General features: G+C 43.0%; 3 protein-coding genes and 1 long non-coding RNA gene across 18 annotated transcripts; 1 reads left to right on the forward strand and 3 right to left on the reverse strand.

The window, feature by feature from the left end:
* Positions 1 to 13,315: 13,315 nt before the first annotated feature.
* On the forward strand, positions 13,316 to 48,565 carry AKR1D1 (aldo-keto reductase family 1 member D1). 5 transcript variants are annotated; one of them, XM_071551107.1, is made up of 11 exons: positions 14,216 to 14,219; positions 27,273 to 27,335; positions 28,341 to 28,474; positions 29,688 to 29,855; positions 34,238 to 34,354; positions 38,785 to 38,862; positions 40,977 to 41,099; positions 42,825 to 42,934; positions 43,394 to 43,559; positions 44,656 to 44,738; positions 48,402 to 48,565. In XM_071551107.1, exons 3-11 carry the CDS (start codon positions 28,367 to 28,369, stop codon positions 48,442 to 48,444), a joined length of 996 nt encoding a protein of 331 aa, XP_071407208.1. In that variant the 5' UTR covers positions 14,216 to 14,219; positions 27,273 to 27,335; positions 28,341 to 28,366; the 3' UTR covers positions 48,445 to 48,565. The 5 variants fall into 5 exon arrangements, with proteins under 5 accessions (XP_071407210.1, XP_071407207.1, XP_071407208.1 ...); XM_071551106.1 differs by lacking the exons at positions 14,216 to 14,219; positions 27,273 to 27,335 and adding an exon at positions 13,564 to 13,632; XM_071551111.1 differs by lacking the exons at positions 14,216 to 14,219; positions 27,273 to 27,335 and adding an exon at positions 26,177 to 26,283.
* Positions 48,566 to 63,733: 15,168 nt separating this feature from the next.
* LOC139669311 (uncharacterized) lies at positions 63,734 to 80,944 on the reverse strand. Its single transcript, XR_011697234.1, has 5 exons — positions 80,768 to 80,944; positions 79,127 to 79,237; positions 78,937 to 79,022; positions 78,058 to 78,282; positions 63,734 to 63,874 (listed from the first exon to the last, which is right to left on the reverse strand). It is a non-coding gene; the product is annotated as an uncharacterized lncRNA (long non-coding RNA).
* A 5,652-nt stretch (positions 80,945 to 86,596) lies between these two features.
* On the reverse strand, positions 86,597 to 98,748 carry LOC139670031 (protein mono-ADP-ribosyltransferase PARP12-like). Of its 7 annotated transcripts, none has more exons than XM_071551119.1 (10): positions 98,662 to 98,748; positions 97,057 to 97,099; positions 96,844 to 96,963; positions 95,553 to 95,683; positions 94,970 to 95,090; positions 93,877 to 93,967; positions 92,664 to 92,739; positions 91,808 to 91,938; positions 89,487 to 89,638; positions 86,597 to 89,051 (listed from the first exon to the last, which is right to left on the reverse strand). In XM_071551119.1, the coding sequence occupies exons 4-10, from the start codon at positions 95,610 to 95,612 to the stop codon at positions 88,771 to 88,773; spliced, it is 912 nt and encodes a 303-aa protein (XP_071407220.1). In that variant the 5' UTR covers positions 95,613 to 95,683; positions 96,844 to 96,963; positions 97,057 to 97,099; positions 98,662 to 98,748; the 3' UTR covers positions 86,597 to 88,770. The 7 variants fall into 7 exon arrangements, with proteins under 7 accessions (XP_071407220.1, XP_071407218.1, XP_071407221.1 ...); XM_071551117.1 differs by having other exon boundaries at positions 95,553 to 95,688; XM_071551120.1 differs by lacking the exon at positions 98,662 to 98,748 and adding an exon at positions 97,280 to 97,409 and having other exon boundaries at positions 95,553 to 95,688.
* Positions 98,749 to 99,401: 653 nt separating this feature from the next.
* LOC139670029 (cystine/glutamate transporter-like) lies at positions 99,402 to 118,260 on the reverse strand. Of its 5 annotated transcripts, none has more exons than XM_071551113.1 (14): positions 118,098 to 118,260; positions 117,471 to 117,598; positions 116,116 to 116,380; positions 113,270 to 113,396; positions 112,423 to 112,538; positions 111,643 to 111,768; positions 109,144 to 109,243; positions 109,011 to 109,055; positions 108,702 to 108,825; positions 108,294 to 108,397; positions 106,287 to 106,383; positions 105,334 to 105,483; positions 102,861 to 103,035; positions 99,402 to 102,232 (listed from the first exon to the last, which is right to left on the reverse strand). In XM_071551113.1, exons 3-14 carry the CDS (start codon positions 116,306 to 116,308, stop codon positions 102,168 to 102,170), a joined length of 1,422 nt encoding a protein of 473 aa, XP_071407214.1. In that variant the 5' UTR covers positions 116,309 to 116,380; positions 117,471 to 117,598; positions 118,098 to 118,260; the 3' UTR covers positions 99,402 to 102,167. The 5 variants fall into 5 exon arrangements, with proteins under 5 accessions (XP_071407214.1, XP_071407215.1, XP_071407216.1 ...); XM_071551114.1 differs by adding an exon at positions 116,962 to 117,055 and having other exon boundaries at positions 117,471 to 118,260; XM_071551115.1 differs by lacking the exon at positions 117,471 to 117,598.
* Positions 118,261 to 139,258: the final 20,998 nt, after the last annotated feature.

The following is a 139,258-nucleotide window of genomic DNA, read 5'->3' on the forward strand; positions in this document are numbered from 1 at the left end:
CCAGAAGAGCTTTTGGGCTTTGATGAGGTCTTCCCATCTGGTGGGATGCATGAGAAGCCACTCTCCCATACTAGCTAATGTTCCTGTGACTTTAATTCAGTTTTAAGAGACTCTTAGCTACTTAATAGAAATACAGTTCTAAAATTTGAACATGGAAATGAAATTTCAAGTGTCAGAAATTTCCATGATCCCATCTCTGAGTTTCTCTAAAGAGAAGCATGTATTTATTCTTTAAGAAGTCACAGGCTAAAATCTTGGGAGCTGCTATAAGGGACCACACACTGATATAATACGAAGGAGCCTGGGTACGGTGAGGCACATCAGAGATGACCTGGGGATCCCTCTGCAAAACCAAGTATGAAAAACCTGCTACAAGAAAAATCTTTTCCACTTCATCTTTCTGGAAAGGAACTAAAAGTTTATGAAGCCTTGTCCACCATTATTTTCTACAAGTCTAAGCACCATATCTCACTTTTTTTTGAGGAGGTGTGAAAATGGTGTATTAATTAAAGTCTGCTCTTAATTGTTTTTCCAAAGCTAAAATAACTCAAAATTCCTTAAAAAGTCCCTAAAACACACACATCCAAAACATATCTTCATGCTGAAATAAGAGTCCAGGCACTTGCACTAGTTTAGTGGAAACCTGCTTAAACACACAGCTTTATTTAAAAGGGTGTAGCTTTTTTTTTCACGCAAGCCTCGAGAGGCAGCCTTGCCTAGGAAAGGTAATGAGAGCAGGGGGTGAAGGCCAGCCCAAGGAAAACCTGGCAATGTGATCAGAAAATATTTTTGTGCTATCCTTTTCTTCCCAGCTAGCTGTCCATCCTGTCTGGGAATCTGGCTGCCTCCCTAAGCACACATGAAGAGTGAGCCATGCTCCCAGCCTTTGTGCTGCAGCTTCTTCACTTTATTCTCTTATCTTTATTCCCTCTCCTGTGAAAAAGCAAATACACCCCCCTGAGCCTCTTCAAAGCCAGTTGCCAAGCAGAAATGAAGTAGAAACTCCATGCAGAAACATTGACACTAGATTATTTACAGACTCAGGAGAAAGAAATGCAAATACATACATGGCTCTATCCCTTTAGTATCTGTTTTCTCACCTTTTTGTTTTGGCACAAGAAATAGCCAGCATGTGACAGTAAGGTCAGGGTATCTCTGGTTACAGCAGTGCCTAAGAAGCCTTGTTCTAGTAAAATGACACCATGTACAAGTCACATTATATAAAAAGCAAAGGAGGTGCAGGCATGGGATACAAAGCACTCCAGGCAGAGAGGTATCCACACTAGCCTAAAATGATGAGACCACTGCTACAGGTCCTGCCCAAAATGCAGAATGTTAGTCCACTCTAAACTTGGCACTGCTGTGGAAAAACAAGTAGGGAGAGCTGGAGAGGCAGTCTCAGTGCTGCAGTTGCCGAGCTCATGTAGACTGGGTCCCTACACAGAGCTGCTCCTTCCCACTGTGTTGCAGGGGGCTCACATGCCTGATAGACCTCTAGTTTGGACAGATAATGTGAACAGCACTGACAACATCAGCCACAGGATAGGTGGAGAGTGAGAAGGATGTCATCACCCAAAGGTTTGTGAGACAACCACTCCCCTTGCTCTGCAGAGCATTCTTGCCAGTGCAACATGACAAACATCTGCTTTGGGTTTTGCAGGTGTCTGCACAAGATTTCCCATTCTCAAAGTGTCCCTTTCTCCTCAAACTACTGTCTTTCTCCTGGTTTCAAAGAAGCAGCAAAAAATTAGTATAGGTTGGGTAAACATAGCAGAGTCTCCCCAGAAGGTTCATAAACCTTTCACTAAGCTATCCAGAGCTTCAGTTTTCTACCAAAGTGCCTGAAAACAACATGTCTCCTTTTCCATTTCATTAGGAGGTTGCTGCACAGCTCTAACACAGATATTGCAGAAAGGACCTTTTTAAGTTACTAATTGGCATGTCTTTTCCATTTATTTTCTAATAAAAAAGAATCATACTCACTAAGCTTTCTAAAAAGCAACTATACTGGCACTCAGCCACAGAGGAAAGTACTGCAAAAGCCCCTGATGCTTTTACTTTACAATAAATTCAGAAAGCTTTGTTTAAAATGGGACTGACCTTGAATTTCACTAACTTTTTAAAGAAAATCTGGGAAAATTTATTAGTCCACTATGTCAAATACATTCTCTGAGCAATAAACAGACCTCTGATCCTTTTTACTTGCATCCAGACATTTCAAAACTGGTTCAGAAGATGTTTTCCAGTTTTCAGTTAATGAAAGCTTATCATGGTTTGTACACTGAACCTGCATAAAACTAACCACATCTCCATCAAGATTAAAGAGGAGTGCTCAAAACCATGTGCTCCTACCAAAAATATGAGGGATTTATTTCACAATGATACCCAACTTAGACTCTCTCTGGCCCCACAAATCACATTTCCATAGCATCATCACAGTAACAAAGTGCAAGACTTGACCAAAACCCCATCAAAAATCCCAATTTGCCCCTTTCCCCCACTTTTGTCAAGCTTCTGACTATATTTGTGCAAAAGACCATAAGACGTTGCATATAAGTATAACCAAATGACATCAATTCCCTTTTGCATTCCTAGAAGTGTTGGGAAGCACATCATAGCAACTTGTTCCCAGAAGAAGCCCTTGAATGGCTGCAAGTTCCCAGTCCCAGGGAAAATCTGACTGGTGAAAAGCAAGATGAGCTTTGGCAACCACAGGGATTACAGTGCCGGAGGAGAACATGAAAGAGAAAGTTTAATTCCCTGTTGTGACAGATTTCAGCAAAGACTTGAACTTTGTCTCCTACTTTACACTCAGGTGCTCTCCCCACATGATTATGTTAACTGCCATTTGTTTTCTCATTTTTCTTCTCACTTTCTAAATATTTGAATGTTGGTCAAGAAAGGAGCAGCCCCAGCCAGCAACCTCAAAGAGGCAGGAGCTTCAGGTCTATACCCAAGTCCAACTGAGCTGTGGCTTGAAGACAGTTGTCCCTTCACCTCCCTCCCCAGCAGGCAGGGTTTCATCTCCTGAAATCTCCCAGCACCAAGGTTTCTTCCCTACATCATTTATAAAACTCTCCTATTGCTTTGATGAAGAAAGAAAACCAGAGTTGTCAATCCTCACTTTTTCATGAGGAAATCTTCCACCACCATTTCCTGCCAACCCCAACCGTTGTCTTAACACACATGCATTTCAAGGGTATAGACTTCCTCACTGGGAGGGGACATTTAGATAGCAATTTTGGAGCAAAGACCACAGCATGCAACACAATGAAGATCTAGATAAGGAGAAAATTTAGGCTATCAATATTTGTACAAATGTGTTTCTGTAGTATATATGATGATTGTTGATAAGCAGAAAGTATTTCAAAAAATGAAATTGCCCTGAAAGAAACAGCAAATGGAAAATATGAAAACAGGAGGAGACAAAATGAAGAGATTTCTAAAAGAAAGTGACCTTTAAAAGTACAAGATGGGGCAGGCTATAGTAAATTTAAATACCAGCCTGCAATAAACTCTGCGTAACAAGATCCCTCAACACAGTCCAGCTCTTAGGGAGGTTTCAGCTGCACTTTCCAGGCATATCTCTTCAACCTTGTCTCTGTCACATAAACGAACTGAAATGAACATATGTTTTTAAGTTTGTTTCTAAAATAACCAGACTGAATCAGAAATACTGCACTGCCCACACTGGTCTCCCCCCACTTTCCTCAGAGGAGAGAGCAGAGAAAAACCATGCATGTTAGTCACATCAGATGAAGTGCTACAGTAATGAAGATTTATACAAAACAGAGACAAAAAAGTCTGTCAGGTTCCAGCTGCAGATGAACAATGAGCTGCGAGACCAGGAGGTGATGGAGTGCCAAGGCTCACTCACCTCCAGCCTTGATGGACTTCCCAAAGTATGCATCAGCCCTCCAAGTGTGCAAGAAATCACCGGGTATGTTTCAGACACATGGCTGCCTCCCACAACATGCAGAGCTGAGGATGTGTACCCAAGAGAACTCTGTAAAAGGATTGGGCAGTAGGGGCAAGGTATTGGTACCCCAGCCTCTGCCGTCCTTTCATAGACAGAGGTAAATCACATCTAAGGGTACCAAGGAGGTGCTTTTGTCCTTCAAAGGATGCTACAGCAGCCCAAGAGGTGCCCTGACAAACTTATATCTAAAGATCCAGGATCCCAGAGTTATAATTACAACAACAACTGAAAAGGAATTACCCCTGGTGAAAAATAAAGGCTGAAGGATGAAGGAATAATGAGAACTTCATGGTACTGGAGGATGAAAGGCTGGATGTGGCCAGGTAATGTTCACTCATGGCCCAGAAAGCCAACCATGTCCTGGGATGCATCAAAAGATGAGTATTTCTCATACTACTGCAAGTACATTGTTACCTATGAAAGCAAACTGTGACTGAATCCACATCCAGCTCTCTCCTTTCTACCCTAGGCACTGAGCCCTGCAGATCCTTTTCCTGACATGAGGCTGTTTGTCCCTTGAAATCTAGGCTGAATGCTCTCCATGGGATAAAAAAGGATATTTTACATCTGAGTCTACAATAAGTAGAACTACATGCCCAGAATGGAAGCTTGGTTTTTCATAAAAGTCAGATATTCAGACATATGGAAATTCTAATAATCATTATTACACTCATAAATGGATTTTCGCATTTCTCAGTTTGGAGACTCAATAGTTTTCAGGAAGGCTTATCCGATAGACACTTCATCAGTTGGTGAGAGAACCCAACTGATCCTGTCAAAACTGTCACTTATTGAGACTACGAAGTAAAATAGGAAAAATTAATTTCCACTTTGGAGCATTTTATTTGTTGTGTGCCCACAACAGTACTGTACATAACGAGTTGAACTGTAGTCACAGTATAGGGTCAACATTAGCAGAGAATATAAGCAATTTATTTTTTAAATAATTTAAAATTTTAGGATCTAGCGCTTCAAAGGCACTGTGACAACAATGGGAAAAAATTTACTTTGCAAAATCTTAGAAAGCTCAAATTGGCAATGTCTCTTTAATTGGCTTTAAAACATTTACTAAAAGTTTTATGATACAATCCTACCCTACATCCACCATTAATCCCATATGGCTATGAGAGATCCCAAGGAAGATATGAAAGCCGGAAGAGAACATTTCATTTTGTTTCCAATCTATTAGTCTTTACTAAAAAAATAATAGGAGTTTTAACAAATCATCTCAGAAAAAGAAGTTGCTGCAAGCTCCTCTTTCTTGTTATGACAGGCAGCCCCATGACTTATTCTGGGTTCTAGGCCCAGCTCTGCCCCAACTGTTTTTCCAGTCTTATGCAAACGAGGATTAATTGTTCATTTCTTTCTATTTCCTAATCTCAAATTGGATCACTACCATTTGATTTGCAGAGATGCTACCCAATGCCTCGGAGAGACGAGGTTTAACATCATGCTGCCTCGTTGCGCAAGATGATAAAAAGTAGGGAGAAGTGGTAGGGTGGGCATAGGCTTGAATAAGTTTGATAATGAAGTTCCAATGGGCAAGGTGGTATGGAAGACAAGTGACAGGCTGTAGAGCTTGGTAGAATATGATAAGTGTGTTTCACAATATATCAGGAGATTTCTCAATCTGTCAATGTACATGTGAACATAAAAATTCAGGAGCAATGTGGGAAAAGAAAAACAGAAGCTGAATTTTTTTTTACCTTGGCTGCAAAGCAGACAAAAGGAATGGCCATTGAAAACTGAGAACGTACTGAGAGAAAACAAATCTTTGTGGTCTGCATGCAGCACCGTGGTACTAAACATGGAATGAAGTGTTGAACGCAGCTGCAAATCCCACCAGCCCTAATAAAACCTCTGTTCATAAAGCATAGCCACTCAGGTTGGGCTTCACAACCTTTGGCAGCACCACTGCTGCCACCAGCACTGCCCTCCTCCTGGGCTGCTGTGATGGTACCTTTCTGACATGCCAGCTCCAGGACAAGGACTAACCCATGCAAAGACAAACTTATCTGGTTTTTAAAATTACTCTGGTGCACTTTAAAAAGCATGCAGGTAGCATAAAATGCATCAATGGGATGCTTTAAAGCCTACTCTTCTAAATCCATGTTCTTTTGGACACAGAGCATTGTCCACTGGCAGGCGGCACCAGCAAAACCCACAATACGATCTGTTTTTAAAACATCCACAGGAAATACCTGCAAGTAAAGAAACCAGCAGGCTGTTAGACATCACCTGCAGGGTTCTCTTTACAAGCTAATAGTTTCCTCCTCATGATGTTGGCTCCTGCCCAAGTGAGATGTACTTCAAAGGAAGAGCTTCCCCAGGAGGGACTCATAGCTGGAAGTGCTGTGATAAATGGGGGCTTGCCACTTTGGGACCCTCATCTCCAAGCCTGTGTTGTTTTCACCCTTTTGAAGAGTAAAAAAAAAGAAAGTTCTTGTTCCCTGCTATTTTTTTCTCATGGCCATTTGCCACATAGTGTGCTGTATAAAAATGTTGTGTTTTTCATGCTGTCCCAACTGCAAAAAGGTGCTGGTGAAGCCCTGTTGCAATTAGTCAGATGTGTCTGCATGTTGCTGGAGGCAAGGAAAGAAACAACATGCCACTGAGGCTCCTAAAGCAGTTAACATGGAAAACAGCTGTTTATCCAGTGCAAAGAAGCAAAATTATCATTTGTCAGAGCTGGACTAAGAACTCTTGCTCAGTCCTGAGATGGACCCAAGGGAGTCATGTGAAGTTACATGTGAGGTAAACATGAAAGTTGTCTGGAGTAGGGGTGAGGTACTGAAGCAAACCCCTGAACAAGCTCTGCATTAAAAAGAGACAAGGGAAATCTCATATTTTTGGAACACACTAAGATCTGTCCCAGGAGCCTGATTGGAAGTCATGGACTCTGAGTGAGTCCCTCTCCCTGAATCAGGAGTTAAAAAATCCAGACCTCGAATTCTCAAAACACCTTGGTTGCATGATACAGGCAGCAACCTACCATGGTGGCTATCCCTCTTTTGAGTGAGGAAGAGAGGTTACACAGAGAGAGCCACCACCACTACTCACCCTGGAAGGAGGAGGGGCTGTGGATGCTGGATCACCTCTTTTTGAGCTGCCTCTTCTGCGTCTGCTTACTCAGCCCTGGGTGTAACACACAGGGTATTTTCCCACAGCATCAGGTGGATGGCATGCTGGAAAACAATAAGACAAGGTTTAGCTTTGCAGGATGCCAAAGGAAAGGACTTTATATTGAACAGAATCAAATAGCAGGGTAGACTGAGGTGAGATATGAGGACACGTACTCAGGGCCAAAGGTTAATACCACCCCACATGACGATGGTAGGTATCTGAAGAATCCAGAGGTCACTATGTAGCTACCGACCTTTGCCCGTGGATCTGGGAGGCAGTGCTCACTAGCTCCCAGGTCGGCCATGTACCGCAGCAAAGACAGTCTGGAGCAGAAACTGAGATACTGTTGCTAGAAGTGATAACATCAGTAAACAGACCGTGATGAGGGGAAATAAACTGGCTTCTGGCTTGGTTCCTTGCAAACCCCGCTAACACCAAAGTGGAGGGCGAGGACAGTGCCCAAAAGACAGCAGGCTCTCAAGACAGTATCTATAGAAATGACCCTTGTAAAGGACTAGAAGATTACCTTTCCAAAGGATTACTTTTTTGAAGTGAGCATCTCTTTTTCTCTCCCAACAGTTTCTGATCCTTCAAAGGAGCTCCTGGTCCTCCACAGGGCCTTTCAGCCCATACATAACACACACTGGAGGCTAATGGAGCATCTCCTCCTGAAATGTACCTCGAAAGGAAAAAAGGCACATTTTAGGGGCTGTACTGCTAGTGCTGGCTGCCCTCCTGTTGTGCCATAGGAAATATGGTGGTGGTGTATAAACAGCCTGGCTAATTTTGACTCTCATGTGGTGAGGTTTTCTATTCTGTCAGCTGTGCGGGCTCTCCCATGTGGCTGCTGCTTCTGGTACAGTATCCACCACAAATGCATTCAGCTACTACAATCCAAACAAGAGGAGGGTTAAACTGCTGAGTGGGCTCTCACTATTTGCACAGCCACCGGCCCTGGCAGAGCACCTCAGGACACCTCATAACACCCCACAGCGCTCAGCACAAGTGCTGTTGTTGTGTGCATTCCAGGTGATGCCACAGCCCAGGGCTCTGCACCTGTTCCAAGGTGGAATGGGGACAGGAACAGACAGGGATAGCCACTGCCAGGCTGGCCAGTGGGGAAGCCCCTGTGCCTTGTTGCAGTGAGAGCACATTTCCACAGCCGTTGAAGCAGTGGCAGGATAATCTGGAGCAGCTGCTGGCATTTCTCCTGTACCCCAGGAGTGATCAAACACCTGCAGTGGCTTCACTTTTTCAGTGTTCAGTACAAGCAATGGAACAGTATCAAGGATACATAGGAATTTCCCTTTTATTGCAGCTGTAGCCACAGAGCATTTATAGGAAGCAGAAGGGATAAGTGATCCTGACATCAAGTATTTTCTGAAAGCTTTCCACTGACACAAGTGGTAGGCACATTTTCTCCCTGTCCTTGTGCCCTCCTTAGGGATCCAGCAGAAGTGCTGTAGCAGTGCTGAAAAAATTGGGCCAGATGAGGTCTTTGGAGGTCAGGTACTGCTTTGTGGGGCTTGCAGTAAAGAGTTTCACTTAAAGTGTAAATATATCATATTCTCATCACTGCCAAGCTGTAAGTTATGAAAGTTTGAAAGCAAACTTTCGTCTTTCAAAGAAGAACTCGCCAAGAACAAGTTCTTAGCAAACATAAAAATAATTGAAATAAAAAAGAACACATTCCTTAAGTGTTTCATTGTTTGCTGAGTAGCTTACATTCACCAGTGGAAGCTATGAAAGAAAGGTCTTTGCATAGAAACTGCTAAGAATGCCTATTATATCACACTTCCCAACAAAGCCCAGGCTGTTATCATGGTGGTGATCAGCCTCATTGTGCAAAAAACATGATCAAAGACAAAATATCACAAATGCTTCCATATGAGAAATCCCTTGGTCACCAAAGGAAGGAATCATGCAGGCAATGCAAGGTTAAGGTGAGATGTAACCTTCGTCCCACCACGTGTCCTTGAGAACTATACTGAGACATATGTGATGAAGTGAATATAGAATAAAAAGTTATTACTACAATTTTTTTCCAGAGAAGTGTTGTCCAGTTCAGCTTATATCATTTGTTTTCACACTGAAAAAAGCAGCAAGAAAAAAAGCAACTTCATGTATAGCACCCCTAACAAACACTCCACAGACCTTATTTCTTAGAGTTTAAAAGTGAAAGTACAAGTTTTCCTTGATATGTCTTTATCATATTAATGGTAAAATTGGAAAAGAAATATTAGTCTTGACACATGCTACTAAAATCTCTAAGCTAAACAGCTGAAAATATACAAGTAGATATTCCACATGCAGGATGGACACATGCTATTTTATGTGAGTTATTAAAGGACTAGCCCGAAAATATGCAGCTTTAAGACCGTGTTTTAAGAAATTTTAACTAAAAACACATGCAGAGTATACATTCTAGCAGATAATTACACAAAGAGAGCACGACTCATAGAGAAACTAGAAACTGCGGGAGCATGCACTTTTTATCTAAAAAAATACATGAATTATAAAAGTACTTTCCATTTTCCTTTTTTAAAAAGCTAAATTTTAGGCACTACAGGTCACCCACCTCTAGAATCTTCCTAATCTAATCTACAATGTGTAAACACACCCAGACTGAAAAGATTCAGGAGAATACTATTTTTAACATATTCCCTTGTCCAAACCAACAGTTTAAAAAAAAATCAAACAAAAAAAACTCCCAAAAAAACAAACCAAAAACAAAAAACAAGACAATCTGCAAATGTCCAAGAAAACATGAAACCTAGAAGATAAAAAGGCCAGTCCTTCTCAATCCATGACTCCTTCTCCTTCCAAGAACTGGGGAGTCTATATTTAAAGGCCTCACACATTTTCTCATGTTCCCAGGATATTCAGCAATTTGAGATAAAATGAGTAGAAGGTTGACCTCTTTACTTGAAAAGATCGCTGACGAGTTTTGTTCAGATAAGGAGGCCGTTAAGTACTTTCTTTACCTGAGATTTCTAGAAGTTTTTAAAGTAAGAATCCTCAGATGTCTGACCTACTTTTCCTCCAAAAACTTTGATCTAATTTTCCTTTATATTTTTTAATCTATATTATTTGTATGTGGATACAGGGGACAAGAAACAAAACACATGTAAGTATAAGATTCTTCTTCTCTTTACTTGTCTGAGATGAGTAATGTAACTATAAAACTCTTCACCCTCATGGAGGAATCACAAACCTCCCTTAGCTGCTTTTGAAGATGTTTTTGTGTCCTTTATGAGCTTTGCTAGAGGAGGAAAACTCGTGTTGATAGGATGGCAACATTCACTACTTTCTAGTAAGGCCAGGCTGAAACTTCATTGTTTTTGTTTCCTAGAGGAAGAACTGAGATCACATCTGCATTTTATGAAAGCTCCTGAATAGTTACTGATTGACAACAACCAGCAGCCAATGCTTTGCCTCCTGAAACTTGCATTGTTTTACAGTTGGAGTTGCTAGATACCATGTCCTCATAAAAAGTCTGATGAAGTCATTTAAGCTCTGAAATGAGAGCTGCACTCCCCTGAACAGCTAAAAAAATTGTTGCTAACAAGAATTATACATGACAGTCTCTGGACTGTGTTATTTGGCTTCCTTTGTTCTTTAAAGGTTACTCATTTTCAGCTCAAAATCCGCTAGTAATTCTAGCTTCTATGAAATAAGGCTATTTTAAGTTACTAACTCAGGTGTAAAGGGGAAACAATGCATTTTCCTATCTGTCTTTTGGAGTTTAATATAAAATCTGCAGATGCATCAGAACAGTAAGGTAGGAAACTAGAGCTGCTGCAGGACTTAAAAATCACATGAGCAAAAAGTCTTCATGCTGTTTGCTGTTAGTTAAAGCACAGGGGCGGGGGGAAGGACTTGGAAAACCCTCTGCCTCTCTCCAATTTCTCTGACAAGCACATTGGCTGAATTTTATAAGGACGGGTCTAGCAGTCAAGCTGGAAGTAAGGTTACTTTTGTCTGTTACCCCAAAGTTGTTTGTTATGCTGACCTTGATGAGTGCTGGGGGCTCGTGTTTGTAAGCAGGGCAAGGGTGCCTGGTGCTGCCTGGCTTGCCTCGTGGGTGATGGATCACTTTGCCTGCCTGTTCCTAGAAGCACGAGTCCTTCTCCTGCTCAAGCTCAGCGAATTACAGCAGGTCCATCAATCCCTCTTTCACAGTTCTTGTTGAAGGCTATCGTGTATCAGGCTGGTGCACTCCTGCCAGACAGACTCCTTGCACTTGCTCATTTGACCAGGCAGGCACCACAGACACAGTCACGCTTTGCTTAGCTCAGGATCATGCACAGCTTAGCACATGAACAAACTGGATGTGTGGGGAACCCAGAGCAAAAAAGCAAACTGCCTTAAAACTCACCACAAGATGTTGAACTGGGAGGAATTATGGAAAAGCAGGTTCTAGGGTGGACTTAGGGCGTGGAAGCTAAAGGGTAGGAATCAGCCACTGTGCAACAGAGCCCCTTCTTGGGATGCTAGTATGGGACTGGAAATGAGGTCTCTGAATGCCCTCTGCCCCATCAGACTGTTCTTTACTCACCCCATTTTCAGCCTTCTCCATGCTTTTACTCCTCTGTTGCAAATACAGTAGAACAAAGGCTATAACTCAGACAAGCAGTTAGCATTGACTTGTCCTCCAGCAAACACAGAGAATGCTTAAGCATTGTTGGCACACAGAGAGGAGACAGGAGTTTCTCCTGTAGCATGAAAATGATAATCAGTTACATGAGAACAATAAGGTGTTCATTGGGTTTCCCTTCTCCATGTCACATGTAAATACCTGCACCTGCAGGTACCCACAGCTCTCAATAACATGCAGACAGGGTCTAGCAGGATGAGTGTGCCTGCAGTAACCACAGCCAGGTTGCAGTTTGCCCCAGCTTCCTCTCTTTGAGATGGAACCGACTCACCTTACAGATACTTCTTTGCATTGTGTTGTCAAGGTAAAGCACAGGCTGTCAGGAAAGCCTCAGCTGCATTCATTCCACCTTCCAAAGAGTGTTTTATACACACTACAGCACCCTAGCTTTGTTCTGCAGGGCATCCTAGCTATCTAGAAATTTTTGGGCTGGGATCAAGTTGGCTTGCACTTAGTCCTGAGCTTCTTGGCTTGTTCCTACCAGTGAAAGTGGTAATTTTTCCATCTTCACAGGAGACTCATGTAAGTATCTAACCAGTAATGCTAAAAGGGTCTCTTGGCAGGATATGGTCCAGGTTACGTTCCCAGCCCTGGCAGCACTAACGCTTTCATTAAATGCAAACTAGTGCGCACCTGTTGATTACAAGAACCTCGCAAAGATAATATAGATACATTAACCCCTCTTGGAGTTGCATAACACACTGAACTATTTCCATACACAGAAAGCCAAGTGGGGTATTAGAAGAGATAAAATAATCTGACAGGCAAAGGACATTGTTCTGGCTGAGGAATAATGTTCTCTGAGGACTTCATTTTGGGTTATGTCTAGGGAGATATAAAAGACCATACACCTAAAAATCAAATGGGGAAAACTCAGCATAGATACAGGACACAAAGTAGGTGGGTGGGGACAGGGTACATCTCTGCAGAGATGTAAAAGCATAGATGGCCCTGAGTGTTTTATGAGGATCAGAAAAGCCAGTAAAAGCCACTTGTTGAATTTCATAAAAGATACTATTCCTTTCTGGGCTATCGGTGTTAGGAAATACACTTTTTCGACAGTGGAGCAGAACCACATGGTGAGAAACTTGAGCCCATTCACCATAATCTGGGATTCACACTGAAGCAGAGGAACGACTCACGAGTCTGAGATTTTCTTCACTCCCTGCTTGCCTCTACCGCGGTGGATTTCAAGCACTGGAAAGGAGAAGTGGAAACTGTCCCAGGTTTTACACTTCTGTGGGAAAAGTTCCAAGACCTGACACCCCAAACCGTAGGAAGCCGGGGCCCTGCTGCCGGTAGTTCCAGTCACGGTGGGCCCGGGAGGGGGCTCCCTGCCAACGGGCGGCATCACCACAAGCCCCTCAAGGTGATGGTCGCCCACCAGCCCGCTTTGAGGTTCACACGAAGCAGACTTTATCGTGCGCGCAGCCCCTGCGGGGGGACCCCCTCAGGGGTCGCGGAGGGGGCCGTCCGATCCCGGCGCGGGGCGGTGCGCGGGGCCGCCGGTGGCCGCGGCGGGGCGGGGCGCGGGGCGGTGCGCGGTGGGGCGCGGTGCAGGGCAGCCGCGGGCACACGTGGCTCGGCCCCCCAAAAAGGCGCTCCCCGGCGGCGGGAGCGGGCAGTTCGTACCTCGGTCCCTGCGAAGCCGCCGCCGGTCCGCTCCGTCCAGCCGTCGGTGGGTGCCGGTGCGCAGGGAGCGCGGTTGGCTGCGAAGCGGCGGCTCCCGCCCCCCTCAGGAATCAGCCCCAAGTCCGGTGCGCCCCTACCTGCCGGCGCAATGAACCTTACAGCCGAGAACCACCGCATCCCGCTCAGCGACGGGAACAGCATCCCGCTCTTGGGGCTGGGCACCTACGCCGACCCCCAAAAAGTAAGTCCGGGGGCGCCGGGACGCCCCGCGCTGCTGGTGGGGGCAGGTGGCGATCACCCTCATTGCCGACCCCCCCAACCCGGGGCAGCCTTCCTCCTTTCTTCCCTGCTCGCCTACTTCTCTTTTTGCTTCATTCCCCGTGCAAAGTTAAAGCCTCAGCTCTCCTGTGAGCAGAGCGGGCAGTGCGCGGCGCGTAGATGAGGAAAAGGTGGGAAGAAATGAAAGAATCCCGCCCAGCCTGCGGTGTTCTGCAGCTGCCCCTGCCGTCCGCCGCCCTACGCCGGGAAGGGGGCGCGGGGTACTTGGGGTCGGGGCAGGGCAGCTTAGCCCCTGGGGTGGGAAGGGATGTGACCCCCAGAGAGCGTTTGCTCTCCGGCAAAGCGGCCGGGAGTCCTCGGTCCCCCGAAGCCCAGAGGGACGGTGCCGACGGGTGCGAGCGTGATTACTTGAGGGATTTCGGACGGTCTTGCAGCTGGCCCCGACACTTTCCAAGGAATGTTCCTGAAACAAAGAACCAAATTCCTGCATCCTGGTTCCTGCGGCTTCCACAGCTGACTGCCAGCGGCCAAACCACTATCAAATATTCTGTATCCTTCGTTTTTGCGTGTCCCGGGCAGGCATCCCGTCTAACCGTAGCTGGTCGGCTGCGTGGAGGCTGCGGATGCACGCCTTATGCTTCTTCTCTCTGCGCACCTGGGAGTGCAAAAGCAATTTGCTATCCACTGCTTTTTAAAGCTCTCCTAAACTGCCTGATATTTCAGCGGCTCTTTTTCGTTTGTTTGTTTGAAGACTTGGAAAAGGGGCATCACGGCCAGAACCCTTCTTGTGTAATAGTATCGGTTGAGATGCAATATTGTATGTATGCCCCCACATACCACAAGGTATTTACAATTACCTTTCTAAAGAAAACTCCTTTTTAAAAACCATTTACCAAATACTAAAGGTACTATGGTGTATAAATAAAGGCGTTGAAGATTTTTTAATAAACACTGGTGCAGGTAATGCATGAGTGATACAAACAGGGTGTAAAATCCCCAGGACTGCAGATGTCCCTGATTTAACAATGCCAGTTTACATGGGGATCAGAATCAGTGGTAATTTACAACTTCAGCGGCTGGTGATCCCCCACATCTCTAGACTTTGTGGAGATATTTTCAGCTAATGCATTCTTTGAATAACGGCTAGTAAAACAAAATTAACATCTCTAACGGGAGTTTTAATGTAGCAAAGCAGCTTGTTGCATAATTCAGTGTCAAAATAGCTGTGACTGAACTTCAAGTGTTTCTTTCCATACTTGTGTATCTGACCCTAACCCTCGAGTTGCAATTTTACAGTAGTTTCAAGTTGAGAAATGTGCAGCTGCCAGCAGAAGGGCTCCTGCCCTGCTGTGCTTCTTGCCTGCAGCCCGCACAAGCTGTGGCCCAATGCTGTGGCATTAGCCAAGGCTCAGGCAAGGAGCCCAGAGTGGCAAGTAACCTGCTGAAGCTTAGAAGAGAGGTGGACAGGATTCCCCTTTTGAAGGCAGCTTCTTGGCAATGCTATGACCCTGCTAAGAATTCCTACAGAAATTCAGACGTCCCAAAATCAACAGAGCAACAGTCCTGCTGCTTCTCCCCTCATCCTGCAAAATCCTGATGCTTCCTTCACCCTTCTTTTGGTGTGAGGTGGCCTTTGCGGGGAGCTCAACCAGACAAAATGAATTATTTGTAGGCAGGGCTGGTTTTCAGATGCATCCGCCACAGGTAGCAACTTTTTGTTTTTCACATGTATCTCCTTTGTTTTCTGCTGACAGAAGGTGGGGAGGACAGGATGATGCAGGCAGGGCAGGCATTGCTACGGCAACTCCAAGTTAGAGCAATTGAAGCTGCTGTGTAACTGTACCCTCAGTGGGGATGGGTGCACATACCCAATCACCCATTCTCCCTCCCCCTGCATTTGTAGGAGTTTGATTTTCTGAGCTGTCTTTCTTTTTCTGCATGATAAACACGTTAGAAAGTTATGGGTGGGAGGAGGAGCTGAGAAGAGGTAGAGAAAGCAGCACTGATAAAGCACTTGCCAAAGTCTTATTTTCAGAGAAGACCAGGTGAAACAATGTATGTTTATCTGGAGAAGCAGGGCTGGAGCTTCACGCTAGGATTAGGACTGCTATTTGAGTCGAGGAACTTGTCACAGGGAGCAGCTGGGGAACCGCAGTAGGAGAGTGCTGTGGGATTTGTTGCAGACTTGTTCTGCTGGTCAACGGTGGGCAGGACTTTTAAATAGGTCATGGACTTAAAATTTTCGCATCTCAAAAAGGCTGCTTTACCGATAAGAGAATTAGGGGCAAGGATAGGAAGCATCTGTCAACACCTTGCCATGGCAGCAGAGAGCCACTTAGGTGGAACAAGGTGTTTTGCTGAATACTGACTTGTGCCTGGTGCAACTTCCATCGGGATGCCTGGCAAAGTGTCTGTCCAGTACCTCCTGTCTCAAGAGCTGAAGGGCTTTGTGGAAGCTCAGGAGTTCGTTTCAAGGTTTATCTTAGTGAGTGAGGCTAGTGCTGACACGTTTCCCTTAAAATGCTTAGCTGTAGCCTTTTGTGGCTGAATTGGAATTGCTTCAGAAGCAGCATCTGAGCCACCCATTCTCCAGCGGTGGGGGCAGGCAGCTGGTGGTAGCAACGGCTCAAGCTGTCCCAAGTACTCTATTTCTGCTCATGAGTCAGAGCTCTACAACTTCTAGTCATTTTGTGCTTTGATATAAAATACAGAGCTATTCATTTGTCAGATTATTCATCTTGTTCTTGGAGCAGGTTTTTTGGTTTTTCTGTTATTCTTTTTTCCCCAAAGGTTATTCACCCTGGCACCTCCACATCACAGCAGCTTGTCCAAGACAAATCTGTTTTCTCGATGTGCTATAGCCCAGTAGCTCATAATGAGCCCAGAGCGCTCTCCCTGAAGTGCAGGAATGTGCTTGCTGGTTGAGCAAACCAGGCAGATCTAGTTAGCCATGGAGCAGGAAAATCTGCTTCTCCGACAGTCGGTTACAAGAAAACAAAGGCAGGAGGCCAGCTTTCTTGTTTCGGGCTTTGTCTGAATAAACTGAACAGCAGTGCCTTCAAAACTGAAATGTGTCCACAGCTTGCCTTGCTTGTCTTAAATAACATAATTGTTCTCCCGAAGACGACTTTGGGAGATAAGTCATGCCTCTCTGGGTGTGAAACACTGAGCAAAAAGCAAGTTTATTGACAGAAATTTGGTCCTTTGTACAAGTTTACTGACTCAATGTAGTATGTCAGTCCGTTGTAGCCAAACTGGACCACTATAGAAAAGGTCTGTTGATAATCTTTTTAATTGAATGGTCTTTCCCCCTAGATGTAAGAGAGCTTTTCTTCTGACTAGACAGAGGTCAGGATGACTATTCAGCTAATTCTTTGAGACTGAAAAGTGCAATGTTGGGGTTTCTTTTTCCTTTACTACAGCAAGAAAGTACAATGAATCCATTGGCTATCTGCTCATCTGCCAACAGAAAGAATGGAGTCTTCACTGGGTCATAGAATTGGTCATAAATTTGGGTTATCTAGAAAAGTACCTAAAATATTTCTGCAGCTTTAATTGGTGTTCCCTATCCTTATTTTTAAAGGAATGTAATAATAGTATAACTAGAAGTGTCAGGTTTTTTTGAGGTTTCAGTGCGTTTAAGTTGGTTTTGCATTCTCCTTCACACATGGAAGGAAATCTGTGAGTTGCATGAGATTCTTGCCTACATAAATAAAGCTATTTATCCTAGCAAGGATGGACTGAAGTGGAAAACTGTAAATCTCAGTCACTGACTCCTTCCCCTATTCTCTCTTCTCTTCCCCAAATATCCCCTTCTCCTTGTGGGTCTGGGAGGGAACTACAATAGGAACAGTGCATCAGGACTATCAGGGCACTCCAAACTGATTTATAATTAGAGGCCATTTCAACCTCTGTCTGGTTCTGTGGATCCTCCTGGCCAAACCCCACGTGTGCAGGAGTGGCTCTGCCAAGCCTTCAGCAGATGCACTGTGTCCAGCTCTCCCTCCCTGAGGGCCCCCAAGCCATTGACCCAATTCTCCAGGGTATTAAATAGATGGGGAGAGGAGAGAGAGGGCAGCCCCCTTGACAAGCCTGTGGCATTGCACTGCACTACAGCAGAACCAGATCAGCCCACCCCCGGCTCCAACTGCCTCCCAGCATTGATGCTTATTTCCCAGCTCTGCCTGTTCAGTGGTACTGGTACCCACCTGGAAGCTGATGGGGTGTGGGGATGAGCAGGCTTAGAGGGTAAAGGTACTAAAAACACTCCCAAATCCTGGAAATCCTATGTCTCGTTAAAACTGCACTTATGCCTGCTTCACTTTATAACTCATCCCTGTCAACACAGCTAAGATCATCAGTCCAGTGTCTCCAAATAAATACTCACTCTTTCCCTGGAAGGTCAAGGGGCCTTGGCCGCAGCTCCTCTCCTGCCTTCCTGTTTTGACTAAGGGAGGACAGGGCTTGGAGGGAAGGTTGTAGCAACCGTACTGCACACAGGCACTGCTTCTGAAACATAAGATTGGGCAAAGCACTCAAGAATAGCACTGGGTGAGGGCTTTTGGCAAGTTGCAGCTTAGCTAAAAATGAGGTTCTGAGGTAGCCAAATCCATTCATAAATTGGAAGCAGTTTTGTGGAATAGTTTCAGGCAAAACAAATGGCAAAGCATTTCATTTTGGGCACTGGCAGTACAAGTTGAGGAATCAAAGAATTATTAAAGCAGTTGGAGGTAGCAGTTGCCTTTCCCTGAATAGTAAGAGAATCCACATGGGCAGTGGGAAACCAGATTCAGTCTCTCAGCCTCTGGGGATTAAATTCATATCACACAGCTTAGGGAAATAACGTGATTGTGGGGTATGTGATAGCTAGAGAGGCAAGAAGAAACACGCAGAGGCTGAAGCTGGAGGAGCACCCTCCCCATGGGAAAGCACACTGCCCATCAGCCCCACAGCTCTGGATGCTAAAGAACTTGGTATGGCATCCAGCCAGGAGGGAGAGAGACCCATTTCCCCAAATCTTTAACTACCACAAAGTAACCCTTGTGAGTGCCCAGACAGCCTGAGTTTTGTTTAAGAAGAAATTGCTGGTTTGAATCAGGGGGAGGAAAAGTTCATCCAGGGCTCCCATATCCAGTCTGAGTGACCAAGTGAAAAAATCTGTTTTGCATAAGTAAAAACACTGTTTTGGCACCCTGAATTACTTTTTACACCCAAGAGAGAAGCTGAACAGAGTAACTTTTCGTTGTACAGGTCTAACAGCTTCTAGTGCTCTCATAGGATTATTTATGCCAAAAAGTTCCTCGCACAAGGATGTGCATGTGCGAACTATTTCAATCACTCTTAACGGTGCTGGCTGCACCCCTGCTGCAGGCTCACTGCCTTCGGAACTGCCATAGGCTACTGTTAAGTCAAAAGAGGTATTGAGTTGTCCTCATGATGCGGTCTGGATCTCTGAGCTGCAGTAAGGGAGGCATTACACTCAATTTATTTCTCCCTGTTTTCCTCATGGCCTTTACTGGCTTCTGAAATATGATCAGCTGGAGGCAGCAATGACTTCAGGTGACTTAAAGAAAGTCACCTGGCCTGACCCAAAGCTACAAAATAGATCATGTATTGAGAGTCCCAGGGAAAAGTGACCTCTAAGGTCTCTGCAGACAGTGTTGAGCATAAAGGCTTCTACTTCCTGATCTCTTATTTATAAATGTCTCCTCTGACTCAGAAAACTATCTTCCTCCTGAGGTAGACCTTCCACTTGACTTCTAGATTTTTTTCTTAAAAAAGATGAGAGAAGCAGTGGCAAGAGCGGGAACTGCCCTAACATCCAAGTGTTCTCCCAGCCTTAGCTTATTTCCCTTAGCTTATATGACATGCTATTAAAATAAATACATAAAGAAAATACCTCAGTTCTTTTAATGTGAATGATTAAACATGAATATGTGTTTGAACTCCACAAGTATTGAATCTCAAGTTAGCTCTCCAATGAAGCAATCTTTACAAACTTACATGAAATCACCACAGATGTCGTCCAGGGAAATATTTTGCCATTTCTTTCCCTAAAACAGTATTCAGAACCTGATTTGAACAGAGCTGGGGGAATCAGCTGGGATATTTGGCTACAGAGTCTTGTATTTATGCCCTGAACTTTTAAGTTGTTGAGCCATCCTCTGACTAGGATTTCCAAAAGACATTGTGCCCCTTTAGAGTCCCTTTCAGTAACCACCACCAGCTTTCTTAAGCCATTTGTTTTCTAAGCATCAGTATTACCTCATGCAGTACCAGTTTGCTTGTCTTCAAGAAGCTCTTTGGAGCAGCAGAGCCACAGCTACCCGACACGTAGCAACATGCAATCTTTCAGGGCTGGGATTTCTGAGATACTTCACAGGGTAGCCTTGTGTTTGCTTGGTGTCTGAGGATATCCTAAAACTGTACTTCCAAATGGAGATGTGTACACTTGAGTCAAGGGCAAAAGGGAAAGAGATACATTACTGCAGAAAGACAACTGTGCCTGATCTGCTATGTGTCCCAGAGGGATCCTTGCCTGCCTGTTAGTAAACTCTAGCCTTCACACTGGATGGTATTTATCCTGAAACTAAATATCTATAGCCAGATCACTCACAAAGTCACAACTCAGTTTCATGCTTGAAGAACTAAACCATATTCGGATGATTCTGCTTGCATAGACTGCAGGTGGCATGACTTTCCTTCAGTGGCTGGTAGCCTTGCATTGAGTGATGCTCTCACTCATTAATCTCTGGTTTTATTCCTTATTCCTTGACTAAGTCAGTTACTCGCAAGACCCAGTTGCCAGGAGCAGATAAAGGCAGGATGTCTTGGTGTTTGGGCCCCAGATGGCTTGAGGAGGTACAGTGGCAGGCATCAGCTCTTAGCAGGCAGTGAAGCAATATGGAGCCTGTGTGAGATTCAAGAAACTGTAGTGACTCTGGGCTGTAGTATTGCCTTAATCCACCCCTGCTGTTTGCTACAAAGATGGTAAATATGACAGGGAATAAGCTATGTCCTTTTACACCTAAGATACTGCTTTCACAAATAAGGCATTTTATACCAGAAAGGTGAGGATATAGAGTAGAAGAATACACTAACTTGAAAGGGACTCAGACAAGTTCTGATTTCATCAATGACTTTTGCTAAAAACTCAGAGTTGCATGACACATTTTAATGTTCCCTTTCTTGTGATTTAATGGCATGTTTACTGCCTCTGAAAAGTAGAGCTCATTTATCTTGCATTTTCCTTTCCTCCTCTGCCATACAACTTTTCTGTTCTGCCACTGGAACAGTTTTTCTCCATTTCTGTGTCTTCAACACTTTGCCTTCTTGGTGTTTAGCATTTACATCTCCTCCCCTGCCTACAACCACCTCTTGATGGCTCAGCTCCTGCTAGCTCCCTATAATCTTGTGTTACACAATGGAACGTTTTTTGGCTTTCATACATGCAAGGTTGCATCTTTATCTCATTAAGAAAGGAAAACTAAGACAAAAAAACCCAAACAAACAAACAAAAAAACCCAAGAAAAACCAGGTAATTAGAAAAGATAAATGCTTTTTTTCTGAAACATGGCAGACTCAAAAACTCCTAGGTTTTGCATAAGAACTATAACAGATAATTTCAGATTTGAAAATTGGATTTGTGAAAATGACTTAACTACACCCTGTTAATCTGGAGGAAAGATTCTTGCATGCAACTTTCTTGAGGACACAAGCTTTGTTCTTATTTCATTTGCATGGCTCTAAGACATTGCTGAATCCGCAAAATGCTAATTTACCTCCATGTATCTTAGCTGCCGAAATCTCTGTTGTTCTTCATTTCTATGAAACCTGAAGCTTAATAGAAAACAAATTGACAGTATTAATAATCTCTACTTTGTGTCAGTGACTTCTGTTTCCTGCTGTGACCATGATTAGTGTCTAATCACGTGTGGCAGATTATAAATTGCACATACTGAAGTGGTCAACATGTAAAATTCCTAATGAGGATGCGCCCAGCAATGCAGATATATATAAGTTAAAGACTAACTTTCTAGCTACAAAGTTCATTAACATATGGAGGACTTCTGAGCAAAATGGCCACAAAGTTGCTAGTCCTGGAAAGTGGTGGATTTTTCAGTTTGTTCTAAGGAGTAGATTGAGCTCAAAATGACTTCTTCTTTCCCCCCTGCCCCCATCACCTGAACATGCCTTAAATATAAGCCTTCAAAAAACTCCCTCATTTTAGAAAGATAATGTCTCTAACCTATGCTGACATCTCAGCTGCTATATGAAAACACTTTCAGATTACTCCAAGACCAAAAGCCATATATTCCTGCAGAGCAGAGGACTTCTACGAATGGAACTGTTGACAGCCAGATAATTGCCTGGCCTTGTGCAGTGATGCCTGCTTAGCCCATCTGGCACCGCATCATTTGGCTCCCAAACATGGTACCAACACATGCAGACTTGGACACTGCAAGAGCACTCCAGAGGAAAATGTTGCCAGAGCAAGGTGACATTTAGGAGATGACAACTTTGTCTGAGAGTCTGTACAGCTTTTGGATGGTGGTTATCAGGTGCCAGCATCACCCATCAAGCTCTGTGTCTGGCCATGACACAGGGTAGAATTGTGTTAACCAGTCCAGATCAAAATCAATAGCGAGTTAATCCAGATAAACTTTTAGGACAGGAGCACTACTCAAAACTAGTCACAAAAATTCTTGTTTGAAAAGTAACCAGAGAGCAGATCTTTTTCATTCCACAGCCGCATACTGCAGTGACTACAGCCATTTCACTATACCATTCTTCCAAAAACATTGCATGTTGCCAATGCAATGATACCGAGGCCAAATACTGACACAAAAAAATAGTAATTTTTTTCTTCTCTTTTCCTCTGGCTTTCTAAACATGCTGAAGTTTTTAACCCTGCTCAAGAGCCGCAGGGAAAGCCCACCTATCTAAATAAAAGTTAAGATTGCTTTGCAAAAGATGAAACAGGGAATCACTAGCATTGTTGAAGAGAGGAAAAGCTGAACCCGTAAGAGTGAGTAATCGGAATTACCACAACTGAAAGATACACTTTCTGGCAAGAACATTTAAGCCCAATTTTCCAGGCAAAGCTCCATTTTTAAAATGTCCCTGACTGACTCCATACGTTAAATATGGCTATGCACTCCCATGTGTCTCTGATTCCTTGCAGTTCCCCAAAGAACAGCATAGGCGTGTTCTTGCAGCTCATGTGGGAAGCTAACATCTGGGTTGCCTCTTTGGTTGACCTAAGAGGCCAAATTTGTCAAAACTTGAAAGCACTGTGCAGAAAATGCCTCTCTAGGCTTAATCAAAGCTAACTTCTGTTGGTTCAGCTAACTAGGTGGTGGAATTCCCCAAGTTTTACATTTGCCTTTGCAAACACTTCTTCTTCGAACTGGCGCCAGAAACCTCTCCCCTTTAACTCTAGGGAATGAGGCAGAAGAACTACTGGCAACCTTTTCTTGTCTTTTATTGCACAAGCTGGTGCTTTATCTTCCCCTTGTACCTCACACATCCCTATGATCACATTTCTTGTTTGAAGGGTGTTTTGATAGCATCTGCCCTTCCAGTTAAATTCACAGGGCTAGCCAGCTGGCTATTTTGTCCTTCAGCTCTTCTGGAAACTTTCTCGGTCTACCCCACCAGAACTGCAGGCATGGGAACCCACGTGCTCATCATTTGCTTGAGTTGCTTTAATCCTCTAACTGCCAGCAGAGAGGCAAGGCAGCTCTTTAGCTTCAGTTTGCATTAACTGAATTTGCATCAAGTGAAACGTTGCATTGATTCTAAAACAGAGGATTCTGCAATCAAGTGGTAAAAATAACTCCAGCAACTTCTGCCAGCTACAATAATAAGACTTTCCTGAAGACAGCTTCAGCTAAAGACTAGAATAACAATGTCACAGGAATTCTAGAAATGCTAAATCTGCAGTTATGCAATATAATTTCTGTTGTATGGAGAAACCTCATGCTTTAGGACACTGTCAGAGCATCAGGTTTGAGGAGAAAGGCACCCCTTGGCTTATGGTTATTCACAGCATGACACAAGGCCATAAGCATCACCGTTCCACTCATCTTCTCTGGGAATGCATATTTGCTGTCCTCCACCTTCCAAGACAACACATAGCATGGCATAAAGCAAACTTCTGGGCCAGCAGAGCAGCTCACGGCTCTCAGCTGTGTTCTCTGCCTCCATTCCCAGCTCTACCTGCTTTTGCAGAGAACTCTTTACTGGGTTTTTCTTCCTGGATGGTGGCTGCCAATGCTTCCGGGGAATGAAAGCCAGATTTTCATGTTTGAGAGAGAGGGATGTGCTGGCGGTTGCATTTTCCAAGAAAGAGGTGTACAGTACAGCTTCTCTTTTACAAGGTTAAACAATTCTAAGAATGTACCCTTGTGTGGCTCATATCCTCTGGCTTTGTAAACTCAACCTGTGCTTTCCTGCAGTGCCTTCAGTACACATGCTTCCTATGCTCTGTTCCTAACATCTTAAGCCAATCCTTCTTGCCAGTTTGTCCGGAAAACAGGCAAATGGAAATAAGCAATTGGGCTCCTAGAAACTTGCATAAGAATTTGTGTGTGAGTGCCGAGCTCTGGTGAAGGAGGCTCTGAGCCCAGGAATGTACCTACTTTCTCCTTCCTGTATTTAGCTGACTAAGATTCCTAAACAGCAGCTCCACATCTTAAATTATAGGTTAGGACTGGAGTGCTTGGCCCACAGCTTGGATCTCTTGTATAACTCTGCTGCAGCTAAACTCAGATTTTTTCCAGGAGATGGCCCTGTGTCCCCTAACACCTCAAGCTTTTCCTCCCAGGATCATTATTTCCAGCTGAGGGACTGGATAGCATTGCACTAACCAGGTGAGATGCTCAGGACTAAGGTAAAGGGCACTTTCCCTGAGGTGCTGCTTCCTCAGTTCTCATGTGCTGCTGACACTGGTGCAACTCCATAAAGCTACACATGTGAAACAAGGCAGAACAGAATCTGAGAGCCTGAGTCAGACTGTTTTCCTTTACTGTATAGACTAACAAAGAATAAATGGTAATAGTGATGTCAAAAAAGCTGTTCAAGTGGCTTTCCAAGATTACAGTCTACTGCTAATGAGTGCTGTTAGCTTTGTCTTTGGAGATAACCCCCTTAATCAGTTGGAAAGTCAGTGGAAATTGCTGACCAGAAAAAGATGTTATAGAAAAAACAATAGAATTGGAGGGCAGCTGAACTATGACACTTAAATAACAGTAATAATTTGGACAACCACTAACACTGCTGACCAAATACTGTTCTACTTGAGAGGGAAGAGAAAAATTCGTGGGTATGCCTGCACAAAACATTCTCCTGTGGCTTGGTCATACGCAATCATGAACAAAATTGAAGCTGTTCATTTGCCATGGTAGGGAAAATAGTTTTTGACAAAATGGGATGTGATGGGAAGTGTCTGGAATAAACATTAAAAAATAAGAAAGTTTATGGTCTCAGAGGAAAAAGAGAGCAGACCCTTTCAGACAGACAGAACTGATGAAGTACATTGCTTTTTCAGGCTCACAAAAAGTGGTAACTGTCCAGTTGGCTACTTCATCTATGGAGAAGGGGCCAAATTGCCTCTCCATTTCTTCCAGTGAAGGTGCATATCTGAGTCTGCTCCCCCAGCCCTTCTGTTCCATTTGTTTACCGTGGAGCCTGAGGGAAACAGATACTGGTTTAATCTGTTATGCATAGTGGTAAATCAGCAGGTTTACAAGCTATTGATTGGTAGAGGGACTAATTGTGTGTGTTGTTTTCTTAAAGTTCATGATCTTAAAAATAACACAGATGCTATTGAAGAAATTTATCAGTCATTGAGCAAGTGGTTCTAGTCAACCAAGCAGTTTTTCTTTCATCATAATTTTAATTCCTTTTTTGGTACAAATTAGTGACCAGCTGCAAGAGCACTGTAGATAAATATCTTACTTACGGTATACAAGTGGTTATAAAATTTCAGTTCTAAAACAACCCTTTGATCAAAGTAGCATAGTTGTAGGGCACACTGATTAGAAGCTGAAACATTAATTATAGCTAAGGATCAAGCATACCTCTTATCTACATTTAAATAAAAATAATAAAGAAACAAATATTTGTCTTAAGGCCAAAGCCAGAGTCCTGAATTGCTACTCACAAAACACAAAAGTGTTTATGGCATAGAGACATTTCAGTACCTCATCTTGTATTTCTACTGCTCTAAGAGTGAGCCCTGCTTATTTGGGAATGGCACAAGAATAAAGGCCTACCTAGAATAACTGGACAGCACAAAGAAATGCATTTTAGATGTGTACCCTAGTGAGAATAACCTGCAATAAGGAGGAGGAAGAGATCTGGGGTTCTTAGTAAAGGTGGCTGCTCCATTGCCAAATAGCCTGGGAGATACTGTTCCATCAGCTGCTGTGATTGAAGTGGTGCCTGCCTTTACACGACATGGTCATATCATAAACTTCTATTTGCATTTAAATAAAAGTTGGTTTTCAGTTGTTAATCTCTGATGTGGTCACTACTAAGGACTTCCATGAAAGACAGAAGAAATTAGAACACCTCAGGCTGAGCAGCGAAGCAGAGGGGAAAGATCCAGGTTTGTGCCTTCTCTGTTGGAAAGAAATATGAACAGTGGGGATCTGAGTCATCCAGCTTTAGTATGGTCTGTTTGGAAACAACAGAATAAGACATGACTTTAAGGCAACACTTCTAAAAAGTGGCAGTACCACAACACAACCAGCCTGTGCAACTCATCAACACAGTTTATCACAGACTATGAGTGCAGGATTTGGAAGGATTAAACACGTGACATGATAGAAATGATAGTTTCTCCATTAGAATGAAAATTAACATATGGTATAAAGTTTCCAGGCTCACAGATGTCTCAGACCTTCAGCTGAGATGGTTCAATAGAGGCAGAATTTTCCAAAAACTGTTCCCTAGGCTGGTTTGCATTTTTATAAGAAGCACCTTAGACCAGAATCTGTCAGATCTAATATACCACATCAGATGAAATGAACTAGTGCAATGAAAATATTTATATTTAATGTAAACCCATCTCCGGCCATTGGTAATCAAAACCTGATCCAAAAAAAGCCTCCCCAAGCCCCTAAAGAATAAGATTACTGCTTGAGATGGAGGAGTCTTTCACAAGATTATTTGTACAGATGTAAGTCCCATGCAAAAAATTTAAAAATGCATAGACGTTCAGCTCTAACATGAGTCACTGCTTCAGCCAAAAGCAGTTGCAGTAACTGCAAGCTTTCTCATTCTCCTCTATTCTACCCTCCTCCCAAACTTGCAATTGTGCTGTTCTCTTTTATGTGAGACTCTATCTTTTCCCACCTATTCCTTCTCCTTTTCTTACTGACCACACCAGCCCGGCTGTCTAAGAAAAGACACAACTCAATAATCAACACTCCCTCACTCGATGGAGTTTGGTTTACAGCTTCAGGAAACAAGAGGGAGCTGTGTTTGTGCAATTTCTCAAAAGAGAGGAAATTCTGGTACCAGATTCAAACCCCATTTCCAGGCTCTTCAACAAACAGAAAGCAAAAGTATTTTTTTCTTAAAATCTGAATGAAGGTAATGCATCTCTGTCCTCTAAATGTTCTGCTTTCATACACTTGAATGGTAAAAGTCAAACAGGTAAAAGCAGTCTGAAAGTCACATTATTTCAAAAATCAGGTTTCAGAGATAAAACACTGACTGTGCTTTTAGAAATATACTTCTCCTCCAGATAACTAATCATCATTTAGACTTGAGCTCATCAGACCTTTAACCTGAGTCCCCATTGCTCTGTGCTAATCTGAGCTTTGCAACTGCGGCTACAGCCTCATGCAGTTCATTGCTGGGACAGAAGTCTGAGGTTACTGTCATCAGTAACTGCAGGCTTGTAATACTCGTGTCAGAACTTTCTTTCTGATGCCTCTCTCAAATCCTTCCTTGCAGGTTCAGGCAGGGACAAAGCAGTGAACATGTTGGAGGTTGTCACTACTCCATGCCTCACACTTCTCTAACGCTGCCCGACATGCCCCAAGTGAAAACAAGCCATTGACTGTGCCTGAAATGCTATTAGCTGCCATGGTCTTCATTACATCCTACTAACAACTAGGAAAAGGTTCTGGCAGGGCCCAAGCATGCTTTTGGGAGGCTCCCACAATAAAAGCAGCAAAGCACTGAAACAAGTGTTTCGTTGTCTCTCTCAATTAAGCACAGTATTGCATCATCACTGCTGTAAACACTGCAGAGTGCCAAATTGTGCCATTTTGCCTCTTAGCCCCCACTCATGTCGGTCATAAGTCAGTGCAAGTGTGAGTAGCTTTGCATTTTAAGTAAGTGGCGTTGCACTGCATGCTGGAGCAGAAAGTCCCCACAAGCCCACACAGAAATTGGTCCATTTTTGTCCAATAGCAGTCAGCCAGGATGGGACAATGAAGAGTGAAGCAAGCAGGCTGGGATATGGTCCTATTATCCCAGAATAATCTGTCACCAGCCCACAGCTCTAGGACTGAAAGAGAGAGGTTAACTCTCATGTGTCTTCAGCAGTCCTTCATAGACCTTTCTCACACAAACATGGAAGGGAAGACCAATATCTTTAATCATTGAAGCATTCTATAGCACCTACGAGTTTCACACCTTCTCTTTCTTCAGGTGGCAGAAGAGCAGCTGTTTATTTCATGGCAAACTCCTGGACAGCCAAGCCAGTGGCAGCTGTGAAAGGACGGCAAGGAGGGAGAGCTGTTGCTATGGTGAAAAGTGGTTCTTCCCAACAACACTTATTGCTGGTCCTGTTTCTCATCTTCCCTTAGCATCAGCAAAACCAACAAATTTGGCATTCTCTCTTCATACCTTCTCATTTTCAGATGTGTCTGGCATCTGTTTTCTTCATAGGAGAAGCAGTGTGATTTTAGCCCTGCACTTGCAGGTAGCAAAATTCAACTCTTGGCATTTGTTGCTGACAGACAACAACACAGCAGGGCAGGTTGACTTACACTATTTCACTTTTCTTAAAGTGAATCAGATGTCCTTGTTGCAGCAGAGCAGTGCCCATGGAAATGGTGGGAGAATAGTGTTGCTGCATGTTGCTGAGAGCCCTTGACCACTTAGAGCTGCTCTCTCATTATACGAAGTGTAGGAGCAGTAAGATGTTTTCAGTACAATTCCAGTGACCAGGCAAATTATTTCAGTAACCAGTTCTATGCTTTTTTGCTTGGTTTGCCCTATGTATAATTTTGCTTGCCACACTGGCTAATGGAAACTATGACTGCTATGAAAAAACAAGCTTACTTCGAATTTTGGCAATGATGAGTAAATATAAGGCAGCACACAGTAGAAAAATATAATTTGGACTTCTGAGGAGGTTTCTTAGGCTCATCTTAAACTGAAGCAGTAAAATGTACATAAATGCACATTAAAACAACTACTGGTTCTTAACTACATAGTAAAGTAACTATTCAGAACTGAGAATATCAGTAGACAGTCCCGAGCTATCACCCTTTGGATTGTGATACCTCCCATGGTAAGCTGATTTGAGGAGAAAGAAGTCAAATTCAAATTTCTCCATGGCTTAAAGATCAAAGGTATTCAAGCAGACTCTGATCAGGAGGTAGTTTACCAGCTCTGTTCAACCACCTGAGTAAGGGATTTTATCAAATGGCTGTTGTAGGAAAGCCCTTGCTCTCTAGGTAAGAATTTCTGAAATAATTTTCATATCAAATACAGTCAGTTCTACTTTCTGAGGACTCTAGTACTCTCACAGGCACAGAAAATGTTTTGCTTTTTTGCTTTTTCAAGTTTAATTCCACATTCACAACAGTTTTGAGGAAAAGTGCACAACACTTCTTTTATTTAGAAGTTGAAACACGGGTGTCTGGGGAGGTAAGGGATGGTCACGCTGTATAAATTCCAGCATGAATCTTGTATGTATCTCAGTGACTCTTTAGTGTTGAGGTTGGGGTGAGCAGGAGGCTGAAACCATGTTTATTCTTCTCCTATCAGACCCCCAAAGGTTCCTGTCTGGAGGCAGTGAAGATTGCCATTGATGCTGGTTACCGCCATATTGATGGTGCCTTTGTCTACTTCAACGAGCATGAAGTGGGACAAGCCATCCGGGAGAAGATTGCTGAAGGAAAGATCAAGCGAGAAGACATTTTTTACTGTGGCAAGGTGAGAAGCTGTGCTTAGATTATTTACACTGAATCCAGGATTTCCGTGAATGGTCTTTCTTAAGAATGCCGGTGGTCAGCATCTGGCATGCTTCCTTCCAGATCCAACATCCTTTATTTTTCTTTCCTAGCATTACCACAATGCCGCAGATCTTTACAAACACTAGATTTGCTGTTAGGCACCAGAATCACTGTTGTTTTCTGTTTAAATTTCTGATAGCAATGGAAACCACACAACATGCATTCTGTTTAGTGTTGTAGGGAACTGCAAGTTAAGACCAATGCTGCCTAAACTGTTCCTGTACCACAGATTATGCTGTCACACACATTTTTATAATCACGTACTGAGCCCAGTGTGGACAATGATCCTTCAAATGAGTTATTTTCTGTTAGAGTGATTCCCTGTACATGTTTGCCATGAGGTTGCACAACGAAAGGGGTGGGAGCAAGCACGTGCATGCCAGTGTCTGTGTATGGGAGAACAGCAAGCACTTACATTGGTATTACTGCCAGAAAATTACTCATCAAGCTACACCCTTAGTTACTGTATCACCTGTCATTAAAAAGTTCTGATGATGAATCAACTTACTTGGAGAGAAGATGTCATTACAGCTCTGCTCTAGAGCAACAAGGCTGGAGTAATGCATGAGCTAGTTAATACTTTACAGTCTTATCTGTAAAAATTGACTCTCTCCTAGAATAATGAAATTCCTTGTCCAATTAAGTGTCTGACAAAAGCTGCTACACCTATAATGACTGTATCTCAGGTATAGGGAAGCTCATTCCACATTACAGATAAAGGTCGATGGTTTCTGTCCAGTTTTTAAAGGAGTTTATGACCTCAACTTCCCCTTCCCGTAGTGCTTCTTTGAACATATTTGCCTAATATTTTCCCTTTCTCCTTTCCCAAATAAGATGTAATCCACAAAGTTACCCAACAGACTTGCAAATAAACACTGTTCCTAGAGTGAAAGATCCCATGAGATAAAACGTCTATTTTACTGTGAGCAATTTAGTTAAGTTCTATGATCTAGGAAACTAAGCTTTGGATTGGGTAGTTTGCAGACCAAGTGGATTTTCAGCAGCTATAGACCAATTTCCAAATACAGCAATTTCCAATCTGTAAAATACGCAACTCTTTTCCAGGTTTCCTGCCTGGTTCTACTGGTAGCAACCTTGCCATACTGAGAAAAGCTTAATGTCCTCAAATTTTCTGCCTTTATCAAGGGGATTTCTCAGTCTCTCATATCCCAAATATGTTGATTTGGATCAGTGAAAATATTTGGTTTCAACAGTTTTATAGTGTCATTACTGCAAATTACCAGTAATATCTCAATTCAAAATGACCAAGTTGTGCCAAAAGGTTAGGACCAGATGTCCTAACAACTTTGAGTATTTTAACTTTCTCACTTCTCCTGCAGTTTATTTTCCCATATCAACCTTTGGGTTCTATGAATGGAAATTTTACTAGGAGATGTGCAGGCTTACTTTAGTTATTAATCTTTTCTATATTCAGTGGTCTGATTCAATCACTGGATGATTTTTCTAGATGATAATCACTACTTAAATGTTGAGTCATCTGCAAAACTGCAGCTCCTGCAAGCCGCAGGGCTGCAAAACACAGTACCATGACAATCAGTGCCTATGGTCCCAGCCTGCCTTGTGCCTGCGAGATGGGATATGCATGGATTTACCTTACTATTGTATCCTGTTTGTGCTTGACCAAATATCAGGTGTTCAGGGTGATAGTTCATTATAGCAACTATGTAGTCTTTAAATTTTTAGTACAAAGGCAGTTCAATCCATCACGATCCAGGATTTTCACATGTTTCACTGAACACTTTCACAGCAGTTCTGAATTTCTCAGGAGGAATGTGAATGGATGTCCCTTGCCTTATGAGTTTATATATCTTTAGATTTATGTATCTCACAAACTCATGTGTCTTACAAACTACTGGCAAATCAAGCCACCAGTAGATACATCAGACATTGATTGGTGAGTGATATGAACTGTTCCATCTTCCAGGAAACACAGTAGATACAATAGACCATTCTTGGAAGCAGTCAGCACAACAGAGGTTAGTTTTGTTTTTTGCCTTACTGACATCAGAAGTACCAGAAATTCCCAAGACCCTTCAGACTCAAGCCCCTCATGCAGATCTTTCCTCAACCACAGATGATGCAGATGGAAGGCTGGTGTGTCAGCAGGGACTAACAAGAGCAGCCCCGCTGAGTGACACTGTTACTGGAACAGTGACCTGGTGTGATCGGGCTGCATCTGCCAGTTGAAATCATCAGCACTTGCACTTGGCTCTCACTGCTGGCTGGCTGATCAGGCAGAGCAGCTCAGCATCCAGAAATTTTAGAGGTTTTATATCAACTGCCAGCATCTCACTTGGCTTACACAGCAAGACCTTTTTGGTCTCCTCTTTCATCCCAGGATATTTCTTTCATTAAACTAGAAGTAACATTTCCAGGAAATGTGGTGTCCTAAAATGCCAAAGCCAGCTGGCAGCTTTGACTGCTCAAACATCTACATGGGTTCTACTTAGGTAGATAATACAATAACTTGTACAAATCATTAGAACAGTTATGAAACTCTCGAGTTTCCATGGCATCGATGTATTGACATTGTACAAATGTTTGCTGTTTTAAAAGGCTGTTTAATTGCAACTCTGCAGTTTTTTAAAGGGAAATATATTCACTGGCAAGTGCTGAGCTCAATAGCACTGGGCTAGAAAGGGTACTTGAAAAAACTACTAATACCAATATACCTCAGGTTATCAAATTTCTAAAACACAGTAGCAAAACAAGCTGAACATGAAGAGTCTACAATTCCTTACTTAAATACAAGTTAAGCTCATTTAAAATGCTTAAAAAACACATAGACTTAAGCTTTCAGGAAATCCAGTGGAACAACTTAAAACATGAGCACAAGACCTTGGTCCCTTTACTGTAGTACACCTTTCCACTGTCTGCTGACCATAAACTCTTCACACCTTGCAGAATACAGCTGGGGAAGGCCTGGGATGAATTTCCAGTTGTCAAACCTTGTTTTGGTTTGTTAGCTTAGGGCAGGGACAGATGTGCTGCTCTCAGTATAACTTAACTTCAAAGTAATGTGTCCTTGCCTCTGCTGGCAGAACTGAGCAGATGGTTTTCCCAGGGAATAGCTATAACCTGGTTAAAACAAAACAAAACCAAGCACCAAAAATATCTTAAAACTTAAGCAGGCTATGGGCTTTAACACCTACAATCAATATCTTCTCAAAAAAAATTGCAACTCAAGTGTTTTGTGTCTTAAGAATTGATTCATTCTAGACCTTGGCATGCAGTGCCTGTCAGATTTGGAGGCAGAATTGACTAGACAATAACCATACTGGCAAACAGCAGGTTTTTCCAGCAACCAAAAGTGACAAAAACCTCAACAAGATACCACATCTCAGTTTTGTGCATTGGGGAAAAAAAAAAAAACAACAAAAAAAAAACAAAGAAAGAAAAGAAAATAGCCCAGCTTATTGTGTGCTTTCAAATGACTCTTTAAACCTTCTATTGTGTGTTAATTTTGAGTTTTGTTGATTTTATCTGCAGCAATCAGTTTGCAAAGGACCCTTCGTTACTAATTACCATACTATGGTTTTATTCTTACAAGAGGTTTGCATCAACAGAGTTCAGTTAGACATAGTACTGAATGCTGATCCACTATGTACAAGCCACAACCCCTAAAGGAAGCGGTTGGGATTAGAGAGGTGGAAAAGACTGCTTTAACTAGTCACACCTGCACCACAGTGACTAAACATAATTACACCTTTTGGTGAGGACTGGAGAGAAAACCAAAACTTCCCTAGGTCAGGCAGTCACTCAGGCTCCACAACCACAGGAGAAAACCAAGACACTCTCTGCATGCCGGGTGCTTGGCTGTTCAACAGCTAACTCACATGATCTGAACTTCTGCCTTCAAACATAAAACTGACCACAGGTTCCTCATGGGAACAGTTTTCCAGTGAAAGCATACACATGGAAGGCTCGGAAAACAAAAGAAATTTGCCGAAGTTCATTGAGCAAGAGTTTTTAATATACTCCGCTCAGAAGAACCTGTTTTGTAATAAACAAGTATGTAATGGCTTTACCAGCTCAGCACTGCGTCAGTCCTGGGCAAGAATTCCTGTCTTGACTGCTGTACCTGCCTCTGACAGAGGACAGTGTAAGGCCCCTCACCTTTGCCATGCAGTGATGTAGACCACAATGTCTTTGCACTGTGCATAATGGGCTCTGTCAGAAGGACAAGAGGGATTGAGTGGTGAAGGATTGTGTGTTGGGGAGCTTCAGTGGGCTCACTGTTCCTACTGGTACCCAGAAAAGAGTCTGTGCTTGCCTCTGCAGCTGTGGAATACCTGCCACCCTCCAGAACTGGTGCGCCCCACACTGGAGAAAACCCTGAAGATCCTGCAGCTGGACTATGTTGACCTCTACATTATTGAGCTGCCAATGGCTTTCAAGGTAAAAAGAACAATTGCTTGAAAAAAGTGCATGAACTTGGCTCAAGCCAAGGTCTCCATCTAGCATATTCTTTGCAGCTTCCAGCCTATGCTGGCAATAGCACTTTGGCCAGATGTTTGATGTATACTGCATGCATGTATTTCTGTGCACTACTCACACAAAGAGGGGCTCATAGGTGGTATGAGAACAGTAACTGACAGCTGTTGCATGGAGTCTTTCTACTGGGAGGACAAGTCTCCTAATTGGGATTAGAGTACTTCCTATGCTGAAGAATCACTGTTGCTGTATGTGTCTGAATCTTCTCTGAGCCATGAGGGGGGAGTCACTGGAGGAAAGAGGTTATACAAAGCAGTAACAGGCTGGGGGAAAGTTTGTAGGAGGAGAGGTAAAGGGGGAAAATGCCACCAAGTTGGTTTCTTTACTCTGTCCTGAATTAAGGTCACTGGGCAAATCGTGGTTATGGCCTTAATTTCCATAACCACAGTGCTCCTCTCAGACAGCTTCAGTAGACCACAGTTGATCCCAAATATGGGTTGTCCATCTCTCACTCTTAAAAGTTAAAGGCTGATATTCCTTCATTCTGCTGGCTATGGGCAATTTCAAAGGCAACCTTCAAAGGCAAGGAGCTCCCATCAGATTTGCATGCCTTCTGCCTTGCAACCAGCTCTTGAAAGTCCACAGACTTTCTAGTTTCACAGCTCTCCGTATCTTGCTTTGCATTCTCCTCTATAAGTACATGATATAAAGCCAAATGAAATAATACTGAAATGAGAAAAATGATATTCAAAATATTTAAGTGGTTTTGAACTAATGAAATCCTTTTTAGAGAGAATAAGGTCAAGCAATTATCTGGCTAATTGTTTCTGAGAGATGTTTAAGCTCTAAACTGGCCTCTTATTGCAAGTAGTGCTTTGATTTTTAAAATCATATTTTCCTACAGCCTCCAAAATACCAGAAGTATCAGATAGGAAGAAATTTATCAAGGCTATCACCTTAGATCTGCAGACCTTTTTCCCCTCAAGGAAGCTATATCCTATTAAGACCTGTATAGCAGTAACCAGACTTTAATATTAAAATTTTATCTATACAGTCACACGTATGGAATCCTTTGGGGTACATTTTTGATAATTTCCCACCACTAGCAATTTCCTGTTTCCCTTTGCCTGTGTTTGTATTCTCTAGTAGTTCATTCTCCCACATAGTGAAGGTCATTGTCTCACAATGTAAAGATATAGACAGCTGGCTTTAAAGTAATGTACATCTGACTCCCTGAGGCTTGTGTCAACAGTCTTGAGTTGTTAAAGGAGTAGCAGACCTAGAGATTCATTCATTTCTCCCATGAGAGGAGAGGAAAAAAGAAGTCACTTTCTGCCTGAAAAATATACATTTTTTGTGCCAAATACAAAAATAATAAAACCCATCCTTTTGCTATGACGACAGGTTTCCTTCCTTTGCTCCCTCTCTCACAAATACACCTATCCTGTGGGTGAGCTTGCTTTTGGTGAGGAGTGTGCCCGTGTAATGCTAAGAAACTCATACTCTTCCCCTAGTCTGTAAACATTGGTGCTTTCCTGTTTTCCCCAAAGCCTTGTAGCAAACGCAGTCTCTGCTTGGAACCAGTGAAATAATTGAGACAGAATTGACAGTCTTACTCTGAAGACAGTAAGAAACATGCCCCTGCAGAGCCCAGCCAGTGGTGCAAGCTGTCATAAGGACTTTTAGCCAGAGTAGGAGGAAGCTGCTTTCAGAGAGCACCATGCAGAGGAGGAAAGCCCCACCATGCCAGCTCTTTCCAGTAACTCAGGAATGGCCAGCACCTGGTATGATAGGATTCACTGACCTACCCACGTTAGCCTGCACCTCCCTGTATTTTTCCCTCATGTACATTCCCCGATTCAGGACATTTTATCCTTCCTGCCTTTAGGCCCCAACAGTGGTGCTCAGCCCCTCTGACCTAGTGAGGCAGATGATCAGCAGGAACAGGTCTCCTGCTGGCCACCATGTGCCCTCTGCCTGGGGAGTTCATATCTACGAGTAGGTTTTGTAGGAGACTCTGCTCAGATGACTGATTCATCAGTAAGCAGGTACTTGTGCATTAAAGGATCTGCCAATCCCTTCCAACAGTATTATTCCATGATCTGGCAGGAAAGCAGGTATTTTAGCCTTACATTGAACAAGTCTCATCTAAGTATCTTGCCATTTTTAAAGGGTAACCCAAGATGGACCAGTGGTCTCAGTATTTGACTATGAATTGCCTTTTGTTTATAGAATAGACATTCACAAGTTGTTAAAATTGCTCTCTCAAGAAAGCCTGCTTGTCAAAGACCATTTTGTGAAAGCAATGGCTTGTGCAAACCAGTCTTCTTACATCTGCATCAGTGAGAATATTATTATAATGGGAGCAGGGCTTTTCCTCTCAGTAGTTCACAACTGCTGTGTTTTAAATAGACAAGTACATTGTCTGTTATCTTTTGGAGTGGCTCCAGACTTTGAACATGACATGATAAGACGTGATCCCTGCATAGTGGCAGTAACTGTACAGTGTTGCCACATTTATTTCAGTGCTCATGTGACAGTGTGGTAGGAAGCCACATTACATTTAGTGTAAAGTGTGAAGCTACCTCTAAGAGACTGCAAGAGAAGACAACAGCATTAGTGGGAATAAATGGTACAGTGTAGTTCCTGAGTACCAAGAGCTAAAAAATGTGACAAGCTTCTGAAAGACCTTTTCTAAAACCCCATAACTACCTCCCTGTCACCATCAAAACACTGCCTTTCTCTCAGCACTTTATCCATCTGTGGACAGTTCTTCCATTCAGGAATTCCCTTGCAGAAAAAGGTAGCTTGGTAGAGAAAATAAACAGAGAGCAGAGACAACTGTATTTCAAAACCTTGCACAGTTCTATATGTATAGGAAGTCTTATTGGTCCTTGTAGAAATCCACAATAGTTGACACCACTAATCCCAGTCAAGAGAAGTTCATTTTCAAGTGCCATTCATTTTGATTTGGTTCATTTTTGAGAACACAAGTAACAGAAACAGGGGAAAATGGAATGATAAATTAGCTAATGTAATTGCTGTCTAATAACCACTGTGAAAAAATGTTGAACAGAAGTTAATTAATTAGAAGTGGAACAGAGTAAAAAGGTCCTGAATTCAGACTTGTCCTCTGAACTTAAAAGAGACTTGTTATATGTTGAACTTGCAGTCCTTGGAGAATGTGCTGGGGTATCACAGGGATGAATGGTTTGTTCCAAAATACCTTGTGGGTGGGATTGTAAATAGGACTTCTCCACCTCACATTATGATGGCAAAGAGTTTGCTTTCTAATAGAAAAATGGTACCCAATAGCCACCTACTTCCTTCTAGTCAAGATATTCGTTTTTCCAGCAAGACACAGCAACAAAAGCAACAAGTCATCTTTGTGGAACTATTTGAGGGAAAACCAGCATATTTGGAAGAGACAGCCTTATGCCTGTAACTCAGACCTTGGCCCTCTGAAATCTGAGACTGTGTTTCCCCTACACTTTCTTCATTAAATGCCTTGAATTTGAACTTGACTCAACTGGGAGGTGCCAGTTACTGATCATATTAGTCACAGCTGCATGTTCCCAAAGAGTTACCATGTCAACATCTTGTACCCAGGCCTTTGAAATGTAGCAGTTTGACGTCAGATCAAATGTCAAACATCATTGAAGGGGTTTTGTTTAAAAAATAAAAAAGGCAAAACAAAAAACCCCAAAAAAACCTCAAACTGTGATCAGACAATAGGGAGAGAGGTGTTAATGCATTGCCTGTAATAGCAGTGAAATCACCAGCAAATAAGAGAAAGTTGTGCTCATCAGATAACAGCTCATAACTCAACTCTGAAATCTATAGGGTATAGAGGTTGGAAGAAAGAGTTTCTAGTGCTCTTAGAAAGGCGGATAATGCACTTAAGAGGTTAGCTATGCACACAGCCCTTCACCATTAGTAGCCCTTAGACTCTCCAACTGCCAGAAACTGGACTGAGCTCATACTTTTCCCAGTGCCTAAGACAGACAGAATCAGGGGAAGGGCTAGGAAGAGGGAAGAAGTAGAAGAGAATACAGGTTGGTTCTCTAACCCAGCCCTTTGGAAGGAGACTAGTCCTTGGATGCCATAACATAGAGGTCAAAAGTTTACTGAAAAAAACAGGCCATCCGGGAACTGCTGAGTGTACACTCATGTGACAGCTCAGGAGTGTGTCCAAGGGCGATCTAGCAGTCAAGGATGTGGTAAGCCCAGCATGAATGACCTGCTGAACTTAGGGCGTTTCAAAAAACCTTTCAGTATTTCAATTTTTTTTTTTTGTTTGTTTGCTAGTAGTAAGAGAGTCTGTGGAAAAAATCTTTGAACTGAGTGGTGAAAAATTTTTCTTTAAAGCACATAAGTGTGGTTTTACTTTTCAGCCAGGAGATGCGCTCTACCCAAAAGATGAAAATGGAAAATTTATCTACCATGAGACAGACTTATGTGCTACTTGGGAGGTAAGCAAACAACATCCATCCACATATGCTTTAAAACCACAGATCCTCATTCTCAGTTTCACCCGTAATTTTCATAAACATAGGTGAAGCATATTGCCAGGGCAAATTGATCAAGTTCTACCAGCTCCATGGATAAATTTTACTTCTGTCCCTAAGGATGTTCCTTCTTGCTATCATTTAATTATTTTTATAACAAAACAGAACATTGTTGAAATATCCAACATCTACATTTCTTCTTTCAGGAAGCACACTCTACCTTTTCTTCTTGAGGCTTTTATCAATCCTTCCCCTTTATCACTTCTTTACAGAAAGAGAAAGTTGGAGCCATGAAAAAAGATTGGATGCTCTTTAGAAAAAAAAAAAAGCTTTTCACCTTCAAGAAAAACAGAATTTGCCTTAAAGCTCAACACATAAAAACCAAACCACCTACCAAAAAGAAAAAACAAAAACACAACCAACCCTTTATCCCCCCTTCAAAAAGGAAACACCAAAGCCCAAGACCTTGCCATCACTTGCCATTAGAACAAGTTCACTCACTTCTAAATTTACTTATCAGATGGGAATGCAAGATTTTTCTGGTAAGAAAACTCGGAGGGAAGTACCATTTGCCTGAAAGATTGCATCCTAAATTTGTTTGTGATGTGCTCTAGTCCTGAAGGCAGATATCTCCTTAAGCCTATTGTCACTTGGTTTCAGGATCTTGGGGGAGGCAGAAAGTGCAAGTAGCAATCTCCCCACATTTCCATCTCTCAAAGCCATGGACACTCTGAATAGTCGTGTCCCAGTTCAACTCCATTCAAGGTACAGCAGACAAAGATGGAGAACGGTGAAACTCTGAGTGAAATTTCAGTGGGAGAGGCTTTCCCTTGGCAGCTGAGTCATCCATGCTGGGTTTCAGGGGAAACAGGGACTTTCAAGTTAGCTGCTTATGTTACCCTTGTCTTTGGCTGTTGTAGTTCATCTCTCTTTTTCACAGGCTGGTTGCTCAAATGTTGAAAGCAACAGCCCTCACAACACTGTTAGGTTTTTATCTTTGAGCTGGTGTTGTAAAGGTTATGCTGTAGCAGGCCACTCTCTTCAGCTAATAAGCCCAGAGAAAAAAAGGTGATGATGAGTGCCTGCAAATAGCAACTTCAATGTAAATAAACATGGCTCAGCTCAATCCAGATAATTTCACACTCTCAGTATGGTGCTAACTGACAAAAATGGCTCCAGATGACTGTATTTGCTGACTTGTCACCGAGTGATATAAAGCATATGAGGCCAACTAGAGGTCATCAAACACACTGCCTCTTACCTCCCTGCTTTCAGCTCCTGTGAGACAGAAAGGAATAGCAAAACCAGTAGGAGGGGCATTCAGCTCCACAGTGGGGTCTGCTCAGCTTCCAACAGTCACCAAATTAATTGTGTGCAGAGTTTCTAGGAACAAATGGGAAGACCATAGGAAAGGACCCTGTTTTCCCTTAACAAAGCAGCAGATGAAGCTAATGAAGACCAGGTATTCATATGGGTTTCTCAACTATTAGGATCTGTCTAAAGTGCAAAATGTATTGAATGCCTCTCTCCCTCCTGCCCTTCCCCCCCACACACTTTATACTGTACTGCTGTTTTCTGTTAGGGTTTTGTGATTTGCTTTGCCAGATATTTAGGAGATTTCACCAGATAGACACTTCACATGAAAAACTGCCTTACAATCTAAAGGAGTAAAGTGACTTATCAGGAAAGCAGTATGTTTTGTTCACTCTTCTTTTGCCACCTTTGAGGCACTGCTAAAGCAGCATAAAGTTAAGCAAAGTTCTTTGAAAGCAGATGCCTGGCATTTAAGTATCTATATCTCAGGTTAATCTTTCTGCTCTCCAAACAAATTCTATCCTCACAGGAGGTATAAAACATTAGGGTTTGGTCTAGAAAGCAGGTCAACACAGGAGTGTTGGATGTTGCCACAGGAGTTTGGAATGTCTGACACCATCAGCCTCATGCTAACAGAGCTGTTACTTCTGCTGCAGCAAAGGATTTTCTGCAGTCTCAAGAATGGTTTTCTGCCTCTCTCTAAAAATCATGCTCCAAGGAATCAATCCAATGCGTGGGACTCCTCATCTTTGCTTTCTTTGTAGGCTATGGAGGCATGTAAAGATGCAGGCTTGGCAAAGTCTCTTGGAGTATCCAATTTCAACCGCAGGCAACTGGAGATGATCATGAACAAGCCAGGACTTAAGTACAAACCTGTCAGCAACCAGGTAAGACTGCAAGCCAATAGCAGTGCCTGCCACGGTTTCACTGCCCTTTAGGGAACACAGAGGCAAACACATAGCCTAAGTCACCATGTACAGAAAGGTGATGTATGGTTTGTCACAGACACTACCCTCCATATTGTCACACTTCCATTTCCAGCTTGAAAATATTACTTTTTCTACCTAGGCTAAAGATGTATATGTGAATGTGCTGGAGCAATCACTTTGCTCAGTTTCTGCTCCAAGACTGTGAAACTGGTGCCTCTGTGCCAAAGCTCCATAATGAGGTTGAATGCCAAGTCAATGAAGATCTTAAACCTTTGCCATGTACCATACTTCAAGTCTGAAAATTCCCAAGTCAAACCATTCAGAGCTTAACAGTCGTCAATGAAGCCATTTCTACCTCAGCTAACACCAACCCAACTCTAAGTATCAGGGATCCTGAGTCACTCTGAGCTTCTCAAGTTTAAAAGCTGTTAGAAGCAACTCATTAATTTCCTGTACTTGCTTTCTTATGCCTTTCCTATAAGACATTCATAAGAGTTAGAGAAAAATGCAATTAAAGGAGACCTGATTAAGTGACTGACCTGAACTGAACAAGACCACGAAGATGATGGGCATGTCTGAGTTAAATTACAGTAGTGGGGCTCTGAGAAGGCGGTAAGTGGCAGCAACCCATCTGAATGCCCAATACCTTTGGCTCTAGCACTTGGCAGGTCACTGCATTTCCTAGAAATCACTGGGAAGCTCTTCTGACTCATCTGGCACAAACAAGTAGCCACATTAGCACTGTCAGAGACTGGGCCAGAGACCAATCAGGACCAACTTCACACTGTGAACGTGGGACCAAATTCTCACTCTCAGTGCATGGTCTGGATGACTGGAATTGCCATGGAGTGGAGCAGGAAGGCTCATCACAGCCTTCATTTCTGTTTTTCACCTGGAGGGAAAGGCAGCCTGTGAGAGGAGGAAATTCCAGCACCCTTCACTGGTATTAACATGCCTAGCGGGTGCAAAATGCAATTGCTGTTTCTGGTGTGTTCTAAGACTGCACTGAGCATTGCTACTGCTTCCTGGGGTTGAGGGAAACCGGGCAAAAGATTAAGCCCAGCTTAGGGCACCTAGCCAGCAAGCACAGACGTGCCAGATAGCTTCAGACTGCCCTGCAAACAGTGGTTGCTCTGTCATCTTGTAGACAACCTTTTGCCAGAACCTGAGATCACAGCCAGTATTTACAATGTGGGAGGGGAGAACTTGCAACCAGATCATAATCTCTCATGTATCCCCCCTTCAACTTTTTATCTGGGACAGCTTATGCCAACACTTTGCTAAAAACAACATCAGATTAGTCATCCTGAATGTCAGAGGCAAAGAAACAGAGAACTGACCCACATGAGATGGGTTGCCTTCTCAGTCTACTTGTTTGTAGTCAGCTTCCCTCACCTCTATCACCCACACTTATTGCCCTCTTTCCACTGAGGACCAATAAAAGTTCCCTGTAACCAAATTATAGTTAGAGATGTTGATCTGCTGTCCACCAAAATACCCAAAAAAACAACAAAAAAAATCCATCACCATACAGTGTACAATTAGAACACCAAGCACAGATTAAGTTTCCCTATTCCCTAACTTACACTTATCCTTTCCTGAAGGCATCACCTGGTCTATGGCTCTACAAATACTGAGATAGCATCTGCTTGACTAACCATTCTTTTTATGCTATTCCTGTAGGTTGAATGCCATCCTTACTTCACCCAACCCAAACTCTTAGAATTTTGCAGACAGCATGACATTGTTATTGTTGGGTACAGCCCATTGGGAACCTCAAGGGATGAATCATGGTAAGTCTCCATTTTACTTTCTAATAGAAGAACAATATCCAGGAAAAGAATAATATAGTTCTCCCACTGCTGGATCTCTGTGTAAAAATACCTCTGTCCTCATTTTTCAAAGTAGTTTTGAACTTCAGTGTCTAAATATTACGGTTGTGAATGTAAACTTGCCACAGTCCTGCTGCATGCTGTCATCAAAGTATGCCAGGTGTCTGAATAGGAGGTTGCCTTAGGTCTCCTCTAACAGAAAGCAAGTGTTTGTAACTGGGAATGTGTGAGGCTTAGGTAAGGAAATAGGAAGTTGCCTTTGACAGCCTGCCAACCTAAGTGACAAAGCTTTTCTCCAGTCTTTCACACTACTTGTCAAAAGGTACAGTGTTCTGTCCACAAACAAGTAGATGCCCCTATGTTATTACATTAAAGATAAGGGATTTTTTTGTTATGTTTTTCTTCCCAATTTTCTTCCAGGGTAAATGTGTCCTCCCCTCCTTTACTGAAGGATCCTTTGCTGAATGCCATTGGCAAAAAGTACAACAAGACTGCTGCACAAGTTGCTTTGCGCTTTAACATCCAGCGAGGGGTGGTGGTGATCCCAAAAAGTTTCAATCCACAGCGCATCAGAGAGAATTTCCAGGTAAATTCATATTCCAGTAGTACATGGATGAACCCACTTACATTGGCTTTGCCCCTGTAGAAGCCGATTTTCCCATTTTTGTAGATGTACACAAGACTTGACCCATGTCAAACTTTGCTGTGGGGGTGACAGTGTGTCTGTGTATCTCTTAAGGTCTGAGGTGATTGATGAATGCATCCTTAAGGAGCAGAGAGGCACCTGTAGAATGTGGATGCCTTGTAACCAGTAGAATCTTTCCACGTATGTTAGGTGAACTACTGACCAGTAGTGTATGGCATGTTATACATAGGAGTAGATAAAAGTGAAGCTGTTATTAAAAATAAAGTCCTTTGTCTTCAGTGAGCCTTCTGATCACATTGCAGCACGAGTTCTCTCTGCCTTCTCTGACCACTGCTAAGCTGATCTACATTATCCCAATAAAGGGTAAACCTAGTACTTTGCCAGCCACATTTTATGCTTTTTGTCCTCATCACTTAATGGTAACATGACAGTAATAGAGTGAAGCAGAGAGGAAATTTTGGTGTCTTTGAACATTCTGGCGTACCTACAATTCCAGCTTGTGACATGTCTCAGAGCACCAGTTGCTGCAGTGAGCAGCACAAGCGAGATGAAATAATTCAGCAGGTCAGCAGCCCAAGGCTGCAGGTACTCAGGAATGACTGTTCTGCCCAGTCTTGCAGTATGGGACAGCCTTGTTAGGGAAGGGTTGCTGCATACAAGTGTGACAGAAATGTTCATAACCACAGCACCAGAAAACACCTGGCTTGACCACCACACCCAAATAAGGTGAAGCACTTGTTCCTGTATCCCTTGCAGCATTCAGTACCCACACTGCTCCCTGCTTTCCTTGGCAACATATTGCTTTCAAAGCTGGTGGCTCAGTATTGCCAGACTACCTTCCCCTTCTTGCAAAAGAGTGTAGGCAAATGTGACTGGGCTTATTCATGTCCTTGAGACTTCACTAGAAATGCAACCAAGCATGGATTTGTGGGAGAGGTAGGGGGAGAAGGACAGATTGTACTTGTAAAATCTGGAACATATGAAGGTTGATTATGACAAGAAATGCTAACTCATTCCCAACATCTCCTTCCATTAGATCTTTGACTTCTCTCTCACTGAGAAAGAGATGAAAGAAATTGAAGCACTGAACAAAAACGTTCGTTATGTGGAATTGTTAATGTAAGTACAGGAGGAATTCTAGATCCTCACAGAACATTCCTGTTTTTTAAGAGGATTAAAAAAAAACCCCAACAACAAAAAATCCTTTCATTTTAATATTAACTTTTGTATAAATAACTTCATTTTAAAGGTAAGGTTTAAATATGGGAGGTCTTTAATGCAGCCTGAATATGGTCCTGGACCCATGGCAAAAATAATTGTAAAATACTTGCTTACAGCTCAGGTGCCAAAAGGCCACTGAGTAGAAAGTGACTGTATCTGGCTATTCCATCTCTCCTCTCCTCCATTTCCTTAAACTCTTTCTGCTGTATGTGATAATGGTAGTCTCAGACACTGATAAACTGTAGCATCATCCATGTCTAGCAGTGTGGATGTCCAAGCTGAAATTCAAATAGGAGCACTTTTAGTCTTTCCCTGCAGCATCTCACCTTCACTTCCAGTGCTCTGCAAGCCATGTTACTGCTCAAGTTCAAGGACTTGTGGATTGTAAACTTAGTGTTTCAAGAGGCAACTTGTCTTAAATCGCCACAGGGAAGGCTAAGAATCAAAAACTCTTCTACATGAAACAACAGGACTAATTCAAGGAGAGTTTTGCTCCTTCTCACTTCTTTATAAAAGACATCTGGGTGACCACAAGTGCTCAGAAACTTTGTTGTATCCTTTTCTCTGATGCTGTCTTCTACAGCAACCTACCTCCCTTGCTGTCATGGTGAGTTGTACCTTCTTCTAAGCAAAACAGAAAAACATGCAGCTCATTTGACTGCTAAGCCACTTCCTAATTATCTTTCTGAGAACTTAAAAGGCTTGATCTCTTGCTGCTTGTCATCTAAAGCTTACCACCCAATGTAGTTTTGCTTCACCTGAAGGCTGTATTATCCCAGAAGGCTCAGATTGACCCAACATCCCCCCTCTTCCAGAGGATGAGGCTGTTTGTTTTTCCTTCAGCTTAAAAGCACCTACAGGTTATGGCCAAACTTTGTTTTTCCCTTTTCAGGGCACTCAGTAGGTAGCCACATGCTAGAGATTTATTTCCATGTGGCTCATATTACCTGTGTTCTGCCAAACTGTAGCATGCTCAAGCACTAAAAATAATGAAAAGCAGGATAACAGTATCAATAACACTCTAAAATATTGACCATTACTCTAAAGATGGAGAGGCATGTTGCAAAGAAACAAATAAACCACTTACTGTGCTGCATAACTGTGACAGAAAATGCATTCTAAGTTAAAAGCATTATAATGGAGTTTATCTTTTCACATTTAAGCTCAACCAGTTGCTCTGAAGCTTTAGTTTCTTAAAACAGTCTTCCATCAATTAGCAGCATTTAGTTCCAGAAGGCTTCTCATAAATGGCCTAGGAGTTTCTTATGTGCATTTTGGTATTTGAAAGAGTTTGTTTTTATATAGTTAAATTGAGCTATAACATAATTTAAACTTTTAGTGATTATATAAATGGAATGTAACCTTGATGCAAATGCAGAAGCTTTTTCCAGAAAGAGATGCAAGTGCCCACATAAGAACTTTCTAAACCATCAATCAAAAAACCTATTAAACCAAATGCTTTGTTTTACAAGACTAAATTTGGTCACAGGAGGCCACTGAGGATAAGGAAAACAGGATGCACAGAGTGGGCATTGGCATCTGTAGTTTTCACAGGACAGCCATGGTTGGGGAAAATGCTTAAATACAGTCTGATCTCGCTATGAAAAAAGCCTTATCAGAAAAGTGATGTTGCCATGTAAGGAGCAGCTATATATGCATATATATGCTATGTATATATGCCTACTGTGTGTTCTCACACTGAAGTCTTTGGAATTGAAGCTGCACCAGATAAGTTACCAATCTAAAGACACTTCCTATTTCATCCAGCAATATGTATCCAAAAAAGTCAAACTATGATACAGAAAGACTTTCAGTCCATCAACTTTCTGCAAAACCTTTGACTGCATATGCAGATGCCAGCAGGAATGGAAAACTCCAGCTTTTCTCTGGCTCTTCCAGTTATCAGCTACCATATGGGTACCACATGCAAATCTGTTGTTCTAGTGGTGTGAGTAAGCCCATAAAAACAAGATATTGCAGTCAGTGGAATGCATTAGCAAGTTAAGTATCTCAGAAGAAAATGGAGGTGTTGTAAAAATATGAGTACTTCAGGAAATCTTAATCTGAAATTGTTTGTGCTCTTCTTGGAGGAATCTAGAAGTATTGTGGAGGGGCAAGTTTTACATTAATGTATCTGCTTGATTTATCTTGTGCTCCCATTCTCTGCTATGGATGTTCTTCCTTACCAGTTATTCCAAGCTGTACTGATTCCTCCAAATGAATCATTTTCACTTAAAGGACTCAGATTTTTGAATATGTGAGATCTGATTAGCAAGCCTGCTCCATAGATGGAAAGCAGAGATTATGACACTGGCAACTTAGATGTTATCAAATTATTCTGAAGTCAAACAAGCCAAAGCATTGTGGCTTGTTTGTTTTGTTTTGTTTTTTCCTTTCAACCAAGTCAATCTGTTAATGTGTAAACACTTGAGCTTGGCTGAATATTGGAATGAAATGTTTTGACACAACCATTCAAAATGTTTGATGCCTTCCAGTTAGTTACCTTCAATATTGTGAAATGTATCCTTCACAGACTGTAACGATTCACAGCTGGGATAAATGCCAGTATTTATTGTGCTCTGCTGTAAGGCAAGGCAGCCAGCTGCCATGGTGCACCTGAGAATGCTCTTCAGAAATTTTTCATTTAGCTAATGGCAAGTGTTTGTCAAGCCAGGGCTTGTGATTTATCAAACAAGAAAACTCACAACAGAAAACAACTTCTTCTCTCTGAAGTCTGCAAATAACAGGCGATAACGGGCAAACACAGTGTTATTTTGTCACCTGCAGCTGACCCTGGGAATTTTCTTCTTGCCCTTTATGATGATCTCGGATTGGGCATCTTCCTTGAGCATGTAGTTTCTAAAATGAAACCTGAAATATCTGCCTTTGGTAGTATGCACCCATAAACATCCCTTTCTCTCCTGAACTGGGTCACCCAAAAGTTTCTTTGTAAATTCTCCTCCACTGATGCCCAGAACCTGGCAGAGCATCTACTTACAGGCTGAGCTACAGGACAGCCAGACCTAGTCAGGATATGGCAGCTGCTTGTAGAAAGCACCATCCCAGACCCAGACCTGTACAGCTCTAAGGGCATAAAACAAAGTGGTACAGTCAGGTGTCTTCACCTCTGCTTCATATATAGCCTTTATTTCTAGGGGTCTCTCTAGACATCTGAACAAAGAAGTCTTCACCTTCCACAGTGTACACATAGTGTAGCCATCCCCCTTTCCTAAAACACTTTACTAACCTGAGTTAAACAGTGAGAATAGCTGACATCCAAACTCTTGTTGGGTTTTGACCCCATCTCTCCTTAAGGTATGCAAGTCTGTAGGCCCCAAAAATGGTCCTTCATTGCCCACTCCTTAAATGCAGAGGTTAGCTTCCAACTCTGCAGGGACAGTTATTCAGAGCACACAGCTTCTGAGTAGGTAGAAGAGCCTTCCATGAAGGTCACATATAAATAGCAGGGAACAGGTTTGTTAGGCATGGGACAACTGCATCAGCGATGTGATGTTCTGCTTCACCCAAGGAGCTCACTTGTTCAATCTGACCTATCCACAGGTGGCGTGACCATCCAGAGTATCCCTTCACCGATGAATACTGAAAACGAGGTGGGTCTGCACAGTCAGTGCTCTTGGGCTTCACTGAGAGAGGTTCAACTTTTGGTGCTTTGACTTCATGTGAGACTGCTCAAATCGGCATTAAATACATGACATTTACTACTTCTTGTCTTGTCAATCTCTTATTGCTATTGAAGAACCAAATCTACTTAATCAATTGGTTTTGACTTAAAGCCTCCTAACTGAACACTGAAGCTTCAATACTGACAGCTGACAAAACTGAAGATTTCTCAAAAACAGGCTCATTATTTCAAGCCAAATCATTTTCATTGAATGGCACATTCTTCACTCAGTTTGAAGCACAACAACCCATTTCAGTAGGTGTAAAGCAGAATCAGAATCACAGATGGGTAAGGTTGGAAGAGACTACAGTAGGGTCATCTGGTCCAACCCAGAATCACTTTCAGTCATGGCTGAAGTTAAAGAAAGTCAAGAGTCAGGAACTAATTGCATTTTATATACTTGGACATATGCTTATTGATATTAGGTAGGTATGTACACTGCTTTGTGCAGTGAAGCCCATTTCCCTCTGACCAGAGCATTCTTCAGCTGCACACATTCTGTGGGGACACTCCAGCTGGCTCCACATGTAACTAACTAGTTTAAGTCCTAAAACATTATAAGCATGTTCATATTTACACACACACACATCAGATGAGGGCCTCAGTGAAACACAGGACAAGAGCATGACACTTGTGTTACACTGTACTTGCTATTCAAGGGTGGTATTGCATGGCATCGCATATGCAACCTGGAGCTGGCACTACTGAGATCCTCGTCTCATAAGATTAAAAACCCCTTAAAATTCTTTCCTGCTCAACAAATTGATATTAGCCAAAGAAAATTACTGTTCACTTCAAAATTCACATAGACTTTTGTATAAACTCCTGACCAAGACAATACTGAGCTAGGAAGCTAAACTTTAAAAGAAAGTTGTATTTTGCCAAATACCATTTTTTTACCATGCTTGGAGAGATCAGAATACTGGTAGATGTGAGAAAGGGTACAAGTCGGGCAGAAACAGCCTGGCTGAAACCTGGACATTTCCTTCAATCTGTCCTCAGGTCTCTGAAGCATGGAGGCAGTAGCACGGACACTGGAGTAATGAAGACTGACTCCTTCAGCATTTCTTTTTTAGACCACTTTTTGCCCAACAAGTTTTAGAAACTATGGGTGCATCAGCCTATAGCTACATGTGCAGAAGGCCAATCTCCCTCCTGTGCCCAAGTTTCCTGTCACAGAAGGGGTGCAGTGGAGAGGTACTGGAGAGCAAACTAAACCATACACAAAGAGAGAGAGTACTTCATGTACTAGAACGTGTGTACTGCCATTGGAAAATGTGTCATACATAAACTTTAGTCTATAGCATCTGCTTTTATTTATTACCATTGCTATTTATTATCCCTGGAGTGACTGGAAAATACCAGAGTGTGCAGTTCATGGACACTTCTGTTTGGTCATGGTGTGGTCCTCAGAACTAAGACAAAGAGGGACCATTTTACAGGAGGAGCAGGCAAGGCTCCCAAATGAGTCTAGTGCAAGTGCAACCCTGGATGACCTCAGTGGGCACCACTAGAGAAGTTAGGCTCCTTCAAAAGCATTCATGCAGCATTCGTAAATTCATTCATAAAGCTGTGCCAAGAAAGGAACTTTTTTTTTCTGGAGGTCATCCAAGGGCAGTTTCCATTTTATTCCATTACCCACTGAGACCAGAGGGGAAAATATAAAAAAAGTGAGGGATATATAGCTGAGGAGGAAGACGACACATTAGAAATCTGCTGGTGTAGATCTAATGACAATCCCAAGGTCAGGTGAAGCTCTGCTCCCATTGGTGTTTAGAACCACTATCAAAAGTCCTGCTTTGCCCCTTTGTGAGCAGCTGTAGTCCTGGTCAAAAAACCTGAACAAAATCCAAGTCTAAATTCAAGTGCCAGAGGCGACATGTTATTCCAGTTGCTTCACAAGTACAAGCCTTAAATAGAGCTCACGGGGCTCAACTGTTTAACAGTAGCACTGTACAAATTTTTGCACTGTAACTTGACCAGGTGTGAGTCTCTAGTCACAGCCAATGTTCTGGCCAGGTTTGGCAAAGCCCTGGCTGTCTACAGCTGCAAATGTCAACTAATGCTTAGCTTAAATGCACACACCAGCCCCTTCACAGCTCACTGCTCTTTCCAGACATCCCCCTCCCAGAGGTTAGGCAGCACTCGAGATTCTAATAAATCAGGTGACCTTGTACATGTGAGTAAGGAAGATGATACTCTGAAACTTCTCTAACAGGAAATACCATATAATCAAATCTTCAATCTATACTGATTAAACAAGGCAGGACAAATTATGAGAGTTCCTCCAGCCCAAGTCATACCATCAGATTCCTCCTCCCTCTAATTTTAATAGAATCCTCCTCCTCCTCTTTTGCATTACCTCATTTGTATCTGATGAAAGAAGGTTCAACCTTTTCCCAGGGGCAAATGCTCCCATACTAATTTCCATCCATTATGAAACAGCTACTGATGTACAGCCTACTCTTTCTCCCCCGCTTTGCTCAGTTTCGGTTGTGCTCTGTTGTTCTTCAACTTGCCCTACAAAGCAAAGGCTTAAGTGGGGGAAATAAACAGGCCTGTAGATGGGAACTTGGGAAACCCATTCCATCAGCAGCTGCATAGAGAGAGAGAGAAACCCCAGACAGTGGCTGCATGTACAACCTGCTTCCATCTAGCACATTTCAGAGTCCTACTGGACTCACTGTTTGGTGTGAAACACATCACTTAAAATGGCCACATACAGCCCTGCTGCAGTTGGAAGGGTCAGGCATGGACAGAGGGCTCCAGCACCTCCTGCTTTGGCAGCACTCACACATGACAATAGACACAAGAGCATACTGGGAAAACTTACCTTTACGGTAAGCAACCCATTGTTGTGACTTTTCCTATGGCTGCAAAGTAAAGTGAAATCCAAACCAAAGATGTTTACCTTAACTATGCACAAGTGATTTTACAGCAAAGAGAACAAGAAGCGACACAGTGTTTTACATTTTTTAGTTGTCCAGCAGCTGCCCTGGTCTAGTCAGAAAATCAGACACACATCTACAACAGCAAAGCAGTTGCTACAGCATTTCATTAGAGTATGGGCTTACTTGGCATTCCCTGTTGTTACACAAGCTCAGGACAGAGCACAGTGCTTTGGAGCTGCAGCACCCAGGCCCTTCCCTGGGCACATATTTGCTCATGTTCAGTTGGTGAAGTAACAAGGAAGCACCACCACACTGTTATCGTGCAACATGCCAACATCACCCCCACCCTGCACTGCGTGGTTAGCTGAATTTGTTTCCCCACGGAGAGGCACAGCTTCGTCTTCCACAAGACTAAGTATCTGGAATAGGACTCTGTTTCAGGAGGGGCATGTATTCAATTTTCCCTAATGCTGTCCAGGTACCCACAGAGGAATAGGGAAAACAGTAAGGGGCAAAGTGGGATGGGCACTGTGTACATTTTATAGCCTTATGTTAAAGGATGCCCTTGGGATTTATATCACATATTTTTGTCCCAGAAAGCTACCAACAGGTTTTACAAGCATTTATAATGTGTCCTGTGGAGGAAAGGGTGAGTGGGCCTACCAAGCCTTCAGCCAGAATTAGGATGCAATTTTGGGTAGACAGAATGGGACACAGGGGAAAGGAAGACAATACCTCCTATGGTTTTCGTTCCTTGCCAGCCATTAAGGCCTGGATGCCACAGACCTGGGTGTTCTGCAGTAAAAATGAGATCTCTTCTCGTGTTCAAAGTGTAATTATAACTGAGGACAGAAAGTGAGTTTTGCAAACAGTTGGAGAGGATAGATAGCCACAAAAGGCAGCACCTTTGGTTACACTCAGCAGGGTTCTCACCTGATGAGGCTTCTTCACTTCATTCCTTTCTTGAAAGCTACTGACCTCTAGATGGGACACTATTTAACCGTTACATCCTTAGGATGTGCAAAGGTATTCAACAGCAAAGAGGCTGCTACTTTCCTTAACTAAGATCATCTCATAACCAGAACAAATTGTGTGAATCATTTAGTGTGGAAGCAAGGCCACTGTTGTAGAGACTCTCAGAGGAAAATGACTGGGATATGCAAGGCATTTCTCAGATCTCCACAGTGAGCAGTGAGCACAAGCTCAGATCCCTTGTCTAGAGCAAGTCCAATTTGTAGATTGAAGATGAAATACCACCTTCCTATTGTGAGTAGCATCACAGTCTCCTTGTTGTCACCTGCCAAACTGAAACACTTTGAAATAAACTGGTTTGGTATTTACAAGACAATTTCCTTATTTTCTTAGGGAAGAGGAAGGGAAGGATCTGCTGTTTCAAAAGATATTTTGGCCAGCTTTTAACAAGACAAAATTCACAAGTCTAGAGGTGAGCACTGAAGTGAAGAAAAAAGTCTGTAAGAGAGTGTGATGTGTTAGAATGAGATTGAACATATTTCTTTCACTTGTGACCCAAACTGCAAACACATTTGCCTTTGAGGGTGAAGTAATCAGCACACAGTCAGGAACTAGTGCAGTTTTTACACTAATTGATTCTTAGCAAGGCCATATTTCAGCTCTTCCCAACATCCTACTACCCTGGAGCAAAAACCCCAGCTTGTAACAAATCACTTTGAGAGTGTAAAAACCAAAAAAAGTTAATTTTCCAACGCCAGACAGACTCCTCAGGGAACCCTAACTCAACATGCATGAGCAATACTCACAACAGGACAACACATTGCAAATAAAATGCAAAGCAGAACCAAATGGAAAAAGGAGAGAGAAGGAGCTGTAAAGAAAGACGACACATATGTGTATAAACACTTACACATGGACACAGAGGGGCACCACTGTATGAAGCTGCTCAGTTTTTGCTGTGTAGACTGAAGAGCTACCTGGATGTAAGTCTCGGATCAGTCCAAGGTCATTGAACACAGCAAAGGCAAAACCCTGCACTAAGACAAACATGCACTCAGTTAAAGGCTAAATGAGAGTTCATGATGTCCTAGAACATGTCTCAGGGTAACCTCACTCATAAGAAGAAAAAGTCCATGTAAGTGCTGAGGACACTGGGTAGGATCCTGACAACATTGCAGCACATACAAATCAGGAGTGACTCTGATGAAACAAGGTACAGATGCACAAAATGGAGACCCCAGGCACTCAGTTCAAGGAAATTCATCCCAAGTTGTCTGTTCCCCCAATAAGCCTGAATAATGTTGCTCTCCCAAGCCAGGACAGATGCTGGGGAAGCTTGCAAAAAAGGGCACTTTGTGATCTCTTAGGAAAACTACTTTGTTCCTCATGCCTCTGTATCTCAGCTTCCTCCTACAGGGTGACACTCAGAGCTGCCCATAGGGAAATAAGAAGGTTTCACAGCAAGGTGACCCCACTATCCCATATGTTCAGCATTGATGGGCCCAGACAACCCAGAATAGCCCAAACTAGCTGTTTGGCAGCATAGTTTGCACAGTTAATCCCTGCTTTTCCACACTGATGGGACTGCGGTCCTGCATTGCTTTTCTACAGGATGATGAGGAGATTGCCTTTACATTTCATCAACTATATTGATCTGTACTTGAGGAACTTTAAAGAAGAATCTCCAACATTCAGAAAGGTTCTTCTAAGTCATGGGTCAGAAATCCAAACTCTCATTCAACAAGCCAATGCTACGTATCTGGTCTCCTATGAGGTACAGTCCTACCAGTATATAGTAGAAGAAACAAAGTAGGAATGTAGGAGGTGACAGAAATATCCACATTATTTAGGATTTCTACTAATTTGTTTTTAGTCATGGCATTTAGACACACCAGCTCTGAATTTTCTTGGCAATCTACACTCCTCCAGGCCCAAGACCACCAAGCTGCCTGGCTCAAGCCCCTGTGTTTCCAGAATTGGTCTTTGGGGATGCAAGAGTTTGAGACTATAAAAGCACTCTGAAAAAGCATGGTTGGAGGGCAGGGGACATTATAGCTCCCTTTCCTCAGCATTTAGAGCACTGAGAATTGATGCAACAAGTCAGGTTCAAATCTTTATGGAGTTTAAAACCTCCATATCTCACCTTACCCAGTTACCAAGCCATACAGTCTTGAGGAAGGCATGTGGCTCCATCCACCCCACTGAACTTTTCAACTTTGCATGAGAAACTCATTGGGGTGAAAGGGAGAAGTACTTGGTAGCTGAAAAATATACTTTCTCAGCAAGGAGGGTGCTTACAGTCCAGACCTCATTCTTGTCACTGGTGACAGGAAAACACTCCTAGAGAACAGGGACCAAAACTTCCCCCCCCTTGTACTGTGTGAGTTGCTCTCTTTGCTGTTTCTTTTGGACACAGTACCAGTTATATTAGCAGAGAGGATTCTCCATGTTGGAAAGGATGATGTGAACACCCCTTCCATCACAATATGTGTAGGTGTGAGTTTCACTGCATTTCTAGGATTTATTGCTACAGTGAGAGCAAGCCCTATGGAATCCCTTAACCAAACACATACCCAGCAGGCTGCACAGAGGTGCAACAGATAAAAATGAATTAAGACATTGATTTGCAACTCGTCCTCACCCTATTGCTCCAGCACTCCACAGACATCAGTGATTGACCTTCTGTGATTATCTTTCCCTCCTCCAAACATTATTCCTTGACCCTCATTGCAGCTAAACATCCATTCTTGTTCTCTGCTGTCTCAAGTTTCATTTTGCCACATCCATGAACCGCTAATTCAATCAAACTTAGCTGCTGAGCAAGGGTTCCCTCACACACTGTCACTTCCTGCAAAGATTGCTGGGACACTTGTCTTCATTCTTCTGGACTTCTCCTGTTCATTGAGGAAAGAGGCCTTTACAAGGCCCTCCTTCAGGGAAAGGTCACTCACTTAAGCCATTTCCCAGCTGTGGTAAAACTCAGCATTTAAAAATAGTATTGGGTATAAGTATGTCTTCCCTATAGCATTTATGACATAAATGTGAATATGCTGAGATAGACCATGAAGATTACACGCCAAAAGTAATTAGGAGAGAGAGAGAGCACAAGGAAACCACATTATGCACCTTTCAGTATTTTTGACCCTGTGAAGGTTTATGAACTTTGTGTGGAATAAAGGCCTGATGTACCTACTGAATACAGTCTTTGTCAGAATCAAGACTAGAAGAGGGGGGAAATGGTGGTGGGAAAGCCAAGGAAGTTAGCTGATGGATTATGAAGATTGGCCTGTTAAGTGTGGTAGGGAGATAAGCCAATATTCTCCTATTGCAAACAATATAATCAGGGAGATGCATTAGCTTCTGCATTTACAGCCTATATCATGGTACAGGAATGAGGAAATATTCACATATTTTAGGAAATATTCCTCAAAAAATCAGAAAATCAAAGAGCGTAAGATTGGTCATGATATGAATTGTTAACTATGGATGGCCACTTCTTGGAATTCATGGCTACAGTCATTATAGGGTCAAAAAAGAGAGCTGAGATTTGAACCCAATGGCTTTTATACGTTAGATACTGCCTAGCTAGCTAGACAGGAATGTGATGGGAAGAGGACTTACCCACCTTGCTGTGTGCTGTACATGGGATTATATGACCAAAGACTTTGTCTAGGGCTAAGGATTTGTCTAGTGCTAGGGTCACATGCTGCTTGGGACTTAATGCTTTCAAGATGCATTTGGTAAAAGCACCATTTTTAATGAGTATCTTCAGTGCTCCAAGAGCAAGGCCAGAAAACACTGATATTTGGAGCTTTTAAACCAGGAGGTGGAGTACATTTATGATTGCAGGCTCACATGGGCATGCACACACCTGGGATGGTAATCCTGCCCTCTGCAGGGTGCTGCCACATGTTTCCACATGCAGGTGCTGAGGATGAAGCACATCAGGTTCCACAGGCACCCAGAGCATCGCATGTGCTGGAGCTATACCTGCAACACGTCACTGGCACTAAGGAATCACAGGCTGACAGCAGCCCAAACACAACAGTTGCACCACAGACACCTTCCCAGGGAATATCACTGGAGTCTAAATAAATAAATGAATGAATGAATGAATGAACTAACAGAATACCAAAGTCCTTTTCATTAGCTTAGCACTATGTTGATATTAGTCACAGTTTAACCAGTTAGTCTACAGTATATTGTTTCATACCCACTTTTGCTTTATAGCTTGATGCTTTCTGTTCACAGAAAGTTTTTTCATAAACAGGCCTGAAGCTACATCAAGAAAACTTCTCACCCCACACCCATCCAGTCTATCTTCAGTTCCTCAGGAGTCACTGCAGCTGCCTCACAGACCCATTCTCTGATAAGGGAGGAGACAGACTGATACCTTCCCAGCAGGAGCTCAGCAGTCCAAGCTACCAGAACAAACTGACTGCACCTGACACACTTCCTTTTCCTTTCCATCCTGCTGCAAGGACAAATTTCTTACCTGAGGGAAAGAAAATGTGCAGTAAAACGAGCAGCCTCCATCTCAGCAGCTTGAGCTTCAACAAGAAAAAGAAACAGGCCACCCTAACACTCCCACCTGAGAGACCCAGGAGCTGTAATGAGCTTATGTACTGCTAATTTCAGAAGTCACAGGTGTAGGTAACCTCAATTACGTCACCCTGAGAGGGGAAAGAGAGGAAAAAAGCCCCTAAGCAAGTCTCTGTGCTATATTCCTGGTGTTGACCAGGGCTTAGGCTGAGAGATAAACCACTGAACTTGGGAAAGTAACAGTCTATGTATGGCTTTGAATTTATTTTTTCTTTCCCTTACAAATAAAATTTATCTCTACTGTTTCTGGGTCATCAGTCTGCAGATCAGCCTTAGTCTTCTGACAAGGGTGATCACAGAAGAATAAATAAATGTATCACTGTCTTTGCAAGCATTGCTGTGAAGTAACTCCCTCCCCTCTTGACTTTCCTGTATTTCTGGAGTCAATGAAGCCAAAGCAGTGAGTGTGTCTTGGTCATCGACTGTCTCACCAGGCAGCGTGGCAGCAAAGCCACCTGAGCACAGCTCTGCTGCTCCTGCATGTGGGGGCACCTTGTGCTCATGGGCTGTGTCAGCCTCACTGCCTGGTCAGGGGCCTGGATGTGCCCCCTCAGAACCAGGAGACAGTGGGTGAATTCATGCCTGTAAGTGTTGCACAGTGCAGGCACATCTCACACACATCCTCTGCCTCTCGGGAAGGGATGTCTGCATTTGCAGATTTCTTAGATATTGAAAATTAAAGCAGGCAAATAAGAAAAGAGAAAAAGAGAAGCTTGAGATAAATAACATTTAACAGTCTAAGTTTCTCCTACATGTGGGTCCATGGCATAAATCCATTCTCTGTGCAGGGCCACTCAGATATGATTTTGTGAGCCATCCTACCCAGTGTAGGGGAGCTGTAGGTGGAAGGAGATCTGTTACAATCTCAATTTGCAGGGTGAGGGCTTTGGATGCTGTAGTGCTAACCACTGCATCACTGACTTTTGGTCCCACAGGACTTGTGAACCTAAGGTTACATCTGGGACTCTGGTGGGCAGCAAGACCTCAAAGAGCCTGCAAGGGACAGAGCTGTCAGAATAAATTTCAGAGGGATGTAAGCCTCGGTCCCCTTCCAGAGTGAATTAAATATTAATGTCTTGGTTGTAGGAAGGCTCCCATTTCCAACGTACCTTGCTTCTCAAGAAAAACATGAAAGTTTTCCCTCTAAAAATCCAGAGGACCGGCATTTAGGCTTTCAGAAACTCAATGAGAAGAACAATAGGAATTTCCACCACCTTTTAACCAAGTCAGTTCTCTAGTCAATAAGCAGAGCAGAGCATTAAGCAAGAGCATAGAAGACCTTGGTTTACACCCTTTTTTGACCTTAAAATATTTGCTCTCCTTGACATTTCTGGGGGAGTGTCCTCACAAAAGGTTTCAGGAGCTCTGCTGAAGCTATGCTTCCACAGCTATTTTTCAGGTTATATGGTATAGACAAATCTCTACAGTTCCTGCCAGAGAACTCTTGCAGTCTTCTGAGCAACCAAGTTCAGCACTTCAGTTCATCAGGAAGGTTAAAGCTTGCTTGTCTTTAACCGCCTACTGTTTATACCAGGAAACCCAAAGAGTACTCCCAGGATTCCACAAGCAATTGTTCTTGCCTATTTGGAAATATTATGATGCATTAAGATGGGACTTTCCACCCCTCTAGTCTAATTTCCCGAAGATTGCGTGCTTGCTGGGATCAGTCACCCCACCAAGTTGCCCCTTGCTGAAAGGTCTTGCCAGAGAGATACTCAAAAGAGATTTATGTGCAAAATGACATCTTTAAAACAAACAAACAAACAAACCACCAACAACAAAAACCAGTTTCCTTTTCTATACCATAAGTGATCATCAGTAAAAAATGTATTTTGCTAGTTACTGAGTGTGATGTTCAATGTGAACCTTCTGTGAATAAATTAGTTCAGATAATTTCTCTGAACAAGTTCTGAGATGAGTCAGTTCTCAGGACTTGCTCACAGTTGTTTTCTGCATTTCTAGTAATTAATGGAATAAAATTACTTGGCCTTTTGTAGTCTAATAAAATTTTCCTCTTCCAAACAAAGTGTATAGGTTGTTGTCATGTAATAGCTCTACAGAATTCTTTCCTCCAATGAAAAACTGCTCCTCTGGAAATATTTTTACTTTGGTAATAAATGATAATAAAGTTATGAGATTTTATTTCTTTGTGTACATACCTATACTTAAATCTGCCATTGGCGGTCACTTTATTTATCCATTTTTCTCTCCTGTGAGTTTGTGTTGTCTTTTAATATAAGGAAACATTATATTAGCATGATGTAGAGAACTACTGCTTTGGTACTTACCCTTTGTTAATTCCCCATCAAGCAGTCACAGAATTTTAATTAATACTCTGTATAATTCTAGCAAGTTTAAAAAGAAAAAAAGCATAACTGAAAGTCCCTGTTTTTGTGTATAACAAACATGCCTAATAGCCTAAAGTAAGCAGTCATCTGTCTTTTCAAGTGATCAAACAGAAGGAAAGACAGCTAGCCATAACACATCCAGCCTTATTTACTTCCTTCTCTCCCTGTTCCCAGCAGTGTGCACAAATGGGTAGAAAACTTTATCACAGTAATTCCATTTGCTAGTGTAAGAAGAGCAAAACACTATAATGCTCCTCTCCAGGCTGCAGTTGATGTCTGTGCCCTGCCTGCACCAACCTCCCGCATCATGTGGATGTCTACACCCTCTTCAAGTCTCCTCTGTGCCACCAGCACTCACAGGCACCCACCCACACATCAGCCTTATGCCTATCAGCAAACAGACACTCCTGGATCAAGCATCACAGGGGGTTTCCACCTTTGTGAGAATTGCTAATCAATGTAAGATTCTGGAGAATCTGTATGTAGATAGTGGGATAGGTTTGAGCATGGCTAGGGCAGATGTGCTCCTAGAAATGGGTAAAGTGGCCCTCAGGCTAATTTGGGATGGTTACAGAGATGAGGTGTGAAGGCATGATCCTGCTAAACTCTTTGAAAGCCGTCGTTTTGGGAGATGCCCAGAGTCCTTGTAACTTCTGAGGATTTCCTGCTTCTGCGGATGCAGTCTTAGGTGGTGTTCCAGCTGGTATTTTTTCCCTCCACTTAGAGGCTTAGAGTGCTAACAGTCAGGGAATTCTGTTTCTGATGAAATGATGGAAAATTGTTTCAAAAGTGAGTACTGTAGATAAATCATGGCAGGAGAGGACAAAACAGCTAATAAATGTTTTGTGAACTATAGAAAATATAAGGAGAAGACTCTGGACAGGACCATGGAAGAACATCCAACCCCAGATGAAGCAACCATACCATTTTGACAGATATTCTTAAAGAGTTTCCTAAGTGGGATCCTCACTCCCCAGCAATCTGCAGCAGGACTGAATGTCCTTATTGGTACAAACCATTTTGCCTACGTCTAAACCAAATCTTCTCTTACTGCACTTCTCAGTCTCTACCTCTTGCTCTGCCCAAGAGGGACTCAATTGTCCTGCTCGGGGTGCCCTCACTCGCTCCTGTTCCCACCAAATAACACATGAATTATTGGTTCTTTTACCACAAATCTCCAGGTTTTCTTTAGGGCCTTAGGAAATTTTTTGAGCTGCTTGGAGTGCATACTTTACCAAGACTTTGGACCTGAACTTCTACAGCTTCGTAGCACAGAGCAATGGGTCTCAATGAGTTGCCCTTTCTCCTTCCAGCACCATGTTCTGGCACTGAGCAGCTTGAGTTAGACAACATTTCCCTTTCGCATTACCTGAGCACTAGAGAAAGTTATATTCCTAAAGCACACAAACTGCCATGTCAGATCAGATCAGGTTATTTAGCAAAATTAATAAGAGAACAACTATGAGAAAATCTGTCCTTTACAGACATTTTAGTCTAAATACTTATTAAGTACTGAGTGGAAATGGTGAAGAAGTTATACTGAAAGGTGGGTGATGAATATGAGAGGGGAAAATAGTGTTTTGAATTAGTAAAAAAAACCCTAATTCTTTCCAGCAAAAGGAAAAAGTTTTCATAGGATGAGTTGTCAGCCTTTTGCAAATTAAAATGAAAGGACATTCCTTAAGGGAAAATTGTTTCAAAATAAAATAAAAATTGTTGTACTTAGAAAATCTAAGCCATTGTAACTTTCCTCAGCTTGCTTTGTTGACTTTAGATTAAGGCAAGTCTGGGTTTGTAGATCGCATGCTCCATCACCTATAGGCTGTCTGTCCTTTCTCTCCCCTTTTAACTTGTTGCTTCCGTCCATCTGTATGCTGTTTCCAAGGTTCCCTCTTCTTCTTCATTCATTTGGCACTCTGCATAGGGTTTGTGGAGGATGCCTGAGACAGAAAGACTCCAAATACATAGGACAAAATGCAACTGAAGCCTTTCCCAAGGTCAGGAACTTCACAGTGCATCCTGCATTTGCTGCCAGCAGCTGCATTCATTATGGATAAACCTCATACAGACTGAAGGCAAAAAGTTGTATTAGGTCACTTGCCTTGTTCTTCACAAACTGTCTATCATGTTATTTGAATTCAATGTCTGGGGAAGTTCTCTCTTTTCTGATCAAGTCCTTGAGTCCTGGAGCAAGATTAACATTCATTTAAAGGGCACAGTTTCTTTTACAGAGGCAAGGAGGCTTTGACAACCCAGGTGATTCTCACTGGCTTTGGTGGTTCCTCATATACTGCAAGATGGATGTGTCTCTCAGTCTTGAATGTACTTCCCCCTACGGCATTCATCTGGGTCAAAACAGTGACCCCACTTTACGACACAACTTCCCATTCTTTTTTTTGTCCTTACTAGAAGCACATAGAGATGAGCACTGAGTTTTCAGTCCTGACTTGTAACTGGTATAGCAAAAAAACATACATACTCATATGTCCTTGCAGTGGGTGGAGGACACAACATGGACTACTGCTGTGTTGCCTCATCCCTACTATTCTAGCACCTTGATTTCCAATGCAGCTAGCATTGCTCTGTACAAATATTGAAATTTTCCATGTTGGAAAACTGCTTCCTTGTGGTTATTGTTGTTATTTAACAACATTAATATCCAAGGAACATTATAACATCTATTCCATGAGGAAAACTATGCTTTGTAGCAGAACATCAGGTCTGGCAGAACAGCAGTTTTCGTGGCAAGACCATGTCTTTTGCTAATCCCAGGAAAACCTGCCCAGTGTGGTCAGTTTATAAGTCTTTGCAAAATTACATTTCATAAATGTGCTGTTGAAATGCCTTTAGACTTCTTGGCAGCTGAATTCCCCTATGGTTTCTCTGTGTCACTCAGGAATTTGAACAGCCAGTCCTTGAGACTCCAACTGGTGCCATCTTCAGTAAGTTTGCTTCTGGCCTTTCCTTGCTAACTTTTTCAAGAAATTACTTTTGTCCTCTTGACAGTTTCTTTAATCCTCTTATTGTTGTGTGTATGTAATCGAGTACAGGCAGGCTATCTCACAGCAACAGTCTGAACTGATTTAAAATGATTAGAGGACCTTGGCAGTAGATGCTAGAGGAATATGAAGTGTTTATACTAAGTCTGTTTGCTTATAGTGCACCTTTGCCAGAGACATAATTCAATTTATGCATACGGATCAACTTTTTAATACCTTCCAGGAATAATTATTGTCATCATTTTATATTTCAGTATGTGCATTCAAATAAAACATGTTGCAATTGGACTGAAAAGGTTGAATCCTGTTTTGAAAAGTCTCATTTAAAGTTTATGGGGTTTAGCACTTTCAGAATAAAAGTAATTTTAAAAGTTGTAATGCAACAATGTCACATACACATTTTTTCAAAATATGAAGACATATATTCCTCCATGTTCTTACAGAACTTGCCTAATGAAGTGTGATTTCATTTAGCAGCTTTCAATTATACATTTCTATATATACATAAATGCATATGTATATACAATGAAACATGAAGTCCACAGATCTCTATCTTCCAAACTATTTTTTGTGATCTTACCTAGGACTATCTGAAATTTTCAATTATTACTTCTTGACTTCCATTTAGAGGCACATTCTGGTGCAGTTGCAAGAAACTGTTGAAACTGTATGCTAAGATGCACATATTGACAACCATGTAGGCAGGTAGGAGCAATACACTGCAGTTTCATACCATTCCTCCAGCTTCAAGAAGTGCAGTCCCAGGCTTCTGAATGTCCAAATACTGAATAACCATCCCTTAATAAACCAGCACCAAAACTTTCAGTAATAACTACTTTATTGATGGTCAAGGAGTGCTGCCAGAGTCAATAAACTCATTGTCTGTGGTAAAATTTGTCAACAGTGCTATGAACCATAGAACCTTATTATCAGCTGTTTTCCATAGATGCATTTGCTTTTTTAACTTTTGAATTGTCGGCTGAAAATTGCCCTTTCACTTGGCTATGAAAGGAATGTTCATTTTCAGACACATACCTGTCTGAGATCACAGACAGCCTCCCAGACCCTGCAAGCCTCAATATGCTGACAGAAAGGGGTCCCCTTTGCGCAGCAGTCATCCACCAACTATTGCAAGAACAGCTACTATTAAAGATTTTGCTTTGGAGTGGGAAATAGCTTGTGGTTTTGCACAGCAGACATTTTTTGTGGCACATAGTCAGGACAACATCCTCTTCTAAGAAGTCAGACAATTTTAGTCCTTGGCATCGGCAAGGCAGTGACAGCCCCTGGAGGAAGAGTGGCTGCGGCCACCCCCTGGTGTCCCACTGCTTCAGCGCCTCTGAAAATGAATCCTCAGATACTTGTTTTTCAGAGAACAGCAACGAGCTTGTTTCACAACAGCTTTTGCTGTATTTTACTTACATTTCTTTCTCTCATTCTCTTCAAGGAAGAAAAGACATGAATCAAGCCTTTGTTTAAAGTGGCAGTCTACATGGTTAACCCTCTCTGTTCCAGATGGACAGTCTTCCAGACACAGCACCTGTCAGGGACAAGGCACTCTTTGTCACCCACATAGTCATGGAAAGAATGGAATCCCACCATTACATGACAACTTATGCCTTTGTTGTTTAGCAAGTCTCAAAATAATACTCCACCAAAGCTAAACCTTAAAATCGAGGTGCCTGCATCCTGCTTGTGACTGTAAATTATTAAATACAGTGTACATCTCTGGTGATTTGCTTATGCCTTACTGCTTAGAGTATTGTAACAGTGTTGGCTGCTGCTGCGCAACTGCTGCTGCTGTCAGCAAAAACATTCACACAGAGCAAAATGCCAACATAACTAAATATACAAACTTCAACTTTTTCACCTGGGATGTTGAGTTTTGTCCAAACTGATACTGCCCAGGTACTTGTTCAGGAAGATAAGAACAAAGAAATACTGGCATATATCTAATTTCTTTATTGTTGACTTGAATATTCTTAGACACCAACAGGAGAACAGTGGAGCATACAGGTGTCCTCATCCATCTGAGCACCTCAACCAGTCTAAGCACATCACTGTCAATGGATGCCAGTCTGCCCAAGTCTGTGGCAATGCAGTGCCATCTGAAATTACTACTGGTACAATTCAGAGAAGAAAGAACCCACTAGATTTCACAAATGCACACTCAAGAGAATGCACTGATGAACCATGGAATGAAAGAAACCAGGAAAGCAGGACAATATCTGTGAACATCAGAAATTTTGCAGTAGATTGTTTTCAATAGATATTTCCTTAGAGATAAATTAGACAACAGTTTTTCCATTGGTTGCTAGCTCTGTTATTTTTAAAAATGATTGAAGCATTTCATAGAAAATGCATTTAATTTGGAACTATAAAAATAAACATAAAAATCACTTTTTAAAGTATCATACTTTTACTCTGTGCTTTGTTTGGATTTTTACTATTTTACTCCAAAGAGGATGAAATCTACAACAGAATCATTAGGGTTGGAAAAGACCTCTAAGATCACTGAATCCAACCATTAACCCAGCACTGTCAAGTCCATCACTAAACCATGTCCCTAAGGGCCACATCTGCACATCTTGTAAACACCTCCAGGAACAGCAATTCCACCACTTCCCTGGGCAGCCCTTTCCAGTGCCTGACAACCCCTTCAGTGCAGAAATTTTTTCTAGTATCCCATTCAAACCTCCTCTGGTGCAACTCGAGGTCATTTCCTCTTGTCCTGTTGTTCATTACTTGGGAGAAGAGACTGATCCCAACCTTGATGGAGTGGGTGACACCAGGTAACTCCAAGGAGTCAAACATCTCACTGACATGTACCAGCCTGCTTCTGGCTGAGGCTGGAGAGCGATTTGGCACACTCAGAAAACCTTGTAAAAGATCCACCAAGAGTTGTTACACTTTTGTGAGTGCTTAAATTGTGTTATTTGTTATTCAAGAACAAAATCTACAAGTCTAGGGGAAAACCTGAATTAGGGATGACCCACAAACCTAATCAACAGCCTACCAAAGGAATTCTCTGGGTTCAGATTTGAAGCTGAGCTGCAGTATCAGGACACACTGCAGAAAAAGAGTGTATTCAAAATGCATAAAATGAACAGTGCAGCTGTTGACAGCCAGTCACAGAAACAATTTGTTTAAGAATAAAACAACTCAAGAAAACATACTTGGAACTTCAGTGATTCAACAGAAGCAGATGCAAAAGGTTATAAAGTGATAATTAGACTTAAGTGTCTGAATGCATAGTAATGTTGTGCAAGACAGATTAATTTAGAAATATACAGCTTGTGATGAAATATTTGCTTGTTCCAAGCCATAAGAATAAGAACATTGAGTTTTCTGTTCTGAGGGTGTGGGGATGTTTGGTGGAGCCGAGGTCCTGCTTGTCAGAGGGCACCCTGTGTTCTGGGAGGCACCACCTTCTGGTAACAATTCCTTTCCTCCTGCATGGGAAGACAGAATCTGGGAAGATTAATTAATTACTCAAACCAAACAGATCTATCACAGTGCCAAATTTCAAGCTTGCAATCTTTGGTGGAGACTATGACAGAAACAATGCTAACATTGGATGGGTGGCACATACTGGATGTCTAGAGCCTGCTGGGGAAGAGCAGCAAAGAGCAGTATGTATTTGAGTGTGTGCCTGGACTCTGACTTTGAAAGGAAGCTGTTTATGTGGGAAAGCTGAATCTCTAGTGTCTTTTTTTTTTTTTTTTTTTTTTTTTTTTTGCATAAGAGGTCTCTGGCAGTTTGCCTGATTTCAGAGCAGGGATATTTTGCAATTATTGTTGTCTGTCTTATTCTTCTTTCCTTGTGAAACATACTGCAGAAGAACAGGCCCTTGCTGTATTGTCTTCTCCTGCTTCCAGGATGCAAACTCACGTCTGGGGAGAGGCTGAGGATGAAGGTAGCAGAGGACTGTAGAAGGTGTTTTCTGCCTGCCCTCCTCAGCTATTTCATTAAAATAGACCCCAAGCCCAAGAAGGTGCTTCCCTGCAGGCAGAGAGAGCATCACTGTGGTCCAGTAGAAAGCCCTTGGGGCACATTTCCTAGGAGGAGGGTGTGGGTAGAGGCTAATGTACAACTGACTCTTGCAGCAAGGAGCTTTCCTTTTAAATGTGTAACATTTAAAACATAAGTAACACAAGTTACCCTCTGTGTTTTGTCTTATGCCCTTATCTCAAGATATATTCTAAGTTCTTGTGTAGTCTCAGGTTCATTCACATAGATATGTAAAATCCTAACAATGTTATCAGTAATTGACTCTGAAGATTAGAGAGGAGCTAAAATAAAGGGAACAGCACTGTGCTGAGATGCTAAAATTCAAAACATGCCTCTGGAAGACAGACTAGGTACATTACAGGTCTGGCTTTTTGAAACACAAAGATAATGCTTTGTTTATTTTTGAAGGACACTGCAACTAGAAAGACCAACAGGTACTGACCTGTCTGTGGTACAGTCAGCAGGCATGAAGTTCTGGGTTTTCAAAACCCTTCAGAGGTATCAGTGATCTGATGGACCATTCCTACAGCTGCTAAGCAGCTGAAACAAATAGCAAGTGAAGTGGCTGGAGCATCATTTCAACGGCACATGGAAGAATTCAGATCAGTAGGATCACTTTTGAGAACCCTGCCCACACTAAGAAACCTAAAGCAAACATAGCCATTATCTCAATAAATATATATTGGTCTGGGAATCCTCATTAATTCACTCAGTAAGGAGGCACTCACTAATTTGTTTGTCAGAAACATTAGGAAATAAGATGCAGATGAGTGTGACTTAAGCCATAGGACTTGTTCTCACAGCAGTTTACAAAATAAAAGCAATTAAAGAGCAAAGAACATACATTCTCCTAAAACGCTTTGAGTATTTTAAAATATTATTAAAAAATAATTGCAAGACCTGCTTAGGTAGAGAAAGGATGTTGTGTTCTTTTTGTGTTTTGAGCACATACACACACCCTCTACTATTATTAGGACTCAGTTTGTAGCAGGAGCAGATAAACAAATGGTAACCTCCAGTCTCAATAAATTGGGGTCTTTCTGATTGCTGTCATCTGCTCTCCCAGCCCTTGTGTAGCGAATTCAAGACTCAGTGTGGTTGAAGAAAAACAATTTTATTGACATAATTGTTGCTATTTAAGGAGAGATGTTTATCTATGTTATTTATTTAGGTCTGCATGTATTTTAATGCTTGGTAACAAGAATGGGGAAAAAAATGGAAATTAAAGGATCAATTTTTTCAGCTAACAGGTATTTTGTTCTGTCAGGGCTGAAGAATTTCACATATTTATGTACTTATGTATGCTACTATGAAACTAAAGTAGTTCTAGAATTTATTCCAATAAAAATGGTTTAGAAATAATTCATAGTCAATTTAGTAAATTGCAATATTTTTTCAATATGTTCAAGTGCCATTTGAAAAAAAAAAAAGAAACAAACAAGCAGCACTATTTTAGTGTGGGTTTAAATATCCTTCCCTTTCCTTCTGATAATAACTATGGAATAGTAAAAGTTGTGTAAGCACAACACATTTGTAGCCTGTACAAGAAAAAAAGAGGGTACAGAGAATATTCACACCAAGGACAGAGAGGCTTACTGGAACCAGTGGGACAAAGAAAACTATGTATGTACCAAAGAAAACTAGGCATGATTAGATACTAGTTACATTATATAAGGATTTGAGAATTATGTAGACCCTCCACTCCTTCCTGTGCAATGATCTGCTGAATTGCAGCCTCTGCTCTAAGGAATATTAAAAGATTTCTGAACCATGAACCAACCTGAACAATGATAGAGACTGAGGGGTGCACTTCAAAAAGCAATATTGCTCTGGTGTATCTGATGTTTTGAAGGAGTCTGGTGTATTTGATGGAGATACATTTTCTAGAGCCTGAATATTGAAATCAAGAGTGTCTTGCTTAACTTAGGTGCTTCTCTTTACAGACCCTGCACTTTCTGAGATATAGGCAGCATTTTATCCTTGATTACAGTACATCCTCTTGAGAAACAGTCAGCTGATGGCAAAGCAAATTTTTATAAAACAGCCTCAATTACATATTAATGAATGTGCTTGTTGTACCTCAGATCTCAGAGTCCAGTTCACATTTAGGTAGCTCTGTCTCCAAGATACTTTGGAGGGGACCAGCTCTAAATAACATGTCAAGAAACAACACAAAAAAAATGCTTCTGGCTGGTTTGAGAATTTTTTTTATTCAATTTAGGCTTTAAAAAACTTGAATCCTGGTTTCCTGAAAACTAGGAAGGGTTGTTGAAAATCTAAAATTTGCTGCAATTTTGCAGATCCAGCCTTTAAAATCAAAAAACCCTTGACGCTGGTGGTATCAGTGATAGCCATCTCAACACCTACATTTTAATACCAGCAAATGAGAAGTTGAGTAGTTCACGCAAGATAGAACATCTAACTGGTACTCTTCATGCAGGTGGTATCCCGGCAAAGGCTTTGACCTTCAGTAATTCCACCTGAGTCAGCTTTCTGGGTAAAACCCAACATTTGAGTCAGCTTTATAACCTGCTGACAATTTTGAGAGGGCAGAGGTTTGAGGGGTTTAATGTTGCTCATTTCTGTTCTAATATAAAGTACTCAAAAAACCCTCAATCAGTGGAGCTTAATTTCACCCTGAAGAGTTAACTCTCTCCAAGAGGAAAACATGGATTGGAGCTGCAATTCTGTTTTAAGCATCAGAGTATTTGATAATGAATAGCAATTAAATTAGAAAGATATACTATTAAACTACCTTAACCTTACTCTGTCTGCCAGCTCTTTATAAAAGATGACTGGGGAATTCTTGATTGTGTCAACTAGACCTGCAGAAAACTTATCTAGACCTGCAGAAACCAAAAGTAATTATTTACCATGAGAGTTATAAATCCCCCAGTGAAAATAGTTACATTTATCTCACTCTCCTCTCTATTATATGGACACAGTGAGTTTATTTGTGGTGAGAGTAAATAAGTAATCATCTTAAGCATCATGGGGGTTTCCAGCTGGTTAGACATCTTATCTACTTGTCAGACACCAAACCTCTTCCAGTAAATACAATGCAATCAGCTGTGCCATCTGTGGCCAGCAAGTATTCCCCAGTACCTGTCAAAGTCCATGTCTTTCACTTCCTCCTGCACCTCAATGAACAGAAGTCACTGTTTACCTTTATCACACAATAACTGAATCAAAATATAACAATAAATTTATAGTAGTCCCTTTCAGACTTGACCACGTGAAGGATCTGTATCCTCCAACAGTGTGGTCCTGCTCACATGAAAGCTTTCCAGAGAGTGATGAAGACACACATCAAACAGCAAGAGATTACATTCAGTTCTCCAGCCCTTCATTAGCAAAAAGACTTCCAACATTGAAAAATCAAAAATGCTCTACGCAATAGCAATTGGTGAAACTGAAGTATAGTCATCTCCCTCCTCACCTTCAGTAAAACACGAAATGAGATGGCTGGACTTTGAGTTAGAAGGTTTAACAACAGAGCAGGAAGGAAGCAAGCTGTTTGCATGCATGGGATTTAACTAACAGTGTTTGCTCTATTACAACCCTGTCAATGCAGGGTGTTTTTGTTAAACTGGGAATCCAAAACGTGGCTTCCATAACAAACATAGCAGCAGACTCCCGTGTGTGTGTGTGGTCAGTCACAGGAAGCAATTAACTAAAAACCCTTAGGGATATTCTGCATTGCAGAGAAAGTATTTGTACCCAGCAATGGCAAGAGCCCATCTCAGACACCCACTAGGACACACCTCCAGCCCTTAGTCAGAAACTAGTTAATCAGGAAAATGAGGACTGCCATTGCACAGAAATGTTCACCCTCCAAACGGACAGAACACTTTGGGAGTAGGAATATGTGATTTGATAAACATGCAACGCCAAGCACTTACATCCCAGCAAACCCAAACACCACCAAGCAAGACAGGTGGCTTAGAGCAAGAACAGGTCTGGAATGCTGATTATTGGAGACAGAGTTTAAAGAACAGCCTTATCACCAACTGAAAGTGTTGTATAGTAAATGTCATCCCTTCCAATGCACTTTTACCTTCTCCTTTCAAAAGTCCTGTACTCAGCTGTGGTAAATGAGATCCACATCCACTGTCCAAAAGGCTCCAGAGTAGCCCTAGTTTGCTTAAGGAAAACCTTTATTTTCTGATCAAATCCCCCAACTCCACTTAGAAGGATAAGACAGTGGAAATAAACCAAATGCAACAGTTCAGTCCAGGGGCTAATTTACTTTGGGGATTTCCTACAGGAAATATGAAAGAAGCTGAAAGTTCAGACTGTAGAACAACCTCTCATCCATCCCAGTTGCAACAAACACCACTGGGGCACTTCTCACCAGGAACAGGTCTGCAAGGAAGTCCATGGTGAGCTGAATAACGGTGCATGACAGCATCCCATTGGGGCTGTACAGCCTGTGTTATAACACCTGAGAGAAGTCCACTACAATATCCTGGTGTGGATCCAAGGATGGTTTCATACTCATACTTCAGGTTTTGGGAGTAAGGTTGCATAATAACCTTAAAGCAAGATCCCAGCCCAGCCTGCAGTTCAGGAGGGCACAGACAGCTCAAAATAACAACTTTGCTCTTTCTAGAAGAGCAGGAAATTACTCTTGTTTTGATTTGTGGTATGACTGGAGTGCAGTATAGCCTGAGGCATCTACCCGCTCTCTCAGAAGGGTTATGTGAAGATAGGCCCCATCACTCTGGTTTCAGCACACAATCAATGGCTGAGACAGACCGAGGAAGACCAATGAGTCATTTGGTTCTTCATTATCCAGGAATATATTTTTTCCATCTGAATTATAGCCCTTATGATTTTTATTGCAAGATAACCAAATGGGACCAGCAGAGAAATTAGGGAACATGATGTAACAGTCCTTTAGGATATGATCTAAAAGCCTTTTCTTGCCACAAAATTCAAATCATCCAAACCACAGGACAAAAACAGCTCAGAGCCTATTGTCTACTTTTGTTACACTGACAAGATATTGATGATCTTCTTTCTGTGGAAAAACAACTCCAGAGAGTCACCCCTCAAACATGCTTTTTATACTCCATTTTCCCCATTTTCTATATTCATTTCCCCAAGTATGTCATAAAAAACATATACTTATGTACCATACTTGGAAGCAATTAGTTTTAGGAATTAACCACAATGCACATTTAAATCGACATTGCACTTGTATCCAAATCATCACCATGTTGTTACAGTTACATTATTTATTAAGATTTAACTGCTACCAGCCTGTTTGGGAGGAAAACAACTCTCTTAGAGGACCCAGCCACTCCACAAGTTACTATACTTGTAGTTTCATTCCTGTAAGTGAAACAGCTGCGATATAGCTGAATGCCACATATGAGATTCTTATATGCAACACAGAGCTCAAAAGAGTCAAAATTTAAAGTGTTATTTCTAGGTAAGATATTGTTACATCCAACATCGTCACTATCAGCATGAATGTGTATCCTCCAAAATATATGCCAGGTAAATCTGGTGTTTCTCAAAGATTACAGGATATTTTTTCATTTTCTACACAGCTGTTCAAAAGGCTGCTTGAAATCTCAGGTCTGGCTGAAAGGCAACAGTGTTCATGGTTTCCCTGAAACAAAATTTCCAACAAGAACTTCAGTTACAAAACATGCTAGGGTGGTCTATGCAGGATGGACAGTATTGATGAGAATAAGTGACACCTCTGGCAAAGCAGCTTCCTAGGGACCAGAAAAAGCCATGGGGTAAGAAAATGCATACACCAAAGTAACAAAAATCTACTATCAGCCCTTTGGCAGCAAACTCCTCAACAACCACCTTCTTTTCTTTCCTGTCCAGATAGCTCCTTGCCAGGTGTTCCTGCTTGACTTTAAGGCAGGAACAGATGGGGCTTAGCTGGCAGCTTTCACCATTGATATTTGTTGCTTTACTGGTTGCAAAATGTCTAAAGAGTTAGGATCGGACCCACAGAGTAGGGAGCACAACATTTTCCCTCTACTCTGGAAACCCCCCTAAGAATTTTGATGCAGATCCAGCCTGTACCCTTATATCTTTCATACAAGTCTCCCATGAGTCTCACAGATCCTCCAGTCAAAATCCTGCTTACAGACAACAGCTATATGAGATGGACTAATGGTGTGGAACAGGAGCTGCTCATTCACTGCCTGCCCTGGGCTTTTTTTTCCATGTGTTCTTTCTGCCTATAGGAAAACATATCAGGTGGTTTACCATATTCTTATACACCTATATACAAACACTTCTCATCTTTATGGGTTGGCTGCCTTCTCCACCCAATTTTCTGCCAGATCCAAAATAATAGGTAGATGGAACAAAAAATGGTGTACCCATACAGCCCATATCCCAGTGTGGGATGAAACACACACTTGTTTCACACACTGAGTCAAGCCTTTCCCTCTCACTTGGCAGGTCAAACCTTCCCCTGAAGTCAGCTGCATGGTGGTGGTTTCCTGCATGCATGAGAAGGCAGGTGTGCCGGTGCTCACAGCTGATCCCTGTTCAGCATTGCCTTTGCAAAAATCTCTTAACAGAGAAAAAGGATGTGTGTTTTGGGAAAAATGAAAACAACCTCTTTCTTCTGTGGTGCTAGATCTGATCTCAGCAGACCATGGCCTGACACTGAGCTAGATGGCTGGGACTGATGGCATGGCTGAATGGATGGCTTAATCCTTAGCTGGCCTTCAAAAAGGGTTTTCTTCTTTCCTGTTCAGAAAGGCCAAGATAAATAATGTGTGTCAGGTGGTCTTCCCCACTCCTGCTTTTTCCTTCCCTGATCTCCACCCTATGGAAAGTGTCTTAGACTTTCTTCCCTGCAAAACCAGCAAATGAAACAAGAGAATTTTGAGCTGGAGCTAAAAGGAATCCCTGTGTCTTTAACAAAAAAAAAACCAAAAAAATCCCATTATGCTTTAGAAACTTTGTTGATATAACAAGAACTATTTCGGAAATACAAAATTGTTTTGATGGGGAAGAAGAGAATTAAAAGAAGAAAACTGAGTTTCTGATATATAGCAAATAGTTGATAGTGACATCTCATATAGGGATGGACAATAGGTCATGGGTCAAACACTAGTCACTCATGTTTCTCTGCAGCCCTGAACTGTAAGTCTAAATAGAAATAACACTATAAGTTTCTGTCTCAGAGCACAATTTTTCTGAAAAATCACTGTCCAGCAAGCAGACTACATTTTCTACAAATTTAGTATATCTATTCTCAGAGAAGAACTGAAGTGGTCACCTGTTTACATGTATTGAAACATTTTCAGTTCCTCTCTCTAGCAGAGGGATAAAATTAACTACTTATTTTTATCCTATCAGTTTAATTCAAACCTGTCTCCAAATTTCTCATGTTTTGTTCAGTTGTGGCCAAGTTTGACACAAGAAAATGTATAAAACTACACATTACACCTACAAAACAAAGAGCCAATCCACCAGAGTTTTGACTGAATGGTTTTTCTGAATTTGTAGAAAATGCTTATGCCAACTGGAACCACTGTTTGTTTTCTGTTTGTTTTTTTTTTTCAGGAACATTCCATTTTGGTGCTGTTTTGAATTTGAAAACTCCAGAACTGGATTGGCATCTCTGGTTATTACACTTGAGTCCAAGTGACCCTATACTGTTCTCCATTGTAAAATGATAGGAGTAGGCACCCAAAACAGGGAGGTTTAGGTTCAGTTCAAGTATAGGATTAAATGTAGGTCTCCCATATCCTGGGAAAGCAGTCCACCCACTCCTCCAGCTGTGGTTAATCAACCTCTCAGATTTCATGAAAAAAATAGAACTCTGGCCTTTTCCATTTTGAATGAGAACATTGCAGTTGCAAGAAGCCAAACAGTAAAGAAAACATTTCTCCAAATCATGTTGTTCTACCAACAGGGAGGGTATGTACAACTTGAACTTAAAATGCCTGGGTTTGCTGGTTTTTCCCTAAAAAAGGTCACAGAATCTGATAGTTTTCTAGATGGTTTATGTAAAGCCAGGCTTACAAAACAAAATTTGCATGCACCCTGTATATAACCCCTAGTTTTATAAAAGCCATCATTATAAAATTATTTCAGTTGCAGGGTTTGCCTAATTACAACATAAATTTTCTATAAACTCAGGTCTAATTCCACAGGGCCCCAACCTTTTTGCCATCTCCACTCCCATTTTTTGATATGGTTAATTTTCCATCATAAATCAGAGAATCAGAGCTATCTGCTCCTGAGGAATGCGCCCAGGATATGGGACTGTTTGGAAGAGGATTTTCCTTTAGCCAAGAGGGAACCACCCACTTGCTTCAAGAACAGGATGGGGCCCCAGCTGTTATCTGAAGGGCTCTGCTGCCACAGGGGGAATGAAGTAAAGTGGACACAAACAACCAGAGAAGTTGCCAAAGTGTCAGTGTCCGAGCCCTCCAGAGCCTGAGGATGCTGTAATCCTTTATTGTCTGCTGAAATAGGTTTTCAATTTCCCGATATTTGCTACTAGCTGGAAAAATGTTAACACAACACAGACCAAAGTGTTACACCACTTTGGGTCACACCTCCCTGGTCACTCCCAGAGGACCTACCAGCATCCAGTGTGGGTGCAATCGTGGTCTGGGATTTTTCAGAGCCCTCTCTCCCTTGTTCATGCCCCTTTTCTCTCTCTCACTCCTGTCCCAGTGTGCTCTAAACTCCTACTCTGAGTGTTTGTCCGTAATAGAAAGGAGTTATTGCACTCTGTGGAGCACATTTCTTCTGCCCAGAGAGCATCTGCAGTCCTAAACAAACTGAAGCAAACCTGTGCAAAGACACCAGCAGTTCAGAACAGGTGTCCAGCTGGAAAAGAGAAGGTGAAATTGTTTTCCTATATCAAGTGCACACTTATCTTTCTTGTGCTCTGACTCATCTTTATAGACAAGCCCTGGTGTTACTGTAATGAGTCATCAAGGCAACTTTATTTATAATCACGCTGCCTGATGTTTCAAAAACACACAAGACCTAAACCTTATTATAGCAGTACTAAATGAGATGATGGTCATGCTTTGATTTGAAATTCCAGAGCGTGACAAAGTTTTAAAGGAGAAACAGTCCTGTGAAAAATTAGCACTGAGGCTCAACCTCCAGATCAGATCATCAGCTGTCATTTAGGTCAAACCAAAAGCATGATGGATAAACCAACAATTCTGTGCACTAGCCACTTAGATATACAGTGCCATGGTGTAAATGGACAAAACTGTGTTCCCTACAAAGCTCTTCTGCACAACTGTCCTTTCTCTCTTGTAGCTATACATTTTGGAGTGACACATTTGCAAGCTAACAAAACCAGTTCTTCGGCTCAGGCACGTATTTTACATTTACTTCATACAAGCTATTACAGACTACAACTTTTCCCAAAGCAGAGAGCAGGTGTGAGCAGATATTTACCTCATATCCTATTTCAGGCAGTGCTGAATGGCCCCAGTCCGAAGGAAATGATGCATGTGAATAGTGTCTGATTGACTGTTTGAAACAAGTTTGACCAAGGTTAACAAACTCAAGGGATTTCCACAAGAGAGTCTCCTGGTCATATTTTAAGGACTGCTTCAGAAAACCTTCTGTCCTTGTATAAATTGTTCTCTCTTATTGATGCAAGCCACAAGTAGAGAAACATCCATGTATGTAACAGTGATGCTCTGCAGCAAGATGCATCACACTAGGCTTTCAGCAAAAGTGGTAGCTTTTCCTTCCTTATTTGACTACATACTTATAAACATGCCTAATAATATCCTATCCTAGACCTGTTCAAAGTAAGTACCAACAGTTCTACAAGCATGATCGTTACCTCTCCTTACCACCACCAGGCCACACTGACCTCTTCTGGCAGTATGCTACCAAAAAAAATAGAAAATGTTATGGCACATATTGTTAACCCAATGCCTGTTGAGACTGTAAGAAATTATTAAAACTATCCTTTTCCTTAATTGTATGGCAGGACTGTGAAAGTCAACTCATTGGGAGAGGAATCAGAGAAGGAAAGGCTCACCAAACCATGCCAGATTATTAACATCTGCCTTTTGATCCCACCAGAGTATTAATTTTCTTTTCTTTTATTTCTCTTGATTGCTATAAGATTCTACCGATCCCTGTTCCAACAACACTGCACAAATTTCCCCTAACTGATATCTCTGCTCTTCCAGTCCCACTCTTCCTCCTGCTCCAGACTACAACATCCAAAAATCTCGGATGTCAACCTTATTCCCTGATTTTCCCAGGTCACCAGCAGGCTGTGTGACAAACCAAAATTATGTTTACCCCAGGCTCTCTGGCTATGCATGCCTCAGTTGGACCTGTTTCACCTTCTCACCTGTATCAATCTTAATGGAAGAATATAAAAAACAGCCCTAGAAACTCCATTATGATGGAGTTTTTTCATCTCCATCAGACTTCTTTGAACACCCCCAGCCATGTAACGTCTCTTCAGCAGAAAGTGGGAAGCTGCCCGGCAGTCTTGGAGGCCATGAGGATCTCTGCTCAGAGCACTCCCCTTCCAGCACGCCTGCCACAGTGACAGCCTGCCAACACCGTCAAACCCACCTCCCAGCCTACCTGCACCAAGTCTACATCAGCAGATAAATGAGTCATTTGAAGCAGGAGAGGACTCAATAAACAGACATAATTTTCCACTGTCAGGAAAATAAAGATCATAACATCCCATACATTTCCATGTCCTGTTTCCTACTGCTACTCTTTGCAGCACTAGAAATTCTGCAGATTTTTATCACAATCAGAGGATTCAGATGTCTCTGGACCATTTTTTGAAAGAGAAGACAAATGCACTATGAATGAGAAGGGAGGTTTTTGCTCTCTGGGAATGCTGCCCAGGAGAGCAGATGTCATTGTGCAACACAGTGCTTGTGCTGCTCCTACATCCAGTCCCTCCTCTGCTCCCTGCTGTTTCTGCTTCAGGCATTTTGCCATCAGTAAGGAGGGATCTGTGCAGCCTTTTCATGCTGTAGTGACTGACTGAGGAGCTGATTATCTCAGCTTTATGTTTTCTTCCCTTCACAGGGAATCTGTCTCCAAATCACTGAGCCTTTGATGGTTGCTGACCCAGCTTCCAACAAGCACCAGCTCCTCTTGTGGTGCTGAAAGAAGAGATCATCTCCTCTTGGAACTTGTGATGATAGCACAGGAAAAACACTCACAAACGCTCACTGCCTGTGAAAGTTTTCGGGGAGGTTTGTGGACATCTTTTTAACTTTGCCTCACTCCAAGTGGTGATACTCAGCAAACATTTTGATCCATTTATAGTGGTGTGATCTCTCACAAAAACAGGCCTCTCTGAAATGTGTAGTCCTTCTCCAGGGGTCTAGACTCTGACTTACACTGCATCTTTTCTGTTTTTCACTGATGTGTCACAGTGCCTTGTATTTCAATCCCCATCCTAGGCACTCTCACTGTTTACTGCTTGCCAGAGATACTCAGGATAATTCCTGCCTCTCCCACAACCTGGCAGCTGGTTCTGCCCACCAGACAGCATCTCAGTGAAGGATGATGATGCTTCAGAGACTGGGGAAACCCAGTCTGCTGCCTGCAGAGGCCTCAGGAGCCTGGCAACCTCTGCAGTGAGTGCCAGATTCTCCAGCTCTCATGCAGTGATGCGCCCAGATTATGCTGGACTCAGGCTCAGCTTTATTGCCAGGGAAGACATAAAGATAAGAACTCCACACACTCACTTACCAGAACTCGGTAATGGAGCAGAGGTATGAGAAGATAAAACACTGAAGGAACTACTGAGGTAGTGCTTGGGCACCATCTGAGCACTGCATCCCTGGTCTGCTTACAGTTCACTTGTCCTGCAGACACCTTGAACAAACTTCTCTCTTTTTCCAGCTGCTGAAGAAAGCCACCAGAAGCCAAACCTTTTTTCCAGTTCCAGACATAAGAAGTGATGCATACCACCTCCTGTAGGCATGACATACACTCTTTTTAACATTTTAATCAAGGCTGTCTTCCACAGCTCACATCCCCCTTAAAATATGATGTATTATGAGCAACCATCACTGCACACCATTTCTTTTTAAGCTCTGCACAGGATGTATATATACCATCGAAATTCAAATACAGTCCATGGTTGGTTTAAGTTATATGTCCGGTTTTTCTTCCCTGTTCCTCTCCTGCAAGGCAATGGTCATAACAGTTTGTTGAGGGGTTTTGGTTTGGTTGGCTGGTTGGTTTTTTTCCTGCTTGGAAAAGGCCTAGCTGCCTGGCACAGACACCTAAGGAAAAGCAGAGTCACCAACATGCCATGCTCACTGTGCATTAGGGTAAACTGAATTCCTATAAAAAGTCAAATTACAATGCACACAACTACCACCTACACTGTGTGTGCACAAGAGGGACTTCATACCTATGATGACTTAGTCACTATCATTTCCTTCAACATAATTTTATCCTTATTTCAGCCCTTGATTTCCTAATTATAAATACATAATGAAGGTTCCCATATTTACAGCCTTAGCTCAGCATGTCTTAATATCAGAGACAGAGACAATACTTTAAAATGTCTCTATTCGGACTAGAGCCACCAGTTTTGATTAGTGTGCAAAAACTACTTACATATTATTTTATGTTTCACTTCCTTCCCCTTCCTCTTCTTCCTGTGTTGACAGACTGCTTGTACTCCATTAAGTATTCCTTCATTGCTTTCATATTCAAACAGAAAAGGATTTTCAATGGCATTTTGCAAAAGAAGCTGCATGACATTTAGTTCCCCTCTATCTAAAAGTAAGCACACTATTATTTTTACCTTTGAAATCTATCTCATATTTCTGTGAACCAAGTTGAAATTCAAAAGAGCACAGATGAATCTGAAACCACAGCTCCACATCTGTAGAAGTTATAGGGGCAGCACCTTGGTCTGGACAAGGGAGAGAGAGATTTGTTAGCAATTGGCTTTGGGCCACAGTGGTGTCACAGGCAGGTTGGACTTAGCACCTATATAAGTTATGGGAAAAAAGCAGTGATTTAAACCAGTCAGATCATAAACTCATCTCTGAGCTACATCAGGGTCTCTCTGATGTCTTTCATGAAATCATGAAATCACAAAATGAGTTGGGTTGGGAGGGACCTTAAAGATCATCTAATTTCAACAACCTGCCAAGGGCAGAGACACCTTCCACTAGACGAGATTGCTCAAAGCTCTCTTCAATATGGCCTTTAACACTTCCAGGGATGAGGTATCCACAGTTTCTCTGGGCAAACTGTTCCAGTTCCTCACCACCCTCACCAGTGAAGAATTTCTTCCTAATACCTAATTTAAACCTACTTCCCTTCAGTTTAAAGCCATCACCCCTTGTCCTATCACTACACACCCTTTGCCAGTCCCTGTACCATGGCACATTGGAGGGGCTCTCTCATGTCTAACTCTTCTCTCTGTGTCCCTCACAAAGGACCCCTGGTGGCTGCAGTGCAGTCTGAGTACTTGTGAGTGTCACCTCCCTTCACCACCCTTGCTCAGTGCAACCCTTCTTGCTCCCAAAAGCCTTTCAGTCTCCTCTGACAGCCCTATGGGGTGTGGAATAGAGGCTCTGGAATTATTTCTAAGTGAGCTTATAGATGGCAATGGCTCCCAGGGGCTTTGGTGGGAAAAGAAGGTGGTTTTCTGGAATTTGCTTTTCAGCAGAAGTTTGCAGAAAGTGAGCTCTTCTCACATACACAGAACTTCCAAATTAAAATGATTTTCAACAAATTCCCAAGCCATCTGTAGAGGCAGAATCTTTTCAGAGCTGAATTTCCTGGGAGCATTGTGGAAAACCAGCAAAAAATGACAAAAATGTGTGAGGTGATGATGAGAGCACTGGGAGAATATCTGCATCCTTTTTATTAAACAAAGCTAGCAAGTGCTAAGTTCAAAGCAAGGCAAAGGAGAGACTCCCTCAAAAAAATATCACATTCAGCTGCAAGAATATTTGCACAAGATAATGTGGAAGATAAAAGTTTATATAGATTTTAAAAGTAATGGAATAATTACTGGAAGAAGAACAAATACATCCAGGGTTATTACATAGACAGATACCAAGTCTGATGAAGGAGATCCCCAAACCAAAAAATACTGGAGGCAGGAAGTATTTTGGGAATGTATCACTACAAGTCTGCCTTGAGCTTAAAATTTTGTTTGGGCACCTCTGTCATCTAATGATGGGGATGGGCTCTGATGTACCTCTTGTCCCGGTATGCTAGTCTTTCCTCCACTTTGGGGTAAGAAGAGCAGGAAGGGAGTGACTGGCAGTCCCAAAAACATTTGCAGTAACCCTGCAGCCTTTCGGTGTGCTCTGCCTCTTACATCCTCCTCCAGCTCTGCCTGCAGCGCGTCCCACCCTGCGCTAATCCGCACGAGGTGCTCAACAGCCTCGATTAAACCGTGGCTTTTTGGGGAGGGGGCACTGACCTTGCTGTGGTGCAGCCGCCCATGAAGAACAGGACCCGGCAGATCCTGCGGCTGCTGACGGTCAGCGCTGTGCCTCCCCGCTCAGTCCCACGGGCACCGCGGGCCCCGACAGCTCTCCCACCATCCCCTCGCCGTGCCCAGCCCAAGGGTCCGGAGCTGCGCTGGCTCCTCCCGGGCTCCCGGCGGGTTCCCGGACCGGGCGGGCACCGCCACCTAGGGACGGGGACCGGGCTGTCTGACAGCGCGTCCGGGACAGCTTCTCCGCCGGCACCGGCAGCAACGCATGGAAGTTCGGGTCACCTTCTCCTGGGGTACGCATAGTTTGTTTTCCCCTTCTATCCTGTGCCATTTCCATTTTCAGTGTCAATCGTAATGATTCGGAACACATGGCGGAAGACCTGGTTGACAGGTGAAGAACAGATCATCATCTAGTTTTGCTCCATTTCAAGGACTTTTTTATTGGATATATCCAAACTAAAAGAATGAGAGACGTGGCCAAGTCTGAATCCTGCAGCCATGCTCAGAGGTCTCCCAAATCCACCCTCAGCTCCTACCCTTTACCAGTCCCTCTACTTGGGCTGGGGCTGTATCCTTCCTTGCACCAACACCTGCACCTGTCCTTGTGCCTGCTCAGTGGAGAATCCCCTTCTTCCCACCGTTCCCTCCACACTGCTGTAGCACAGACTGCTTAAAATCCACAAAGTGCTTCACACCCCTCTTGTGCCCCTGCCTGCAAGCCTTCTCCCAGGACGTGCTGCACTGCAGCACCAGTCAAATCCCACCAGCACTAGACATCAAGCAAACAGATCTTTCAAGTTTGCCATGGATCTCACACTGCCGAGAATCTGCTTGAAACTGAAGAGTGCCTTTCTGGTCAGCCCGAATTGCCTTCTCTACCTGTGTAGAGGTTAAAGCAGCAGCAGAGTGGTTTGGAGACTAGAAAAAGGAGATGAACTATCCATCATAAAAAAAAAAAGTTTTGGCTTAAAGGATGTGGAGAACAGAATTTCATTTGCTAACCAGGTGTAATTGCCCACAACTTGGAGCTTCCCAGTGCACCCCAGCCAAACCCCACCTCCCAACAGAAGCTGTTTGCTGGACACTGCAAAGGAGGTAATCAGAGCACACACCAGTTGAGGACTGGTGGGGTGGTATATCCCCAGAGTCCCACCCATCTCTGCATTCTGTGATGCTTGTTGCCTTCTCCGCAGCCCTTCCACACAGGATTGGAGAGCATCACCACAGCTCTCAAAATTGTCCTCATCAGCACGTGGGACAGCTTTCTGGCACTGTCTTCTGCTGTAAGTTGTTAGGATTTCCAAAAGAAAAGCACACTCTCCTCACAGATGCACACACAGCATTAAAAAAATAGATTAAAGCAATTTTGAAAGGCTCTGGTTTGGTTAAGAAAATAAAATTCAGACCTCAACCTCTCACGGTCCAGAGTGATAGAAGTAAAATTATGAGAGGCTGCTGAGTACATAAAAATGCAGATACACCCTGGTGAGACGCTGAGGCAAGGCAAGAGACATGCAAAGAGCAAAATAAATGGCAGTTCCAAGGGGAGGCCAGCACATGGAGAGCAAGGAAGAAGAAAAGTATTAATCAGCTTCTGGCAGGCTGCTTAACAGTAGCCTTGACAGGGAAACCCAAACTCTACAGGAATTCCTGGACTGTGGTCATCATTTCACAGCTCAGAAAGTTGTCTGGTTTCCAAATCCTCAGGGAAGAAGACAAGTCCCAAAAGGTTTGGATATTTTTTTTGCCTGTGCTCAAACCCAGGCATGCAATTTTCTGCCCTCTGAGCCGGCCAACCCATGGAACCTGCACTGAGCAGACGTCTGACCCTGATTAGATAACAATAGTATTATTTGGCTGTTATCTGTGTTTCACCTGTAGAAGTCAATACTGCTGAATTTGCCTGGGTTCACAAGAAAACCTCTGCAGATGTGGGAGTAGATCACCCAGCTACCCAGTCCATGTCACTTGTCCTGCTCACTGCAAGGACCTGCTTCCCCTGGTGAACAACAACTCTCATAATGATCTTGAATTAACAGCCATTAGAGGATTATGTTAATTTTTATGTCAGTTGATACCGTATAGATAGACAAGAATCCTGCAAATTGTCTTCACAGCTGTGTAATGAAGCTTTTGCATTACTTATGACTCTTATCAATTATGTTTCAGCTCAGAAAACTGCCTAGGGGCCACATGTTAACAGGCACAAGTAGAACTGAAAGTTGAGGCGCAAAAAAAAAGAAAACCAATGCAAAAGTTAATCTGTGAAGGAAAAGAAAAGCCTGTGAGCGGGACACATCATGGAGTTACTCAGACTGTACAGAAATAGCAGCAGCTGGAGGAGGCCCTGATGTAAAAATGTATTTTTGATAGTGTTGTCACAAACTTTAGATTTAGTTAGTAGCCTCCAGTTTCATGCAGTGAAACTAATCACATATCTGAGTAAAGAAACGTAGAGAGGGCATTGTTAGGAAGAAATTTGACTTGCTCAGTGAAAAAAAAAAACAAAACAAAAAACCCCCCACCAAACAAACAAACAAACAAACAAAAAAGCCAAACAAAGAAAAAACACCACAAAATAAAACGGAGCATTTTTTAAGACATTATTATAGATGTGAGGACTTTCAGTCAAATAAGTTATGTGAAGGTAGATGTTGCATGATTTTTAAAATTATTTTATGAGGGTAAAGGAGGAAAAAGGATCAGAAAAAGACTCTTAGAAGAACCCACTTGAGCTGAGAGGAAAAATGAAGGTCAGCTGGCCTTCAGGAAAGAAGAATAGATTGCAGTTTGAGATGGATGCTGCAGAGCATAGTAAAAAAATCCATAAAACTACAGGAATTTTCAAAATAAAAACAAACTGGAAGTTGCATGGGGCTATCAGCAAAATGCAGTCAGAAGAGCCTGTAAGAAGCAAGAGTGACAGTGTGAAAACTGTTAAAGCAGAGACCAGTGGGACTTCTAATATCTCCTTTGGACATAGTAAAGAGAAAACCATGTTAAAAATAAATAGTTAAGGAAATCAAAGCTGAAGACACAAAGAAAAATTATTCAGAAAACACACACTGAAATAAAGCTTCTCTTTGGGGACAGGTAAAGACAGATCTGCCTCCAGTGGTGGGGATATTGTGTGTAGACACTTCCCAAGTATTTATAAGTTGAGCACTGGCACACCAATTAATGGGCCCTCTGACATTGCTGTAAACCATCTGGAAGGAAAATATAAGGTTATTAAAAACAGATGGATAAGAACCAGGTCAGCCTTCCCTATTGCTCCCCTTTGTAAGTTAGATGTAAAAGTAATCCTGTCAAGATAGTTTGAGTTGTCCTGGGAAATAACGCCTAGCACTCACCATGCCAGACAACAGGCTTCCTCAAAAGAAACAGAACGGCAAAAGACCAGGAACAGAAAAAGTTGTTTCCTGCGCCGTAAAAATCTGGTTTCTACAGATCTGTCTCCTGCAGGCCCATAAAGACTCCTTCCCCAAACCCTCAGCCCCCATCATCATCACAGCTACACAGTGATTTGGGATCATTATTCCCTCAATCTAGAAAGACCCTTGTTAAATAAAGCAATTGTTGAGCATGCCCTGCCAAGAACAATATCTGTGTTTTCTTCACCTGGCACCCATACAGTGGTCATGCCAGGTTATTGGGCTCAGGTTGATTTTTAAAAGTTTGAGTGTTTTGGAAAATCACATGTCATTCAGCATGTTCAATCAAGAATTAGGTTTCTGCAGCTTAATCACTCTGTAATAAATTCTCTGGAAATTGTTAAAAGATTTTCTTACAAATGTTGAAAAGTCAAACTAGGCACCAGTAAATTAAAAGAAAGCCTGAATACTTTCTGAGGTGTAACTTACTAGAAAGCCTAGTTGCATGAATATGTAACCAACTGTGTTAAACCTAAGGATGCTGCGAAACCCTAAGAGCACCTCAGGAAAATCAATTAGAAATACATTATGATGAAAAGATCACTTGAGCTAACAGCTTTGCAGGCAGAGACAAAAACATTACACATCTGAGTATGTAGAAGAAATACATTATTTATAGGGGTACAAAATGCAATTGATCCCTCTGAATTGTTGCTCGTTCCTGAAAAGCAATTGCTAAAGAAATTACTGGAAAAGCTGCCGGTGCCCGCAGCTGCCTTTCCAGGAGATCACAAAGACAGTCTGTTGTGGCAGGACAAGCGCACCCCAACACATGCCCATGAAGTGCCAGTCTGGCTGGCAGGGAAAGCAGCAAACCCCACAGAAATCAGTTTGGCTACTCATGATCTTCCTCAGGCCAGACTTTTTCCATCATCATCTTGGTGACTCAAACTGTCAGTGTCAGAAATCATTTAACCCCTTCTCAACAGGGTAGGGAGATCTTCAACTTTTTTCAGGGAAAAAAGTCCACAGATTCACACAGTGCCTGCCAAGTATTCCATATGTTGATGGTGGTATGCAAGCATTCCTCATCTAAAATGTTGCTGAGGAATACTTTCTGATCAGTACTTCGAAGGCACCCAGGTACTCCAGAGGTAGCAGGAGGCTCAGGCTGGGAAGAAGTTTTAGCAGATTTATAATACTGAGCAAAACTCCCATGAAGAAGTGTTCATAGATTAAGCTGCTTTTCACTTTTACTAGCAGTTTCTGCTCTCAGTACCTCACTGACTGAAATATTTCCAAATCTTTTAGCTTTAGATTTTCAAATCTGCTTGGGCTAGAGATTCAATATCACCTTATGCCAGTCAAAATTCATGCTGCAGTTCACCCTGACCCTTTCTGGTCTTGACACAAGAAGATCTGGAAAATGCTTATGCTATACATAGTATTTTGAATTTGGGTTTTGTGGGGGTTTTGTCTAGCTCAGTTTTAAAGCAGATGAATGCCCTGCATCTCCTCCCCACCCACTCCCCATGTCACTGCAGGCAGGATTGCTCCTTTGGGTAGTGACACAAAAGGAGAGTTGCAGAGAATGACTATGAGAGAGTTTGGGCTCCTCAAGGAGGGCTTCCATGTCAGATGCAGTACTCCAGCACCTGCAGAGCCCACAGCAGTCCCACAGGACAGCACACTGCTACAGCTGCTCACATCAGACCCTGCCTGACCTTCTCAATATAACACCCAGCACCTAATTCTGGAGGCAGCTGGAGGCTGTGAGAAACTCTTGCTGTAATCAGAAACAGTTTTGACTTACTGGAAAAATCACCTTTTCTTCCAAACCTGTGCATGTTTATACATGTCCTCTGTTCTCTGACTGGTTTCTTCTTTTTCAGTTTAACAGTCCCCACTTTTTCAGTGGCTGGCCTGTTCCTCAGCAGTCTCTCCCTTATCTTCTCCTGACCCCAGTGAGTTTGGCAATCATATTCTGAAGCCCACCTTGCTGGAAACAACTTTCTCCCACATGATGGATGGTTTCTTCTGTCATAGAGGAGAAGGGGGTGAGATGGTTTGTACAAGGGCATCACTCCACAGTGATTTACTCTAATAGCAAAACTCTGCCCAAACCCTTCATTTCCTCACTCTATGCTTGCCCAAAACTGTACATGCAACCCCCCATAAGCTCATGAAGCCATGGAGCAAACCAATGCAATGTTGCAAGGACCAAGGCAAGGTGACAGCCAAAAATGGTCATTATTCAGTCCCTTCCCATCCTTGCATGCCTGCAGATTGGAAGCAGCAAGGGAAGGGCAACTGCAGAGTGAAAGCTGCCCATGCACACCACCCAGAGGTGTCACAACATCCAGCTTTACACTGACACAGCTATTAATGGCCTTTTACAAGGCTCACTACCTCTAGTTGTTAATTAAGACAATCTGACTACATCAAACTAAAATAGAGGTTTATTTTTCAGTCCTCATTGTTGGTGGGGTATAACAGAGCTGAGGAATGGCAGAGAAAAGTATGCAATGTTTACATTAAGGCACTTACATCACTCCTTGCACAAGAACATTACAGACTACAAGAAAGGTTACACACAGAACTAATTTAACACACTGCTACACACCTTTTTTAAACTTATACATGCTATTCAAACTATCTAGCAACACACTGCTATAGCTTAATATGAACTAAGGTATATTCCACAAAAGTGGTGGATCTAAACTTTTCTATCTTATTTTTAACTTTATTAGTAAGGTTCTTCATGTGTATCTTTCTGTGGAAGTTAACAGGTTTCTTCTCTCACTTTGCTATGAGCCCAAAGTCGCCTTGTAGATTCCATTGTTATCTTTGAGGCCTCTATCTGGGAAGCTGCTTCTGGCTCTTCTGCTTAAAAACCTGTATGTTCCCTAACAGCCAGGCAGCAAGTCTTTATGTAATCCCACCTGGTTATAAAATTATCATCTTAAAACAGGTTTTATGTTATTGTTTTGCAAATAATGCTCAGACTCATGTTTAAGCAAGGCACAGGATTCAGATCTAGGATAACTGAAAAATCTACGGCAAACAACTCTATAAAATCACTGCAGTTTTCCAATGCAGTGGTATTGATAACACAGGAGACTAACTAACTGTTCACCAAAAGTACACCACTTGCCTTATTTACAAAGGTGTGTGGCTTTTTTCCCCTTTTTTTTAATTAACAAATATCATATATTCAGGAAAAAGTCCATTTAAATTACTTTCATTTTTACTTCCTGACTGCATGGAAAGTTCTCTGCTCACCTGTGTCTGACATGATTAGATCACTAATTTGCAAAAGAACAACCTTTAGACTCCTGTAAAAGCAGTAGGACATGGAAGCACATGAATTAGGACAGCTCAGGGACTCACTGCAGTCAGTTGTCTTTCTGACATTTTCTTAAGGGCATTGATTGTGCCTGAAGATAACAGGCTTTAGGAAAGATGATGAGATCTTACACACATTCCTTCTCCTGGTTCCGTCTACGTATGGCATGCACAACTGTACCACTTGTGACTGCTTTTCTGAATTATGACAGCTTATACACCAAGACTGTTTTAAAATAAACCAGAAATTTTTGTTTCCATGCTATCAGTCATCCCAAATGTTATCCCACCATCCACCAAGTTTCAAGTACTACAACCATCATCCAAGCTTTCCCCCCATCCATCCCAGTCAGAGGCATTGAATCACTGAGGCATTTCCTAATCACTGGGAGAAGGGCTAGGCAGCAGCCGGACAATACCAAATAGCCATCACCAGCTTCAGTCTGCAGGGTGGAAAGGAGGTGGCCATGCCAGTGACCAGCCTCACAAAGCCCCACTGTCTCACCGCTCACTGCTGCAGGCAGTGGCTCTGCAGCCCTGTTGGGATACTGCTGTGTGCCATTATTCAGCTCATCACACACTTCCTCACTTTTGGTGCCATGGCATGGTGGGAATTTAACTTCAGCAGCTGCAATATTCCTGCTTTTCTTGACTGAAACCCAGTGGGGACCGAGGAAGAACAAGGTGTCATGGAGACGGTCAGACTTCACACATCAGAAAAAGGTGAGAAGAGATGTCAGCAGTGTGACCAGGAAACAAAGCAGAGTTCTTTGCCAGCATTAATTGCAAAGCCTTCAGGATGCAGGAACTTTCTGCCATTTACTGGAAAGACAGGCCATGATTCCTCTCTTGTGAACCATGACATAGGTACTTTCACTTTTCCTTCTTCCATGATCCTTGTCCAGCCTCCCTTCAGCACATCAGTACCATCCCAGGCAGGAACCAACCCTAAGTCATCATACCAGTTAATTGTACACTCAGTAGTGCTACTTTCAGCAGCAGTAGATATCACTGCATCAGGGTATGCAAGGGAGGTACTTCCCTCTTCCAGGCCAGAGACATAGTGAGTGCTAAAGTTTAGCACTTTCTGCTGGCAAAGGAATAGCCCCTACCCGAAAACTATTCCCCCAAAACCATCAGAGGAGTGATATTTGTTCACCACATTACAAAGTGTTCCAATCTTACTGCTAAAATTGAACAAAGATTTTAAAAAAATTTACTGGAGTAATTTATTCAGAGTGAATTCCAAGGAGATTCCACCATACATTACAGGACCACACACTGGGAGTCAACACTGTACTCCAGGATATAGGCAGGGTAAATTTGTTGCTTCTCAAAGATGACAAAGATGGAAGGGTCTTCTGGGTCATTCACACAGCTGTCATAAAGTCTGTTTGAATTTCCGGCTCTGGGTGGAGGGCGACAGTATTCCGACTTTCCCTGAACAAAGTCTCCAACAAGAACCTGAGCTACAAACATGCTGTAGCGACCATTGCGAGCAGAACAGAAGTTGTGAGAATAGCTGGCATCTCGGGCAAAGTAGCTTCCTAGGGACCAGAAAAAGCCACAGGTAAGACCACACATCAGCCAAGGAACAAACATCCGCTATCGGCTCTTTTGAAGCCAGCAATTCAACAACTCCAGGTTGCCCTACATGAATTCTTGCCAGGATGGCGACACACATTGGCTTACTTTAAAGCATCAACAAGCTTTAGTCACATTTCACCATCAACCTCCCAGTCCCACCTGTCCAAGAGCTTTGCTGAACAGCAGGTACCTGAGGCAAGAAGAGGTGTTTTGAGTCCCTCCTGGAATGGGATTGCTGTGGATGCTGCAATGCAGATGCACACAGGGGTGACTGCCTTAATGGCAGGGGTGCAGGGGTCAGGGACAGGCAGTCACATCACACCCACATACCAGTCTGACTGGCGTCTACAGCCCACGCTTCTGCAGCCCCTATACCCACACTTCTGCACTTGTACCTTTTCCATACATTGTCCCATGAGTCCCACAGAGCCTCCAGTCAAAGTTCTGCTCACAGATGGCAGACACATGGGATGGATTTGTCCCATGGAACAGGAGCCGCTCATCTACCATTTTTAATTTATTGAGCTTCTTCATCTTCTCTTTTTGCCTAGAGACCAAAAAGAAAAAAAAAGAATGACTTGTTATCCCGGTTCAAATGAGGGCAACTTCTCAACTACACTCCTCCTACTTTTGGGTCATGGAGAACAGTGACACAAACCACTCTCAGTGGAGTTACTGCCTGCTTTGCACTTCTGTTGGTACCCTGCTGCACAGTTGGCTCCTGCCAGCAAACAAAAGTTCTCAGCATTGCTATGGACTGTGTCACCCACAACTTCATACCACATGAGAGAGTAAAGAGACAAATATCTCTTGACTGGAAATTGGTCAGTTCCCATGTTATATAAATCCTGAATGCATAAATATGATTATAAAACTGAGTTGTATGAAACCACAGTGAAGATTGTGTAATCTCTGCCCCTTCTTTATCACAAAAACTCCACCCTCCCCTCCCCTTTTTTTAAAATTCCTATGTGGAAGAAACTAAAACCAAAGGAATAAACTTGAAATACCAGAGCATTTATTTTTTTAATAACACTAGGAATAATCACACACACACACACCCCTGTTAGGTTATGTGATAAAAGGCTCATTTCTATACCCACAAAAGGACAGAGGCAATCCCACTAATCCAATCACAGAGAAAGGAGCCCCAGTTCCCTTTCAGGGCTGCTCCAGGGGAGCCTCAGCCCCAGAGATCAGGGTGCCATCTTGCACCACAAGCAATGGAAAGGGTCCAGAGCAGCTCATAGACATAAAGAGGGTACTGTCCACAAGAGTAGGGCACTTGATATGGGACAGATGGGAAGTGTATTCAGGGATTGCCCAAGACTTATAATGGGATGTTTAACAGGAACAGTAAGTGGGAGAAGGGCGAGATCAGGATAGCCTGAGAAGGATGAACAATAAAATAGATGGACAAGGGATTAAAAAGAGTTGATTGTGTAAAAACAGGCCACTGCCTGGTTAGTAGGCTGGTCTGGCTACATCCAGTGTCTGATCAGTACAGTCCACCCTATCTTCTCACCAAACTCCAATTTCTAACTCTTACAGTGGTGATGGAGTCTCCACCCTGCGTGCAGGTACATGTATGGGGGTCTGGGTGCAGCAACTGGAGTAGGACCGTGGGTCACAGGAGCCAGATGTCCACAGCCCCAGCAGCTGCAAAGAGTGAGGGGGTATGTGCCAGTATGTGATCACCCGCCAGGGTAAGCTGGACAGTCAGCAAGGAGGGGAGCCAGCCTGGGAGCCAGGTTTGGGATCAGTCACAGGTCTAGGCCAGATGCCAAAGGGACCAGGTTTGAGCTTGCTTACAAGAGCAACCAGGAGGGTTCTGGCCAATCGCTAAAGACACCATGAAATCTACAGAGACCTATTTGCATGTGTATGTGTCTATGCCCAGAGCAGCCTGGCAGTGTTTTCCAGCAACATCCCCACCCGTGCTCGCTGCTGACAGGAGGCTTCCGGCTCTTCCCCTTTCTGATTTGGACCTGGATGGCTGCCTCTGAAGTTCACCGCCAGCAGCGTGGTTCGCAGACACCCCGAGGGGAGGACCACCCTCTTGCCCCTTTTCCTTTTCCCGTGCCGGCAGTGGCCTTCACCACCTGGGTGAAACCTCGAGCTGGCATCGGACCGACGTGTGGGAGCTGCTGCCACCGGAGCCCAGCAGCGCTCCTGCTCTTTGTGGCTACAACTGCACCGAAAGACAACGTAGGACTTCAGCGTTTGAAAGTCTGGGTTATGGTGTTGTTGCTTGGCCTGTTTCATTTAATCATATATATATATATATATATATATATATATATATATATATATATATAGTAAAGAACTGTTATCCTCTTTTCTACATCTTTTTGCTCTAAAGCCTCTTAATTTCAAAGGTTGCAGTGGCTCGAGGAGAGGGAGCTTCTCTTTCTATTCCGGAAGATTCCTTACGTTCCTTAACAGACATCTTCGGGGATGTAGTTTTGGGGTTTAACTAAGATGGTTGGTTTCTGTGTATGTATTCATGGTTTCTGTGTATGCATGTCCTCCTACTGGGGACATGTGGTGAACCTCGCTACCAGCCAGACCCAGGCACACAGGTACGTGGCAGCCTCACCTCTCCTGTGCTACTGGATTTGGCAACTCCTAATGGAGACTATGGAGGACAATAGATAGGAAATACTAGTCTTCTAATACCAAAAGGATAATGCAAAAAAAAAAAAAAGAGACAAACCACTGAAAGAGATCCCAAAGCGTTGGGTTCTGGATCCTCTGAAGTTGGTTGATGCAGTAATCTTTCATCGTCTTTTCAAACAGCCTCTTGATTTTTCCATATTCGTGGGAATCACAGCTAAGCTGTATCAACTGAAAATTTTAAAAACATCAAAAGTAAGGTATTACTGACAGTAACAACTCCCAGTCCTTCCAAAGGACTCATTAACCTCCTCACATCTACATACAAATCATAAGCTCCTTCTGTTTTTCCTGTTAACCATCCTTTCCCCACCTTCACCCTCACTCCCCATGTGGAAGCACAGGCACTGACTGAGGGAAATCAGTGCAATCCCATGTAAGCTTCTTTCAGTGGTCTGCATCTAGAATATTTTTAGTTCAGAGTAACCTGACGTTGGAGTGCACAGCAGTATTCAGGCTGGAGAAGAGTGGAAAGTTTCACTTTAATTTGACACCCTGTCTCCCTCCGTACAGGGCTAAGCTGTAGTTTTACCACAGCAAATAACATTTTGCTTCAAATTGACAGGGAAATATTACAATACTCTCTTAAGATACAATTCCTCCAATTTATCAGAGGACATGGTGCCTTGGGAGAGTGCACAGGACATGTCAGACCAATAATGGCCAAAAAGGGCTTTTCTTACCCTGCATGCTATGATAGGGGTTCTCAGAGAGCTTCCCAGGAAACACGTGTCTGTTCTGAATGTGAACAGTCAGCCTTGCTTCAGGTCATAGCTGCTTATTTTACAAAACATGTTTAAAAGTTGGGAACATCTCAATTGTCCTGAGCCATGTTCTCAGAAAAATTATTATAGGACACAGTCCACCCTACGCACTGGAGAGCTGGAAAGACCTACCTTGAACCCAATATCAGGAAGTGCAGATTGGTCCCATTGTGAAGGATAGACAGAATGTGACAGAGTCATGTTTTGGCTGCAGAAAAGAAAAAGATGCAAATCAGCTGTCAGTACTCCTAACCAAATCCCCCTTCTGGAGAATCCAACCACAGACTCTACAGCAGCCTTTGGGTATCCCTGGATTTTTGTTTTATTGTCCTCATAAGCATTTTGCCTTTCCTGAGTATAGATTTCCACACACATCCTAATGGCACTAATGCATCCCTTGACAGGTCAAGACACTGGTAGGAGTGCTTCAAATGAGAAGCAACCTATTTCTAGTTGGGTGGTTTATCTGACTGCTCAAGGTAGCCCTCCACGCATGCTGCCTGAACCTCAAGCAAATCAGAACATTAGCCCTCTCCTTCCCTGTGGCTACTCTTCTCTGATTCACTGGCCAGATAGGTGGCCAGTGGTATCCATCCCCACGACCAAGCCAGCCAGAAGGCTGTGGATGGACAGCTGTCCCCTGCAGGCACTACTGCACCAGTCAGTGCTCAAAAACTTTCATCACTCTGCTCTCCTGGAATAAAGATTTTAATACAGGCAATAGGAGCATCAGCATTCATTCAGGATCTATGGATTGGTTTCTTTTTGAATTAATCCACCTTTGGCTGAACCAGCCTTTAAACTGAAACTTCAGTTTCACATGCACTCTTTGCTGGTGAGTATCTGAAGCAAAGGTGGCTCTATTTAAAATAAATTTTTAGCACAACTAACATTTACAGGGATTTGGCTGAATCTGTATTTTATCCTCAGCTTTCCAGGGGATAGCATCCATATGCTCCACAGCTCTTGGAATTGGCAGTCCCTTACTCCTAATCTCTGCACAGTTTATTTATTAGTGTTGGGGCATAAATCAAGAAATACAAATTCCTGGCACAGTTGTGTCAGCCCTGTGTGGCCTTGTCTCTCACACAGAGAACAAACCCACTCTAGTGGTCTGTCACAGCTGCCAGACACTGCCACCAAACATTCCTCCAGAGTGCTTCATGGAAGCGTTGCATAATTTGCAAATACTGTTGATGCAAAATTTACCATTAAACCAGTCAGCAAATGATATCTAAAAATTAATTTAAGAAATCTAAAATTGCAGTTCAGACAAGTAGGAGGAACTCCTTAGCAGAAAGGTGCTGTCCTCTAGAGACATGGTTAAATAAGGAATGTATATTACCTTCTGTCTTGTCCACCTTCAGGTAACTGATGTTTTGGCAGTCGAATAACATGTCTTTGTGTTTTAAAGACCAAATTTGTTTGGATCATGTCTTCAAAGAAAAACACAATAACTCTTACAAGTTTAGCAAAATAAAAGAGGAGGTAGCCCTGAATACTGCATTGTGGTGCTTTGTCTATCCCACACACCCCAGTGCAGACTTCATAACCATCCCGCTTTGCACTGCTCCTACTTGGAGATCAGCAAGGTCAATCACCTGCTAGCATAGGTTGTGAACTCAAAAGCAGCCAACCACCAACTGCAACACATATTTGCATCTAGGCTGAGAAAACCGCTTCTGATGGCAGGCTTGCAGCAGGGAAGAGTTTTCAATACGTTGGGGGACATAAACCTGGCTTCCCTGGCAGCTTGGAGTTGTTATGTGGTGCTAAGAGGAAAGTCTGCCCTCTCTTCTTTGTCCTGTAAAAATATCAGAGAGCTCATGCTGTGTGACAAGGCTGATTATCCATTGTTTCCTCTTCTACACACCATTCCTGATTCATGCCAGGAAAGAGATTTAATGTTTGGAAAGCTAACAGGAGTTTTAAAATGGGTAAATAAATTAGAAACAGAAAAACATTTCTCATTTCCCCATTTCTCTCTGTGCAACCAGCCCTAAATTTTCCTTTGCTGCATGCTGTGCTCTTTCTCCCCATAATTAACTAGCAAGATGTCTGCCATGATCTCACTTCTTCATCATTTGACTTTTCAGTTGTTTGGAGGCATTTTTTCTGTTTTTTCATTCCTCCTCTTTCATTGTAGAAACCCAATTGGATAAGCCAGATGCCATGAAGCATTTACTCTCAACTCCTCTTGCAAATATACAATATTGCCAGAGATGCTTTTTTGATTACAGATACTGAAGTGTAGAAGCTCAAGCAGAGCATCTCAAAACTGCAAAGTAGATAGTGCTCAAGTTCTGCTTGTAGAAAATTTGTAGGAGGAAAAAGACCTGTTCAAAGAGATGCAGGCATAGGGTGAAAGCTCTGCATGAAGCAGGATACCTTCAAGAGAGTGGCTTGTGAAATAGACTTAAAACAAGGAGATACTTCACCTGCAAAGTTCAGCATATACTGCTGAGAACCAGCCGAGAAAAGAACAACAGCTGTCTTGTCAGCTAGATATTCATTCTCCAGAAATGCAGATGTTACGTTGGCAGTGCAGTGATCTGGATGCTGTGGGAAGATCAATGAAATTATACCTGTTAGAAACCACCCTCTGGTTTACGTGTCACTGTGGGGAAACACCCTCTCATGGGGTGGCCTTTTGAAGTCAGTCTCTAAGGCTTAAAGCATTCTGTTCTTCAGGGGGAGAGGGGTACCCCACAGAGAACAGCTGCTTGTAACAACAGCAACAAAGCAGCCTTCAGCCTGTGTGGTCAGCTTCAGCCAAAAGATGTCTGTCAGCTCTGGAAAATGCACATGCTTTCAAAGCCAGTCCTTTGAAAGTTTGTACAGAGTTCCAGTCCTGCTTTGAGGGACAATTAATATGACAATTCCACCCAGGCATTGGAGCAGCACTGCAAGGGCACCCAGCAGTGCATGTAGAACACACCAGCTGCAGAAAAACGTGCCCTATATAACTCTCCAAAAATGGCTTAACAGAAGCTTTTGTCATCAACAGCAGATGGATCTTACCTCTTTCCCATATTCAATCCAGTGATCAGAATCATCGAGCCAATACCAGGTATACTCCATTTCAGGAGTAGACAGGTTAATCCAGAGACAACGCAGGTGCAGAAGAGCTGACCAGTGCTTGGCTGCTTTCTCTGCCCTCCATCAGAAGAGAAATCCAGATTAAAGTAGGGGTCTTTTCCAAAGCTGTCAAGGTATGCAATATCCCTGGTCTGATCAGAAATTTAATCATTTCTCAAAAAAGGAGACCCCCTTCAGCTGGGACATTAAGGTTTGCCCCAGAACCAGGGAAGTGCTGTTTTTACATTTATGCAGCATGGTAAGCATCACAGAAACAACCCTGACCACTATGGCTTGGACCTGTTTTTGTCTAAAATATATCTTTCTAAAATTTACATTGTAAGCAAATACACTTGACATGATAAACTCAGCTTGTTCCATGAAGGCCAGTAATTCCACCTAGCTAACAGGAATAAGATTAGTCTTCTGAGCAGTGTGTGATCAGCTGCAGAAGCCAGAGTGCTTTCAGGAGGCACTGATAGCATCTCTTTTGACGTTCAGGAAAACAAAGCTGCTCTCACAGGCACTGGGCCAGGTGCAGGTGCCAGAAGTGGCAGCAGTGGGCTGAAAGGGTGGCCTTTGTGAGCAGAGCCCTTGGGGTGCTCCATGCCAGACACAGCCAGCTCAACAAATTCACTGCAGGACACAGCTAAGCTCATTAGACACCCTGGTGGCATCCCTGAGAAAGCTACCGAGCACTGAGAAGTAAGGAAAACTGTGAGAGAAACTACCCTGTAGACTCCCAGGTCAGTGCAGAAGGAGGGGAGGAGGTGCTCCAGGTGCTGGAGCAGAGATTTCCTTGCAGCCCTTAGAGAAAGCCATGGTGAGGGGCAAGCTGTCCCCCTGCAACCTGTGGACTGTGGTGGAACAGATATCCACACTGCAGCCCATGGAGAACCCCATGCTGCAGCAGGTGGACAGGCCCTCAAGGAAGCTGCAGCCCATGGAGAGGAACTCTTGCTAGAGCAGGCTTGTCCTGAAGGACTGCAGCGCATGGAAAATGAACCATGCTGGAACATGGCAAATTTTTGACGATGATGGAGAGGCAGAGCGCAGCTCTTACAGACTGAGGACAACATCCATTTCCCTTCCCCACTGTGTTGCTTGGGCAGAGGGGAGGGTGGCAGGGGAGTGAGGGACAGGGGGAGGTAGAAAAGTCAGGAATGAAGGAGTGAAGCTGAACCTGGGAAGACGTGGAGAGGGGAAAGGGTATTCTAATTTTCCATTTTCTCACCATCCAAATCTGTTTTAATTGGCAATAAATTAACTTTCCATTAGTCAAATCTGTGTTGTCCAGTGATCTTCTTGTCTTTATGTCAACTTGTGAACCTTTCCATGTTTTCTCTCTCCTGTCCTGTTGAGGACGGGGGAGTGAGAGAGAAACTGGGTGGATGTCTGACAGCCAGCCAAGGTCAAATTCCTTGGAGGGAGGGATATCATTACTTACCAGCAAAGCCTCTGCTCTGCGCTCTACCCTAGAGACACAGCACCTACAAAGAGAAGAAGTTGAAACAGGTAACCACCAATAAATAATTCCAGTTCAGAGGAATTTTGCTTGCTTCTGTGTTTAGTCTCCATTCAATCTCCCAGTTTTGGACTCAGATGACACTTTTTTTATGCATCTCACCACTTTGCTGTCCCCACAACATTAACTGTCATGGATCACATACCCATAGCCAAGAGCTGCCCACTGCCAGACATGGAGCTTGCAAGGGTCTGTGACAGAGCTCTGAGCTGCCTGAAGAATTTGAACACGAAACAGAAACAGAAACTGGAAATGATCCTGTATCCGGCTCTGACGTCCTTCAGCCTTTGGCAGGGATCATGGGTATTTGGCAAGTGAGAGGAAATGGTTATAGGAGGACCTCCCTCACTGAACTCTTTAGAGCGCAAAGGTCCACACAACAAAGGCTTGGCAGCCTCTGGACTGCCAGAACAAAAAGCAAGGAGAGACTCGAGTCTCCTCCGCAGATGTTGCTAGTTCCAGCACTGCCTTCAGACCAGGGCCGCTCTCTGTGTGCAGTAACAGCAGCCAGGCCTGTTCCTAGAAAAATGCTACAAATTCTTGTTCTCAACCATTGCAGGAGATCAATCCCATTGCAGGAGATTTTTTTTTGTGTGGCTCTCACTTTTCTCCCCTCTGCACAGCACTGTGCTGCTACTGGCACTGGCTGAAAGATTTGAAGTTTGTGGATTTGAAGTGTGGGATTTGAGGGGGATGAGAGAGGAAAGCAGGCAGGTGGAGTGGGACGATATTTCCAAGGAGCTTTCCTCCACTGCTGCCTCCCTCCCTCTTCCCTCTATCCCCATTCCATTGATGGATACTAACCCCTGCCAGCAACCTGGACAGGACCCAGGGCTCCCAGTCTGCCCTAATCACATGAGCTTTCAAAAATATCCAGTTGTGCTCTACTTTCACTTTCTACTTTTTGCTCCTAGCAGGGATTTTCCACTCACCAACTAACCACAACTAGAAATAAACAGAGGTGAAACACTTAAAAAGCAGACAGAAATATTTTTCTGACAAGAACAGTATTGTCTATCAGATTTTGCTGAAGATTTTGCTATTGGGTCTTGTGCAACTGTTAATTTGCTTTTTGTATCTCTATAGGAGTAACTTGATACAGCGGGAATTTTAAAAATAAAAAGCAATCTCATGCTACCTGTTCACTCACACAAGAAGAAAAGATGAATTAGTGAAGATATAAACATGACTTACAGTGTGACTAACTGCAAGCAGGTATCCTTCCAACAGACCTTAATCCAAGACATGAAATCCCCAACTTCCTGTGTCTTTGACTCTCCCTGCTCAGCAGCACGCTGGGAAAGCTGTCAGAGCCCAGAATGTGCCACCTCCCTGGCACAGGCCTGTGAGCTGCCCAGTTACCACCCTCGGGAGCTGGGGGCATCAGCCTTGTGCCCGACAGGCTGGATGAGCCTGCTGAGCCCCTGCTCTGCATGGGAAAGGTGCCCCCGTGCAGTAAGACCTTCAGGAATAAAGTACAACTGGCCTGTGTTAACTCCTTATGAACTCCCAACAGCAGATCTGTACCTCGCTGTCTCTGTCGAAGCCTGTCTCCATGGGACGGCACCAATCCCTCTCTGCCACGGACCCTTAGGACAACGGAGCTGAGTAACATTTTCCTTCTGGCTATTGCGACACACGCATGCGCGTCTGCCAGCCATGAGCAGCCCGGCCAGACACAGCCGAGGCTTTTGGCAGATACATCTGCAAAATCAGCATCATTACAAAGCAGCATAGTTTATTCCTACTGCTTGGTTCCCATCATCACACACCAGCACTTACCTTAAGCCAATTTTTCTCAGCCTTCTATTGGCTGGGGAGATTTGGGATCTTCTCCTTTCTGCAAGGAGAAGCACTTCTGCCCAACATCAATCTCTGAAAGCCAAAAGCTGGTGCTGCCTTGAAAAGGGAACTGCAAATCTCAATGCAGAAAGCGGGTGCATTGCTCCACATGCTACGCTCTCCCTGGTGTGGTTATCATATTGCTTGGGGGAGTTGCAGTAATCAGTGCCACACGGAGCCACATGAACCAGTGCATGCAAACACAGCCCTGGAAGGCAGCCTCAGTCAGTCCGCTGAGCTCTGCACAGTCCCAAGTGTTTGCATTCCTGTACCTTGAAGTTTTCCCTCAGAAACCAGAGAAGGGTCAAGAGCTTTCCCACCTGACCTCCAGCCTTTCAGTCTTAAAACCTGACAGTGATTCCCAGCTCCAAAGCATAAAGGTTAACCATTGACCAAGGTAGTCTTGATATACAAACTTGTTCAGATACAAACATTGCTTTAATTTCTTTTTTGCTACCCAGATTGCATTCAGTTGAATTACCCAAAATATTTTTATTCCATGATGATCCAGTAACAATAGGTCAGTAGCAGCTGAAACACATAAATCTCTGTTTGAGATTCTGGAAAGGTGTCCTCTGAGTGCATTTCATAGACATAGTATTAAAAAAAAAAAGGGGCATAAATGCAATTATGAAACAGCTTCATTTTTGCTTATGTGAATTCTTTAGTAAAATACTCTTGTGAACTGAAGCTAAAAGTTTCAGTATACATAAGGATAGCTTTAGTAGAAACATTCTGGCATGGTAAAAAATGTTTACATAGCTTTGCTGGGAGCAGCATACCATCCTCTCTAAAAGCAAACAACTCACCACAAACTGGAAACTTGAGTTCACTGTAAACTGAAACCTTCTGGACGTCTCTTTTTTTTTTTCTTTTAATTGCAATGTCATCCGTGGAACTGTTGAACCTCTGATTTCTCACTATCAGTGCAACCATGGTACTATATCTGTCTGTATTTCCAGTATCTGACAGGTCTTGGAGCAGAGATCATATATATAGCCTTGCAAGATTATATTCCTGCACAGTCAGCAGAAGCACACAACTGTGCTTTCTCTGCATATGTCAAATAATTTATCCTGTATAAGAAAACCATGGTCCACGATGTAGGGTTTCCTAGTTTCCTCCCATGAATTCTTGTTCACTTTTTCTCTTCAGAGGACATGAACAGTAAGAGGACATCTCACCCTTTCTCAGTGCCTGTCTGCAGACACACAGCAGCTCTGTTGCAGTTTCAGACTGCTCCAAGGTTTGATGTGGAAGTACTGCTCCTATGGTGTGGGCACACTGTGTTCACAGGGGTCTTGCAGCATGGGACAGGGCTGGCAGCACCTCACGCTTCTACCTCAAGATGTGGAAAATCCCCCAAACCAGTACTTAAAGCAGGTGGACTCAGGAAATATTAGGGTGATGGGGCTCATCTGGTTCTGAAAGGTCTTCTGCAAATTGGTTCCTTGGCCACCCACACCAGGTCCCAGCTATGGGGTGCTGTAGGAAGCTGTGCCAAAGGGTTCAGTTTCTGCAAAGCTGGGCATGAGGAAGGACCGACTCTTGTCTGGGTTCCTGGAAACATTTCCAGATTTCATTTGAAACCACACTATCATTTAGAGCCAGTACCTTCTCATGTAGGTTTGGGTGGTTTTCTCAGTAAGACTGGATTTCCTGTTGGACAAATGTCCAGCAGCTTGTAAATTAGATTGGAGAAGGGGGAAGTGCGGAAATGAGCCCTACAACCACACTGCTGCTGCCCCAGCTTAATTCAGCACAGAAACAGGAAGCAGTTGTAGCAAGAATAATGACTCTCAATTGCTTTGGAAAAACAAAACAAAACAAAAAAACCCCAAAGCTAACTTATTTAGTTTCAAATTTTTAAAGGTTTCAGTAGATTACATTGGATTTGTAAATGGTACTTTGTTTTTATTGTAAGTACATAAATGCTGAATACAAAAGATTAAAAATGGTCCATATTCTGCTGTTCACCTCTCCAGCACTCATTAGAGAAGACTCAGCATGCTACTTCCCACCTTTTAGGAGAAGATTAACAATTACATGACTGGAACTAGCTAATTGCTGTCTGTTTTATCTGGACATAACATTACTACATTAATAATGTAAACCAAAGTAATCCAATAACAGAAACCTTTCTTGTGCCATTAGTTCAAATGAGCATTTATGTATTGAATCAGCAAGTCATTTGCCCGCAGGTTTGAAGTTAAAGCTTTGACAAGAAGTTGTTCATGTCCTCTTGTAGCACTGAATGACACACTGATTCAGGAATCTGCTCAGGTCTCATCAGTGGTCTCATCTAACTAAGGGAGAAATTGTATTTCACTGGACTTTGGCCAAGATTTGGGTCAGATCTTTTTTCAGTCTGACTGGTGAGTAGTACGATTGGGAACTTGAGGGAGGGAACAAGATCTATTCTGTCATATTCCAGCAGATATTCAGCTGATTTTGTTTAATGCGTTTGTATATTTTAAAATGTCATTTCAGAAAAATAAAATTCAAAGTTGAACAATTATTTCAAAGCTCAAAATACCCCTTATTCTGCTTATAGAAAAATCAAAGCAAAACATTTTGACCTCACTTTATTAATATTTGGATTTCAAATTATTTTAAAATGTCTTCTTATTAACCTAAATCTCTACTTTCTGGTGAATAAAATTTTATCCCCCTGCCTCCCTCCTCCTTTCCAATTATGCCTTATTTCTAATTTCCTCTCCCCACCCCTTTTCCCTTCATAATGCTTGTTCATAGCACGGCTACTACAGCACTTCAGTTTAAAACTTGCATAATACATGGCTTCCATGCATTGGATTCTAAGCACTGCAACATGCTCCCTTCCTCTATTTGCCAAGATAGGAAAATAAAATGTTGCTTGTGTATACATACACAGTTTTACTCAGGATGGGGCTGCAAAATTGGTATCTTGGTTTCAAAGACATTCTGTAGGCAAAGCAAGCTGATTTCAGAGAGCTAATCTGCTCTTTTGAAAAGGGCAGAAACAGATGTGACACGTGCATCCCAATCCCAATTGGCAAGCTTAGGAACACTTGCAGCAAGGTTTTGGCTCAGGTTCATCCTCATTTGCAGTGACTAAAAGAACAAAAGCATAGCCTGCTTTTGGAAGGATCAAAGGTGTCAGAAATGGAGTAAGTAGATTTTATTGTCTCCTGTGAGTTCTGACGGTTTTCTCAGTAAGTCTTGATTTCTTGTTGGACAACTTCCAGCAGTAACTGTAGTTTGTGTGTAAGATAATCTGAAAGGGTGGGAGAAAAAAAGGAAGGAAGCTTAGTTTAGAGGTAATCCTGAGATATGACTGAAAACCAGAGCTACATGCAAAGGAAATCTGTACTAGACATTGCATGGAGTGGAGATGTATTTCATTTACATGGCCACATCTGTGCCCTAACCACCTTGGCCTCTTCACCAAGCAGACAGACATCAGGCAGCACTGTCTTCTCCTACCACCCAGCCTTAGAGCCATTATGTTTGTTAACAACAAGGGATTCAGTGTCTGCCTATAAGTCTCTCAATCCCAATTTTTGGTCTTGTTGCTCAGTCTCAGACATATTTGACCCAGAGCTGGTGATCTCAAAGATAAGATAAAGTTTAGTAGGAACCAGGGCTGGTGTGCAAAAGTGATGCTCTCCGTTCTTTCCCCTGTTGGCAGACCTCAGCCAAGTCTTTGTTCAAACAAATTTGGCTGTAGAGACTGGGCCTTGAGAAAGCCATCAAAGAGATGCTACGGGTCATGATTCAGGTTTCATGAGGTCTGTTGGTCATGGAGCAATTTGCATTAGAGATATGAGCCCTGGGAACAAACTGGCATCCCCACTCCTGAGCGTGTTTAGGTCCACAATACTGAAAGTGAAATGCGCACTTACAGAACAGGTTACGGCAACGGTCTGACATCTGCCTATGAATTATGAGGTAGTAGACTGGAAAACCACTTAAAACCATGGTGCATCCGATGCTAATGCTCACAGGGTCCGAGTAGAAAGACATTGCCACAGTGAAGAGGCAGATGACCGTAAAAGAGACAGGAACAAACAGAGGAACCTGGGGAAAAGAGCAGAGAAGACTGCCAGGCAAAACTGATGGCTGTAGCAAATAAGCCTCCACACATGCCAGCACATGCTGTTTACTTCTCCATCTAAAGATGAGAAGAAACATATATCTGTCCTGCACAGTGTTTCTGTACAATGAGATTGTGAACAATCATATCAGCTTCAGAGCCCAGTGTGCTCTGTGAGGTGCATGCCTCCTATATTCATGTGTATCACAATATAAACCTTGCTTGCAACTGGAAACCAAGCAAGCACAGAAGTCACCTATCCCCCACTGCTCTCTGAATGCCCTGCTCCTGTGCATGCACACATACCTTCTTGCCACCTAAGGCAAGTGCTGGTGGAAAATCTGAAGCCAAGAATAAAAATGACAATTTGAATCAAACTGTTCTTTAGTTATAAATCTCCTGACTCGTTTTGACCTGTCTCCAGTTTGTCTGAGACTTTTAGCGACTAAAATAGGATAAACCAGACTCCCTATCTCTATAATACCTGCACCAAGAACAGTAACACCCTGATGAAAGAGCAAAGCAGCACTCAACACTTTGGCCATACCCTGTTGGATGAGTCAATTCACCTGGGTTATTTGGAAAGTAAATCAGAAGACTTCAATAAACAAGAAAACTGTGAAACACTCCCTCCATCTCTGGATCCAAACTCAGCCAAGTAACTCCTCGCCATGGCTGATGGAATGAAGGAGCTGCTGATCTCATCTGGATGACAATTTCTTTTCTAGTAATAAAGATCCTATTTTGGATGCTCACCATGCCAAGCTAAAAGAGATCAGTTGCTCTAGATAAGGCAGTCATCCAGCCATCAAAATTTGGTGCTCTAGCTGTCTTTCCAGTTTGGTGCATCCCCTTGCCAGCCTCTCTGCCTGTGTGCACTCTTGCTGCACATCTGCATCTGAGGTATGTGAGAGGACTTCTCCCTGCTCTGATCGGTGTTTGCTCACCATTTCCAAAACGCTATAGAGAGAATAAGTACCAGCACAGTCGCACGTGTGTGCTGTTTGGTTCTCCTTGGCGGCGGGAGCCAGCCTGTGTCCGGCCACTAGAGCGCAGCACGACCCCGTGCCACCTGCAAGCAGCGATTCCTCCTGCAGAGAACTGGGCTGAGGGTTTCAAGTGGTGGTAAAATCAGAGAGAAGAGGGGTGGAAATCAACCGCACTGACCAAAAGGCCAGTATTTCCCTCTCTCTCTTAACCGGCATTTACGAGCCGTTAAAATTCTGAATCTCTGCCCAAAACAAAACGGGGCAAAATCTCAGCAAAGGAAACCACCAGCAGTGCCATCCACTAATAAGCCTCCCCATAAGAAGCTTGGTTTGAAAGAAAATGCAAAAACTTATTTATAGTCTGGTTCTGGAGGTACACATGAGTGCAGCCAGACAACAAACTGGGAAGCTTCCAGGTTTCTGCTAAATGCTCTGTCTACAGCAAAGACCAAAAAAAAAAATTGCCCCAAACTTTGCATCAGGATGCACGTAGCTCAGTGAGGAGCCCTGGGAGCCACAGGAAGTGTTCCTGTCCCCCAAGGTTCTTGCTGACCAGCTGCCCAGTGCCCAGGCCTTGGAGGTCTTGTCTCCTGCCCAGGAGCTGGCTGGAGGCACTGTGCAGAGACAGGAACAAACTGTGCCCACCTCGAGCACTGCCCCAACCAAATGCCTTCTGCACATTATCCAGCAGTGGGAAAGGTGCCCCAAGCGCAAGAAAGCTGTTCCAGCACCAACTCCAGCTGACATGTGGAGGACCTCAGCACCCAGCAGCTTAAGAAGGGCCACCAGAGGGGCCCACTGCTTTATACTACACAATACTTCTCCGCCAGCAGATGATTCCCCTCAAGTCAGGTTTGCTCCCAGGACCCCTCTGGGCCACTCTTTTTTACCCAAGCCTGACACACTCCTCTTCCCACCTATTGCTGAGACTTATCTACCACTGAAAGAACATCCAGGCAAGGGTCCCTCGTTGTAGGCCCCAAGAGTTGAGTGTGGGAACTGCTTTCTGTATGTATCCCAGTTCCCAGCCTGAAACTTTGTCCCCTGGAGAAAGTAGTCTCCTAACTGATGTGGCTGGTGACATCACAGAGAACCAGCTTTATAGGATTTACCACATCTGGTTGTTTGGGTGCACCAAACCATTTCAGGATTTCCTCACATGCCTTTACTGAGCATCAGGGATTGAGATCCCTTAGAACTGAAACAAAATTATGACCATGTAATGCTCTAATTACTAGCAAATAAAGGAAAGAATTGACAAGCCTGCACATTCCAGCCTGCCATGTGCATTACCTTGAATGGACTGTGCAGCTCCGGGTGACGGTGGCGATGGACAATGAGCCCGAGGGTGGCTAATCCTATGAAGAGCCATCGGGAAAAGCTGAAGAAGTTCAGTAGATGGTAGATATCTCCGACACATACCATGGCAGTGACCAAAGGGAACTGTACATTGTGAAAATGAAATACAGCCATTAAAACCTTGCTATGGTCATCAGACTAGAAAGGGTAATATGGGTCACCTCCTCCAGCCTCTCTGCAGCCCCAGGCAGCTACTTCACAGCCCCAACATCTCCGAGATCAGATAGCTTTACAAAAGGTGTCACAGACTGAGGCGAAAGGCCTAAACACACTCTTGTGTTGTGGTACCAAAAGGAGCAATCTTTTTAAGATCAGCAGCATCTTTGAGCATCAGGGCAGGGCAATTGAAACATTCATGATCCAAAAGTCTGTCAGTACATGGGCTACCTGCAAAGACACTTGCTAAGTTTCCAGCAAGTCAGCCAAGCTGCAAGAGGTGCTGCAGCACAGTTAGAAGGAAGCTGGATCATTGCCATAAAAAAACTCAAAACGCCAAACGAACCAGAACTAAGACCATCTCTGCAAATGTTCGTTCCCTGCATTTCCACCACACCTGAGAATTTTTATTTTCCAAATAGCCAAAGCCTAGCAGATGTGTTTTCATGAGACAATATCAAGCAACAACTGTGGCAGATGGTAGGGACAGTACTTTTAAATAACGTGTCCAAGGTTATAAGGCAGGGACTTCAAGGTAGTGCATTTGGATACCACTGTTGGCTCAAGGGGACATAATACTGTGCAGCCATTTCCTATATCTCACATTCTTTATTTTTCAGAGGTTGAATTAGTGTCTCAGACAACCTTTAAAACTCCTCAGCTTGTCCAGTCTTTGCAGGAGAGCCAAATCTGCAAGAACAGAGCATGTTCAAATAGCCAGATCTCCTTACCATTAACATGACAGAGGGAAGGGGTGTATGCCTTCGAATGTGGATCATAGAGAAGAGAGGAGGCCACTGTCCTTCCCTGGAAGCCACAAACAGAGTCCTAGGAAAAGACAGAGAGCCCTATGCATTAGCATCCTAGACTAGAAATGAGATCAGTCACTGAACTAACAAGAGGCACCCACAAGGCACCCACCCCCCCTCCTCAGCACAGGTCTCCTAGTCAAGGCCATAGTTCTGTCTTTATCTACACTTTCAGAGAATCACAGAATGGTTTGGATTGGAAGGGACCTTAAACATTATTTAAGTTCAACCCCATTGTCATGGGCAAGGACACTGTTCACTAGACCAGGTTGCCCAGAACTCGACTTTGTGGGGCATTTGGAAGAAAAACCCAATGCTGAGTTCCCATATCTCTCCCAGGACCAGTTAGTTCAACACAGAGCAGAGCCCACCATCAGGAGTGCTGGCAGCATCGCCTTGGGTGGCTCATTAGCAGAGACAAAAGTGACTGTGAGTTCAGGCTGGAAACAGAAGCAAGAAAGTCTCTTACCATCAGAAAAGGGGTTAGTCTTTTCCATGGAAAGAAACTGAAAGGATGACAAATTTCAGTCCTTTATAAGAGAAGCTGTTGAGTTTATGAAAAGGAATTGTCGGTCTTGATGCTTATATTTATATATATAAAAAATATATATAGAAAAAATAAAATGCAACTTCCTCAAATAAGAGAGGATTTTCAATCCTCAGGTCAGCTATTGGAAAATGTATTTTGTCACACTGCCAAGAGGCCAGCTACACACAAAATCAGGTACAAAACAAGAGCAGAGAGCTCCCTGCCTCCATACCTCCTTTGACTCATGAAAGGACAATTAGGGAGAAGGCAATTGCATCCAATTTTATAAATTTAATATCCACAAGCAAACCATGACAGATCATCAGCTGGGCTGGAGCAGGGCCCAGAGCAGCTGGGGCACAAGTGTACAACTGGTTTTATTGCTGTCTCTGTGGCTTTGCAGGGGTGTGGCTGGCAAGCAGCCAGGGAGGCCCCATCAATGTTTATATGGACTTTCTGCAGTGATTATGTTAATGATGCCAGGATGGGGGGAGAGAAAGGCGATAGGGGACATGAAGAACCTCTGTGCTGTGCAGAGACTTCTCATCCTCAAAGGAAACCACTATCTAGAACAACTAGCAGCAAGCATTCTCCACACCTGTATTTAATACAGGACTTCAGGGTCGTGGATCAAATAACTCATTAGCTTTCATGCTATGAAACATTCCTTTCATATCAACTGATTTTTCCTTCAGCAATCAAAGCTGTGAAACAGGACCCACTCCAGAGAGTTCACACAGCTCCTTAGGACCAGCACAACATACTTTTATGTGAGTTCTGTCTTCCTCTCCAATCTCAAAGCGCCCATAAGGACACAAAGCGTGGTGGACAGTGAAGCTGGCAAGTTAATTTTTCCATGGAAAAAAGTTTTTCTTATTGCTAAAACAAGAGTTGTTGAACCTTGACTGTTGCTTTGGGAACAGCCCATCCCAATAACATTTCACTGACCTCAAAGCAAAGTCCTCAAGGGAGAGTTTGCCTTTGGCCAGAGATCCTCACAACAGAGGGACCCTGTGCCCCGCAGCAGCACAGCTGGGTGAACCCCGTGAAAGAAGACTCAGTCTCATTGAGCAGCTGCCAACATCAACAAATCTTCTAGTTCACCAGAAACATTGACATTTCTCTTTAAACTGGGAATTTAAACTGAAGTGTGGGGGGAAGAAAATAAAAGTCTTCGTGACCAGACCTAGATAGCAAAGTCTAGGCCTGGCCACCAATAGAAAGGGTAGAATCTTAGCCAATGGGGACCATCCTGTAGCTGACAACATGAGAGTTAAAAGTCTTGGTTTTCCCACAAAACTGTCTAAAATTCCATTGTGTGGATGGAGAGTTGCAGAGGTTGCTGATGCTTCCCTCTGATTCAGCAAGCCAAAAGAATAATAAATTCATAGGGATGTGACCTTGAAAATGTGAAGATTCCTCCATTCATTGTTCCAAAGCAGGACAGGGCGACAAGGACAGGGACCACAGAGATCAGGCTTTTGAAGGCTCGCTGCACAAAGCTCTGGAGGAAGAGCAAGCCTGACTTTAGGAACATGCAGTGATGTCTAGGTGACATCAGGTTCAAAAGAAAGAAAACTTCTTCCACTGGAGGAGTCACATATAACTCATAAATCTCGCTTTTCCTACTGTCATCTGCAGGTTATTTATCTTCTAGATGAGACTAAAAGAAGTTACTATTGCACAGTAATCCAGAGAAATTATAAAGCAACAAAGCATTTTATAGGAAAACTGCCTCTGAAAATCTTGCCATGACCACAGCATAAGCTGATCACACTGAAGAGATAAGAGTAGGGATAACAACTCACCACAGCCACAGCAGGAGAAGCCAGAACATCTTGTGTTCCCAGGACTGTGTAATATGAGACATTGGTGAGCATGTACCCCACAATTACCGTAATCATGGAGATGATGACAGCCAGGGGGATATTTCTACAAGAAAGGGGAAGACAGACACACAAAGAACAAGCTGCTACCCCTTGTTATGCACAGTATTACTGCAGACTGTACCTGGCATTGATTAGGTGAACCCACAAAGTTATTCCTCCCATACTGCATTTGGGAAAGCACGATATCCCAGAATCTGCTAACCCAAGACAACTTCTTCCCAGCCTTACCGTTCAGGTCTGACCAACTCTTCACGCACAAAACTGGCCTGAAACCTGCACGGTGGGAAAACATAGGGAGTCAGTTTGAGTCATGCTGAGGGACCTGTCTGCTGCCCACGAAGCGCCCTCCCATTCCACCTACCAGCCTGAATATGCGAACATGCCTGCGTAAAAAGCCAGGGGAAGCTTATCCAAAACCAATGACTGTCTGTCAAAAGCATCCTGGAAGTTTTCGGTGTGGCCTGCAGAGGACATAAACAATAGACATGGAGCAGGGAAATGTCCGAGACGGGCTTCCTTCTCTGTGCCCAGACCTGGGAAGAGTGCGTGTGACTTCCTTGGAGCCAGATATTCAGATTTGTTTCAGTGCTTTAATTTGCAGTGCTGTTGCTAATACATTTACTTCCCACAATGATAGAAAAAAATCTATCCCTTGTCCAGCTATGGGAAACATTTCAGGAAGGGCCACAGTGACAGCTGCTTGTTTCCAATAAAGCCTGCTATGGGAACAGGAGAGTGTGGAGATGAGAGGACTCACGTAGTCCTGTCCTTTCTTTAGGCCCAAAATTAATTTTCTGGGTTGACCCCCATCTTCCCTCCTCAGCCTCCTGAGCAGCTGGACACACACTCCTCTTTGATGTGGTGCAACCAGCGAGGCGGCAAACTCAGCTCTCACTATGCTCCCTCCTGTTCCCACTGCCGGAGTGCTGACCCCAGCCCTGCACTGGCCAGAGCATGGGAACCAGGCTGGAGGAGGGAACAGGAGTAGGGACTGCCAGCCTGGCCCCTCTGTCCAGGCAGGCTCCCTGCCCACTGGCCCTGACAGCCACTGGCGCTCGCCCATGGGAGAAGGACACAAAGGGCAAAGCAAGTAAAATTTAAAAAGTAGAGGTGGCTCAGAGAGAGATCCCATTTTTCCAACTCCCCCAATTTCCCTACAAGTTCCGAGCTTGAAATTACAAAACAAAACATAACAAAAATCCCCCAAACTCAGGATTTTCTCTAACTCAAAAAAAAAAAAAGGAAAAAAACTTAGGGAAGAGAGAACCACCTAATGGGCCCTCATTCAAACGCAATAAAAAAATACTTGCATTTCCAACATTTGCAAATTTGGGTGGCCCAAGGCATGGTTCCATATCTATATTCAAGTTTTCCATATTATAGTCTCTTTAAAAGTAAGAAGTATGAAGCTTGCCTAGTCAGGCTTCACCAGGAAAGGGATGAAATGGTATGGAGCACACGGAGAAAGTGAGGCCACTTCTGTGGAGGTGCTTCTGCAAGAAGTTCAGTGATGAGATTTGGGTACTTGGGTTTGAAATTCTGGCCCAGAAAGTCTCTAAAATAAACCTGAGCCAAAGAGAAGGTAGGGGCAGAGGAAAAGACAAAAGTGCAACCACAAAAAAGCAGAACAAGACAGGGAAATCAGGCACAATGCTTTAAAAGCACAAAACTGATTTTTAAGCATAAATAAATTAAATCAAAGTGAAAATAGAGTTGAAGAAAACTAACCCAAGCTATAGAAGTGGGCCTGTTAGGATACACTATTTCTGTTCTAAAATGATGGCTGATAAGTGATGGTGCATAAAACAGATTTACTGTCTGCAATGCAAATAATGAGTGATTTAGAGTCCCTTGTGAGTCACATTAAATACAACCTGTCATACTGGGGTCTCTTGGTGGATTCTCCCTCCAGATGTCACCAGCACTTATCCTCCCCACTGGAGGACTGGTGCCAGGGCTCCAGATTGTCATTTGAAGGCATTCTTAATAATAATGGCTCAGGATTTCTAGCTGCAGGGCAGTCCTTCAGTTCAGAAGCTCTGCCAGCCTGAAGGGATCTTTGCATGTTCAAAGGAGCCAACTACAGACATCAGAAAGAAACACGAACATGGAGTCCACTGCCTGTGGTGTTTTCTCTGTAGAGGAAGGTAATAGCATGAAGAGGCAGCAGACTTCATCCCTTGAGAGGGAATGCCTTGGGTTTTTCTATAAACTGAGGCTTGGATTAAAGCCAATACCCTGTATTGTTCCTAGAAGATTCTACTGGTAGGGTTTTTTAGCCCCCACTCTGAATATGAGCATGCAAGCCTGCAGGAGTCCATTGTAAGTTCACTTAATTACTGCCCATCTGGATTTGGAGGAAAAAACATTAGCATAAGCCACAGAAGGGTTAGAGATGCCATTACCAGGGCTCAACTGAGGGCTGGTAACTCATTACACAGCTGTGCCTGGCTCAGGTCAGCATGGGATGCTGTCACACATCCCTAATGTCCATCAAATTTGTGCTGCTTTGGAAAGATTTTGAGCCACACTGGAAACAGGAAAGTCTGACAGCAAAGAAAGACCATCTGCAGAGCAAGGTGCCTGTCTGACCCTGAGTAGGATCACACAGTCTCAGGCACCAAAACCCACTCAGTTTTGGAGAAAGCAGCACCAAGTCAGGTGCATCAGCCCAATGCAATGATGTAGCTTAGAGACAACTACACTGGTCTCAGCTCCCAGCTAACTCACATCCAGCACATGGACATAGAGAGCTCCTGCCAGGTAAATGAGCACCACACTTGCTGCTTGGGACTGATAAAAGCTGTGTCAAGTGGGCGCATTTAGCACCCTCCCTCAGCCATGCAGCAGCAACACCTACCCTGAGCCAGGAGCATCATCCCTGGCACGATGATGAGTGCAAGAGCCAGGAGTTTGATGACAGAGAGAACAGTCTGCAGCCGGGCACTCCAGGTGACACTCCAGGAATTGAGGGTGAGGACCATGTCTGGAGAGAAGACCACACTGCTGCAGCTGTAGCTCATATTCAACACACACAGGATCATTGCTCTAGGGATGCCAAGGACAAGGCTGCATCTTTATGCCTTAGAGAGGATGCTCAGGGTGAGAGATGTTAGAAAACATTCAAGTGTGGCCCAGTGTACAACATTTGAAGGGAGAGCTGAGTTATGCCCATGAAAGAAACCAGGAGACTGGTTCTTGCTGGGTGATCCACACCTGCCTGAGGGAAAGGTGTGAGAGTGCCGGAACACCTCAGCAGATCCACTTCACAGCATTCTCTGTGCCAGCACACACCAATCCACAGCAGGCAGGACAGTTTCACAGGCTGGATGCACAAGGCAAGGAGTTCAAAACCTTGAGCCTTACCCCCTCTACTCAGGTGGCATTTGCACAATTACACATGAAGAGTTTCTGCTCCTGAACCTCACAAAATACCCCTGACCTAGGGCTCCAGCTGGCCAACAGGGAGGCTCATTCCCCCTCTTTGAGAATATAGTGGCCCAAACCCATCACCTTAAATCAGAAAGTTTTGGGTAGCCAAGGAGGTAAGACATGACCCAGATCCCCCAGTTATCTCAGATGACCCTGGTCTGGGGCAGAGTGGCTCCAGGACCAACAGTCCCATAAATGTCGTACTTACAGTACCCCAGGAGAGACACGAGCTTCACTGCAGGGACAGGGGCTGCACAGGGCGCAAAAAACGGCTCCAGCAGGTACCGTCCAAATGCCAAGGAAACCACAGCGCTGTTGGCAGGCCTGGAGGGGGTGGGGGAGGGAGCTCAGCACAAACCAGGCTGAACACAGCTGAAAAATGGCATGAAGTAAAACTGCACAAAACTTGGGAAGAGGGGTAAGTTCCTCCACCTGGCTTAATCCTGCTCACCCATACAGATGGTGAATTCCTACAGTATTTTTCACAGTTTCTTCTCAGTAAATGGGTTAAAAATCACATGTTGCAAAGAGATTAATTCCCATCTTGAAAGCAAAAGTTGAGATTAATCATACTGAGCAATGCAGTCTAGTTCATATGTCCTGCTTCATCTCTGCTTACATGAAGGACACAAATTATTGAGAAGTGAGGACTTTCTTTTAACTGTTAAAAACCCCAAGTCATTAGCAATATTCTAAATTGCTTGACTTGTGGCTAAGCCAGAAAGGTGTTTTCCAAAAAAGTTTCACAATGAAACCAGAAGATCTGAAATAAATCTGGCATCTATTGTCAGTCTCTGAAAAATACCATGGTTCTTGGGGGATACCAGCTGCCAGGGGAGAAGAGTGATATTCTTCAAGTACAAAACACATTAAACATACATAACTCTGACTTATTTTATGCCTTCTTCCTTTTAGCACTGGAAACTCTTTAAAAATTGTTCAGCTTGTTTCTACTCTCCTTTGCAAACTGCTTAGACTGTCACCTGGCATCAAAACTTTTGGGTTTTTGCATTGTCACTGCATCCAGGAAAAGGTAAACAAACAAAATGTCTTACCTGATGGCAAAAAACTCTGCCCACAGGAATAAGAAGCTTGGCAGAGGCCCTAGGGTCTCCAAAATGTAGATATAATGTCCTCCAGACTTGGTGATTCTGGTTCCGAGCTCTGCATAACTCAAGGCACCTGGAAAAGTTCAAGTAGAAGTGTCCCAAGCAAATCATCCCATGGATTTTCCCTTTTCTATTTGACTTTTTAGGGATTGAATGAATCCATTTAAAATAAGTAGCAAATTAGAGGAAGAAAAAGGGGTTTAACAGAACCACTCTTCCCTACTTTTGTGCGCAACAGTTTTTTTGAACTAAGTTTTGGAGTAGTTGACTTACCTGTCAGATGGAAAGAAATTCTGTATTTTATGATTAACGATACAACTTTTCTATAGAAGAGGAAAGGTCTCTGACAGAAACGTTGCACTAAACTACAAGGGGTTTCCTTTGAAAAATACCCTGGATTTTCACTTCTTCTCACAGTTAGACTAGTGAAATGGTGTTTACAAGGAAGCTACAGCAGCTCAGCCAACAGGCCATGGCTGAACTGGTCAGTCCAATCATGTTTTTGATCAAGGAGCACATTCTTGTGTCCTTATCTTGCATCTTCACATAAATCCCTTCCCTCATTTGAAGACACTGAATAGAGGACCTAGAAGGGTATCTCTGGAGGGGAGACTTGGCATCAGGGGAAAATACAGCTATGATGGGGCAGAGCAAGGGAAGTGTAAGCATGAGAGTCTCAGTTGGTCTCCTCTCACGTGTTCACACACAAGTGCACCAACAGAGCTGGGCACTGCCCACTCCTGCCTTGACCAGCACCTCTACACCTCCCTGCCCCTGCCCCAGGGCACAATGAGAAACCCTGGGAGAGGCTTAACAGAGAAGAGAGCTTAAAACTTTCAGGGAAATGCACAGAAACCTTTATGGCTCTGCTAAAAAACCCCAAATATATATCCTATCTGTGTTTCCTCTACAGAGCAATTCATCACGGCATTTGTACTTTTCTAAGTAGGATTCTTAAGCACTGCCTACACTGGATTCACTTGCTAGGTCAAGTATCCTCTGCTCATCAAAAGAAATTCTGAAACACTTCTCTTCTTTGAGTGTGACTCTACTCACAGTAGGACTGAGCACTGTTGGATGTGACCCTGTGGAGTGAGACCATCTCTGTCTGTGCTCTCCATTTCTTCCCCCAGCTCAGGTGGTCATGGAGGGAGAGCGCAGAGGAACCTGGTGGTGATATGGCCATGCCTCCAAGTCCTGTGGCAATCATGTCATATTCACGTCATGCCAAAGGTGACAACCTCAATTTTTCCTGCCTTTCTGTTGGGAAATTTGTGCAGAATCCCTGTTCAAAATGTCAAATGTAGGTAAACAGCTCTCCTCATTTTTTTCAGTGGGTCTCTTTACATGACTCAAGCATGCATTTAAGTGCTTTGCTGAACTCATGCAATGTGACTTGCAATGCCCCACTTGAAAGAAAAAAGAAAGCATAAAAGAAAGCAAGCCTTTTTTGTTACACTGAAAAAAAGTGTCAGAGAAATGATCAGGGGAGGTCATCAAGCTGATAAAAGGGAAGAAAAAAATCCCAAATTCAGCTACAAATTACAATAGCTTTATAAAGAGGCTCCCAAGGCTCTTCCAGCACAGTCTATCAAAGGATGCAGCAGAGAAAGAAACCTTTCCAAGTGCAGAGGTTGGGCTATGTGATTAGCACACACATTATCATTTATTGCTCTGCTTGGTTAAAAGAAACACCATACTCACATTATATTGTAAGATTTCCTTTAAGCAAAAATATATAAATCATGAAATAACCACACAGAGGCTACAATGGGAAATACACATACACATACACTGAGTGTAAGAACCACACTTGTTTCAATATTAGCAATTGAACATCTTGATTCCTAACCTTGCATGTACATGTTAGTGTCAAAGTGGGTTTTTTTCACATGGAGTATTTCTCCTTTCTTGTGTGTGTTTTTTTTTTTCCTAAGTTATGACAAAAAATGAATGTTAAAGTCTCCCACGGTAATAAGCATCAGCTTTCCCTCCTGGGTGAGAAATCTTGCAGTTGTCCTAATAGCACCTTTAAAGAGGTTTTGGGATGGTGATTTTATACAGTTAATGAAAGAAACTAAAAACCGTGTTTTTTATCCATTGTAACTTTTAGAGCTGTATTTTTTCAGAACCAGAATGAAACTGTCACAAAAAGACAACCCTTCATGAGAAAAGACTGGTATTAAATGCCAGAAGTCAAGCCAAGGGTAATGCACACAACATGGGGCTGAACTGATCTGATCCACAACAGCATCAGAGGTATCCACAGCATTTCTGACAGATACCCACACCCCCACCCCTTGCTGGTGGTTCCCCAGGCACTCAGCTCTAGTGCTTCACTATTCTCTCCAACAGAAAGGGGATCCCACATGGCATATTCACTGTCCCTTTCTGCCCCTTTCACAGTATATAGAAAGTGCTGCACAGCCCTTTGATTCCCTTTTAGGTGCCAACATCTCCCTTGCACCTCATAGAAAGAGTCCCCTCATTTTCTCCCAGGCTGAATCAATCCTATCTCCATCTGCAGTCACTGTCACTCCTCTGCCCTGGACTTGTACATGAATTGATATTCACAGACCATAAGTACTGGAATTTTGTCAATCACTCCAGGGGAATCATTTGAACTAAAGACCCTGGTGACCACTCCCCAGCTTGTTAAATCTTTGTTTCTGTTGGAGTAGGAACTGGGAATTTTGGTTTTATTCATTTCCCAACTTTTTATACACAAACATATGGCATCTCCCCTCACCTTCTAGGTGCTTAAGCAAAGGTTGACAAAGCTCACCACTCACCAAACATTGAGAGGAGCCCACAGGCAAACCAGACGACCAGGGAGAAACCCACACTGCCGGAGTTTTGCAGTACTCCTTTTGGGGAGATAAAGATGCCACTGCCAACCATGCTGCCGATGAGGAGCGAGAATGCCCGCAGCAAAGTTATCTTTTTCCTCAGAAAGATGGCCTCTTCTTTTTTGTCTTTGCCCATGGCTTTCTTCTAATCACAGGGGAAGGTCATGCATTCAGGAGCTACGTTCTCCCAAGTGTCCTCAAGGCTCACCTGTAAGACGAGGAGTTTGGGATTCGAGGATCTTTTCTGGACAAGATTTTTTTTCAGAAATCTGTTGAATGTGTTCCACTCAACTGCAGGACGCACCAAACAAACACAAGCGCACAGAACACATTCAGTATTATCTCTCACATCAGTACAGCTCCCAAGAGGTGTTGTGTTTTTCATACTACTCTGTCAAGCAGCATAGAGCATTATAAGGTTTGTGCCACATTTCAGGATATGATTTCCAAATTTGACTTAGATGCCCAGACTAGAACTGGCCAGGTTAGGGTTAATTTAATGGGACCTAATTTGAGGGTACATTGATTTCAGCTTGCTGGCAGAAAACAGATTTAAAGTTGCAAATGTAACAGTTAAGACATTGATGACATTGACATTGATATTTTAACCTCTGAGGTTAAAAAACATTAAGCTGCAATAGTTGGACAGAGATGATTCAACCTTTTTTACTTCCTATCCACACTTCCTGAATGAACAAGCCTTTTATTTCTCGCTGGAGTTCAATTTCATCAGTGTTTCTTAATATGGTGTCAAACCTTTTTGCTCTCAAAATATTGAAGTTTGCTTACAATTGTAAAACAGGGCATAGTCATTATTATCAGGCATGTCATTTCTTCTATTAATGTAAAAACTTTCTTGGTAATAGGAGCAGCCCAGTTTTTCCTAGAAAAGAGGGAACTTCAGACACTTCAGTGATCACATGAGTTGATCCAAACCTTGTTCTCTCCCACAACCTCCCACTTTCCTACCTTGTCTCTCCCATCTCTCTCAGTCCTGGGCTGGCACCTGCACCAAGAAACTCACCTTTTGCTCAGGTAGGTAAGATGAATTCATAGCAGTCACTACAGTCTATTTTGTTGCATCAAACCTGTCTGTAGTTTTTGTATCAGTAATACAGATATTTCACACTGCTAATTACCCCTGGTAGAGCAGGCAAGGCAAGCCTGGCGTAGATAATTTAGCTCCTGTCAAGCCTCCTGACACACATCCCCACCAATGCTCTCACACTCAGCTTCAGTGCTTGTTTTTTTCATTATTCTAATGCAGTAAATTGCAAATACACATAAATTATATATACCTTTTTTAAACTGGATTTCTTGAATTATTTTGTAATTTCAGTGGTGCGTCTGCAAGGAGACAGTGGCCCCCTACAGAAGCAGATCTAAGCAGCCAGAAATCACTTCCTTGATAGTCAGTATTGTCCACCTATAAATATAAATGTCCCAATAACTTTGAGGGGACAATTCTTGTTACCACTCACCCATGATACTTCTCTGCATCATGCCTTGTGTATACTCAGTAAAATCAAGGGCTTTTCTCCCCCATTCCCAGCTATTTTCCCACCTGGAAACTGGCAGGAGGAAGAAGGGGTTATCACTTTCTCTGCACACATGCCTGGCACATGCAGAAATTCCTCTTTCCTGTCAGCAGCATGAGCTGGTTTCTCTGAGATTACACCAAGCCTACACAAACATCTTCTGATTCAAACCAGCCAAGTTTAGTTATTAAACCTGTAATGAGTCCCAGAGGACTCCTTTAAGGCTCAGATGGGTCACATCAGCCTCGTCTGGTCCCACAGAGCTGCTCTTCAGAGTCCCAGAACCTCACAGGGCTGCTGGAGACAGTGGCTCTGGAGGAGCTGGGAAAGACCCCTGGGATCTTCCCAACCCGTCAGCTGCAGTTCCCTCAGACACCAATTAATTACCTTAACGTGAAATACCAACATCATCTGGTATTTCTCAGCTGAAATGAGAACCACAGAGCATTCATTGCAGGGGTGACACACAGAGGCTCACCGAATTGAAACCCAACTGAAGAGAGATGCTGCGCACAGCTGTGCCTAAAACATCGTTCTGAGATAATTAAAAGGGCACTTATCTGTTTGGCTGGGCTTTAAACAAAGCAGGTGCATTTACAATCCATCAGACTCCCATTTCTTGCTGGGATCCCGAAGCAGCAAAAGACAGCGTCTCTTTGCAGGCTCTGAAATTACACAGAGAGAGGAGGGGAGGAACAAAAAAAAGGAGAGATCAAATCAAATTTGCAGACCAGGTTAATGATCCAAAGTAAACATCAAACTCTGTACTTCTGTCCACATGGGGTTTTTGTTTTGTGTTGTTTTTTTTTAATACCACTGCCATGCAAAACTATTTGGAGATAAAAGAGTTCAGTCTAGCAACCCCAAGAAACATGAGATCTTTCAGGATTTGTTCCAGAAGCTGTTGAAGGAGGAGGAAAAAAAGGGGGAAGGGGGAAAAAAATTATAAAAAGTAACAGAAGCCATTGAGTAGCACTTCAAAGAGTCACCTAGCAGAGCCTACCGCCTGGAGAGACCATTCCTGCCTGCTCTGCTTTCCAGCTACATTCCAGCACTAGGCACATTAAAATGCAGAGATGTTAATCCTTGTGGCAATGCTTAAGAATATTCACAATGTGCTTGGCACAAAGGAAACAGGCAAAGCTGCTTTCTGTTCACCCCTTTGACTTAAAAGATAAGTTCAAATTCTCCTTGTCCCAAAATACCTTTGCATGAGATAGATCACCAGTCAGAAGGGCTGGAGAAAAATACTACTCAAACTTACTTCACAACTTAGCACACATAGTGATCTTTACTCCTTTGTTCTTCATCTATACTGGCTGGGGTTTTGAGCTGTTAATCTTACCTCACAGGCACTGCAGCGTGGATGGAGAAGACCAGCATAAAGAGAACATAATTTCTGTTACTCGTACTGGTGTCTAGAAGCCCCAGCTGAGAGCAGGACTCACTGTGGTCAGCACAGAGGCAGAATATGTTACTCTGCTGAAAAGCTAGTGAGATAAACAAGCAAGTTGGAAAAAGCAGAGGAGGGAGACAGCATCATTCTCAGCTGGGCAGCTGAGACCTGGAGCAACTAGTGACCTTCTTTCTCCAATCACACAGAAAGCAGGTGGCATCCCTGGGAGAGAGATTGTATCTCCAGAATTCCACTTCAATGACCTATCCCCCCAGAAAACACTCCAGCTACTAGGGAATACTCCTAACTATTTACAGCTGTTTTCTTTGTGTGGGCCTCAATCAATACCATACAGCCAAGAACAGGTTAACCCCTTCCTTTTAGCACTGCAAAAGATACAGATTGCTCCTCACAGTCCCACTATTTTTTTTTTTGTGCCAAAAATGTCACTCCAATTCAATGTCCACCACAAGGCACAGGATCTAACTAAATAAAATCAGCAGTGAATGGAAGCTTTTTTATTCATGCATGAAAGTAGCGTAAATAAGCTTTAATGAGGCTGGTGGTGGTCTGTTCTGGGAACTCAATCAGAAAATCTATTTAGGAGACCTGACAGATGTTTGTTTACAGACCTAAATGAACACAAGAAACAGGCTGAAAGGACAAGACATGCAGCTCTACTTCTTTTCAGCTTTCTACAGCTGGTTCACCACACTGGATAAGAAACTGAAAGGGACAGTAGTTAATAAATCAGAATCAGGCTCACAGATGTAGTAATAAATCCACGCAATTGCCTTAGGTGTAAATGTAAGAATAATTTCCACTGTCTTCTCTTTCTACAGAGTTTCACAAATATAGTCTTGTGAGTTGTCTATCAAAAGACTATCTCCTAGCATGTCTGTCTCAAAGAAAAAATTTTATTGCCTTGACAGCAAAATTACTCTTGGCTCAGGTCACACCACATTTATCATCTCATTTAGACATTTCCAGTCATCCTCCAGAAAAGGGTGACTTTTTATGGAAAACCGGCTGATGATATGGTGAGTCTGTGCCTCTTGATGATATGAGGATGACCTTTTAATTGAGAACCTGAAAGTGTTGAATCCACACTTTGACTCTTTGGCTACACATTAGACTAAACCAAGTCTGGCTTTTAAACAGTTAAATTGCTGTTGATTTCAGAGTTCCTTCCTACCAGGATTTATATTCTACACCAAGTTTGAAATTCTTCATTATGACCAGTCTGCCAAAGCAGACACAACAAATGAAGATGTTTTAATAACAAATTATCAATAATATTATATTATTGATTATTAATAGCATAAATAATATTCTGATTAATTCTCAAAAGATGTACAGATCATATAATGTCATCTCACATTTCTATGTACCCAACTCACCATTCAACTGCCACAAGGAACTCATACTGTGTACCCAGAACTCATTTTCCATTAATCCTGTGCTGGAATATTGGCCCTTTCCATCAGTATTTCTTCCCCACATGTTGCCAGTGACCCGCAAAATACAAATATGGGAGAGATGCCACCTGATTACAATGGACTCAAGTACTCTTCTACTGCACCAGTTATTAAAGACTACCAGAAAGGTGCACCAGCATCCCTGTGAAATGGACTAACATGGTTTCCCCTTCTCACAAGCAGGAGAAGGGAATACCCAAGGCACATGCCTCCCAGCCCATCAGACCCAAAGGAGCAACACTCAGAGGACCAGGCTTAAAAAAAAGCCACTGAACAAGAGACTGTCGCATGTAGTTGTCCTTCCTGAGGCCAACATCTTGGCTTTACAATATCTCTTGTGGGGCACAGTGCAGGGGATTGTCCTTAGAGCTTTGTTCTTTTGTGAACAGCTCTCCAAGTAGCAAGCTGTTTTCACTCTCCAGCTCAGACCTCTTCCCTGGAACAAGACAATTTGTCCTATTTGAAACTGTTTTCTTAGCTGTTTAAGACAGAACACAAACAAAAATAAATCTAAATATTTCTAGCAGAAGACACCCAACAGGGAAGTCTAATGATGTACAAAAGTACAGCCAAAATTTTCTCAACTGAGAATTCTTCTCAAGCACTTCAAATTAAAAAAAAAATAATAATCCTGTAATAGAGCAACATCTCCCTTCATTTCAACAGTTTAGGCACTGCATCAGTGCTGAGGTCTGAGGGTTTATCTGCCTTTGACCTGGAGCTGGGCAATACCAATGCTTGGCAGCTCTCATTCCCGCAGAGAAAATTCCTCCATGAACCGTGTCTTTGTTCTACCTCTTGCCTTGGCTGAGGGCTATAAAAGACACTGCTTCCTGGCTTGGTGACTTAGCAAAAGCAAGTTTAACACCTTTGAGCTGTTCTGTGGGGAGCTGTTACTCATCCCCGGCACTGTCACCCTGTGGAGCTGCTGTAGTGGCCAGTATTCCCATCAGTGACAGGCCAGTGGCACCATCTTCCAGAACCACCTGGTGCTTTAGAGCAGCAAACTAATCCCAATGCCTCTCCATAAATATTCTGAAAGAACAGTGCATATTTCCTGAATGGGGAAAAATGGCAAAATAGCCATGTTCATCACCAGCTTTCCTCACAAAGAGGGATTTCCCCACAATGCAAGCTATTTTATCTTGCTATGGAGACAGCTCCCTGCTGCAGTCAAGTCTCTCTCTCTTTCTGGACTCAGAGGAAACCCTCCTCTCTTTCTGCTGTTGTCAGATGGTGGGCCCCATCAGTGGGGGTTTCTGATCTACCCCTCCTTTAACCATCTGGAAGAGAATCCTTTGAGAGCTGACTGCAGTAATTATACTCCTCTTTCCTTGTTGCCTCATATATTACACTAACTTTACCCTTAATCTCACTGCAGCACTGCTGATTTATCACTCCAGGCCTCCAGCTCCCCTCAGACTTGACCACAGGGCCTGTGTTTGTTCCTTCTCTTTCCACCTTTAGGGAATTAAAAAAAAAAATTAAACATTGAAAAACAACAACCTTGTATACCTGCATTAACCACTCATTTTGATTGCTGCTCACTGTCTAATCCATAGTTAATCCTTCATGTTTTACGTTAAATCACCCACTCTGGCACCTGACTTGAACACAGCCCAAACTCTGCCTTGATCATATATCTGAGTAGGAAAGGGACTATCTCTTTTTGGCCTTTCTGCTCAGCTATTACTCATTTATTAAAATATAAGCCAAATATACAATTATTCTGGAGGGAACATGTTTCCTTGTTAACCCTTTTTGGCTCTTATCCAGAACTTGTCAGGCTGTGGGGATTTATATTTCACTATGCAAAGTTTCATATTAATTGCTCACCATTCCCTGTTCCTCTGATGGAAGGCAGGCGAACGAGAAGGGTTTTCTCTGACCAGAACCACTACCTCATCCCCCATGAGACAATGCAGGAACACACGTCCTGGTCTGTCTGGGGGAACAGGGAACAGGAAACTTACTGATCAGAAAGAAAATTGGACTTAATGCTCAGCCCCACCAGTAGATGCAGGACATCTCTAGCCCAGATGAGGGTATGGACTGTGCTGGCAGCTGCCAGACAAGGGTCTTGGTGGGTGACAGGAATGCAAGAAGGTTTAGTTAAGGATGGCTGTTATCAGGAGCAGCTTGGGCAGAGTTTTAACCCCTTGTCTGAAAGGATCATCTGCAGTTGTACACACAAATCCCATACATTATTATATCTTCTGGTTTAGAAGAGGTGAGGGAATGAACATCTGGCATTGAACTCCCCAGGTCTTTCCAGCCACAGCCCATTTTACTTGTAGCAGAAGCTGAAGTGCAAAGACAGAGAAGAAACATGAGCTGAAGGGCCATTAGGCTCCTGATCACAAGAAGGAATTTTATTCAAGTAATTGCATCTGTACAGCTTGCTGCAGGGTGGCATTTGGCACTGTATCATCTCAGGAATGAGTATGCAACCCCTGCCAGCTTCCCAGAGCCAGAAGAATGGCACCAAAAACTAAGCAAACACCCATGTTTTTCCAGGTAACATAGAGGCCATCCCGTATTTTCACTTGTATTTAATGAGAATCAGATTCTAGGAAAAAGCGTGTCAACAAAACCAGATCAACATGGCCACTGGAAAGGTTAAGTCAACACAAGGGCATGTTTATTCTATTTTAATGTAAGTACAGTCATAGAAGTATCTGGTAGGAAGGACTTTTGGGTACCTCTGATCCTGTCTCCTATAAGAAGCAGGACTGTTGCCAGCACAAGCACAGATTATCCATGGTTTTGTTCAGTCAAGTCTTAAACCCCCTCAAGGTCAGAGTCCCTGGCCTCTCTAGGTAACCTGTTCCAGTGCTGCACCACCCTCCCAGGGGAAAGTTTCCCCTAATGGCCACCCAGAATGTCCCAACCATTTCTTGTGGCTGTCACACACTGACATATCATCCACCACTGTGGAGGCCTTCAGGAGCTCAGCTTCATGTATCCCTGCATAGACCAGCTTGTACATCACCTTCAGTGACGGTCCTTGCCACCACTCCCTCTCCAGCAACCAGGGCTGCCCCCAAGAGTTTCACTTCTTTTTGGGTTTCCCTAAAGTCCATGGACTCAACACAGCTGCAGCTGTGATGGCTTAAGCACAGAGAGCTATAGGCAAGTGAAAGTCACCAAGTGGATGTTCCCCTCAGCATGTGCTCCAGCATGTCTATGATATCCCCTGAGCCCCACACCCAAATGAACTCCAGCCTTGGAAACTCTATTTTTGGCTCTTTTTTTTCTTTCTCTCTCTCCTTTTTTCATCCTGTACTTTGAACCTCCCTATGATCTTGTCCGCATGATTGCATCATTCATGGCAGGTAAGGTTAGCATGAATAGAAGTACAAACAGCACTTCACACAGCACACCAGCAGCTGGGAGAACCTGCAGCCAGCAGAGGTTACAGACCCCAGTCAGGTCTAATAAAGCCCTGCATCATTGGAGGGGCAGGAACTACAATTGAGATTATTCATGTTGAAACAGAGGTCACTGTGTCTCCTGCTTCAGAGGCAAATCTGAGCACTGTGGGGTATCTCAGGAGGTGGTTTTCTCTGTGTACAACATTGAGCACTGGGCCAAGGCAGCCCAGCAAGGCTCTACTGCAGGCCACACAAAGGAAGACACACCATGTGTTTTCTTTTCCTTGTCACTCTGGCTCATCACAGATGCAGAAAATATATGGAGAGAGGAAGCAAGGACTTTCTGTTACAGGACAGGGCTATAGCCACACAAGGCACTCAAATTTGGGGGCACTATGGCCAGTAGCAAGGAGACACCATCCTTAATATGGAAGATCTGAATCCAGCTCCTCTCCTGGATGCCTTAAAACAACACCAGTCAGAATACCCCTAGGCCCTAGCCTCTTCACACACCTCTGTCTTGGGACTACTTGCTGCACAGGCACCAGCTTATTTCTGTCCCCAGCTGACTTGCCATGTAAGACAAGAACAGGACTGTTCAGGGCAACCACTGCTCACCAGATGGAGTGGGGCAAGGAGAATGTTTACCTGAGGAAGGTCACTGCTCTGGCAGGGCCTGTGGCACGATCAGCAATGCTGGTTGCCCCATGAGATCCTCTCCGTGGCGTCTGGTTTGTGAGAGGTGCCCCATGTGAGTGAGAATGTCGCAGACTTCAGGACATGTGTACAAATTCCAGACCGATGCAGCTGCTCAAATGTAATTATGAAAAATAATTAGCAATTGAACTGAGAAGGCATTACAAAACAGCTAAGGAGAAAGAAAATAAAAGGGCATGCTGTGATTGATGTAAGCATGTAACAGCCTCCACATGTCACTGGGACCAGCTGAGGTGCTGCTTCGAGGAACAGAAACACTTCCAAGAGGAGCAACTGCACAACTGGGGCCAAGCCCTTGTTCCCTGTCACAATGCTGGTGAACCATGTGGGTCTCCCCTGCCACACAAAGATGGGTTTTCAGGAACACAAGGCCTCTGGCCACGGTTTGGGCTTCTGTGCTTGTCAAAGCTTGGGACTGAAGCATGATCAGCTGGGATGAGTTAACTAGATGTCAGGAATACTTCTCAGCCCTGTCCAGAATTAAGACCTCTGGGCCACTAAGCGTGCTCATTTTCAAAGGGCAGTGATGCTGAGCTGCCCCAGACCTCACCACCACCACCACAGGAAGCTGCCAGTCCCTACCAGCCACTTTCCACCCTAGCACGGCCCCTGCTTACAGCTGACCTTGCCCACCAGTGCTGACAGCATGGAGAGACATGGAGACAAACCAAAAGGGAGGTGGTGGTCAGTGTTGCTCACCGGACTCACCCACCATGGCCAAGTTTGTCAATCAATCACCCTCTCCTTTCCCAGTGTCTCTTTGGCTACCACCTGACAAGCATCCTAATAAAAGTTTGATGCAAAAAGCTGAGAAAAAGTTCCAGAACAAACAGTTCAGATCAAAGCCCCAGATCAATGGGCCATGCATACATGGTGCAACTGTACCGACATGCAAAACCCATCTAGTCTCTTGCTGTACTTTCATAAAGCATACCCAGAAAGAAGACGTAACATATCCTGCATATCAACAGAGAGAAGACAGTAGGAGCATTATTAAGAGATTACCCCAGATGCATTTAACTGGTTATAGCTAACACAAGATGACTCAGCAGCAGGTACAGAGGATGTGAGACCATTAAGTTCTGTCAACTCCTTTAACTATCTCACCCCTCTCCAGCCACCTACTGCTGTTTCAGATGAAGGAAAAAGTTTATTATGTTCTTTTTCCCCCTTTCTCCCCTATATTCTTTTTGGTTTATCTCAAGAAATGCAATTTTTAAAAGGGCCAGGAGAATGCTACACATGTGCACTGATGGAGAAGGAAGAAGTAATTTCAGTCCCAAGACATAGGAAAGCTGACAGGAGTCTTTCCACAGGTTTCAGCAAAGCTTGAGGTTAAGACCTTCAGGGCAAAGAAGGAAAGAACAACACAGATCCTTGTGCTTTACTCACAGCCTTAAGCAGCGAGGAGCTGGGATGCTCGAGGTGAAGTCTTTGGAGGTTGCTCCATCCCCAGGGAGCTGCACATGGTGTGGAAGACTGGGAAAGCTGGCAAGTACATCCAGCACTGGATGTTCCCACCCAAGTGGGGTGCCTGCAGATGGTTTTTCCAGGAGGGCTTGGAGACAGCTCAAGGATTTTGCTGCTGACTCAGGCTTTCTGTGGCACAGGCAGTGACCACACCACTGGCATCAAGCCCTGCAGCTGCACAACGCTTGGCACGTGCTGCCAGGGCTGCAGAGCCAACATGGACAAACTTGGGGCGACACAGGCTTGCCGCAGCTGCTCGCTCGCTTCCAGCTGATGGCATCACTGCAGGCTTCTGTCCTCTCAGCAGGAAAGGCTGAAAAATAGGCACCAGAGGACAAACCACAGGAAACGTGTCCCTTTTTGGGAGAGAAAGGACTTGTTGTACAGCACACGCCGTAGACATTGGAACACAGGAGAGGGGTGTAGATTTGGCACTCAAGTGCAAACAGTGTCCCTGCACCACATCACTGACTGCCTTGGGCTTCAATATTTTGGTTATTCATCTAAGAGTATACGTGTTCTGAAGTATGCAGTACATCTCCATCCTTTCTCCCAGACAGCTTCCACCTGCAGGGAAAGATGGCCTTGTCACTAAAGTCTTTGTTTTCAGCTGCCATCAACTGTTTATCTCTGCAAAGCAAGCAGCCAGGGCCATTTTTCTTCCTGCTTTGCTGTAGGTTCTCCAGAGCAAGATCTCAAGCACAAAAGTAGCACAGACCTTGGCCAAGCTCTGTGCATGCAACAGCAATGCAAACGTGTACCTTCTCCTTCCTTGTTTTGCTTTGGTGCAAGTTGCACAGGACTCAGGACAAACACAGATTCAATGCCCTCCCAGGTTTTGGTGTCTCCTGAACACCTCAGAGCACATGCCTGCCAGCTCCTCTCTTTTGGCAGCTAGCAGGAATGGGTAGCTAAAGGTACTTGCACGGTGTCTCACTCCAGCTGGCAAGGGCAGGGGAGACACAAACAAGAGCAGCAGCTCTGGAAAGGGAAATGAGAGGGGCAAAGACGGGGGCATTGGAGATTAAAACATCAGATTGAAAAGGAACAATGAATCTCTCGTGGGGAATATATACGGGGGGGGGGGGGGGGTAGAGCAGGAACAGATTGCAGCTCAGTAATAAGGCAGACAGTATTGTCTTTGTGATCTGCAAATCCATTTTGGCTTTCTGACAAAGACCCCGCGCTATCCAGATATCAGCTTGATACATGACCTGCCTCCTTCTGCCTTCAGTGACAATGGCTGCTGGAGCAAGCAGCTCTGGCAGGGACAACCTGGCCCAGCAGCACAGGCTGAGGTAAGTCTGCTTTCGGGGCTGAGTCCCTGCAATACCCCCAGGGGAAGGACATCGTCGGGGCCATGACTTGCTGGTGCCTGCTAAAGTACAATGCTCTGAGTCAACAAGCCTGTAAAATGGGCAGGATGCTCTGCTTGGGGCACAAAGATGAGGTGACATCCAGGCTCAGCAAACAGGCATTAAGGGCTGCATAGAAGCATTAAAGGATGGCTGAGGGCATCTGGCAAAAGATCATCTTGCTGCAAGGGTCCTTGGGAGTACTAAGGCTGTGGCTCCTCTGTCAGGCAGGAAAGCTCCAGCCATGTGGTTTCCATCTGTAAGGGTTGCAGACAGCAACACAGAACATTTCAGGATATGACACTCTTGAAGCAGGGATGTTTCTACCTGTCATCAACACTAGTGTTCTGGCAGTGCTGAGGTATTCTTGCAAAACTCTTCCAGGGAAGGAGCGAGGAAAAACAGCAAGCCTCAGATCCTCATATTTAGCCCCCACCCCTCAGTTCCCTGTATTTCATTAGACAAATAATAGCTTAGGGTCAATAGCATTTCCTGGAAATGAAATAACCGCAGCCAACTCTCGAGTTGCCAAGCTGGGGACCCAGGGATGCAGGCAGAGGTCCCTGCTCTGCAGTCAGCTTCTTTTAGTGTCTTCAGCACAACATTACTTGCATGATACCAGGCAATAGCACATCTCTCCTTTTTCGTGGTTTTGGTAACATACACGCATGAAAGACAGGGCAAGCTCCCAACCACACACTTGGTTCCCTCACTGAAGCCCTGGCAGAAGTGCTGAGGAACAAATGGGCAGAGAGGGTCCATTTGTTTTCTTTCCTATGGGATAAAGAGATTGCAGCTCTCAATTATCAGACTTATACTTGCCTTTAGAATTACATCTGCCAAACAAAAAGACAAGAAATTCAGCATAATAAATTGCTCTGTGAGCACAGTGCACCTGATGGCCCACACAGCTCAGCTCTATGATAATACAAATCATCATTAACATTCACTGAGAGATGTCCTCTCTCCTACCATTCACCAAGTGCAGTCAGCAGCAATCCCAGACACAGGACCTCCATGAAGAGGGCAATCCAAGGAGAGGAGCCTGGCTATGGAGGAATAGATCATGGATCAGCCCTTTGACATCCACCCTTCCCATCAGATGGGGGCTCTCCTTGACTAACAGTCAGCTCACATGATAGGTAGGGGGACAGCTACAGGTCTCACCTAAGAGCATTTTACATGTTTTTTCTGACAGAAGAAAGTCAAGGCCATGCCACATGGAAGCATTGTAGACCCATCTTGTGATGCCACTGTGCTTGCAAATACACAAATACAATTATATCCTTCTTGTCTGCACATATATTTAGATGTTATCACCAGTTTTTCATAGATAATCATATTTAGTTCTTCTATTTTCCTCTCCCATAAAAGTTTTCATCATGGTTTGGACTTAAGCTCACTGACTCTTTACAAGCCACCTCTGGCCTTTTATTTTGGGATGTTTGCTTACAGAGAGTGCTATGTTTCTGGCTGGAGCTGGCATTGCACATTGTGTTAAGAAAAGCCTGTCTGCAAGTCCATGAAGTCACCACAATTCCAGAGAGTAACAACAAATAGGCAGGCACTGTTTCAAAATGGATCTCAGACCTTCAGTCACTACAGTGCTTTAACAGTCTTGCTTGCCAAGGACTGAGAATCAGACCTTGTATTTTATTGAAGTGATGGTCCTACCTTTTACGAAGAGATGCCTCAAAATGTTTCTCTGTCCCAATTTACTAAAAACAAACAAAAAAAAAAGCAAAGAAAAAAATTGTTCTCCTGCCTTAGAAACACCATGAAAATCCTCATGAGCTGTTTTTTCTAGGGAGATTCCTTACCTCCAACACTGCTGATAGAAAGTCAGTATTTACAGAACAGATGCCACAGAGATACACTTCTGGTTTGGGAAATAAACCTGAAGGCCATATTGAACATGCTCACACATCCCCAACATGACATAAACTTACCACACAGCCCTGAGCACAGCCAGGAGCTGAGTCTCAGAAAGTTGGCTGGATTTGCCTGCAGACTGGTGAGGAGACATGAGGGAAAGTGACTCAATTAGCAGCAGCCCCAAAAGCTGTAGTCATTTCAGGGTCCACATACATATTCTTCCACAAGATACTGGAAACCCCAAGTGTCAAGTGCAACATCAACTTTCGCAAAGTACTTTCAGTTAGAAAATAAGTTGCAGAGCAGAGGGTTTTTATAATTTAAAGTATCAATAAAGTGCCTTCAATTATAAAAATTTCTCCATCCAGCTGAACTACACATGGCTTTCTAGAGTTATGGAGTCATGGTATATGTAGATTCCATTGGGATCCATTTTTTCTTCTCTTCAACTTTCCTCTAATCTTTCCATTTTAATGGCAGACAGATTGCAAGAAGAATCCCAACAGACACTGGAAGTTTTTCTTTCCTGTGACACTCAGGTGCCTTTAACCAACAACCACAAACTCACAAAAGAAATCACACTGGATTCTCACTTGTCTTCCCTCAATGACTGAATGCCTAAAAATTGATGACTGCTCTAAAATCCTTCTACATATCTTACTGCATGCACAAATGCCCACGGAGAGAAGTGCACTTTTGGGCTATGGGAACTCTGGGAGCCAGGCAACTTACATCAGAGCAGGGAAGCTGCAGGGAGACCAGAGAAACAAGAAAAACGTAAAAGGTTACAAGACATTACTCAGGAAACCTAGCAGCAAGATCCTTTGCTCTACCTTCATCCTCCTGATTCCTCATGGGTATCTTCAGCCACTTACAGTAACAGCCAGGACTACAATGCTGGTTTTCTGATAGACAGGACTATTGAAAAGTATCAAGCCTATCAGAGTACCACAAACCCCCATAAATCCAAGCCACAAAAACTGTTACGAGCTGCTATTTCCACTTCCCTCCTCTCTCTCCCAGCCTTCTCCCAAAAAACCTATCGAGTCAGTCAAAAAAATATTTTGGTTTTATTTCAAGGCATTGGCAGTCTTGCAATTTAAGTCCAAGTTACTTTGAAATACAAATAGAATTGTTTGCTTTATTTTTCCCCTGAAGAAAAGCAATATTAAAATGTAATCTCCTTTCACACACAACATAGGTACAAGGAATTAGCATTTCCCCTGCAGAAGAACGCTGTGGGAAACACATCCCATGCACGTCTTCTGGGTTCATGGGAACTGGAGGTAAACTTGAGGACCAGCTGAGAGATACAGTAAAATCATTGGCTTTATTCTGTTGTAGGAATATCCCTTTGACTGTGACCCTGCCATTCTAGCCATGGTTTCTCTGGGGTACATTATGCTTAACATCTCCCACTGTACATCCCTGACAACAGAGGAAGTGCTGGCCTCCAAAGCAGTAACTGGGGTGAGCGCAGCCCTTTGTTTTTACCGGATATTTTCAGGGTAGCACAGAAAAAGCAATCACATCTGGGACCACCTCAAGGGTCTGTTGGCAAAAATCCAGAGGCTCCATAGAAGCAGCAGCAGATTGCGGATTTTGATGCCTTGGGCAGGATGTCTGTTTCCACAATGGCTGGGGAAGGAAGCAATATAAAGGGAGATGGTCTGATAAGAGCATGGCTATGATAAAAAGACTCTGTTCAGTATTAATTCATTTCAGCAAGAAGAAAGGTGCCCATAGTCACTTAGTTACAGACATTACTTTCTTGCCTCAATGAAAAGGGAGCTGGTTAGTCTTGAGGCAATGTCAAAAACTGGATTTTAAGCCAAGTACAAAAACAGCCAGAGAGCAGAGCAGATGTGACAGACAGTGGGATCTTCTTATTCACCCTGCAGTTTTGCAGAAAGTTGTTAAAATAATTTCCCCAGCAATTTCAATGCTCATGGCTCTGTCCTGCTTTGCCCTGGACACAGGAAACTTCAGCAGCCACAAGGCAAAGCTCTAGACTTTGTGAAATCAAGCACCATTTCCACAATACAAACTGCCACACTTTAACTTACAGATTTGTTCTGCTGCCCTTGGATAGCGGGGAACATTCACATTAGTGAGCAGAGTGGTGTTACTGACCTGCCTATGAAGAGCTTTACTAAAACTTTACAAAGTGCTGTACCATGTGAACACTCCCCTCTTCTGGTTGCCAGCTGATCTTTATGCCACCTCTGCTTATTTTTTTTTCTGAAATAAGATTTCAGAAGTAAAGTTTGAGGCTGGGATTCCCTGTATAAATGAGGCTATTCACAGTATGATGGATCAGCATATTCCCTCATCTCCCAGCACGTTGTCCCACCTCCCCTCTGTTTCGGGTCGTTTTGCCTTTTCCAGGTGTAGTTTTATTTTGTGCATGTCAAATGCCAGCACTGACAGCTGCAAGGGGATGGCTGCTTGGACTTGGAAGTTCCTTCTTTGGAGAAATTCTGCCAAGCTCGGAGGCAGGAGGCTAACGCTGCCGGCTGTGTCATGAGCTCCTCCTGGTGGTCAGGAATACTGTATTAACTTCCCTGTGTTTAGAGCTCAAAAAATAAAAATACAGCTTTCTGAAATTCTTCTCTTTTATACACAAGAAACACAAAGTGGAAACATAAAATAAACCATATATTCTGGGAGTGATGTAAGGGCTTTCATTCCTCACTGCTTGCAGAGGTACCTAAAGGCAATGAACACATCCTTATGCTGCCTTTTTTTCCCATAAAAATCAAGACTTTCACATTTTATTCCTAACAGAAGAAATAACTTCGTTTTCTGCAGTTTCCACTCTTTTATAGTCCACAGACAAGGAAATACATCTTTCCTAAATATTTATGTCTGTTGAAGCATTCTCCATACTGAGTGTGCAGAGCAGGAAGAGGGAAAAGAGGAAGGAGTTATTCCTATCATTGCCTGAGATTGAGATGGAATGGATAGAATGGGAAATTCTAATCAACTCAAATAGCATGGGTAAAAATATCACAGAAAGCTAAATTATAAATAATCCTGCCTCAAGGAGTTAACCAAGCCAGTTCATTAGGCACTGCACAGGCATCCAGCATCCAACAGCTGCCGTCCCAGGAAGGACACATCACAAAGAACAAGCAGTAACACCCAAGTGAAACAACAGGGAGGAAAGAAAACAATACAGGAGTTTTTGCAGAGACTGTCACTAGCAATGGTCTCCACTCCCCTTCTGGCTGGCCATTAGATACCACATTATGGCACTGCAGAGCATCTTCTGATGTCTTTATAGCAGTAAGTTACTTAAATATATGAATATGTAAATAATGCATAAATGAATTTATATTAATTTATCTACTAACCAAGTAATGGAAACAATGTTGGCACCAGATCTGCCTTTTGTTCAAAACTTTATTGACAATAACTGACCTGACATCCTGGGAAATTTTCAGAATGAGGCATCAGTTTCTTCAGGGTGCACTAGCAGACTGCTGTTACTCTTGCCTTCTTTTCAGTACAAAGCCAAAATGCCTCATGTCAGAGCTATTAAACTCATCATTTTACATTAGAAAGACTCTTTGTAGAAATGTTTTGTCCAGGACATCCTTCTGATGAAGTGGAAAAGATTTGTTCAACATTTGATCTAAGTACCATTAAAGGGTTTGGTTTTCCCACAATCTTCCTTTTTTTTAATTTGCTGTTTCTTCATGATCACTGTCCTTTATTCCACATAAGAGGTGCATATGGGCTTCCAAAACCTAATTTTTGCTCAGGTACTGTCACACAGAGAGAGGTGGATTACACCAGATATCAGAGGCAGAGCCTGGCCCTGTGTCAGACTGTGCTCTTGTGAAGACAGTAATTATCTCAGCAGTCAATCCTCACTTCTGGGAAAAGCGTAGATTAAATGAGATGCATACACATAAATACGCATCCCTTCTTCTGCACACCTCTAAGATACCTTACAAAATAATAGTGATGCAGGGCCTATGTTTGAAAGTGATCTAAAAGTCCCTTGCCATAACACCTCCAAGAGAGAAAAACATCTTTTTTAAATTTTACTGCTACACCTTTTTAGTTCTCCAGCTATTGATGTTATTGACGATGATCTTTGTTGTGCTGATTTGAAAACCCTTTGGGCTGTTGAATTTTACCAGCTGTTCAAAGGTATGGCAACCTTGGGGCTCACACTGCATCATTAATTAGCACCTTAAGATATTGATACTGTTTGAGGAGGCAGGAAAATCAACTAGCAAGAGTTGCACTAAGAAATGTCCCCAGAGATTTGGAGATTTTGAAAAATGTAGAAGGGAAAGCCAGATTTATCTTAGCTTCCAAATGAAAATCATATCAGTGAAAAGGACTCAGTACTTCAATGCAGAAATAGCCAAAAAATTAAGTGGGGAAAAAGTAAAAATCAATGTAGATCCCTAAAATGACCAGTAAGATTTTGTAGCCTTCAGCCACAAAAACTAAAATTCTGTAGAAATAATCCATTTAAGGTTTCTCAGACTCATGATTTTTAACCTGCATCAAACTTGGTTGCAACAGTGTACAAGCCAAAACATAAGAGAAGTTAAATACACAAAAAGAAAAAAAAATGGAAGTCCATAAATATTCTCCAGTTCATATCCTTTACAAAATCAGTTGGAAACTGGATCCATTATAGCCTAATCTTCCCAGCAGCTGATAAAGAAATTCAAGCAGAGGGATCCAGAGATCTTAAACAATTCTCCAAAAGGTCACATGGTTTAGATGTTTTTACAGAAAACAAATGTGTCTATAAAACAGTGACTAAAATGCTGATGAATCAATGCTAACAAGGCTTTCCAGGCAAAGCTACTACACTATTAGGTGGCCGGAACATCAGACAAAGCTACATTCCACTCAATTTCATTCAAGGTAACAAATGAAGAATGAACCATACCAAAATGGCAAAGGTTTAGAAAGAGCTTTTCGAAAACTGCAAAATGGAGACATTCATTTCACATTATGCCAGAAGTGTAAGTGAAAGACTGATTTGGAAAAGACTAAAATACTATTTCAAAATACTCAAAACTCAACCTGACCCCAGGGGTTGCACACACCTTTCCAGGTACCATCTTGGATAACTTACTCCATGTCATTTTCTATCATGTTTAATCACAGAAATGTGTTTACTTCTCCAAACCCACATCCATACAAAGGACAGGAGGAGGACACTGAATCGGGAAAACACCAAGAAACCCTTTCCTATCTGAACACAGCCTCCAGAGGGCAGAGGTGGGGATGGGAGCCATCCTCTGGGATGGCCTGGGGAAATTGGTCAGATCTTAGTCTGGATGTTGCTTATCCCTGCACACAAGGGAAAGCAGGGATGTCTTCTGGGGTCCCACTCCTTCCACACTCTTCACCATATGGGCTGGAAGGTTTGAATAATCTGCTGACTGGCTAATTACTCTGGCCATGCTGCTCCCCTTCCCTCACCAGTACATCCCCAAGGCCCTTCTTATATTAACAAAATAAAGGTTAAGATACAGCAGCACAGTTCAAAGCCTTGCCCTTAACAAATCCCTGCATAGGAGAAAGCAGCTCCCAGGCAGCAGAGGGCACCCTGTCTCCTTCCCAAAACAGGCTAGGAAGAGCACTGGGAGTTCTGAATCATCCTAATCTTGACCAAGGATCCCAAAAGAGCAGACCACAGCAGCACCTGAAAACCTTTAGAAGCACAGATACATATTTAAAGATATGTCACTATGTCAGCTGAGGCATTAATTCTGACCTCAACAAAATCATTATATGCACACACAGTATCTGAACTGGGCAGACAAGGTGTGCAAATCTAAGCAGATTTTTCATTTAAAAAGAATGGTGCTTCTAGCCAGAAATTTACCCTATTTTGGCCCTGTTACTTGCAGTGATTTCTAACACTTCAGTCTAAGTATTTCAGGTATTAAGCCCATTCAGTGCAACTCCTCCATGAAACTGAAAAATCTAGTATTCCTGTAGCTAATTAAGAAAAACATACCTCATGTACCACCATGTACATTTTGATCTGATGGGTCAACATGGCATCTTCAAGATCTCAAGTTAAACTATAACCTGTGCTTTAGTGCCTCAGCTAACTGGAGGTACAGGCTCCACAGAACATTTAACAGATTCCTAATCTTTTAGAGTCCTTTTCAGCGAACCAGAAGTCTGGCATGGAATGATAACTCAGCATTTTCTTCAAGCCATGAACTGTAAAATATAGTAAGAGTTAGAATCAATGCAGAAAAAAATTTAGAAATGTCTGAATGACCCAACCAAGTGGAAAAGAATTAAAATAAAGTATATTAAGAGTATTGACAGTATTACTTCATTGTCAATTGAAATGTGTAATAAAAGGATTAGTGAAGACATTCCTTAAATCAAAGCTATGGCAATAATACTACTGGAGTTTGGTATCTACCATTCTATATTGTTCAAAATTATTTGAGATTAGAGGCAACATTACTGAAAATAGTCTATAAGCAGCCAGTGCATAGCAGTGGCCCTGCATTGTGAGTACATAAAGTTTGTGTGGAGATGAAATGTCTTACATCTGAACTGCGAATGCTACACATTAATTCCCACTCCAAACATGCCAGGTTCTACTACAGACCTCTTCCCCTTACAAACCTCACTCATAAGGAACTGTGGGATGTGTAATGTTATCCTTCAGCTTTCTGTACAAACTGAACTTCTTTAAGTGAAATCCTCTTAATATTGAAGAAAATGTATCAACAGTGGCTAAAATAACTTCTTGTAGCACTAGAAGATGTATGTTATACAAGGGTTTCACATTTTCCCAAAGCAAGCATCTCACTAATACCTCTTCTCTGACCTGCTGCAAAAGCCTGGGGAGAAAGGGATCCTTCACATGTCATGTCCCATTTAATGCTTGGTCTCCTTCCTAAGACTACAGCAATTCAGCATCACTTGTGGTACTTACTTTTCTGACAGGCACAGCTGTCCAGCAATCTTTGCAATATGATAACTCATTTTGCAGTAGTGCACTGCACAGCTCATAAATTTTTGTTCTCCCCTCTCCCAGTGGACCTGAGCTGAATATGGAGAGACTTGGAAGCAAAAGGGCACTTGAGGAACCTTATCTGAGCCACCCACTTCTGGCATCACTTTTAGGAGACCTGGCATAGGCCAACACCCTTTGAACGCTCTCCTCCTTCAACAGGTGTAACTCAGTAGGAACAGAGGTTGGCTGCCTCTTGAGGAGAGGCACTTCGACACATGGGAACAGCTCTGTTCAGTAACCATAGCATGATGGAATTTAAAACAACTTCTACAGAGGCTGGTTGAGCACAGGAAAATCTTTACTGGGCCAGACCTGTAATGGAGATATTCAAAGACCTTTTGTAAAAAAGTAAAAAACCTCTGTAACTAGAAACCAACAACTTAAGAATTAAGCACATGATTTAGTATCTTCTTCAAATCAATCCTAGTCTGAAATTGCTGCCAGGTTAAACCACATTTCCACAGCCCAGATCCTATTTTAGGAGACTGGAGTAGCATTTTTAAGAGTGTTTTGTTGACTTTTAGCTTAACCAGAACAAAAAGCCAACTTGTATCTTTATGACTTACCACCAAGGTGTATGATTCATGGGCAAATGTTTCTTTCAGATACATATCACATTCTCCAAGTATGGGTGGGAACTTGACTCACACTCATTACAACAAAATAATTCTTATGAGAAAAAAACTTCAGGGCAAAGCATCACAAACAAGCAGACTCTTTGTATACTGTTCTTTTAGTTGACTTATATGTTCCAAAGTAGAGTATTTTTTCCAAGACCAAAGCAAATACATCAGAAGCAGTACAGATAAATAGATCTATTGAGCCAAACACAATTCTTAAAAAATTTGCAGTATTCTAAAGACTGAATATAATTGGCTTCAGAGAAATCAGACTTTAGTCTAGACAAAGCAAACTGCCCTAGTAGTCAGCTGTTATGTGGAATACTATGAGCTCTGGCAATGACACGTTTCATTCACTGTCTTGACCACCAGCTACTTTTTCTGCAGGTGAAAAGTTTAGTCATTGACCACTGTAGAAACAAAGATGTTTAACAATCCTGGACATATCAGAAGGAGTAAAGAATAACATTCCAGTTTTATAGATTCAGTCCTCATTAACTTTTGGCTTGAGACAGTTGACATTACTTACCAGCACTAAAAGCGTAATTTCAAGGGTGGGTTCCCAGACAATCACCTCCACACAAAGAAAAAAATAAGTTTCTATAGAAACCAACAATCTGCATGATTAATTTCCCCATATTCCTGCTGTTAGTCAGGTTTCCATCATCAATCCAAAGTTCCATCTAAATAATATAAACTAGAAAACATTTGGTTGAATGTGTTAACTAATGAGCCACCAGCACAAAAGCTTCACAACTTAATGAGGTCAGGACAAACCCTACAGAGAAAGAGTTGAACTTCACTAAATGTACACAAAAGCAAAGCAAGTCTGTAGGCACTTTACAAGGGGGACTTTACCTCAAACATAGTAGAATACTGTCAATAAAAATCCAAAACCAATAGCTTTAGTCTTCAGATACCAAGAAGGGTACCTTGTCCATTCCCTGACTTGAGGAATTCAACTCTTTTGTCACATTTGGTAGCCTTGAAATCTTTAAAATCCATCTTTCCCTTAGGAAAGAACAAGTCAGGTAAGTATTTCCCATCCTCCACAAGCAGAAAAACAGACAACCAGAAACTCTGACTTGTAATGGAAATACAGCTCCAGCTGCTGAAGGCTATCCAGTAGCATTTAATGCAGCACTTGAGATATTTCACGTGTTTTCCAGTGTATTATCCTATTAGCCACTAAACAGCAGTCACAGAAAAAAAATCTCTGAAGCGCAGATGGCAAAAACCCTCAAGAACAAATAGTAAAGGTGCTGACGTAGGTCTTTATATGGGTATGAAACTTGTATTTGTGGCCCACTGAGGAGCTCTCAAGTCTATCACTTTAAGACCAAAACATTAGCATGAGCAGTGAGTTCAGTGTGACAAATCCAGGTAAGTCTGTCTGATGGAAATGCATAGGCTGTAGCATTGCTCTTCAATCACAGTGATTAAGACCTTACAGTTGCTCTGATAGACAAACAGCTCTTTCAGATCTTTGGCAAATCTTGGGCTAACCAAATTTAAAATCAGTTTTAACTCATTAATTGAAAATATATAAAGGCATGTCAAAATACAAGGGGAACAGATTTCTGGACATACAAATATTTCACCTTCAACACCCGTACTTGATTATTTTTCCTCATAATTTCTTACTCCACTGAAATTTGTTTTTGAAACAACAAAGAAGTTTCTCCTCCCAGATTCTACAACCCTACCATGTTTTAAACTTTAGGCCACAAAACTTCCTAGTTTGTTGGGTTTTTTAAAACTGTTTCCATAAGCAGTACATGGTTTGATGAAGTCAGCATTCTTGTCCTTTTTCTGTAAAGCACCTGGCACAACGAAGTCCTGGTCAACAAACAGATCTCCTGGTCATTGTAGTCAACCTTAAATTCTCTATAAACTAGAAGCCAGGCTAAGAAGTAAACTTGAACAGCTGAACTGGATGCTCACATCAAACACCTTTTGTCACCTGGTTCTTCCAATGCCATTGATGCATCATTTATCTGAGGTTCCCATAAAATGACCACCACTGAAATGTGAGCATCATCCCAGCACTGCAGAGTTGAGCAGCCCTGAGCGCTACATGCACAAGAAAACACGTTACAGCTGTAGTGTGAGACAGCAATGCTTCCATTACCCCCAGGCAGAGCACCCACATGCACACCCTGCACTGCCATATGGAGTTAAAATAGGGAGCACTGACAATTGGAAACCAGAAGACGACGTGGTGGGAGAAACCAGC

This window comes from Pithys albifrons, chromosome 3 (genome assembly GCF_047495875.1).
Source record: "Pithys albifrons albifrons isolate INPA30051 chromosome 3, PitAlb_v1, whole genome shotgun sequence".
Classification (NCBI taxonomy): domain Eukaryota; kingdom Metazoa; phylum Chordata; class Aves; order Passeriformes; family Thamnophilidae; genus Pithys; species Pithys albifrons.

What these genes read in the sequence shown, in the direction of transcription:
- AKR1D1 (XM_071551106.1), top strand. Translation starts at nt 28,367, where the DNA reads ATGGCAAACTCCTGGACAGCCAAGCCAGTGGCAGCTGTGAAAGGACGG. An exon ending in AGCTGCCAATGGCTTTCAAG is followed by an intron (nt 34,355 to 38,784) that starts GTAAAAAGAACA and finishes TTTACTTTTCAG; the next exon opens with CCAGGAGATGCGCTCTACCC. An exon ending in ACTTATGTGCTACTTGGGAG is followed by an intron (nt 38,863 to 40,976) that starts GTAAGCAAACAA and finishes CTTTCTTTGTAG; the next exon opens with GCTATGGAGGCATGTAAAGA.
- LOC139670031 (XM_071551124.1), bottom strand. Translation starts at nt 95,612, where the DNA reads ATGGAGTATACCTGGTATTGGCTCGATGATTCTGATCACTGGATTGAA. An exon ending in TTCCTGATATTGGGTTCAAG is followed by an intron (nt 91,939 to 92,663) that starts GTAGGTCTTTCC and finishes TAAAATTTTCAG; the next exon opens with TTGATACAGCTTAGCTGTGA. An exon ending in CTTTGGGATCTCTTTCAGTG is followed by an intron (nt 89,639 to 91,807) that starts GTTTGTCTCTTT and finishes TTTGGTCTCTAG; the next exon opens with GCAAAAAGAGAAGATGAAGA.
- LOC139670029 (XM_071551115.1), bottom strand. Translation starts at nt 116,308, where the DNA reads ATGGGCAAAGACAAAAAAGAAGAGGCCATCTTTCTGAGGAAAAAGATA. An exon ending in CTTCTCCTGCTGTGGCTGTG is followed by an intron (nt 108,398 to 108,701) that starts GTGAGTTGTTAT and finishes CTCTTCCTCCAG; the next exon opens with AGCTTTGTGCAGCGAGCCTT. An exon ending in GGAATCTTCACATTTTCAAG is followed by an intron (nt 106,384 to 108,293) that starts GTCACATCCCTA and finishes GTCTTTTCCTAG; the next exon opens with GACTCTGTTTGTGGCTTCCA.